The 140,618-nt window shown below is 45.4% G+C and overlaps 6 protein-coding genes and 1 pseudogene across 13 annotated transcripts; 2 read left to right on the plus strand and 5 right to left on the minus strand.

Moving 5' to 3' along the window:
- Window positions 1-7,876: 7,876 nt before the first annotated feature.
- On the plus strand, window positions 7,877-9,217 carry LOC128567892 (heterogeneous nuclear ribonucleoprotein A1-like; annotated as a pseudogene). The gene has a single exon (XR_008374950.1). The product of XR_008374950.1 is annotated as a heterogeneous nuclear ribonucleoprotein A1-like (transcript).
- A 30,440-nt stretch (window positions 9,218-39,657) lies between these two features.
- Window positions 39,658-48,210, minus strand: ABCF3 (ATP binding cassette subfamily F member 3). The gene is made up of 21 exons (XM_053564217.1): window positions 47,968-48,210; window positions 47,593-47,740; window positions 47,373-47,452; window positions 46,577-46,623; window positions 46,265-46,362; window positions 46,048-46,170; window positions 45,221-45,487; window positions 44,765-44,845; window positions 44,625-44,684; window positions 44,470-44,526; window positions 44,336-44,358; window positions 44,167-44,222; window positions 43,853-44,053; window positions 43,681-43,757; window positions 42,215-42,259; window positions 42,002-42,134; window positions 40,946-41,034; window positions 40,744-40,835; window positions 40,438-40,570; window positions 40,207-40,294; window positions 39,658-40,117 (listed from the first exon to the last, which is right to left on the minus strand). The coding sequence occupies exons 1-21, from the start codon at window positions 48,131-48,133 to the stop codon at window positions 39,959-39,961; spliced, it is 2,223 nt and encodes a 740-aa protein (XP_053420192.1). The 5' UTR covers window positions 48,134-48,210; the 3' UTR covers window positions 39,658-39,958.
- A 3,038-nt stretch (window positions 48,211-51,248) lies between these two features.
- Window positions 51,249-60,865, minus strand: AP2M1 (adaptor related protein complex 2 subunit mu 1). Of its 4 annotated transcripts, none has more exons than XM_053564221.1 (12): window positions 60,734-60,831; window positions 59,834-59,954; window positions 58,723-58,839; window positions 56,406-56,671; window positions 55,171-55,253; window positions 54,313-54,448; window positions 54,070-54,211; window positions 53,518-53,637; window positions 53,284-53,419; window positions 53,083-53,180; window positions 52,514-52,625; window positions 51,249-51,850 (listed from the first exon to the last, which is right to left on the minus strand). In XM_053564221.1, the coding sequence occupies exons 3-12, from the start codon at window positions 58,794-58,796 to the stop codon at window positions 51,716-51,718; spliced, it is 1,302 nt and encodes a 433-aa protein (XP_053420196.1). In that variant the 5' UTR covers window positions 58,797-58,839; window positions 59,834-59,954; window positions 60,734-60,831; the 3' UTR covers window positions 51,249-51,715. The 4 variants fall into 4 exon arrangements, with proteins under 4 accessions (XP_053420196.1, XP_053420195.1, XP_053420193.1 ...); XM_053564220.1 differs by having other exon boundaries at window positions 60,725-60,831; XM_053564218.1 differs by lacking the exon at window positions 59,834-59,954 and having other exon boundaries at window positions 60,734-60,865.
- Window positions 60,866-62,001: 1,136 nt separating this feature from the next.
- DVL3 (dishevelled segment polarity protein 3) lies at window positions 62,002-80,147 on the minus strand. 3 transcript variants are annotated; one of them, XM_053564222.1, is made up of 16 exons: window positions 79,660-80,147; window positions 72,333-72,402; window positions 71,716-71,837; window positions 71,488-71,597; window positions 71,163-71,298; window positions 70,899-70,992; window positions 70,624-70,693; window positions 69,481-69,620; window positions 69,226-69,302; window positions 69,044-69,111; window positions 68,722-68,871; window positions 68,009-68,140; window positions 67,655-67,834; window positions 64,983-65,198; window positions 64,472-64,882; window positions 62,002-63,655 (listed from the first exon to the last, which is right to left on the minus strand). In XM_053564222.1, exons 1-16 carry the CDS (start codon window positions 79,818-79,820, stop codon window positions 63,624-63,626), a joined length of 2,169 nt encoding a protein of 722 aa, XP_053420197.1. In that variant the 5' UTR covers window positions 79,821-80,147; the 3' UTR covers window positions 62,002-63,623. The 3 variants fall into 3 exon arrangements, with proteins under 3 accessions (XP_053420197.1, XP_053420200.1, XP_053420199.1); XM_053564225.1 differs by having other exon boundaries at window positions 67,655-67,822; window positions 79,660-80,145; XM_053564224.1 differs by having other exon boundaries at window positions 62,002-64,882; window positions 79,660-80,146.
- Window positions 80,148-90,756: 10,609 nt separating this feature from the next.
- On the minus strand, window positions 90,757-99,616 carry EIF2B5 (eukaryotic translation initiation factor 2B subunit epsilon). Its single transcript, XM_053564237.1, has 16 exons — window positions 99,309-99,616; window positions 98,072-98,196; window positions 96,552-96,737; window positions 96,278-96,455; window positions 96,109-96,189; window positions 95,768-95,845; window positions 95,176-95,488; window positions 94,157-94,302; window positions 93,806-93,947; window positions 93,580-93,681; window positions 93,300-93,407; window positions 93,026-93,116; window positions 92,601-92,724; window positions 91,915-92,040; window positions 91,362-91,472; window positions 90,757-91,188 (listed from the first exon to the last, which is right to left on the minus strand). The coding sequence occupies exons 1-16, from the start codon at window positions 99,498-99,500 to the stop codon at window positions 91,129-91,131; spliced, it is 2,163 nt and encodes a 720-aa protein (XP_053420212.1). The 5' UTR covers window positions 99,501-99,616; the 3' UTR covers window positions 90,757-91,128.
- A 52-nt stretch (window positions 99,617-99,668) lies between these two features.
- Window positions 99,669-105,079, plus strand: LOC128567216 (NTF2-related export protein 2-like). 2 transcript variants are annotated; one of them, XM_053564240.1, is made up of 2 exons: window positions 99,669-99,767; window positions 102,402-105,079. In XM_053564240.1, the coding sequence occupies exon 2, from the start codon at window positions 102,508-102,510 to the stop codon at window positions 103,111-103,113; it is 606 nt and encodes a 201-aa protein (XP_053420215.1). In that variant the 5' UTR covers window positions 99,669-99,767; window positions 102,402-102,507; the 3' UTR covers window positions 103,114-105,079. The 2 variants fall into 2 exon arrangements, with proteins under 2 accessions (XP_053420215.1, XP_053420216.1); XM_053564241.1 differs by having other exon boundaries at window positions 99,692-99,717.
- A 13,332-nt stretch (window positions 105,080-118,411) lies between these two features.
- LOC128567485 (5-hydroxytryptamine receptor 3E-like) lies at window positions 118,412-126,721 on the minus strand. The gene is made up of 9 exons (XM_053564644.1): window positions 126,655-126,721; window positions 124,180-124,346; window positions 123,615-123,659; window positions 120,846-120,955; window positions 120,507-120,676; window positions 119,700-119,860; window positions 119,120-119,324; window positions 118,747-118,962; window positions 118,412-118,647 (listed from the first exon to the last, which is right to left on the minus strand). Exons 1-9 carry the CDS (start codon window positions 126,719-126,721, stop codon window positions 118,412-118,414), a joined length of 1,377 nt encoding a protein of 458 aa, XP_053420619.1.
- Window positions 126,722-140,618: the final 13,897 nt, after the last annotated feature.

A 140,618-nucleotide genomic window follows, 5' to 3' on the forward strand; every position in this document is an offset into this window, starting at 1 on the left:
TTGGTAGAGTGCTGTGGCGTCACAGCTCACAGCAACCTCAAACTCTTGGGCTCAAGCGATTCTCCTGCTTCAGCCTCCCAAGTAGCTGGGACTACAGATGCCTGCCACAATGCCCAGCTATTTTTTGGTTGCAGCCATCATTGTTGTTTGGCGGGCCAGGCTGGCTGGATTTGAACCGCCAGCTCAGGTGCATGTGGCTGGTGCCTTAGCCGCTTGAGCCACAGGCTCCGAGCCCCAGCTATTTTTTTTTTTTTTTGGAGTTGTTATTATTGTTGTTTGGCAGGCCGAGGCTGGGTTTGAACCCATCAGCCCTGGTATTTGTGGCTGGCGCCATAGCCGCTGAGCCTCAGGCGCCGAGCCTAGCTTCTAAAAGTTTTATACTTTTACATTTAAATCTTTTATCAAATGGATATGGTGGTGTGTGCCTGTAGTCCCAGCTATTTCAGAGGCTAAAGTAGGAGGATTGCTTGAGCCCAGGAGTTTGAGGCTGCAGCAAGCTATGATCATGCCATTGAAATAATTTTTTTTTTTTTTCTGAGACAAGATCTCGTTTTTTGCCTGGGCTAGAATGCAGTGGCCCAATCACAGCTTGCTGTAACCTCAAATTCCTTGGCTCAAGTGATTTTCCTGCCTAAGACTCCCAGTTAGCTGGGAACACAAGCACACATTCAGCTAATTTTTCTATTTCTTATATAGACAAGATCTCTCTATGTTGCTCAAACTCCTGGTTCAAGAAATCCTCCCTCCTCAACCTCCCAAAGTGTTAGGATTACAGATGTGAGCCACAACACCTGGCCTGAAATAAATTTTGTATAATGTAAGAAGGCTTAGATCAAGGTTCTTTTACCTTTTTCTTCTTACCTATGGATATCCAATAGGTCCAGCACCATTTGTTGAAAAGACCACTCTTCCCTGCAGCACCTGTGGCTCAGTGAGCAGGGCGCCAGCCCCATATACCGAGGGTGGCGGGTTGAAACCCAGCCCTGGCCAAACTTCAACAATAACAACAACAAAAAATAGCCAGGTGTTGTGCGGGCACAGCTACTGGGGAGGCTGAGGCAAGAGAATCACCTAAGCCCAGGAGTTGGAGGTTGCTGTGAACTGTGTGACGCCACAGCACTCTACCAAGGTTGATAAACTGAGACTCTGTCTCTACAAAAAAAAAAAAAAGAAAGAAAGAAAGAAAAGAGCACTCTTTCTCCATTCAATTACCTTTGCACATTTATCAAAAATCTATACTTGGAAAAAAAAAATCTATACTTGGGGCAAAGGGAGGGTGATAGGTGGGATTACACCTGTGGTGCATCTTATAAGGGTACATGTGAAACTTAGTAAATGTAGAATATAAATGTCTTAACACAATAACTAAGAAAATGCCAGGAAGGCTGTATTAACCAGTGTGATGAAAATGTGTCAAACTGTTTATAAAACCAGTGTATGGTGCCCCATGATCGCATTAATGTACACAGCTATGATTTAAAATTAATAAAAAGAAAAAAAAATCTATACTTGTATGTCACTATTTTGGAATTCTCTATTTTACTTCATCAGCTTATGTATCTATCCCTTTGCCAATACCACACCGTCTCTATTACTATAGATGCATAAGTCATGAAATAGTATATTGATTCTTCCCATTTTATTTTTCAAAATAGTATTTTCTTTTTTTCGTAGAGACAGAGTCTCACTGTACTGCCCTCGGGTAGAGTGCCATGATGTCACACGGTTCACAGCAACCTCTAACTCTTGGGCTTACACGATTCTCTTGCCTCAGCCTCCCAAGCAGCTGGGACTACAGGCGCCCGCCACAACACCCAGACATTTTTTTGTTGCAGTTTGGCGGGGGCTGGGTTCCACCCTCGCCATATGGGGCCCTACTCACTGAGCCACAGGCGCCGCCCCAAAATAGTTTTAATTATTTTATGTTTTTTGCCTTTCATATAGATTTTAGAATAAGTGATATGTTTACTGGAGTACTGATGGGGATTGCATTGAACCTGTATATCAATTTGGGGAGAACTGATATTTTTACTATGTTGAATCTTTGGGGTTTTTTGAGACAGAGTCTCATTTTGTCACCCTTGGTAGAGGGCCATGGTGTCACAGCTCATAGCAACCTCTAACTCTTGGGCTTAAGTGATCCTTTTGCCTCAGCCTCCAGAGTAGCTGTGACTATAGGCACGGCCACAAAGCCTGGCTGGTTTTTTGTTGTTGCAGTTGTCGTTGTTTAGCTGTCCTGGCAGGGTTTGAACCTGTCAGCCTGGGTGTATGTGGCTGGCGCCCTACCCACTGAGCCACGGGTGCTGCCACTATGTTGAATCTTTTTTTTTTCTTTTTTTTTTTTTGCAGTTTCTGGCCGGGGTTGGCGTTGAACCTGCCACCTCCAGCATATAGGGCCGGTGACCTACTCCTTTGAGCCACAGGCCCTGCCCTATGTTGAATCTTTTAATCCATGAACGTAGTATGTGTCTCTTATTTTTTTAATCTCCTTTATTTATTTTTTAATTTAGATTTTTAAATTGTAATTATAATAATGGTGCAAGAAAAGACATGTTTCTCTGAAATTAACATGACAAGGGAACTTGGGATACTTGTTTTAGAGGAAGGATCAAAGATATCTCTGAACATATCACTTTAAAATTGAGATTTGGTGGCGCCTGTAGCACAGTGGTTAAGGCACCAGCCACATGCACTGAGGCTGGAGGGTTCGAACCCCGCCTATACCAGTTAAACAACAATGACAACTGTAACAAAAAAATAGCCAGGCATTGTGGCAGGCACCTGTAGTCCCAGCTACTTGGGAGGCAAGAGAATTGCTTAATCCCAAGAGTTTGAGGTTGCTGTGAGCTGTGATGCGACAGTACTCTACTGAGGGCAACATAATGAGACTCTGTCAAAAAAAAAAAAAAAACACAAAAATTGAGAATTGGTCTCAGTGAACATATAGGAGATTAAAAACATTTAAAAATAAAATTGAGGGCTTGGCGCCCATAGTTCAGTGAGTAGGGCGCCAGCCACATACCCTGAGGCTGGAGGGTTCAAGCCTGGCTTGGGCCTGCTAAACAATGATAACTGCAATCAAAAATAGCCAGGCATTGTGGTGGGCACCTGTGGTCTCAGCTACTCTGGAGGCTGAGACAAGAGAATCGCTTAATTCCAAGAGTTTAAAGTTGCTGTGAGCTGTGACTCCAGAGCACTCTACTAAGGGTGACATGTTTCAAAAGAAAAAAAAAGTTAAAAGGCTAGGTAGACATAAATAAAAAAATTATTTTTAAATGAAAATAAAATTTAAATTTGAAGGATGAGTAAGAATTAGCCAGGCAAATTAGAAGGAGGAGAAGTTTTCAGGTTAAAGGATCTGTGTGTGTAGAGGCCATGAGTTGGGAGAAAGCTTGGAGGCTTATAGGGAATGAGAGAAAGCTCATGGGGTTAGCGACCTGAAAGCCAGGTGGGAAGGAGGTCAGACAATCTGGAGAGGTCCAAAGTTGCAGGATTATTTGATGCTTTGGAGCCTTGATAAGATTTTAAATTCACTTGAAAATCAGTGGAAAACCAGTATTGTTTATTTAAGCTAAGGAATGATATGACTATAAGAGTATATTACAGGCTCGGGCCTGTAATCTTAGCAATGTGCAGGGCCAAGGCCGGAGGGTTGCTTGAGCTCAGGAGTTTGAGACCAGCCTGAGCAAGAGAGAGACCTTGTCTCTACTAAGAATAGAAAATGTAACTGCGCATTATGGTGGACACCCATAGTCCTAGCTACTCCGGAGGCTTGAAGCTAGAGGATCACTCGAGCCCAGGAGTTTGAAGTTGCTGTGAGCTGTTGTTGCAGGAAGACAAGGCCCAACGGAGAGAAAGAGCACCCAAACACCACGTTTATAAGAGGAAGGGCTTTATTCACCAGCCAGGAGCTTACGGCATAGAAGAATTCCAAATGGCTGCGCTCTCCGACTGCCTTGGTCTTTCCCTTTTTATTGACAGTCAAAAAGCTCCACCCCACAGGTACCCTTCTCGTTGGCCAGTTTGAATCAAGCGGGAGATGCTATTCTAGCCCCTACAGAACTACAGGATTTCACAGAACTTGGAAATTTCAAGTTTCAGGAAGTTAAGTTTACAAATTCCCAAGAGCTGAGTCACCGTGGAGAGGACACTGCAGGTGTATCCTTGTGGTCTCCTTGAGAAGACCTGTTCTTGTAGACCTCACCCTTCTTGGCTATCCTCTCTTACTACGATGATGCCATTGCACTCTACCCAGGCAACAAAGCAAGATTCTGTCTCAAAAGAGTTTGTTTCAATTTAATTGTCTTTCATGTATATACATTTTAAGTTGTGGTAAAATATATATAACATAAAATTTTCCAACCTAACCATTTTTAAGTATACACTTCTATGGCACTAAATATACTTGCATTGTTGTATTTTAATTCTTTAATATAGTAAAATTAGCACACATTCAGGATATAAAGTCTTAGTGGGTACTCAGTGGAAAGTTAAAAGTCCCTTCCCTTTCCTTCCTCTTTCCCATGCCTGGAAGTAATCAGTGCTAACCATATCTTTATGTATCTTCCCTTCATACAGTGGGGGAGCCATCCTATGGAAATATATGCACTGGTATGTAATGGCATATAGTCAAAGATATAAACCTGTTTTAATGGGCAAAAAGGAGGGAAACAACTTGAAAGTCCATCAAAAGAACCACTGAATAAAGATGGTGCACCCATCTCATGAAATATTGGGCAGTTTAATGCTGCCGTTAAAAAGAACGGGTTTGGCCAGGCACCATAGCTCTGGGGGGCGAGGCAGGTAGAGTGCTTGAGGCTCAGTAGTTCAAGACCAGACTGAGCAAGAGGGACACTCCATCTCTACTAAACACTGAAAAACTTTTCCGGCCTTGTGGTGGGCACCAGTAGGACCAACTACTGGGAAGGCCTGGTGAGAGGATCACTTGAGCCCAGGAGTTCGAGGTTATTATGAGCTATAATGCCACAGCACTCTACCCAGAGGGATATGCTATCTAAAAAAAAAAAAAGGGGCGGCGCCTGTGGCTCAGTGAGTAGGGCTCCGGCCCCATATACCGAGAGTGGTGGGTTCAAACCCACCCTGGCCAAACTGCAACAAAAAAATAGCCGGGCGTTGTGGGAGGCGCCTGTAGTCCCAGCTACTCGGGAGGCTGAGGCAAGAGAATCGCGTAAGCCCAGGAGTTGGAGGTTGCTGTGAGCTGTGTGACGCCACAGCACTCTACCAAGGGCAGTAAAGTGAGACTCTGTCTCTACAAAAAAAAAAAAGAATGGGTTCTACTTACATATAGAGATAAAAGAAAAAAGCCAAGTGCAAATGAGTCCTTTTTATAAAAACAAATAGTTACCACTACCTCTAGTATCGGGGTAGTGCAAAAGCTATGCTAGGAGAGGATTTGAGGAGAACAGAAGGGACTGAATCAAGTTGGCAGTTGCTCCATTTCTCCTTTCCAAAACTCCCAGGGCTGGTAAAGTACTTCCTCCCCACCTGCTTCTTTATAAGGGCTTAAAGGATTTAAATGTCTTGGTGGCTGGCAGCAAATTGGAGTGATTAATCATAGTGGTGTATTGCTCTCTGCCCTAGGGCTCTTAACTTCCACTTAACTAGAACTCAGTAGGTGCTAGATATTGGGGTGACAGCCCCAACACCTCTTACTGGACAGAAGAGCTGATGCCACCCCTCCTCTGGGGGAATATGAGCCAAAATAACCTGACACCTAAGGGAGTCTAGGTGAAAGACGACAAAGTGGGCAACATAGACTTCTAAGGTAGAAGTATTACAACAGATGGAGAATTCGGAATAGGTTTTAATAAACAAGTGAGAGAGAAGGGACTGCAAATGAAGGCATCTTTCAAGTAGACAAAAAAAACCCCAAGGGAACATATCAGCAATATAAATAAAATAAAATAAAAATACAATTTGAAATATTCTGAATTCTAAAAAAACATGTGGCCCTGAAAGGACATGTAGTGAGAATAAGATGGAGTCATTCAGAATAGAACTGACTTGGTAAACGGTCTGTGAAGCTAGTGAATGATGGCCCATGATTATATCAATGTACACAGCTATGATTTAATAAAAAAAAAAAAAAGAATAGAATTGAGACGATGCAGCTGGTCTGGTCGGTTTAGGTTCTGCATGACTATCACCTCATGTCTCCCATTGTTGCTGTTTTGTAAATTCAGCTTTGGGCGTTGCCTATGGCTCAGTCGGTAAGGCGCCGCAAAATATACCGAGGGCGGGTTCAAACCCGGCCCCGGCTGAACTGCAACCAAAAAATAGCCGGGTGTTGTGGCTGGCGCCTGTAGTCCCAGCTACTCGGGAGGCTGAGGCAAGAGAATCGCTTAAGCCCACGAGTTGGAGGTTGCTGTGAGCTGTGTGATGCCACAGCACTCTACCCGAGGGCCATAAAGTGAGACTCTGTCACTACAAAAAAAAAAAAAAGAGTGTAAATTCAACTTTAACCTAAAAGTGTATAGCTTGAGTAGTTTAGGGCAATTGATTTGGGAGATTAACTTTTTTTTTTTTTGTTTGAGACAGAGTCTCAAGCTGTCACCCTGGGTAGAGTGCCCCAGCTTCACAGCTCACAGCAACCTCCAACTCTTGGGCTTAAGCAACTCTCTTGCCGCAGCCTCCCAAGTAGCTGGAACAATAGGCTCCCGCCACAACACCTGGCTATTTTTTGGTTGTAGTTGTCGTTGTTGTTTGGCAGGCCCGGGCTGGATTTCAACCCACCAGCTGAACCAGCCAGCTCCGGTGTATGTGGCTGGTGCCCTAGTCCCTGAGCTATAGGCGCCAAGCCAAGGAGATTAACTTTTGAATTGGAATGTTGTTTTGGGTAATGGGTAATGCTGAGTATTGTTTATTATGGGTCAGTCATGGGTTATGCTAATTATTGTTTGTTTTTTTTTTTTTGTAGAGACAGAGTTTCACTTTATTGCCCTTAGTAGAGTGCCGTGGCCTCACACAGCTCACAGCAACCTCCAACTCCTGGGCTTAGGTGATTCTTCTGCCTCAGCCTCCCGAGTAGCTGGGACTACGGGCGCCTGCCACAACGCCCGGCTATTTTTTTGTTGCAGTTTGGCCGGGGCTGGGTTTGAACCCTCCACCCTCGGCATATGGGACCGGCGCCCTGCTCACTGAGCCACAGGCGCCGCCCCCGATTATTGTTGTTTAAGATAAAGATTAATGTGATTTTTACTTTCAACTTTTATGTATAAAACTGTGATTTTGGAAATGGAAGAACCGAACAGTCTTGGAAAGGCTACTTTCATCATTCTCCAGAGTCTTGGCCTTCTGACAAATAAAATTTGGAGCACCTATCCCCATCTCTGCATATTGTGACAGGTGGCTAGACCCTCTTTTTCTGGTAGCAGCCCCATGGGTTTTCAATAAGTGATTGTGGATCTCTTAGGTATGAAAAGTACAATTAAAATTAAGTACATGATAAAAAGGATTAATAATAAGATGGAAACAGCTAAGGAACAAAGTAATGAGTTGGAAAATCAGATTGAAGAATTCTCTTAGAAAAATGCAAGGAAGGATGAAGACAGAAAACAAAAGTTCAAAGATATGAAAGATAGACATAGATGTGTCAACGTTCAGATAATAGGAATATCCAAAATAGAGAAAAATAAGAGAAGGAAATATGTGAAGAAATAATACAGGGAAATTTCTTAGAGCTAAAGAAAAATGAATAATTTCAGGTTAAAAGGACTCATAGAGTCTCGAACAGAAGGGAGTAAAGGAAGAACAAAGAAAAACAGAGACACATTTTAAGGAAATCTAAGAAAACACAGGTAAGAAAATTCAGAAAAGCTTTGGAGAAATGTTCTAAGAAATTGTAGATCAGCTTTCTGCCTGTGGACGCTGCCGAGGAAGCATCGTTAAAGTCTCTCTTCCCACTGCCGTCATGTCTAAGTCAGAGTCTCCTAAAGAGCCCGAACAGCTGCGGAAGCTCTTCATTGGAGGGTTGAGCTTTGAAACGACTGATGAGAGTCTGAGGAGCCATTTTGAGCAATGGGGAACGCTCACAGACTGCGTGGTAATGAGAGATCCGAACACCAAGCGCTCCAGGGGCTTCGGGTTTGTCACATACGCCACCGTGGAGGAGGTGGATGCACAATGAATGCAAGGCCACACAAAGTGGATGGAAGAGTCGTGGAACCAAAGGGAGCTGTTTCCAGAGAGGATTCTCAAAGACCTGGTGCCCACTTAACTGTGAAAAAGATCTTTGTTGGTGGCATTAAAGAAGATACTGAAGAACATCACTTAAGAGACTATTTTGAACAGTATGGGAAAATTGAAGTGATTAAAATCATGACTGACCGAGGCAGTGGCAAGAAGAGGGGCTTTGCTTTTGTTACGTTTGATGACCATGATTCTGTGGATAAGATTGTCATTCAGAAATACCATACTGTGAATGGCCACAACTGTGAAGTAAGGAAAGCCCTGTCAAAGCAAGAGATGGCTAGTGCTTCGTCCAGCCAAAGAGGTCGAAGTGGTTCTGGAAACTTTGGTGGGGGTCGTGGAGGTGGTTTTGGTGGAAACGACAACTTTGGCCGTGGAGGAAACTTCAGTGGTCGTGGTGGCTTTGGTGGCAGTGGGGATGGCTACAATGGATTTGGTAATGATGGAAGCAATTTTGGAGGTGGTGGAAGTTACAATGATTTTGGCAATTACAACAATCAGTCATCAAATTTTGGACCTATGAAGGGAGGAAATTTTGGAGGCAGAAGCTCTGGCCCTTATGGTGGTGGCGGCCAATACTTTGCCAAACCACGAAACCAAGGTGGCTATGGTGGTTCCAGTAGCAGCAGTAGCTATGGCAGTGGCAGAAGGTTTTAATTATTCCCAGGAAACAAAGCTTAGCAGGAGAGGAGAGCCAGAGAAGTGACAGGAAAGCTACAGGTTACAACAGATTTGTGAACTCAGCCAAGCACAGTGGTGGCAGGGCCTAGCTGCTACACAGAAGACATGTTTTAGACAATACTCCTGTGTATGGGCAAAAAACTCGAGGACTGTTTTTGTGACTAATTGTATAACAGGTTATTTTAGTTTCTGTTCTGTGGAAAGTGTAAAGCATTCCAACAAAGGGTTTTAATGTAGATTTTTTTTTTTTTTTGCACCCATGCTGTTGATTGCTAAATGTAATAGTCTGATCATGACGCTGAATAAATGTGTCTTTTTTTTAAAAAAAAAAAAAAAAGAAATTGTAGATCAGCTATAATGGAACAAGAATCAACTGACATAAGATTTCTCATCAGTAATACCAGATGCCAAAAAAAAACAACAAAACCCAGTAATATTTTCAAGATTTAGTTGAAGAAAATAACATTTAACCTAGAATTTTATATCCAGCCAATATAAAGTTTAATAAATCAGTAGGGACATTTGAATAATATTCTGAGGAACAATATTCTGAGGAATACTAAGCCTGTTCCCTTTTTGTCATATAAAGATCCACATGAAAACACTTTTGGAAGAAGCATTCAATTACTAACAGAAATAAATCCAGGAGCTGTGGCAAGAAATAATGGAAAGTATTTTACTTTACACATTGATAAAATTTATTGTTGTCTTAAAAAAAAAGATGTTAGGGACTGCACATGTGGCTCACTACTGTAATCCTAGCACTCTGAGGTCAACAGATTGCTTGAGCTCTCAGAAGTTCAAGACCAGCCTGAGCAAGAGTGGAGACCTTATCTCTATTAAAAATAGAAAAACTGAGGCAAGAGGATCACTTGAACCCAAGAGTTTGAGGTTGCTGTGAGCTATGATGCTATAGTATTTTACGTTAGACAAAAGAGCGAGTCTCTATCTCAAAAAAAAACAAAAACAAAAAAAGAGGCTAGGACCAGAATTATAATAACTCAGAATTAAATTTTAAACAATATCAACATGATGGGATAGAGGAGAGACCAAAGGATACTAAAAAGTGGTAAGGAACTTTTTTTTTTTTGTAGAGACAGAGTCTCACTATACTGCCCTCGGGTAGAGTGCCGTGGCGTCACACGGCTCACAGCAACCTCTAACTCTTGGGCTTACGGGATTCTCTTGCCTCAGCCTCCCAAGCAGCTGGGACTACAGGCGCCCACCACAACGCCCGGCTATTTTTTTGTTGTTGTTGCAGTTTGGCCGGGGCTGGGTTTGAACCCGCCACCCTCGGCATATGGGGCCGGTGCCTTACTCACTGAGCCACAGGCGCCGCCCAGTGGTAAGGAACTTGTCAATTAGGGAAAAGACATGAAACTGATAAGTTTAATAAATCAGTAGGGACAAATAAATGTTCATGTGAGTCTCAGCACAATCACTATAATATAAATATATTAATATAAATATATAAAATATACTACTTTTAAACTAGTAGTAGAGAACTTTTCTATTCAATGGAAGTCAGGAATGGAGGAAAAGAAACAAAAATAAAATGCAATAAATGAAAGAATAGAGAATGAAATCATAAAATAATAGGAAATACCTAATTACAAATGGATTAAACATTATATAACAAGAAGGGAGAATTAAATCATAAAATAATAGGAAGCACATCATCACAAATGGGTTCAACATTAAAAGAGAGACTCACAAAAACAGATTAGAATCTCAAATTGAATAGTGAACAAAAGCCAGCTGGTGCTGTGACTCACGCCTTAATCCTAGCACTCTGGGAGGCCAATGCATGTGGCTCGCCTAAGCTCAGGAGTTGGAGACCAGACTGAGAGTGACTCTGGCGCTACTAAAATTAGAAAAATGAGCTGGGTGTGGTGGAGTGTGCCTGTAGTCCCAGCTACTCAGGAGGCCGAGGCAGGGTGATCACTTAAACCCAGGAGTTTGAGGTGAGCTAGGCTGATGCCATAGCACTCTAACCTAGACAACAGAGTAAGATTGTGTCTCACAAAAATAAATAAATAAAAAAAAATGGCGGTGCCTGCTGCTCAGTGGGTAGGATGTTGGCCCTACATACCAAGGGTGGCGGGTTCAAACTTGGCCCTGGCCAAACTGCAACAAAAAAATAGCCAGGCGTGGTGGTAGGTGCCAGTAGTCTCAGCTACTCAGGAGGCTGAGGCAAGAGAATCATCTAAGCCCAAAAGCTGGAGGTTGTTGTGAGCTGTGACGCTACAGCACTCTACCAAGGGCGATAAAGTGAGACTCTGTCTCTTAAAAAAAGAAAGAAATATCAGAAAAATATAACCTTGGCTCAGCGCCTGTAGCTTAAGCGACATATACCAGAGCTGGCAGGTTCGAATCCAGCCTGGGCCTGCCAAACAACAATGACAACTACAACCAAAAAATAGCCAGCACTCTACCCAGGGTGACAGCTTGAGACTCTGTCTCAAAAAAAGAAAGAAAGAAACATATAACCTAAGGAAAGCTGGAATAACAATCTTAATATCTGATCAAGTAGGATATAAAGCAAAAACCCCTCAAAATTTATAAGATGCAAGGAAGAACATTTTATATTTACAAAAAGTACAGTAGAGGGTGGCATGTATGGCTCAAGGAGTGGGGCGCCAGCCCCATATACCAGAGGTGGTGGGTTCAAACTCGGTCCCAGCCAAAAACTGCAAAAAAAAAATGTACAGTAGAAAAATAAAATATTATCTGTCACAAACATATACAGTATTAATCTAACAATAGAGTTACAAAATATTTTAAGCAACAGCTAGTTGTAAAAAATAAAAATCATTCCTTGAGCATCCAGCCTTTCCGCATTTTTAGTCTCTTGTGCTGTGCCTAGTGGCACCTGGGCTGGGGAGGACACTGCCCTGTCTAGGTTTTTATAAATGTCTTACTCAAGTTCAAACCTCCAGCTTGTGAATCAACTGTGTCTCTTTTTTGACTTGGTAAGCAAGTATTAATTAGGCTTTGGGGTGGAGGGGGAAGGTCTGTAATGTGAAACAATTTCTTGTTGTCTTTTTTCCTCCCATTGTTGTAAATAACTTTTAATGGCCAAAACCCCAGATTTGTACTTTTTTTTTCCTAACTGCTAAAACCATTCTCTTCCACCTGGTTTTACTGTAACATTTGCAAAAGGAATAAATGTTGTCCCTTTAAAAAATAAATAAATAAATAAAAATCATTAAAGATTTAAAATAGCAAGATTAGATACATTTATTTATAAGAACAGTTATGGCATGCTTACTATGTGCCAAGAACAGTTATAAGTAACTTACAAATGTTATCTGTTTTTGTTTTTTTCTATTTTGCAGGGGTAGAGTGTGGTGGTGCTATCATGGCTTACAGCAACCTCAAACTCTTGGGCTCAAGCGATCCTCTTGTCTCAGCCTTCCTAATGGGGGGACTTTAGGCATGCACCACCACAGCCAGCTAATTTTTCTATTTTTAGTAGTGAGGGCTCTTGCTCTTGCTCAGGCTGTCTCCAAACTTATGAGCTCAAGCCATCTACCAGCCTCGGCCTTCCAGAATGCTGGAATTACAGGTGTGAGCCACCGCTCCTACCCTGCCCTTTTTTGAGACAGGGTTTCACTCTGTTGCCCAGGCTAGAGTACCATGGCATCATCATAGCTCACTTCCAAACTTCTGGACTTAAATGATCCTCCACCTCAGCCTCCCAAAGTGCTAGGGTGACAGGCATGAGCCACCATGCCCGGCCACTCTTTTCATTTACACTGAAATGATCACAAAAATAAGCCATGTGTTAGGCCACAAAGAAAGACTGAAGTTCATTCTAATGGATCAATATTATGTAGACTATGTTGCCTAACCATTAAGCCTTTTTACACTAAAAATTAATAACACAGCTCGGCGCCCGTAGCACAGTGGTTACGCCAGCCTCGTACACCAAGGCAGGCAGGTTCAAACCCTGCCCAGGCCTGCTAAACAATAATGACAACTGCAACAAAAAATAGCTGGGCGTTGTGGCGGGGGTCTGTAGTCCCAGCTACTTGGGAGGCTGAGGCAACAGAATCGCTTAAGCCCAAGAGTTAAAGGTTGCTGTGAACTGTGATGCCATGGCACTCTACCAAGGTCGACATAATGAGACTCTGTCTGGAAAAAAAAATTAATAACTTAAAGAAAAATATAATACTATAGGCAAGGTGCAGTGGCTTGTGCTTGTAATACCAGCACACTGGGAGGCCAAGCTGGGAGGATTGCGTCAGGCCAGGAGTTAGTGACCAGACTGGGAAACACAGCAAGACATCATTTTTGTAAAAATAAAAAATTAATATATTGGTCTGGGCACCTATAGCTCAGAGGTTAGGGTGTTGGCCACATGCTCTGGGGCTGATGGGTCCAGGCCTGCTAAACAAAAAATAGCTGGGTGTTGTGGCAGGCGCCAGTAGTCCCAGCTACTCTGGAGGCAGAGGCAAGAGAATCACTTGAGCCCAAGAGTTTGAGGTTGCTGTGAACTATGACGCAACACACTCTACCAAGGGTGTCAAAGTGACACTCTGTCTCAAAAAAAAAAAAAAGAAAGTATTAGCCAGGCATGGTGGTATATACCCATAGTCTCGGCTACCTGGGAGGCTGAGGTGGGAGGATCACTTGAACCCAGGAGTTGTAGGCTGCAGTGAGCTATGATGGTGCCACTGCTCTCCAGCCGGGTAACAGTAAGATTCTGAAACAACAACAACAAAACCCCATAAATAACCACTACACGTCTTTCAAAATGGCTAAAATCCAGAAAACTGACGATACCAATTGCTGAGATAATTGTGAAGCAAGAAAAATACCCATTCGTTTCTGGTAGGAATGTAAAATGGTACAGCACTTTAGAGGGTAGTTCTGCAGTTTTTTTGTTTGTTTGTTTTTTTGAGATGGAGACTCACTTTGTCACCCTTGGTAGGGTGCTGTGGCGTCACAGCTCACAGCAACCTCCAGCTCTTGGGCTTAGGTGATTCTCTTGCCTCAGCCTCCCGAGTAGCTGGGACTACAGGCGCCCGCCACAACGCCCAGCTATTTTTTTTGTTTTGTTTTGTTTTGTTTTGTTGCAGTTTGGCCAGAGCTGGGTTTGAACCCGTCACCCTCTGTATATGGGGCTGGTATCCTACTCGCTGAGCCACAGGCTTTGCCCTTAAGTGATTCTCTTGCCTCAGCCTCCCAAGAGCTGGGACTACAGGTGCCGCCACATTGCCTGGCTATTTTTAGAGCCGAGGTCCCGCTCTGGGTCAGGATGATCTAGAACAGTCGTTCTCAACCTTCCTAATGCCACAACCCTTTAATACAGTTCCTGTAGGTTGCGACCCACAGGTTAAGAACCACTGGTCTAGAACCTGTGTGTTCAGGCAATCTACCTGCCTCAGCCTCCCATGTGATGGGATTACAGGGTTGAACCACTGCGCCCAACACTTTTGCAGTTTCTTATAAAGTTAACCATAGTTTTATCACACAATCCAGCAATCACACTCCTAGGTATTTACCCAGCTGATCAGAAAACTTAAGAAAATTGGAAGCAACCAAGATGTCCTTCAAATCAGGTGAATGTATAAACAAACTGTGATATATTTATACAATGGAATACTTCATACGTATGTAGTAATACAAAAGAATGAACTATCAAACCACATGAATATATTGGTGCGGATGTGGAGAAAAGGGAACACTTTTGCACTGCTGGTGGGAATGCAAGCTAGTACGTTCTTTTGGAAGGAAGTTTGGAGAACACTCAGGGATCTAAATGTAGACTTGCTGTTTGATCCTGCAATTCCTCTTCTAGGTGTATATCCAAAGGACCAAAAATCATTTGACAATAAAGATAGTTGCATCAGATTGTTCATTGCAGCTCAATTCATAATTGCCAAGTCATGGAAGAAGTCCAAGTGCCTATTGACCCATGAATGGATTAATAAATTGTGGTATATGTATGCCATAGAATACTGTGTAGCATTAAAAAAAATGGAGACTTTACCTCTTTTATGTCTACATGGATGGAGCTGGAAAATATTCTTCTTAGTAAAGTATCTCAGGAATGGAAAAAAAAGTCCAATGTACTCAGTACTACTGTGAAACCAATTTTTTTTTTTTTTTTTTTTTTGTAGAGACAGAGTTTCACTTTATGGCCCTCGGTAGAGTGCCGTGGCCTCACACAGCTCACAGCAACCTCCAACTCCTGGGCTTAAGCGATTCTCTTGCCTCAGCCTCCCTAGTAGCTGGGACTACAGGCGCCCGCCACAACACCTGGCTATTTTTGTTTTTGTTGCAGTTCGGCTGGGGTGGGGTTTGAACCCGCCACCCTCGGTATATGGGGCCGGCCTTACCGACTGAGCCACAGGTGCCGCCCTCTGTGAAACCAATTTATAATCACTCACACTTGCATATGAAAAATGAAACACAACTATAGTTTAGGATGAAGGAGAGAAAGGGAGGGAGAGGGGAAGGGAGGGGTGGGTTGATGGAGGGTTAGTAGGGCGACCGCACCTATGGAGCATATGGCAAGTACAAGTTGGATCTCTCAGGTGTAGAACACAGAAGTCTTAATGCTGTAATTGGGTAAATGAGGTGAAGGCTATGTTGATTAGTAGGATGTAAACACTCCAATTTGTACAAATAATCAACACATCGAATCCCATAATGGCATAAATGTATTTATGATCTATGTACAAGTGACTTAATAAAAAAAAAAAGAAGTAAATACCAAACCACCTGAATACACAGATGAATTTTAAATGCACATTGCAAAGTGAAAGAAGTCAGTCTGAAAAGGCTCTAAAGTATATGAATTCATGTATGATATTCTGGAATAGGCACAACTATTGAGACAGTAAAAAAATTAGTGGTAAGCAGGGGTAGGGAAGATTGGGGGGAGTGTGTAATGAGGATTGAATTGGGAAGGGCAGTGAGCTTTGGGGGACATTGAAACTATTCTGTATGATATTGTAATAGCTACATGACCCTATGCCTTTGTCAGAAATTATAGATCTTTATAGCACAAAGAGTGACCCATATGCAAATGTTATTTATTTATTTATTTTATTTATTTTTGTAGAGACAGAGTTTCACTTTATGGCCCTTGATAGAGTGCCATGGCATCATACAGCTCACAGCAACCTCCAACTCCTGGGCTTAAGCAATTCTCTTGCCTCAGCCTCCCGAGTAGCTGGGACTACACGCGCCCGTCACAACGCCCGGCTATTTTTTGGTTGCAGTTCAGCTGGGGCCGGGTTTGAACCCGCCACCCTCGGTATATGGGGCCGGCGCCTTACCAACTGAGCCACAGGCGCCGCCCGCAAATTTTATTTTATTACTATTTTTTGAGACAGAGTCTAACTTTGTCACCCTCTGTAGAGTGCAGTGGCATCACAGCTCACTGCAACCTCAAACTCTTGGGCTCAAGTGATTCTCTTGCCTCAGACTCCCAAGTAGCTGGCACTATAGGTGGCTGCTATGAAGCCCACCTAGGTTTTAGAGACAGGGTATTGCTCTTGCTCAGGCTGGTCTCAAACTCGTGAGCTCAGGCAATCCACCTGCCTCGGCCTCCCAGAGTGCTGGGATTACAAGCCACCACACCTGACCTCCATAGGCAAATTTTTTTAAAAAGTCACTTAGGAGAGTGAGAGATCTTAGGATAGAATAATGAATTCCACCATTCCTTCCAACAGTATCTAATTGTATTACGAATTGTAAGAAATAAGGTCTCTGGCCTTTTGGCATGAGACACCATCTTTTAGTAATTCACCAAAATGGCGAACACAAAGGGAGAATGGACAGGCACCTGGTACATGTTCTCTGGGCCTTTTAGAAAACATGGAGTTAGTTGTTCCTTAGTCCACATACATGAGAAGCTCCAAGAAAGGTGATAATATAGATATCGAGGGAATAGGGTACTGTTCAAAAAGGGCATGCCACACAAATGGTTCCATGGCACAATGGGAAGAGTCTACAGCGTGCTGTTGGCATTGTTGTCAACAAACAAGTTAAGGCAAGATTCTTGCCAAGAGGATTAATGTTTGAATCAAGCATATTAAACATTCTAAGAGCCCAGATAGTTTCCTGAAACACATGAAGGAAAATGATCAGAAAAGGAAGGAAGCCAAAAGAACAGGTACCTGGGTTTAGCTGAAGCACCAGCCTGGTCCATCCAAAGAAGCTCACTGTGAGAATCAGTGGAAAGGAGCCTGGGCTGCTAGAACTTACTCCCTATAAATTCATGGCGTGATAGGTGTAATGCACTTTGTGACAGCCAATGAAAGTACCTAATACTTATTCCCTATGAATTCATGGCATAATGGGTAAAAAAAAAAAATTAAAATAAACATAAATTAAAAGGCTATTGGCTGAGCACGATGGCTCACGTCTATAATCCCAGCACTTGGGAGGCCAAGGCAGGTGGATTGCCTGAGCTCACAGGTTCGAGACCAGCCTGAGCCAAAGCAAGACCATTTCTATAAAAATAGCCAAGTGTTGTGGTAGTCACCTGTAGTCCCAGCTACTTGGGAGGCCAGGGCAAGAGAATCACTTAAGCCCAAGAATTTGAGGTTGCTGTGAGCTATGATGCCACGGCACTCTACTGAGGGTGACAAAGTGACACTCTGTCCAAAAAAAGTAAAATTAAATTAAAAAATAAATAAATAAAAAGCTACTATTCAAAGAAAAGATAAGAGAGGAGAGGACAGGGACAGGAAGGGAGGGGAAGGGAAAGGAGAGGAGAGAAAGGAAAAGAAGGCAGGTTCGAACCCATCCTGGGCCAGCTAAAACAACAATGACAACAACAACAACAAAATAGCCAAGTGTTGTGGTGGGCGCCTGCAGTCCCAGCTACTTGGGAGGCTAAGGCAAGAGAATTGCTTAAGCCTAAGAGTTTGAGGTTGCTGTGAGCTGTGACGGCATAGCCCTCTCCCCAGGGCGACACAATGACAAAGACTATAAAGTATATAGGAATTTACTTAACCAAGAATACATAAGACCTCTATGAAGAAAACATTAAAATTCAAAAAAAGGACACAGAAGATGATCCAGATAAAGTAGAAATATATTCCACTGGCTTGGACAGAATGGCTTAATTACTAACAGCGTTACCTCCGGGAGGCCGAGGTGAGTGGATTGCTTGAGCTCAAGAGTTCAAGACCAGCCTAAGCCAGAGCAAGACTATCTCTATAAAAAGAGCAGAGCATTGTGGGAGTCTCCAGTAGTGCCAGCTACTTGGGAGGCTGAGGCAAGAGGATTGCTTGAGCCCAAGAGTTTGAGGTTGCTGTGGGATACGATGACACCATGCCATGACACTCTACCCAGCAGGACAGAATAAGACTCTGTCTCAAAAAATAAATCTTTTTTTTTTGCAGTTTTTGGCCGGGCCGGGCCTGCACCCGCCACCCCCAGTATATGGGGCCAGCACCCTTCTCCCTGAGCCACAGGTGCAAATAGACAAGGGTAGCACCTGTGGCTCAGGGAGTAGGGTGCCAGTCCCATATACCAAGGGTGGTGGGTTTGAACCCAGACCCAGCCAAAACTACAACAAAAAAAAAACAAAAAAAATAAAAAAATAAAAAAACAAAACCACTGTAGCCTTTAAAGAAAAAATAAACAATTTTAAAATGAAAATTAAGTATTTTTTCTCTGTAGGAAACTTATTAATTACAAAGGGAAGAATAGTAATTAACATTATAGAAACCTGGCAAACACCACACCAAGTAATCAAAGTCAACACCACCAGTGATGGGACAAATTGGCCATCACATGCCTTCTGATAAGATGCACTGACAGAAAGGATACCCTGTCTGTGGTGTTCCTGCCAAAAACGCATAGCCTGAATCTAATCATGAGAAAACACCAGACTAATTGAAATTAGTAAATGTCCTGTACTCTTCGGAAATGTCAAGGTCAGGAAAGATAAAGACTGAAGAATTGTTCCAAATAAAAGGAGGCCAAACAGACAAAAGTAAACATAATGTGGGATCCTAAATTGGTTCTTGAACTAAAAAAAAAAAAAAAAAAATGTTTTTTTCTTTTTCTATAAAGGAAATTGGTGGTACAATTGGTAACATTTGAATAAACTCTCTAGATCAGATACTAGTACTATATCAATGTTCATTTCCTGAGTTTGATAATCATGTGGTTATGTATGGAAATTTCTTCTTAGAAAACATGACATTGGGGTGTTTAGATATAAAAGAACATTTTGCCTACAACTTACTTGCCAATGGCTTAAGAAAAAAAATACACACACAGAGAGAATGATAGAGCAAATATGGCAAAATGTTAAACATTTGGAGAATCTGGCTAAAGGGAAAAGCAGAATTCTTTGTAATACTTTGCAATGTTTCTCCAAGCCTGAAATTACTTCAAAATAAAATGTTATAAAGAATTAAGGTGGGTGGCGCCTGTGGCTCAAAGGAGTAGGGCGCCAGCCCCATATGCTGGAGGTGGCAGGTTCAAACCCAGCCCAGCCAAAAAAAAAAAAAAAAAAGAGAATTAAGGATTTCTAGTCAGTGAAGGACATGATGGACAAAGTTAATAGCTAGCCCAACAAGAGAAGATATTTCTTTCTTTCTTTTTTTTTTTTTTGTAGAGACAGTTTCACTTTATTGCCCTCGGTAGAGTGCCATGACGTCACACAGCTCACAGCAACCTCCAACTCCTGGGCTGAAGTGATTCTCTTGCCTCAGCCTCCCAAGTAGCTGGGACTACAGGCACCCGCCACAACGCCCAGCTATTTTTTGGTTTGCAGTTCAGCCGGGGCCGGGTTTGAACCCGCCACCCTCGGTATATGGGGCCGGCGCCTTACCGACTGAGCCACAGGCGCCACCCACCTTAATTTCTTTTTTTTTTTGAGACAGAGTCTCACTTGATCATCCTCAGTAGAGTGCTGTGCCGTCTTAGCTCACAGCAACCTCAAACTCTTGGGCTCAAGTGATTCTTTTGCCTCAGCCTTCCAAGTAGCTGGGACTATAGGCGCCCACCGCAATGCCCGGCTATTTTTAGAGATGGAGTCTCGCTCTGGCTCAGGCTGGTCTTGAACCTGTGAGCTCAAGCAATCCATCCGCCTCGGCCTCCCAAGTGCTGGGATCACAGGCATGAGCCACTGTGCCCAGCCTGAGAGAGGGTATTTTCATACATTTACAGATGTACATGTTTGAATGACTATAAAGTTTGGAAATACATATACATAAATGGTCATAATGGTTTCTTTACAGATTAAGGAACTAGAATTGGGAGGGAGAGGGGAATATTAATTTTCTTTGACTATACTAATTGTATTCTTCAACATGTTACAACACTCATAGACTATTTTTATATTTTTAAATCATTTAAAGAATATGAAAAAATCTCAAGGGTGGTGCCTGTGTCTCAGTGGGTAGGGCGCCGGCCCCATATACCGAGGGTGGTGGGTTCAAATTGCAACAAAAAAATAGCCGGGCGTTGTGGTGAGAGCCTGTAGTCCCAGCTACTCGGGAGGCTGAGGCAAGAGAATCGCCTAAGCCCAGGAGTTGGAGGTTGCTGTGAGCTGTGTGACGCCATGGCACTCTACCGAGGGCGATAAAGTGAGACTCTGTCTCTACAAAAAAAGAAAAGAAAAGAAAAAATCTTGAACATATAGAAAAATTAAAGTACAGAACCAGAACTGTTATCCCCTAGGAGCCATTTATACATAAGTGGCCAAATTAGATCTGTCATCATCCTTGACTATTTCAGTAAATATTTCCTGAAAACAGGAACATACTTTCCTATGAAACCACAGCACAACTATCAAAATCGTGAAATTAACATCGACACATCTCTACCATCCAGTCCTCAACGCTCATTCCAGTTTTGCCTAGGGTTTTGATCATGTCCTTTAAATTAAAATAACAAGGTCCAGTGCGGATTACATGTTGCATTTTGTTATACATCTTTGGTCTCTTCTTCACTCTGGAACAGTTCCTTGGCAAGTCTTTCCTTGTCTTTATGACCTTGACATTTGGAAGGAATACCGTATATTTAGTTTGCAGAATGTCCCTCAGATGGGCTTGTCTGATGCTTCCTTATGCTTAGATTCAGGTTACACATCTCTGACAGGAAAGTTGCAGGACTGAGGCTGTGTTCTTCTTATTGCATCCTATCAGGAGGCACAAGATGTTGATTTGTCCTATTACTGATGACGTTCACTCTGATTTCCTGCCTAAGGTGGCATCTGCCAGGTAACTCTGCTGCAAAGTAACTCTTTTCCCCTTTATAATTAATAAACGTGTAGCTTGGAGATATTTTGAAAAATGTCAGTATCTCATCCCTCACCAGATGTTTCATGTCTTCATGTATTTATGTGCATCACTATAAACCCATAGTTTTCTGTTTTATTTAGGGGTTATAATTCATTATTATTATTTATATTGATGTTCAAACTGTCCCTAATTTGAAGTGGGAGACCTTCAAGCTGACTTTTGTGTCCTTTCTCCATATCTCCATCATTCTTTAAGTGCTTCTTTGCTTTCTAGTATAAGATTTCCAGGCTTATCTAGCCATCTCTCTCTCAGTCCTACCATCAGCCATTTTGCCAGGGAGCCCTGGTACCCTATAGTGGAGAACAGAACTTAGAAACAAGATTTGGGCGGGAGGGAGGTGCTCATTGGCATTGGCACAGGGGTAGGTGTTACTTTTCCAAGATCCTCTCACTGGACAGAGCTGCACATACACTTAAATCTATATTTATTTCTATATTTATCTCTTCACATTGAAAACCATGAGTTTACATCAGGTGTATGTGTTGTTTTTTGTTTGTTTGTTTTGAGACAGAGTCTCACTATGCCACCCTAGGTAGAGTGCCATGGCGTCACTGCTCACAGCAACCTCAAACTCTTGGGCTTAAGCAATTCTCTTGCCTCAGCCTCCCAAGTAGCTGGGACTACAGGCACACACCACAATGTCTGGCTATTGTTGTTGTCGTTGTTGTTGCATTTGTCATTGTTGTTTAGCTGGCCCAGGCTGGGTTCAAACCCACCAGCCTGGGTGTATGGGCTGGCACCGTAACCACTATGGTATGGGCGCCAAGCCGCCTGGCTATTTTTAGAGACAGGGTCTCACTCATGCTCAGGATTGTTTCGAACTTATGAGTTCAGGTGATCCCCCCGCCTCAGCCTCCCAAGTGCTAGGATTACAGGCATGAGCCAGTGCGCCTGGCAACACCAGTATATGTTATCTTTGCTTTAACCTGGCGCCACAGAGTTCATTCTAGTTTTCTCCTTTTCTATATTTGTAATTTTCCTCCTCTACCTGTGAGGAGGCTCCTGTTTCCCTCAATATATTTACATTTATGTTCAATCTCCTCCCTGTCCTCCTCTTCCACCCTCAGACAGTCTTTTCTCTCTGTTCAGTCTTGTACTGCTGTTCCCTCCACCACAATGAATGCCCTGCTCATCCCAACCCTGCCCACCTCATTGCCCTGTTCGTTCTCCCTGAATTTCTCTTGAGAATTCCCTCCTTGCGCTGCCTGGGAGAGTCAGAGACTCCACTCTGAGGCACAGCCCGACTGCTGCAGGTTCCCCTGTCGAGTCTCTGACGGCCTGCACTGGGACGCGCACCTTGCCGGGCTCTGACACCTCACACTAGGCAGCCTTTCTACACGGGTGTCCTCCTCCCCCTCTTTAGGTTCTGACATCTGCTCTGTGTCACCAAGGCAGACCCTCACTCTAGTGCGGACACCTATCTTGTTCTACTTTACATAATGGCTTCAGGACTCGATTGTTCAGGAAGGGAAGGGAGAAGAAAGAGGAGGAGAAGACATTTTTATTTTATTTTATTTTGAGACAGAGTCTCACTCTGTCACCCTGGGTAGAGTGCTGTGGCGTCGTAGCTCACAGCAACCTCAAACCCTTGGGCTCAAGCGATTCTCTTGCCTCCGTCTCCTGAATAGCTGAGACTACAGGTGCCTGCTACAATGCCTGGCTACTTTTTCTACTTTTGGTAGAGAGGGGTCTCGCTCTTGCTCTGGCTGGTTTCGGAACTCCTAAGTTCAGGTGATCCACGCACCTTGGCCTCCCAGAATGCTAGGATTACAGGTGTGAACCTGGTCTCTATAAAAAATAGCACAGAGGGCGGCGCCTGTGGCTCAGTGAGCAGGGCGCCAGCCCCATATACCGAGGGTGGTGGGTTCAAACCCAGTCCCGGCCAAACTGCAACAAAAAAAATAGCCGGGCATTGTGGTGGGCGCCTATAGTCCCAGCTACTTGGGAGGCTGAGGTAAGAGAATCGCCTAAGCCCAGGAGTTGGAGGTTGCTGTGAGCTGTGTGACGCCACGGCACTCTACCCAAGGGCAGTACAGTGAGACTCTGTCTCTACAAAAAAAAAAAAAAAAAAAAAGAATTAGAGCTGAAAGTTTGATGTTGCTATAGTGACAGTCTATTGGTGGTAAACTGTTAGTTTTGTTTATCAGAAATATTTTTAATTCACCTATGTTCCTTAAGGTTGATTTTCTATGTACATAATTCTACATTAGTATTTTTCCTCAGTACTTTGTTTTTTACTGTCCTGACTTGTTAATTACTATGGAGATATCTTTTGTCATTTCAAATGTCATTCTTTTGGATGTAATGTAACTTTTCTTTCTGGCTGCTTTTTTGCCGTTGTTAATTAAAGTTTTTATTTTGAAAAAAATAGCACAGACAAGAAGACATTTTTAATTTTTAAAAATTAAAAAAAAAAGAGATGGCAGCTCAGTGCCCATAGCACAGTGGTTACAGCGTCGGCCACATACACTGAGGCTGGCGGGTTCGAACCCAGCCCAGGCCAGCTAAACAACAATGGCAACTGCAACAAAAAAATAGCCGGGCATTGTGGCAGGCTCCTATAGTCCCAGCTACTTGGGAGGCTGAGGCAAGAGAATCGCTTAAGCCCAACAGTTTGAGGTTGCTGTGAGCTGTAATGTTACAGCACTCTACCAAGGGCAGCATAGTGAGACTCTGTCTCAAAAAAAAAAAAGAGAGAACAGGCAGCCAGGCGTGGTGGCTCATGCCTGTAATCCTAGCACTTGGCTGAGGCAGATGGATTGCCTGAGCTCACAGGTTTGAGACTAGCCTGAGCCAGAAGGAGACCCGGTCTCTATAAAAAATAGCCGGGCATTCTGGTGGGTGCCTGTAGTCCCAGCTACTTAGGAGGCTGAGGTAAGAGAATTGCTTAAGCCCAAGAGTTTGAGGTTGCTGTGAGCTGTGATGCCAAGGCAAACAACAAAATTAGACTCTGTCTCAAAAAAAAAAAACAAAAACAAAAAAATGGCCTTACCTGAGATTGGACAGTAGCAGCAGAAATGCATAACTAATATCTTCACTGGCACCCTGTGTGACAGCAACCTGAGAGACACCGATTGAGAGACAGATAAGAAGAGATGGGAGGGAAGGTGCCAAACAAGCGCTTGGCATAGCTTCTCTCTCAAAGGAGCCACACCAGCTGTTCCAATAAAACAACTGCACACACCATCAAATTAATTATACAAATACTTCTATAGACCTGCTTGGATATAGACCCATAAGGCCAGAGAAGTGAAGCTATGTAGACTTAAGAATATTCCTTTCTTTACTAAACCAATTTTAACCAAAGTAAATTTTTCATTAAAGTATCAGAGACTCCAAAGTGGTAGAATCTGATCACTGAGGACATTAAATGGAAAGCTTCATAAAGCTGAGTTGTGTTCTCAAAGCTTCTCCCCTTTTATTGCTAGCTTAGGAGATCTGGGGTCACTTTGTCCATTACTGTTGTTCTCATTTCAAGCTAAAAAAAGACTGAATTTCAATTTCAAAAACAAGGCTCAATTCTCTACTCCAGGAACTGCTGCTAGGACATCAGAAATAAGTTCTTTATAATTTCTAAGCTCCATTGATTTTAATCTATAAAATGAGAATGATGACACCTACTTTATTTACCTTTCAGAATTATTGGAGATGCGAAATGAGTCAATGCAAAGTGGGCTAAAAGTGGAGACCTCACTTAAATATCACATTCCACCACTTTCTGTACTTTTCTTCTGGTCCAGGATACACTGGTATGATTTCTTTTTTTTTTGTAGAGACAGAGTCTCACTTTATGGCCCTCGGTAGAGTGCCGTGGCATCACACAGCTCACAGCAACCTGCAACTCCTGGGCTTCCGCCATTCTCTTGCCTCAGCCTCCCGAGCAGCTGGGACTACAGGCGCCCGCCACAACGCCCGGCTATTTTTTGGTTGCAGTTCGGCCGGGGCCGGGTTTGAACCCGCCACCCTCGGTATATGGGGCTGGCACCTTACCGACTGAGCCACAGGCGCCGCCCCACTGGTATGATTTCTGATACAACACTTACCACATTATATTGTGGTTATAAAGACATACTATTTATTTTTCACCCTTTAAATTTCTGAAGGTGGGAGGGAAAATGAATTATTTTTCTCTATAACCATAAAACAGCTGGGATAGTACCTGGCACATACTAGATGCTCAAAAAGTGCTTACTGAAGATGTTTTATAACAGGTGGTATGTAAGTGGGGTAATGAAATTCAAGTAAAGGAAAACCAAGATAATAAATACTCTTAATAGTCAGGAGGAGTTAATAAATGCTGCAGAAACAAGCAATCCCAACATTTAATCCCATCAATTAAAACAATTTTAGAATGCTTTTACCTTCCTTATAAAGTCTGATACAGGTCCAGGTGACTCTCCAGGGTGAATGTTCTGTGTATATTGGCTCAGCTTACATTTCTGTTTTGGGCTCCTGCCTTCGCCTTATATACGTATGTTTGTATGATGTGTAGCAGGAGAGAAAAAGTGTGTTGTAGAGTCCAACTGCAATTATGATCTTCTTGGTAAAAGTGTCAGTAATTGCTTTTACTCAAATTTTATTTCATATATTTTTTAGCTAAAGCAAGTCACATAGCAAATCCTAAATCAAAGGGAGGTTGAGTATATACAATGTCCCGTTTATCTGTAATGAGCACAGAATGAAACTGGTGAATAAAGCAATGGCTGTCACAGGATAAGTATATATTTCTTCATTTCTCTTTTTCCTCACCTAAAACTCCGTATGGCCATTGACAAATCTTTTGGCTTTATTTCCAAATTATATCTCTTCGTATGTTAGTCAGACTATATTACCTGTGTGCTAAGTGCTCTCAGAGGTTTTTCAAAGGCACAAAAATGGCATCCCAACTCATGATAGCCAACAAAGCTCTGGTTGCTCTGCCTCCAGCCCACATTTTGACTTCGTTTCTTGCCTGGTAAACTTTGGTTGCTTTCTTCAAGTTCCCTTGAACATTTAAGTATTATTCCCACTGTGCGGTTTGCACTTTTTGTTCTGTGTCAAATGCTCTAATCTCAGCCTACATGCAGACAAATCTTCATGTATCTCAGCTTCTCAGTCATGCAGCACCTCTTTCCGTTAAGTCATTCAGGAAAACTCAAAGTATCACACCAGCCTCAGTCCACCCCATCACTTGACCTCATTGCGTTCACAGCATTTATTAAGATTTAGTATTACCTTATGCACTGATGCGTTTGCTTGTCCTGCTCATTATTGCTCCTCCCTCTCCTCTACAGTCTAAGATGTGATCTCTACGGAGAAGCAGCTTAAGGCATTTTATTCATTATTTTTGCCTCAGACACTTAGATCATTGCTTAGCATCTAATAAATAATTAAGAAAACTTTTTTTTTTTGTAGAGACAGAGTCTCACTTTATGGCCCTCGGTAGAGTGTCGTGGCCTCACACAGCTCACAGCGACCTCCAACTCCTGGGCTTACGCGATTCTCTTGCCTCAGCCTCCCGAGCAGCTGGGACTACAGGCGCCCGCCACAACGCCCGGCTATTTTTTGGTTGCAGTTCAGGCCGGGGCCGGGTTTGAACCCGTCACCCTCAGTATATGGGGCCAGCGCCTTACCGACTGAGCCACAGGTGCCGCCCAAAAATATTTTTATTTATATACAGTAGAATGGCTACCCCAACCCCTCCTTCTGGCCTCCCCGCTTCCTCTTCACTCCTTCTTTCTGGACTATAGTTATGTTAATGTGCATAATGCAATGATACATTTCTATACTATTAAGCCTAGAGTATGAATATTTTTGCCACAACAAATAAGTAAGTAAGGAGACAGTTATGTTAATCAGTTAGATGTAAGCATTTCACATTGTATATCAAATCAGCACACTGTACCCCATAAATGCATTAATGTACACAGTTATGATTTAATAAAGAATTAAAATAGATTACAAAGAAAGAATATTCCTTTCCACAAACCTTTACTGAATATCAATATTATATACTGGGCTCAATGCTGGCCCCAGGAGGGATTCAAAGATGAATGAGGTGGCTCACACCTGTAATCCCAGCACTCTGGGAGGCAGAGGTAGGTGGAGCACTAGAGCTCCTGAGATGGAGACCAACCTGAGCCAGAGCGAGACCCTGCCTCTAAAAAATAGCCGGGGGTTGTGGCCAGTGCCTGTAGTCATAGCTACTCAGCAGGCTGGAGCAAGAGGTTGCCTGAGCCCAAGAGTTTGAGGTTGCTGTGAGCTCTGATGTTATAGCACTCTACTGGGGGTGACAAAGTGAGACTCTATGTTGGGGGGACAAAGATAAATGAAGCCATGGCCCTTGTCCTGAGACCTGTATGCAGAGGATGTTCCTTTCAAGGCAGAAGGCAAACAGCTTTCCAAAGGGGGTGGAAACAGTGACCAAAGAGAAAGGGAGAGATTACTTCCCAAGGAAGGGCTTTCTTTAAAAAATGGGACAAGTCTATCTCTACTTGGAGATAGACTATACAGCTTTCCTGCTTCCTTTATCAGGAATTGACCTGCCTACTTGTGACTCTGTTGACTTGTGTACTTTGATTTGTAGAGTGTTTTGTAAACTCACCTGTCCTTTGGGTTGTAATTTTGGCTTTTTGCTGGGGCTCTGTGCATTTTGCTGTATACAATTTGTCTATATTTTCACTGTCTCAGAAACATAAGATCTCCAGTGCTCAACAAGCTTTAGGAAATAAAACTCCCTGAGAGAGATACAGAGAGAGAAAGAAGTGGGGAAAGAAAAAGTTGGGGGAGAGAGAATGTCAAAATTCTTAGTGTGATAATTGCTCTAAACAAAATTTCTAAGATACTGTAGAAAAATAAACCTGCTGTATATAATGACGGGAAAAGATAATTTGGGAAAATTTTTTTTTTAAGTTTGAATGATGCTGGGCATGATGGCTCACACCTATAATCCTAGCACTCTGGGAGGCTGAGGCAGGTGGATTGCTTGAGCTCAGAAGTTTGAGACTAGCCTGAGCAAGAGACCCCCATCTCTACTAAAAATGAAAAACTGAGGCAAGAGGATCACTTGAACCCAAGAGTTTGAGGTTTCTGTGAGCTATGATGGCACAGCACTCTACCCAGGGTGACAAAGTGAGACTGTCTCAATAAAAAAAAAAAGTTTGAATGAGAATGTTACTGTAGAGCAGGCGTCCTCAAACCTTTTAAACAGGGGGCCAATTCACTGTTACTCAGACCATTGGAGGGCCGGACTATAGTTTAAACAAAAAAACTATGAACAAATTTCTATGCACACTGCACATATCTTATTTTGAAGTAAAAAACAAAACGGGAACAAATACAATTCACACCGCTTCATGTGGCCCGTGGGCCGCCATTTGAGGACGCCTGCAGTAGAGGTTTCTTAATAAGTAGCTGCATTAAAGATATATCACTTTGGGTGGCGCCTGTGGCTCAGTGAGTAGGGCGCTGGCCCCATATACCAAGGGTGGCGGGTTCAAACCCAGCCCCTGCTGAACTGCAACCAAAAAATAGCCGGGCATTGTGGCGGGCGCCTGTGGTCCCAGCTGCTCGGGAGGCTGAGGCAGGAGAATCGTGGAAGCCCAAGAGCTAGAGGTTGCTGTGAGTCCTGTGGCATCATGGCACTCTACTGAAGGCGGTAAAGTGAGACTCTGTCTCTACAAAAAAACAACAACAAAAAAAACAAAGATATATCACTTTGGATCCTGTAAGATTTCCTCTTTCCTCTCCTGAAAGTCATTGACATGTACACAAAAGAAAGTCCAGTCAAAGCCATTCTTCTAAGTGAAGTATCACAGGAAAAGAAAAAGAAACAATACATGTACTCAATACGAAATTGGAACTAGTCAATCAACACTTATGTGCATATCTGGAAATAAAACTCAGTGGAAATCAAGTAGGTGGGAGATGAGGAGGGGTTGGGTCAATTCACACCTAACTGGTGCAATGCACACATGCTGGGTGAAGGGCACACTTAAAACTTTGACTCTGGACTCGGCACCCGTAGCTCAGTGAGTAGGGTACCCACCACGTACACTGAAGCTGGCAGGTTCCAGCCCAGCTCGGGCCTCCTAAAAAAACAATGGCAACTGCAACCAAAAAATAGCCTGGCGTTGTGATGGGCGCCTGTAGTCCCAGCTACTTGGGAGGCTGAGGCAAGAAAATCGCTTAAGCCCAAGAGTTAGAGGATGCTGTGAGCTGAGACGCCACAGAACTCTACTGAGGGCGACAAAATGAGACTCTGTCTCAAAAAAACCCCCCAAAATCTTTGACTTTGGCAGGCATGGTGGTGCATGCCTGTAATCCTAACACTCCTCAGAAGGCTGAAGGAAGCAGGAGTATCTCCTGAGCTCAGGAGTTTGAGACCAGCCTACCCAAGAATGAGACTCTGGGCTAGTCCAAGTGCAGTGGTGTGTTTACAACGAATTGATCACAACCAGTTACAGATTCCTTTGTTCCTTGCCACTCTGATTGCTTCACTTTACTAGCCTTAAGAAAAAAATGTAATCTTGGCACTCTGGAGACCGAGGCAGTAGATTTTGTGAGCTCAGGAATTTGAGACCAGCCTGAGCAAGAGCAAGACCCTGTCTTTACTAAAAATGGAAAAACTACATGGGCGTTGTGGTGGCACCTGTAGTCCCAGCTACTTGGGAGGTGAGGCAGGAGAATCGCTTGAGCCCAGGAGTTAAAGGTTGCTGTGATCCAGACGGATGTTACAGCACTAGCTGGGGCAATAGAGTGAGATTCTGTCTCAGAAAACAAAACAAGAAACAAATTTTGACTTAAAATGTACAAAAGCAGGATGAGGGGTAGGTACTGTGGCTTATGCCTGTAATCCTAGCACTCTGGGAGGTTGAAGCGAGTGGATTGCCTGAGCTTAGGAGTTCAAGACCAATGTAAGCAAGAGTGAGATCCCATCTCTACTAAAAGAATGTAAAAATTATCTGGGCTTTGCGGCTGGTGCCCGTAGGCCCAACTACTCAGGAGGCTAAGACAGGAGGATCACTTGAGTCCAGGAGTTTTGAGGGTGCTGTGAACTATGATGCCACAGTGCTCTACCCAGGGCAACAGAGTGAGACTCTGTCTCAAAAAGAAAAAAAACAAAGAAGTAGAAAAGCAAATTATGTAACCACAACGTGTATACCCTTATAATATTCTAAAATTTAAAAAACATCCAGTCAAAATCAATACAAATTAGGTTCCAATAATAATAATAATAATAATTTAGTGACCACCATTTATTTCACTCTTTTCTTTTGGTTAGAGTCTCACTTTGTCACCCTTGGTAGAATGCCATAGCATCACAGCTCACAGCAACCTCCAACTCCTGGACTTAGGCGATTCTCTTGCCTCAGCCTCCCTAGTGGCTGGGACTACAGGCGCCCACTTCAATGCCCGGCTATTTTTTTGTTGCAGTTTGGTTGGGGCTGGGTTCGAACCCACCACCTCAGTATATGGGGCTGGCACCCTACCTACTGAGCCACAGGCACTGCCCATTTTTCCATTTTTAGTAGAGACATCTTCTCACTTTTGCTCAGGTTGGTCTCAAACTCCTGACCTGAAGCAATCCACATGCATTGGCCTCCCAGAGTGCTGGGACTACAAGCATGAGCCACTGTGCCCAGCCTGGTATAAGTATTTTAATTTCCATGTTACTAACTGAAAACTTAGATTAAATAACTAGTTTTAAAGCTAGATTTCCAAATTCATGCTCTTTTCTCATTATTATCTACCTCTTTTGGTTGGTCCTTCACCAGCTCCTTTGATTTATTAGTGTTATTATTTAATTTCCATAAGAGTGGCTCATACACAATGAAAAGAATGCTATTGTGATAGTGTGGTTTTTAATTACCATGGTGCTTGGTTGAAGGAATAATTTTTATTCTTTTTTTCCATTCACCTAGCAAATATTTATTTATTTATTTATTTATTGTAAGAAATTACTTTGGCCTAAAGCCTCAAATCTTTTTTTTTTTTTTTTTTTTGAGACAGAGCCTCAAGCTGTCACCCTGGGTAGAGTGCCGTGGCATCACAGGTCACAGAAACCTCCAACTCCTGGGCTTAAGCGATTCTCTTGCCTCAGCCTCCCAAGTAGCTGGGACTACAGGCACCCCGCATAACGCCCAGCTATTTTTATTTTTTTTTGCAGTTTTTGGCCGGGGCTGGGTTTGAACCCGCCACTCTGGTATATGGGGCTGGCACCCTACTCCTTTGAGCCACTGGCGCTGCCGTCACCCGGCTATTTTTTGGTTGTAGTTGTCATTGTTGTTTGGCAGGCCAGGATAGATTCAAACCCACCATCTCTGGTGTATGTGGCTGGCGCCTTAGCCACTTGAGCTATGGGCACCAAGCCTCACATCTTTGATTTATTTTTTTAATTTAATTTTATTCATTATTTATTTATTTATTATTTTGTTTAGCAGGCCCAGGCCAGGTACGACCTGCCACCCCTGCTACAGGGGGCTAGTGCTCTAACCAGTGAGCTACAGGTGCCCCCCTTTTATTCAAATATTTATTGTATAGCTACTATATGCCAGGCATTGTGCTTAGATGGTGAAAACACAATAACATCCTTCAGGCTCTTACAGACTCACAGTCAAGAGGGGGACACAGATAAGGAAAAAAAGTGATTTCAGAGCAATGTGCTAGAAGGTCCCATCCCACAGGGAAGGTGCCAACTGTCCTGGGGTATAGGGGAGGAGGATTCAGGGAAGATTTCTTAAGTAGGCATTCCAGAGTGTGTAGGAATTGTCAGAGCAGATGGGTGCTGAGGCATTGCAGGCTGAGGGCACCCGAGCTACAGTCAGCAAGTCCTGTAGAGCAGGACTAGGTGGAATAGGGGTCACTCTGGCACCCCATCATGCTCCTGCAGATGTGGCCCTGCACTTGTTTTCCCCCGTCTTCCACCTGGTAGTGGCAGAGACTTCTGAAGACAAGAACAGAGTCTGAGTCAGTTCCTTTCCTCCTGGCCCAGGCACGGTGATCTGTGTATGTCGTTGATGAGTAAAACATCCAATGTACCAGGAAAGGGGTTATTGGGGGCCATGGTAAGGCCACGCGGAAGCTGTCCTGTGGAACACCCTTCACATTGTCAAGTGAGGGGGCATGTCTCCAAGCTTCATCTCTGGATGGCATTTATATCTCAATATTGGATAAATCAGGCAGAGGACAGGGGGATGGGCATGCACATTTTATCATTTACCTTCAGAGTAGACATTTAGGAAATGTCAAATCAGAGGCAATCCTCTTTCCCCAGACACCCAAATGTCCTAGACCCAATCTTCCTAGCTGGCCCTGTTCATGCACATACCGGTGAGGTGTGAGTCCTAGCATACCTGTACTCATACAGCTCCAGATGAAGTAGCCAGTGTCCAGAGAGGCATAAAGAAGAAGGTGGTGGTCTCCAATTCACCAGAACACAGACTTCCCAGCCTATGGTCTGAGAAGGCTGTAAGACTGGCCAAGAGATATGAAAGTGCCCAAGCTAAGTGAAACATTTCTTTTCTTGGGACTGGATTCAGATAATTTGGGTTCATAACTGTGATTACTTAAAGCCAATCAGAAACTGTGATTGGTGCTGTACTATACTATGTCTTTGATGAAATTTTTATGGACAAATAATTATCATTTAACGAATTGGGCTTTGTTTCATGGATACATTTTTATTTTTATTTTTTTGAGATGGAGTCTCACTATGTCGCTCTGGGGTAGAGTGCTGTAGCATCACAGCTCACAGCAACCTCAGACTCTTGGGCTTAAGCGATTCTTTTGCCTCAGCCTCCCAAGCAGCTGGGATTCCAGGTGCCCACCACAACGCCCTGCCTTTTTTTGTTGTTGTTGTTGTTAACCAGTCCCAGAGCATGTGGCTGGTGCCCTAACCACTGAGATATGGGCGTTCCCAAAGCCCTGGAGAAAACCTCTCCCAAAGTCACACATTATTCTGGTGGCAGTCAGCATCCAAAACCTGATCAGCTCAGCAGAATGGAGGCCTCACTGGTTGCCCCAATTCTGCAGGGCTAACCCAGCTCCAGAATGTGGGGGTGACGAAGGCTCTCACTGGACTTAACTGCTGCTCAACTTCTCCCCCTGCCGCCCTATTTCCTGGCTCTTCCTTCCACAGATATTGATCCCAGGAGCCCACCAATAAACACCCTGCCTGCTGATCTCCGCTTCAAGCTGCTTCCCAGGAAACCCAACCTGGGTCAGGCACAGAAGATGCAAAGATGAGTACACTGGTCTTCGTGCAGTAAGTGCAAAGTGGGAACATCCATCTTAGTGATGGCACGCAGCTCACTGGGGGAGGCACAGTGTACAAAGTGGAAACATCCATCTTAGTGACGGCACACAGCTCACTGGGGGAGGCACAGGGTACAAAGTGGAAACATCCATCTTAATGACGGCACGCAGATCACTGGGGGAGGCACAGTGTACAAAGTGGGAACATCCATCTTAGTAGTGATGGTACGCAGCTCATTGGGGGAGGCACAGTGTACAAAGTGGTAACATCCATCTTAGTAGTGATGGTACGCAGCTCATTGGGGGAGGCACAGTGTACAAAGTGGCAACATCCATCTTAGTGATGGCACGCAGCTCAATGGGGGAGGCACAGTGTACAAAGTGGGAACATCCATCTTAGTGATGGCACGCAGCTCATTGGCGGAGGCACAGTGTACAAAGTGGGAACATCCATCTTAGTGATGGCACGCAGCTCAATGGGGGAGGCACAGTGTATAAAGTGGGAACATCCATCTCAGTAGTGATGGCACGCAGCTCACTGGGGGAGGCACAGTGTACAAAGTGGGAACATCCATCTTAGTGATGGCACGCAGCTCACTGGGGGAGGCACAGTGTACAAAGTGGGAACATCCATCGTAGTGATGGCACGCAGCTCACTGGGGGAGGCACAGTGTACAAAGTGGGAACATCCATCGTAGTGATGGCACGCAGCTCACTGGGGGATACACAGTGTACAAAGTGGGAACATCCATCTTAGTAGTGATGGCACGCAGCTCACTGGGGAGGCACAGTGTACAAAGTGGGAACATCCATCTTAGTGATGGCACGCAGCTCACTGGGGGAGGCACAGTGTACAAAGTGGGAACATCCATCTTAGTGATGGCACGCAGCTCACTGGGGGAGTGCACAGTGTACAAAGTGGGAACATCCATCTTAGTGATTGCACGCAGCTCACTGGGGGAGGCACAGTGTACAAAGTGGGAACATCCATCGTAGTGATGGCACGCAGCTCACTGGGGGATACACAGTGTACAAAGTGGGAACATCCATCTTAGTAGTGATGGCACGCAGCTCACTGGGGAGGCACAGTGTACAAAGTGGGAACATCCATCTTAGTGATGGCACGCAGCTCACTGGGGGAGGCACAGTGTACAAAGTGGGAACATCCATCTTAGTGATGGCACGCAGCTCACTGGGGGAGTGCACAGTGTACAAAGTGGGAACATCCATCTTAGTGATTGCACGCAGCTCACTGGGGGAGGCACAGTGTACAAAGTGGGAACATCCATCGTAGTGATGGCACGCAGCTCACTGGGGGATACACAGTGTACAAAGTGGGAACATCTATCTTAGTAGTGATGGCACGCAGCTCACTGGGGAGGCACAGTGTACAAAGTGGGAATATCCATCTTAGTGATGGCACGCAGCTCACTGGGGGAGGCACAGTGTACAAAGTGGGAACATCCATCTTAGTGATGGCACGCAGCTCACTGGGGGAGTGCACAGTGTACAAAGTGGGAACATCCATCTTAGTGATTGCACGCAGCTCACTGGGGGAGGCACAGTGTACAAAGTGGGAACATCCATCTTAGTAGTGATGGCATGCAGCTCACTGGGGGAGGCACAGTGTACAAAGTGGGAACATCCATCTTAGTAGTGATGGCATGCAGCTCACTGGGGGAGGCACAGTGTACAAAGTGGGAACATCCATCTTAGTGATGGCACGCAGCTCACTGGGGGAGGCACAGTGTACAAAGTGGGAACATCCATCGTAGTGATGGCACGCAGCTCACTGGGGGAGACACAGTGTACAAAGTGGGAACATCCATCTTAGTAGTGATGGCACGCAGCTCACTGGGGAGGCACAGTGTACAAAGTGGGAACATCCATCTTAGTGATGGCACGCAGCTCACTGGGGGAGGCACAGTGTACAAAGTGGGAACATCCATCTTAGTAGTGATGGCATGCAGCTCACTGGGGAGGCACAGTGTACAAAGTGGGAACATCCATCTTAGTGATGGCACGCAGCTCACTGGGGAGGCACAGTGTACAAAGTGGGAACATCCATCTTAGTGATGGCACGCAGCTCACTGGGGGAGGCACAGTGTACAAAGTGGGAACATCCATCTTAGTGATGGCACGCAGCTCACTGGGGGAGTGCACAGTGTACAAAGTGGGAACATCCATCTTAGTGATGGCACGCAGCTCACTGGGGGAGTGCACAGTGTACAAAGTGGGAACATCCATCTTAGTGATGGCACGCAGCTCACTGGGGGAGGCACAGTGTACAAAGTGGGAACATCCATCGTAGTGATGGCACGCAGCTCACTGGGGGAGGCACAGTGTACAAAGTGGGAACATCCATCGTAGTGATGGCACGCAGCTCACTTGGGGAGGCACAGTGTACAAAGTGGGAACATCCATCTTAGTGATTGCACGCAGCTCACTGGGGGAGGCACAGTGTACAATGGGGGCCTTGGTGGAGTGCGCAAAATTGAGGAGTCTGTCACTCCAGAGGTTCAGGGACTCCTGGTGGCCTTTGGCCACACTGAGACAGCCTGCAAGGATTTTACTTCACGCAGGTTCTTACTTCCACCCTGCATACTCACGCCTGATATAGAGCTGATGTGGGTTAAAATTTCCCTGGCCATCGATGACAAGTTAGCAAAAGGTTGTCCAACAAATTTCAAGACAGTAATAATCACAGTGAAGTAATTTTTTTTTTTGAGGCAGAGTCTCACTTTTGTGCCCTCAGTACTGTGGCATCATAGCTCACAGCAACCTCAAACTCCTGGGCTGAAGCAATCCTCTTGCCTCAGTTTTTCTACTTTTAGTAGAGGCTGTTACTCAGGTGGTCTCAAACTCCTGAGCTCAAGCAATCTACCCGCCTCAGCCTCTCAGAATGCTAGGATTATAGGCATGAGCCACTAAACAATTTTCTGATTGGGATCCTTCCCTTTTTTTTTTTTTTTTTTTTAAGACAGTCTCACTCTATCACCCTCGGTAGAGTGCTATGGCATCACAGCTCACAGCAACCTATAACTCCTGGGCTTAAGCGATTCTCTTGCCTCAGCCTCCCAAATAGCTGGGACTACAGGTGCCTGCCATGCCTGGCTATTTTTATTTTCTTGTTGCTTTTAGCTGGCTCTGGCTGGGTTCAAACCTACTAGCCTCGGTGTATGTGGCCAGTGCCCTATCACTGAGCTATCGGCACTGCCTCTGATTGGGATCCTTGAGAGCTTCATAGACTGGTGCAGAGGGACCCATGGCCCCTCTTCACTCCGCCTCCTACGGGGGGCCAGCTAGGTTGCCTGAGGTGTTGGTGGTAAAGTTAGCAGAGGCAGGAAGGTCTGGATTTTAGTGAAGGCTCTGTGGATCGAGGCCTTTTACCCTGGCTAGAGGATTTCCCAACTGGTTGGGGTTAGCTGTAAGGAGGGGTGGCTGCTGTGATGTACAGTCTGGAGTGACCAAGAGTAATCTCTGTTCATGCCTACTCAGGAATGTCAAAATAAAAAAGTTACCTCCTACCCCTTCATGTCAGAATTCTCTCCCTTCTTTGGCCTATGCTTTCTGACAGCTGGCATTGACACTATCATTTTTTTTTTGTTTGTTTTTTGAGACAGCGTCTCAAGCTGTTTTCCTGGGTAGAGTACCATGGCGTCATAGCTCACAGCAACCTCCAACTCGGGCTCAAGCCGTCCTCTTGCCTCAGTTTTTCTATTTTTAGTAGAGACAGGGTCTTGCTTTTGCTCAGTCTGCTCTCAAACCTGTGAGCTTAAGCAATCCACCTGCCTCACCCTCCCAGAGTGATAGGATTACAGGCGTGAGTGAGCTACCATGCCCGGTTGACACTAGCATTTTCCAACCTTCAAAACTGCCTCTGCCAACTCCCCTCTCTAATCTCTAGTAAACTTACTCGACAGGGAGAAGTGTATTTCCAAAATTAACAAAATCAGGCCAGGCACAGTGGCTCACGCCTGCAATCCTAGCATTCTGGGAGGCCAGAGAGGGAGGATTCCTTGAGTTTAGGAGTTCAAGATTGAGCAAGGATAAGACTCATCTCCATTAAAAATAGAAAATTTAGCTGTGTGTTGTGGTGGGTGTTCAGCTCCTCCGGAGGCTGACACAGGAACATCGCTTGAAGCCAGAGTTTGAGGTTGTTGTAAGCTAGGCTGATAGCTAATGTCATAGCATTCTACGTAGGGTAGCATAGTAAGACTCTTGTCTCCTAAAAAAAGAAAGAACGAAACCCTTCAGCTGCATTTCAGATGACTCTAAGGAGTTGGGAAAACTCCAATAGCAGTTCATAACTGTGAGGGGCTCAAGAGTGACAGCCTGGCAAATAGGCAGGCACAGACCCCTAACAGACGGGTCCCCAACTTGCCCCTCTGTAGGTCTGACGTTGGAAGAGAAGGGGCTGTGAGAAAGTTCTCAGAAGTGCCAATGGTGTTCAAGGCTGTAAGAACACCTCTTCTGGGCTACAGGGAGGGTGGGCACTGAGGTGGCAGGCAGATCAGCAGTCCTTCTAGCAGCTTCATCAGTCCACCAATGCCTGCTCTATGGTTAATCAACAGAGCCATCTGCCTTTCTCCTCCTTCACCCCTTGAATAAGTTTCTTCCCCAGATATCTCTACTACATTACCCTCAGCAGCTCAGAGTTAAGACTCCTTGGTCAAGCTTTGTGACTACAATCTCCACAAAGCCAGCAAGCTCTTCGGGTTTCTCTATTGTCATTAAGAGCAAAGCAATGTCTCTTTTTTTTTTTTTTTTTGAGACAGAGTCTCACTCTGTTGCCCTGGGTAGAGTGCCGTGGTGCCATAGCTCACAGAAACCTCAAACTCCCTGGATCAAACAATCCTCTTGCTTCAGCTTCCCAAGTAGCTGGGATTACAGGCGTGAGCCATCACACCCACCCGTTTTTTTTTTTTGTTTGAGACAGTCTCACTATGCTGCCCTCAGTGGAGTGCAGTGGCATCGTAGCTCACAGCAACCTCAAACTCTTGGGCTTAAGCAATTCTCTTGCCTCTGCCTCCCAAGTAGCTGGGACTACAGGTGTCCACCACAACCCCCAGCTATTTTTTGTTGCAGGTGTCATTGTGGTTTAGCTGTTTAACAAAATCAGGCCAGGCACAGTGGCTCATGCCTGTAATCCTAGTATTCTGGTTCAAACCCACCAGCCTCGGTGTATGTGGCTGATGCCATAACCAACCACTGTGCTACTGGCGATGAGCTCCACCCATTTTTTTTTTTTTTTAATTTTAAAAAGAGATGGGCTTTTGCTATGTTGCCCAGAATGGTCTCAAGCTACTGGACTCAAAACAATCCTCCCGAATAGCTGGTGTCACAGGTGTGCACCACCCTCCCTGGCTCCAGTGTCTCTATCTTAACATCTCTTTTTCTGAGACAGTCTCATTATGTCACCTTCGGTAGAGTGCTGTGGTGTCACAGCAACCTCCAACTCTTGGGCTTAAGTGATTCTCTTGCCTTAGCCTCCCAAGTAGCTGGGACTACAGGGCGCCCACCACAACACCTGGCTATTTTTTGGTTGTAGTTGTCGTTGTTTGGCAGGCCCAGACTGGGTTCAAACCCGCCAGCCCTAGCGACTGAGCTATGGACGCCGAGCCTTCACATCTTCTGAATGACAACTACATATAACATTTAAGTCCTTGAGAAATAATATCTATAAATAACACTACCTCTGATAAACATCTCTTCCCTCTTAAAAATGGCTTAATTTAAAAACAAAGTGTTCTTTCTTCCCATTAGACCCCACTTCCCAGATCCCTCCTACATGGTTAAAGGAACAATAAAGAACATGAAATTGCCCCAAACAAAATAAGGACAAAGATAGTTTGTCTTTAGCCCTGAGGGTCCAGATCAGAGAAACAGGGCAAACCTGAGCCAGAAACCACTGGAGAATGCAATTGGCAAACCTTGTTTGAGGCCAGGTTACAGAATCAGTTCAACCTCGCAGTAGCGGGGGCTGAGAGAGCAGAGCCCAAGACTCCTGGAGTAACAGCACCACATGACATGATGCCAACACACTGCCCTTTGTCCCCCTGGTACGCCCCCCCCCCCTCCAGTTCAGGACATGAACTCCATGCCCCAGTGGCCTTGATGTCTCTTCCCAGGGGCCAGGCTGGTGCTGCCATTGCTTCCCCCATGTGAGTGATAGAAATGTCAGAGGAAACCACCAACCTGAGAGCCCACACCCCTCAACAGCAGTGAGCAGCAGAGATGAGGCCAGGGAGATGCAGAGAGAGATTTAATTTACATAGCAGCCACATGGGGCCCAGTCAGAGCTGGGGCAGCGGGGGAACCTACAAACCCAGCGGGCACATCCGACCTCTTGCCCTGGGAGATCAGTCCTCACAGACTCTTGGATGGGGCTTCCCAGGTTGTACAGAGGATGCTTCAGTCAAAAGGAGACATTTGGGAATAAGGCTGTCCCCAAGTTGGGGAAAGTCCTCAGCCTAGAGTTGGCTGCCTATGTAGTGGCCCAGGGTCTGAGAGACCAGTCAATGTCCTAGGCAGTTCTCAGCCTGGCAGCCCTAGAGGAAGCCCTCACGGCGGAACTGTTCCTGAAGGAGGGCACGATACTGGTCAAATCCTCCTTCAACCCTGGTGACGCCACCTCCTTCACACACCCACAACTCCTGGCATACCAGCCTGATAAAGCGTTCATCATGGGACACCAGAATCACACCACCCTGAAAGACAAAGAGAGTAGGAAGTGCTCAGGGGAACATGAAGGGACCCTGGGCTTGGGGAGAAGTGGTCAAGGTGAAGGCACACTCACCCTGAAACTGTTGAGAGCACGCCCCAGAGCCTCGATTGTCTCCATGTCCAGGTGGTTTGTGGGTTCATCGAGAATGTAGAAGTTGGGGCTGGAAGGCAGGACCCAGGAATATGGGCAGTTAAGGACCAAAGGTGGGAGAAAATGAATCTTTCTTATAAGGCAAGAAGATCATATTCTACATGGCAAGAAGGGGAAATGAGAAGGCAAGAACTCTAGAAAGTTAGGCCTCACCAGGGCATTGTCATCTGAGCAAAGGCCACTCGGCTCTTCTGGCCCCCAGATAAGCTGGCAACAGGGCGCATGGCCAGTTCTCCAGAAATGCCATACCGGCCCAGCTGATGACGATACTCCTCCTCAGGCAGCCCTGGAAAAGGACTCCCCCCATCAGGTGGTTTCTTGGCCCAGCCCCCTCCCTTCACCTTCTAATAATACCTCTAAGTGCACAAGTACTGGCGCCTAGACTTGGGTAGGCTGCTCTGCATCCACCTCAAGGTAAACCTTGCTGCAAGGGGTTAGCCCTGGCCTTCCTCAACTCACCAGGAAACTTGCGTGCCAGTAGTTCCACAGCACTGACATTCAGGTCCAATTGTTCCACATGGTGCTGGCTGAAATAGCCAATCTTCAGATTCCTGCAGGCAGAAACAAAGGTGGAAAAGGGGTCAGAAGGCAGTAGCCATGAAGGAGCAGAGACAGTGTGAGTACCTATCAGTGTGTGCACAGGGGTGTGGGTGGGCCTTACCTGTGAGCATGTCTGATTCCTCGAACAGGTGTCAGGTCCCCCATAAGCAGCTTCAGCATGGTTGACTTCCCAGCCCCATTTTCCCCAACCTATAAGAAACATGAGAATGTTAGAGTGCGTGTCAAAAAACTACTACCGCACTATAGGATGACTAAAGTTAACAATAACTTGTATATATTTTTTGAGACAGAGCCTCAAGTTGTCGCCCTCAGTAGAGTGCCTTAGCTTCACAGCTCAGGGCAACCTCCAACTCCTGGGCTTAAGTGATTCTCTTGCCTCAGCCTCCCAAGTAGCTGGGACTACAGGTGCCCACCACAATGCCTGGCTATTTTTTGGTTGTAGCTGTCATTGTTTGGCGGGTGTTATATATTTTCAAATAGCTAGATGATTTTGAATATTCTCAACACAAAAAAATGATAATTTTTAAGGTGATGATATGCTGATTACCTGATTTAATTATTACACATTGTATACATGTACTAAAATGTCACTCTGTATCCCATAAATATGCACAACTATTATGTGTCAATAAAAAATGTGTGCATGTGTGGTAATAGAAAGGAAGAGATGGGAAGGGGTCCCAGAAGTCCCAATGACTACTTCAACAGCCAAAAAAATATTTTTAAGGAACTATACAGAAAAATAAAGATACTAACAGAAGCAATACTTGAATATCTGTTAAGTGCTAGGTATTTACTTTTCCCAATAACCAAATGAGATAGATATTATATCCATTTGAAGGATGGAAGAAACTGCTAGGTAATCAAACTAGGAAGTGGCATGATTTAAGTCTGTCCCTGAAGTCCACAATCTCCCCTCAAGTGTTCCAAGGTTTGAGAAAACTCCAAACTAAAAGCATTAAGTGTTCATAACATACCACGTGCCAGGCTCTTCCTGTCTGTAGGCAGCCTAGTGCAACCAGAGAACAGGGGCAGTATAGAACAGCAAAGCCCCCACCCAAGCTCTCACTCCTATTCCTGTGGATCTGGGCCAGTCCACACCACACACTAGGGTAGGAGAGTCCCAGTGCATAGAACAGAGAAAGAGCAAACATACCACACAGATGCGGGACTCAAGATCAGCAGAGACAGAGAGATGACTGAAGATGACGTGCTTAGGGTCATAGTAGAAATCCACCTCATCTAGCTGCAGAATTGGTGGTGAGAACTTCTCAAATCCATCGGGGAACCTGCAGGTGGCGAGGGTGAAGAGTGTGGTCATGGCCAGAAGCAAGCACTTCCCCAGCAGCCCCTCTGGCCCAGCACTTACTTCATCACCACCTCTGATTCTTTGTCCACAGGTTTCAGCTCTGGTCTGAGGGGAGATAGGATGGACTAGATTTGTGACTTTAAAAAACTTCTTACAAAAATAATATATGTGCAGAAATCTTAGAAAAGGCTTGTACTCCCACCACCCAGATACTATTACCCCCCCAAATGTACCATCATTAGTCATTAAGAAAATACAAATCGGGGGCGGCGCCTGTGGCTCAGTCGGTAAGGCGCCGGCCCCATATACCGAGGGTGGCGGGTTCAAACCCGGCCCCGGCCAAACTGCAACAAAAAAATAGCCGGGCGTTGTGGCGGGTGCCTGTAGTCCCAGCTGCTCGGGAGGCTGAGGCAAGAGAATTGCTTAAGCCCAGGAGTTGGAGGTTGCTGTGAGCTGTGTGAGGCCACGGCACTCTACCGAGGGCCATAAAGTGAGACTCTGTCTCTACAAAAAAAAAAAAAAAAAAAAAAAAAAAAAAAAAAAGAAAATACAAATCAAAACCATAATGATCTATCACTTCACACCCACTAGGATGGCTAAAACTAAAATGACGGTTAATACAAGAGTCAGCAAGGACATGAAAAAAATGGAACACTCATACATTGCTGGTAGGAATATAAAACGGTGCAGACACTTTAGAAAATGCTCAATATAGAATTACCATGTAATTCTAGTAATTGCACCCCAAGGTATGTATCCAAGCAAACTGAAAATACATGCCTGCACAAAAATTTGTGCAACAGAGTTTATAGTAACACTATTCATAACCAAAATGGGAACATTCCAAATGTCCATCACTGATGAATCAATAAACAAATGTATATCCACACAATGGAATACTACTCAGCCATAAAAAAGAAATGAAGTACTGACACATGCTACAACATGGACAAACCTTAAAAATATTACGCTAAGTGAAAGAAGACACAAAAAGTCACATATTGGCTTGGCGCCCACAGCTCAGTGGTTAGGGCGCTGGCCACATACACCAAGGCGGGCGGACTTGAACTTGGCCCAGGCCTGCTAAACAACTACAACAAAAAAATAGCTAGACGTTGTGGTGGGCGCCTGTAGTCCCAGCTACTTGGGAGGCTGAGGCCTGAGAATCACTTAAGCCCAAGAGTTTGAGGTTGCTGTGAGCTGTGACACCAGAGCACTCTACCAAAGGCTACACAGTGAGACTCTATCTCCAAAAAAAAAAAAAAAGTCACATATTATGATTCCATTTATATGAAACGTCCAGGATAAGAAAATACACAGACAGAGAGTAAATTAGCAGTTGCCATGGGCTAGGCAAGATTAATCTTCCAAGAGCATTGTAGAATACTGATTTCTTCATCTGCAGGAAAGCAACATTAGCTGCTAGCAAAGGGGAGACCTAGGATGGGAGAGACAAGGTGGCCTGCAAAATGAGGAAAGAAATGAAGAGAACAAGAACTGGGCCCTGGCAAGGACACTGTACTCACAGCTTCTCTAGCATCTTGAGTTTACTCTGCACTTGAGAGGCTCTGTTGGCATTGTAACGAAACCGGTCAATGAAAACCTGCAGGTGGAGGATTATCCTAGTTAGACTTATTTACCACTCCCAACTCTGGGACCCATGGGCTGTGACACCCCAGCCCCAACTGCCCCCGACACCTGGATGTGCTGGCGATACTGCTGCTGAGCCTCATATTCACGCTGCTGGTTAAGCAGCCGCTCCTGCTTGCTCTTGATGAAGGTCTCGAAGTCTCCCCGGTAACCATCTAGCCGCTGGCTGTGCAGGTGAATGATGTCTGTGGCAATGGCATTCAGGAAGTTGCGGTCGTGGGAGACGACTAGGATTGTGGAGGGCCATGTCTGAGGGGTCACAGGATGGCAGGCCCAGTTTGGAAAGGCAGTCAGTTCCCAGGCCCCCGGTGTCTTAGTGGTAGACATTCCCCAAGCCCATGCTAGCACCTGTAGGCACTCACCTGCAGGTAATTCTCCAGCCATAGGATGGCCCTTACATCCAGCATGTTTGTGGGCTCTGGAGAAGAAGTAGGGAAGAACACACTTGGGATTGAAGTGCTAGAGAATTAAGAGCTTGGATGCTACCACCCTTGCCCATCCCAAAGTCAGGGCACCTCATTTCAAACTCACCATCTAATAGGAGAAGATCTGGCCTATGAAAAAGAATACAGGGCATAAGGTTTCAGGTCATTGATTCAATGCCACCTCCCAAGGGCCAAGGCCTAATCTCTATAGGGCTCCAAACACAGGCCCAGAAGACTCACCTAGCAAACAGGGCCCGGGCCAGAGCCAGTCTCATCCTCCAGCCACCTGAGAACTCCCTAAAGAATGACAGAGCCACATTAGGGTAGGTGCTCACTGGAGCATGCAGAAGCTAAGCCAACAATGTTCAGAGCCAAGAATGGCAAGGGCCACTCACCGGGTGGGCTGTTGCTGCATTTTAGGGGTAAAGCCAAGCCCAGCAAGGATGACTGACGCCCTAGAAATAAAGAAATTAGAGAACCCAGTTGCAACAGTTCACAGAAGGGAAGGGTGAAATGGAGGGGGAATTTTAAATACCTGGCAGGTGCCTTGTCAGCCTCAATTTCCTCCAATTTGGCATAGATTTCCGCCAGCTGTGCAGCCTCTGAGCCCTCCACCCTGGGAAGGAGGAAAAATAGCAATCAGTCCGAGTGGGGACAGTCTAAGACAGTGGTTCTCAACCTTCCTAATGCTGTAGCCCTTTAGGTTGAGAACCACTAGTCTAAGAGGATGTTCTGCACCATATGCAATTGGAAAGAAGATCACTGGCTGTCTTGTTGCTGGAACAGGCATAGAATACAGGAAGGACTTGCCTAACATAACAAGGGCAATGGGCACTATAGAGAACAAGGGTTACAGAGTCCCACAGTACCCGGTTCCAAGCTCTGGTGATTACTAAGATGGGCATGCGAACTGAACTGTGGATTGTGACAGGCACAGCAGGCCCTCTGAAGAATAGCTAATGCTAGTATTTCCCTAGCCTGGGACTCTTACCTGCCAGCAGCAATCCGGCTGCTTAGCTCCCGCTCCTGCCGTAGCAGGTCCTCTCGCACACTATCGCTCTCCAGCACACTCTGCAGGGCAGGGGTGTCATCCCCAGCAACCTCCTGCTCTACATGCAGTAGGGAAATGTGGGCTGGAACCCGCAGGCTCCGGGTGGCCAGCATCTTCAGCAGTGTTGTCTTCCCCAGCCCATTCCGCCCCACCAGCCCGTAACGGCGGCCCCATGCTAGGTTCACATCTGCTCCAGCTAGCAGTACCCTGCAGGGGTGGTAGAAAGGAAACCAAGAATGCTCTAGAAATAGGTGCACAGTAAATTTAGCAACAGAAACCTAACATTGTTTTTAGCCTCATTTCGTCTCTTCAAATTCTCCTTTAATTAAAAAAAGAATGCTACGGCTTTGTGCCTGTAGCACAGTGGTTATGGCGCCAGCCACATATACCCAGGCTGGTGGGTTTGAACCCAGCCCAGGCCAGCTAAACAATGACAACTGCAACAAAAAAATACCCGGGCATTGGATGGGTGCCTGTAGCCCCACTTACTTGGGAGGCTGAGGCAAGAGAATCTTGTAAGCCCAAGAGTTTGAGGCTGCTATGAGCTATGACATCATGGCACTCTACTGAGGGTGACATAGTGAGACTCTGTCTCAAAAACAACAACAACAACAACAACAACAACAACAACAAAAAACAAGACACGATTGCAAGAGAGACTTTGCCTAACAAATGCAATCAGGGTAACCTGGTTTCTTATACCCTCAATGAATCCCCAACAATAAAAAAAAAAAAAGAATGTTATACCCTCACAGCCATTCCCTCACCTGTCGCCAAAAGACACATCAAAGTTCTCAATTCGCACGTCGTAGGATTTGTTCTTGCCAGATGATTCCAACCGGCTTTCCTTTCTACTGCCTGCCTGGCTGGCTGATGCCTCTTCCAAGACTCTTAAGGGAGAAATGGATAGGCTTTAGTACTCCCAACCACCCTTCCATCCCAGTAGAGATGGCTTTGCTCCCTCTGGCCCATTCTTCAACTCACAGAGGATTACTGGTCTTGAGCGTGTCCTTCTCTGAGCGCTTCTCCTGCTTTGCCTTCAGTCGAGCTTCAGCCTTCTCTAGCTTCTTTGCATTCACAGTCTAAGGATCCAAATACAACTGCTTCACTCTAGGGTACAGGCTCAGAAGGGAACCCCCAGCAAGTACATCTCAATTAAACTAAACTCACCTATGACGAACAGACTCAAAGGCTCAGGGAAAGACATAATAAATCCCCCCAAAAGATATTCCAGTATTTAGGCAAGCAACTCTGATCCCCATCATAGACACAGCCCCTCCCTTTCTTCCTCCTCACCGAGGACTGTTCCCTCTTTAGCAGTCCTGGAAGTTTGGTTCCACAGTCTGTAAGAGAGAAGAAAAGCAGTCACCCACTCCCTGAGGGAAGGGAAACTAACATTTTGAGTGCTAATATGAACCAGGCATAGCCATTTTCTTTCTTTTTTTTTTTTTTTTGTAGAGACAGTCTCACTGTACCGCCCTCCGGTAGAGTGTCATGGCGTCACACGGCTCACAGCAACCTCTAACTCTTGGGCTTACGCGATTCTCTTGCCTAAGCCTCCCGAGCAGCTGGGACTACAGGCGCCCGCCACAACGCCCAGCTATTTTTTGGTTGCAGTTTGGCCAGGGCTGGGTTTGAACCCGCCACCCTCGGCATATGGGGCCGGCGCCCTACTCACTGAGCCACAGGCGCCGCCCTAGGCATAGCCATTTTCAAGACAGCCTTATAATTCTGGAGATAAACAGCTATCATCCTTGCATTCAAAAACAAATCTCACATATAAGGATACAGAAACTGGGGCAGATAAGCAACATGCAGTTGGATAGTAAGTTGAGAAATTGGGGGCAAAAGCAAGTCTGCCCACTTCTAAGCCCCTCATATGCTTCCTCCCATATCCAAGAACTCTGAGAACCCTCCCACCCCCCTTCCTTCATCATAAGCTTTTTAACCCCCGGTAAAGATATCAACTAACTGCTATAAGTTCATTCTGCGTAAAAGAAATAGTAGGAATCCTGAGCTGCAAGGAGCTGCTGGCTGGAGGGGTGGGCTGAGGAAAAGGTCAGAGAACAGTTCAATTTCCTCTCAGTCTCACCGTAGTTCTCTGTTATCTTTGACAACTGGATGGGGGCGTCTAGTAGCACCTGGCTATTTCCCTGGCTCTGTGGTTCAGCCCTATGTGGGTAGAAATAGAAAGCACAGGGTTAAGAGTTGAAGGGAAAGCTCTACGGCCATTAGGCCTTCTTCCCCCATTTCTTGTCTCTGGACCATTCACCTTCCCTTCGCCCCATCAATCTCGATTCCTTGGCACTTACAGGCGCAGAGTGTTGTACATGCGCTGGCACACGGCCCTGATGCTCGCGTCATCCTTGCTGTCCCCGGACACCTCTTGTAATAGTTCCCCCACAGCTTCCACCAAGTCATCCACAGACTCGAAGTCCGCACTGCCGCTGTGCAAGACGCCTGGGTCGGGCGTGGCAGTACGAGGAAGAAACAGGGCAGGGTGGACATACAATCGGTGTCAGTCCCCGAACCGTGGCCCCAGTCCGGATTCCAGACCCAACCGGACCTCAGGACAAGAGATCATGCAGAGGAGAGGCCTGGCAGCGGTCCTCGGCACTGCCTTCCCTTAGGCTTTTCCCCTGACCTCCACTTCGGTCTTCTCAGGCAGTAGATTGTATTCCGCTTACCAGTCACGTAGTCGAAGACCTGTCCGTCAATTTCGGGGAACTCGCTCCGCAGGATCTCGGCGCAAGTCGCCATGTTCCAGACGTCCGCGCAGTTGCTGTGAAACCTCCGCCTAGGCCCGCCCCCTGCCCTTCCCCCCGAGATCACGCTCCTCCTTCCAAAGCGCATGCGTAGCGGTGGCGCAAGAACGGCGCGGAGTGCGCGGAACCCGGTGGGCGGGGTGAACGGGCCCAGAGGAACGGTGCGCGAGCATGGGTGCCAGTCTGCGCCGACCTGGCTTTCTATGCGCTTGCGCGACGCCTTTTTCGCGGAAACATTAGCCACATGTGTGGTTCTCGCTGCCTTCTGGGAGGTTGAGATTCCGAGGCGAGGGGAGGAGGCAGGGGAGCTCGAGGTTTATCTGGGCGCGAGGCACCGGTGGAGAGCCTCCCAAGTGATGGCGACAGATAAAGCACGCTGGCTTTGCTAGGTTTTATGCGCTCCTTTGAGGCGCGTCAGCTGCCGCTGCGCCCCCGACAAGTTCATTTTGGAAGCCGGCGAGAGCTTTGCTGACTCATCCCGGGCCCTGCCTCTCAGAAGCCCCCCCGCTTGGTTCTGTGCGTTCGCCAGGCCCCAGGCCCCACCCAGCTTCTCAGCCTGGTGGCACCTACCGGCTCCCATACCCCGCGACCTGTGCTGTCTTTTCATACACTTTGTGACAGTTCAGCCAACCACTGCGAATTATGCTCATTTGGTTCTTACACTATTCCAAGGTACAACGTCACCTGCCTCCAAAGGACAAGAAAACCAGGTTCACGTGTCCTGTATAAATTTATTCCCTACCTTGATCCAAAGCAGACTTCTTTGCATCCCCAATGTCAGAAAATGACAATCTATTTCCTTTCACCAATTCCTTGTATAGAAGTTAGGAATTTACTCAAAGTGACATTATGCTTTATATTTAACGTTATTATACAACCTGGTTCTAAAAGTGGTACTAACATTACATCATTATCCATAGATCCTTTTGGATTAAATACTGCTATTGTGAGGAATTGATCCGGGTATTTAAATACTTTATAGGAAATACAGATAAAGAGGAACATGTTAAGTGGTACCTTGGGGATTTAACAGGCAAATTCTGATGGGGAAACTACAGAACTCCACTTTCTTCAACAAAATGGCAAGAGCTGAGGTGAAATGTATGGATTCTAAGATCTAACAAGCATTAACCAACCACAGTGAACCTGTTTGGATCCAGACGTAAATTGTGAGAAATTTTATAGAATTAGGAGAACAGATTGGAAGCTATTAAGCAACTGGCTATGAGTTGATCATAGTTAAGTTGGGTGATGGGAGGGAGGGTATGTCATTAAATTATCCTACCTCTGTTTATGTTTAAAATTTTTTAGTTTTTTTAAGAGTTGAGGTATCACGCTGCTGCCTAGGCTGGAGTAAAGAGGCACAGTCATAGCTCTCCGCAGCCTCCAATCCTGCCTAAGCCTCCAGGTAGCTGGGACTACAGGCGCTAGCCACCACACTCAGCTTTTAGTAGTTTTGTTTTTTGTTTTCTTTTTTCATAGACAGTCTCACTTTGTCACCCTCAGTAGAGTGCCACAGTGTCACAACTCAGCAACCTCCATCTCTTGGGCTTAGGCGATTCTCTTGCCTCAGCCTCCCCAGTAGCTGAGACTACAGGTGCCTGCCACAACACCCGGCTATTTTCTTGTGGCAGTTTGGCCAGGTCCGGGTTTGAACCCGCCACCATCGGTATATGGGGCCAGTGCCCTACTCATTGAGCCACAGGTGCCACCCAGTTTTGTCTCGCTTTGTTGCCCCCTGGTAGGGTGCTATGGCGTCATAGCTTATAGCAACCTCAGACTCTTGGGCTCAAGCGATTCTCTTGCTTCAGCTTTCCAAATAGCCCGGACTATAGGCTCCTGCCACAACACCTGGCTATTTTTAGAGATGGGGTGGGGTTGGGATCTGGCTCTAGCTCAGTTGGTCTGGAACCTATGAACTCAGGTGATCCACCCGCTTCAGCCTCCCAGAGTGCTGGGATTACAGGCATGAGCCACAGGCTGGCCCTAGCAGATTTTTTGAAGTGTGGAACTGCTGAAACTAAGGGAAAACTAGTGAGTTTTATCTGCCCCAATAGACCAGGGATATGGGTCATTTCTTTCAGAGACTAACTCACCATGCAATTCTCTGGAGAGCTGCAGGTATCAAAAGTTTTGGAAGAGCCCTGGGGGGGAGAAATTCCCTACTGCTGCCCACCCACTCAGGTTTGAGAAGGCTTAAGGAAAGGGAAAAGGATGGAATTAAGAGGTCAATATCTCAGAATGGCTGACAGACCAATGTAAACCTTGCTTAATCTATGCTAATTAGAAAATAGTGCCTGAAGCCCACAATCTTAGCACTCTGGGAGGCCAAGGTGGGAATACTGAGCTCAGAAGTTTGAGACCAGCCTGAGCAAAAGTTAGACCCTGTCTCTACAAAAAAATAGAAAAAATAGCTAGGCATGGTAGTGCGAGCCTACAGTCCCTGCTACTCAGGAGGCTGAGCAGAATTGTTTGAACCCAGGTGTTTGAGGTTATTGTGAGCTATGATGATGCCACTGCACTCTACCCAGGGCGACCGGGTGAGACTCTTGTCTCAAAAAAGAAGAAAATATGTGCCTAAGAGGGAAAGAGCTGGGTGTAGTGGTGCATGTCAGTATTCCTAATACTTGGGAGGCTGAGACAGGAGTATCACTTGACAAGACCAGCCTGGGTAACAAGACCACTTCTCTTGGAGAAAAATCATTTAATAATTTGCCCTCAGGGGCTCCTTGCCCTGGAGGCTGTTTTCTTAGCTGACCCAAGAAGATAAGGGCTTCACAGCCCAGGACCTAACAATTGGTGGAAGACAAGCAAATAACTTGAGAGTATTCAGAATAGAAAATCCTATGCTCCACCCATAGCACAGTGATTACAGTGCCAGCCACAAACACCAGAGGCTGGTGGGTTTGAACTTGAACCCGGCCTGGGCTATCTAAACAACAATGACAACTGCAACAACAAAATAGCACGACCTTGTGAAGGGCGCCTGTTGTCTCAGCTACTTGGGAGGCTAAGGCAAGAGAATCGCGTAAGCCCAAGAAGCCCAAGAGTTGGAGGTTCCTGTGAGCTATGATGCCACAGCACTCTACCCAGGGCAACATACTGAGACTGTCTCAAACAAAAAAGAAAAAAGAAAAAAAATCCTGGAAAAAAGTCCCACCAGTTCCCCTCCCCATGTAGTTCCCACATCAACAGTCAACAACTCCACTCTACAGTTTATTGGGTTTGTAACTGGACAAAGTCACATGTGTACAAAATGAAGCTGACACTATCCCAAAGCAGAGACTGAGGGCTGGGGATCTGTTACTGGCCTTCGGGGGAACTCGAAGGTGAGGGGCAGCCAACCCTCACACTCTAGAGATGTGGCCACAGGGGTGAGAAGGAAAAGGGGCCCACCTGGCTTTGGTCACAGAACTCAGAACTCCTGGCAGTAGGCCAGGACAGATGGCCGGAAGAGCAGAAGCCCCAGAACTCCCCTGCCCAGGGAGCCCAGGGATTGCTCCACCACTCCTGCTTGTGCAGTGGTTGGTCCAGACCTAGACTCAGGGGCTAATGCAGAGGGAAGGCAGCAAGAGGGAGTAGGAGACACTGCTGTAGTGGGGGACAGGGAAAGGGGTGGTACCCGGACCTGTAGAAGGTGTGGGGAGGTGGGCTAGCTACCACTAGGCAGCTAGCAGCGAGTTTCATAAATGCCACTGCGACCAATGTAGCGCACCCATTTGATGACATCATGGTCGCTGTAGTTCAGCTTCGGTTCAAACACCTTCAAGTAGCGCACCTTGAGGCCAGAGGGTGCGAATGGCACCTGGGCAAGGGACAGCTCTAGTTAGGAATGTGGCCTTCCTCTCACAGCCTCTCTCCTCTGAGACATTCTATAGACCTACACTACCTCATCTTAACAGGTGTCTCAATGGCTGGGGTCCTAAAAGAAGCTGAGGAAAACTCGAGTGGTAAGGAACCCTCTGAAAGGTTACCGACGGAGGAAGTATATCCAAGAATAGCAATCATGTTGGGTTTGAAGTCAGGCCCCGCCTGTGATAACCTGAATCAATTCCTTTAATCAGCAGGAGACAGCAACCAAAAAACTGCCTTAGAACATATTTATCCTGCTCAATATTATGGACTTTAAAATGAGGTGGAGAAAATTATATTCCTAACGTCTACAAACCAAAGTCAGCCCATTGGCCTAAGTAAATTTGGTGTCTTACCTGGCATTCAAACAATCAAAATTTTTCCAAAACAACTGTTTTATGACAAGCCAAGAGATCAAAGACTTCTTCCCAATGTGAATAGTCTCAGTGTGACCAGCCTTTCTCTTAAGTGGCTTGAAAGGGGAAGAAATGATCTATGAATTAAAGTCACTCTCCCTTTCTAGGCCTCAAGTTCCTCATCTATATGGTGTAGAGGTTGATCTGAACGATCTCTGAGGTCTTCCTCAGCATGGCTCTAGGTCCCTCCTCTGCCATACCTCAAAGTTCATGGAAATGGGGGGCCGAGCCCATTTCTTCTTGTCATTGGTGGGAAGAAGCTCAATCTCTGCACTGATCTGCGATTCCTTCATGCCTGCCATGCGCTTGATCCTGGGAATAGAGGGGCAATGGGCAGCAAGTGCTGTGGATAGGCTGGAGGTGTTTCAAGGGCAGTTGCCCATGTCAAGCAGAAGAGAGTTCAGAAGCGTTCAGGAAGTGCCAGGACAATGAAAGAGTCAGGGCCCTGATAACCACTTCTAAGGACCGTTCAGTCTATTAGTTCTTTAGTACTGTGGGCTGTAGTTTGTGTTTAGATATTTGGGAATGCCATCCTCTGCTCTGTGTCTGTTTCACAGAGACTTTACAAGGGCAAGTAGAGAAATGCCAAAGCATCTTGAAAAATAAGTACATGCACAAACTCAAGTGCAAGCATGTACACACTCACACAGAGGCTCCAGGAGAAGCAAACAGGTACACTTACCCCTCCCACCCTACTCAAAAAAAGGTAAAAAGAGGGTACATTTTAGGATTTTGAGCCCTGCTATGGCCCCATGAAGGAAAGACTCACTTCCACACGATGGCGTTCTCGCTGGCCTTGTACTTAGCCTTCCCCTTCATGCAGATCACCTGTACCCCGCTTGTGTTCAGTGGGGTTGGGATTCTCACCTAGAAGTGACACACCTGTCAGGAAGCTCTGTCAAGTCCTGACATCAACTGCCTTTATTCCCAGAGACAATGTCTTCCTCCTCCCTGAGCCCCTTGTCCTCACCTCAATCTTCTGAGCCAGCAGGGAGGGCTTGAAGTTGGACTTGATGACCACTTTGACCTCTAATTTGGTGCGTCCCACTTCCCGCACTAGCGGGATTACCCGGAAAGGAAGGATGATGTCCTTGGTGGTGCGATACCTTTGGGGACAGGGAGCAAGGTTGGCACTACAGAGCCTGTCCCGCTCCCTCACCTCTCTGCCAGCAGCACCCCTTGCCACCTCAGACCCCAGTAGCACCTCATGAGTTCAAATTCTCCATCTGGTGGGATAAAGCTGATGCTGCGTTCAGAGTCAAACTTGCTGAGTCGCACACACTGGTGGAAGGTGCAATCATCAATGGCAATTGATTGCTTCCCGCTGCATGCAAGAGCAAAAGAGAAGAGTGGCAAGTGTTAGGCTGGGAGGCCACCTCACCCCAGGCTGGCATCATAGACTAAGGAAAGCTGGCAGAATGTAGCTATCTGTTTCAGAGGTCCCTGCCCCAGAGTTTGTGATGAGGGGAAGATCTGCAAGCTCATTATCTCTCAAGAGCCCTACTGTTTGGGATGTAGATGTTTCAGGAACACTGGCAGGGGGTGTCAGTGTATACACAAGGCCTTGTCCTGGGGACTCAATGAAGGAGCCTGCTCTCTGAGAATAATCCCCTCACGTCTCCCTAGCACTGGTGTCAAAAGCAACCAGCCAAGCGTACCTTTGGGAAGACAGAGTTTGAAATGAAGTCCAGAAGGAACTTGTGGTTCCCCACGCCTCACTAAGCCTTCCAAGGCCCACCCTCTCCACCTCAGGTACCTCTTGCTCGTTTCATCTGCTGTGCCTTTGCCCTGCTTTTCAATGACAATCTTGTCATTCATCCCAAACTTGCACTCAGGCATGCCACTCAGGTAGCTCTTCATCACCACCCGCCCTGACACATGGGCACTCAGCACCTGCCCTGGTGATAGAAGAGATAAACAGGGGGGCAGCTGAATCTGGCAGGTAGGCCCAGGATCCTGCCCTGGCCCCAGTCCAGCTTCACCATGAGAGGGCCCTCACCCTGTGGGGACATGAGCAGGTTCACACTTTCCAGCACATCCAGGAAGAGCTCGTTCCTACGATACTTGATGCCCTCTCGCCGCCAGCCAATCTGCCCAGTCACCTGGCTGGTGATCTGAGACTGCTCTTCTTTTGTCTACATGGGAGTACAGGCAAACAGCAATGACCTCACTCCTCACCACTTTCAATCATCCTCCTGTCTCTATCCCCATTTCTTTTCTTTTTTTTTTTTAAATCAGTTTGTGTTTGCAAACTTTATTTATTTTTTATTTTTGCAGTTTTGGCCAGGGCTGAGTTTGAACCTGCCACCCCCCCAGTATATGGGGCTGGTGCCCTACTCCTTGAGCCACAGGCGCCACCCCTCTATCCCCATTTCAAACTCATCTCCTTCCCTTCTAATCCCCACCTATAACCCATCTTCCCCCACAAGCCCCACAGGGCAGGGTCTAGAGAAAACAGAGCAAAGCTGCAAGAGTAGAAGCTGAGCAAATAGCCTACCTGATGCTGGAGGTTGCAGGCCAGTGAGGCGCCCATAGGAAACAATAAGGGAAGCAGAAAAGGAAAAGGCTATGAGGCCTGGATCCTCCCTGAGGAACACCAGGCCTCCAGAGCAACCCATAACACCTCCTTCCTCCCAGCACAGAAGAAAACTGCTTGAGCTGTATTCCTGATAAAAGAGATGCTGAATTGGCTCTCCTAGGGTGGGAGGGCCACACAGGGCAAAACAGGCCTGCAGTCATGGGCCAGCACTTCCTGTCATGGGTGGGATCATGAGTCAGCTCAAACAAGGCTTGGGGGCCAGCGGGGATGAAGGCAGGCTAGACTACACTTTGACGGTAGTCTGTACAATTTGAGTACCTGACTCTTGATGCCCTGCTGGGTGATGAAGGTCTTCAGCGCGCCTGTCTCAGAGTTCTGTGGGTAGCCAAAGTCCAGGATCTCTGTAAAAGGAAGGGAATCATCATCCTGTGGACAAAGCTGAGGATCCTTTGTTCCAATCCCTTTCCTGGCCTCAACATGTCTGACTAGCATAGCTCCCAAAGACTATGTGGTATCATCTGCAGTGAAGTCTCCAGTTCTGTAGCATTTACTCTGTGATTTATGCTTCATAAGAAAACAATTAAGGCCAAGCACAGTGCCTCACCCTTTAATCCTAGCACTCTGGGAGGCTGAGGCAGATGGACTGTTTGAGCTCATGAGTTTGAGACAGGCCTGAGCAAAGTGCAATTCTATCCATACTAAAAACAGAAAAACTAGCCAAGCATTGTGACAGGTGCCTACAGACCAAGCTACTTGGAGGCTGAGACAAGAGGACCACTAGACCCCAAGAGTTTGAGGTTGCTGTGAGCTATGATGCCGTAGAACTCTACAAGGGTGACAGAGTGAGACTGTCTTTAAAAAAAACAAACAAACAAAAAAAAAGGGGCGGTGCCTGTGGCTCAAAGGAGTAGGGTGCCAGCATGCTGGAGGTGGCGGGTTCAAACCCAGCCCTGGCCAAAAACTACAAAAAAAAAAAAAAAAAAAAAAAAAAATTAAAATTAAAATGTTTGATTTTTTTCCTAATAAAGGAAGCAACAGAAGAGCCAGGTGGCTAGTGTGTGACAAGTCAAACAGCCCTGAGCTCTATTTTTTCTAGAAAATAGAGATGTTGGGCAGGTGGAAGGACTCACATTTGTATCACACCCTACAAAGGAACAGAGACTGACAGTGTGCCTGTAATATCTCCTTCCAGGCTCCGAAGCAGCTATTGAAATGTAAAGCTAGGAAGACTGTCAGTAGACTAAATCCCAAACTATGAAAGTAAGGGAATGAATACAGGAGGATTAGCCACCAAACCACAGAGTTTCTACCCCCTGAAAGACCAAAACTTCCCCTACCCCACCTGCTGGCCTATTTCTGTGTTCCACTTCAGAGGAGCCTTTAGGTCTGGATGAGAACTGGCCTTCTCAGGTACATAGAGCTCCTAGCCCAAGAGACCAGACACTCAGGAAAGAAAAAGTTAAGAGTGTACTGGAGCATCAGACCTCCTCCCACCATAAGGCCAGGCCCAGTCAGGTTCATCCCCACCCTAAGCCCAGCCCTGCCAGCCTCACCATCCAGCAGCTCATATATGAGCACAAAATTGTTCTTGATGTTTTCCTCGCTGATCTTGCCAAAGTAGGCAGCCATTACATCACACATCTTATAGAGGAATTCGAAGACCATGGCAGCGTTGACATTTTGCTTGGTGACTGCCGCCAGCCAGATGTTGGACCGCTTAACATGAAAAAAGCTGGTGCGAGCAATGTTGGTGACAGGGCTGCGCACCTGCTGCCGGGCGTGGATAACGTTGACCCGAAAGGCATCCACTGCATTTCTCCTGAGGAAAGAGTACACAGCGGCTGTTCAGAGCCCAGGCAAACCTCCCCCCAACCCCCTACTGTGTCAACCACAGCTACTAACAGCCCCACCCTCTTCACTGCTGAAGTCTGACATGAATTGTAAAGCCAATGTCTAAACTACTAGGGTGGTTCCCTTCCTCTGACTCCCACTGGGTCATGGGCAGAAGGCCTTATCTCGGCTGGTGTCTGAAGACCATGAAAAATGGGGAAGTCAAGTGGCAATAATAGGAGAACAGATGTAGCCATAATCCTCAAACTCTTGGGCTCAAGATACACTCCTTGCCTCAGTCTCCCAAGTAGCTGGGACTACAGGTACCCATCACAACACCTGGCTAGTTTTTCCGTTTTTAGTAAAGACTGGTCTTGTTCTTGTTCAGGCTGGTCTCAAACTCCTGGGTTCAGGTAGTTCACCTGCCTCAGCCTCCCAGAGTGCTAGGATTACAGGAATCAGACACTGTGCCCGGCCTGGTTCATGAGGTTTAGAGACAGATGTTCCTGACTCCCAGGCTTAGCCCCAGTTTCCCAGCCCCAGCTGCCATCTCCCTAGAGTCCCAGTAAGCTCCAGACCCAGGACATAAAGAGATCCTGCTTTGTCTTCTGTCCTCCCACTAGCAATCCCACCAGTGAGGAAGGCTGACTCCTTCAGAAGTTAGACAAAGCCAGCATGATTTCAGAGATGGTTCTAATCTTCTTCGGGAGATGTACCAAGGGACCTTGTAGCTATGCTACCCATTCCTGTCCAAGATCCTACTCCAGGGCATGTTAAGAGAATGAAAAGAATGAAGGAAAACAATGATGGGGGGCAGGGTCCCCCACCCGCCTGTACCTGGGCAGCAGCTTGACAGGCCGCTTACCTATTGCTACAGCAGCCAATGAGATGGGATGAGAGAAATGACGCCAGCAAGAAGAGAAGAGTGACAGCAACAAGAGAGAGGGTTAGACACATGACACACTGGGATGGTGGCACACACCATGAAGTGGAAGCAGACAAGACAGGCAAAGTGGTGTTTGACCTGGCCTTGGCTTGTCCAGGTCCATCCAGGGCAGAAGGGGCATAGGGACTGGGAGGTGCAGTCAGCCAGGTTCAGGCAGGCCAGGCCTTGCCACAGCTCCAGCTCATGCCGCACCAGCCAATGGACAAACAGTCGCAAAGGCCAAGCCAGCCCATCAGCCAGGGAACCAGGAAGCAAGAGGCACTGTAACAGGCCCATTCTGTGACTGCTTATCTCAAGCTCTTTGAAGAAAAAAAAACAGGGCAGCAGGAACCAGAGGAGCCTAATTTCATTAGAGCTGCTGAGGCTACAATATATCCCCTCAGTCAGAAAAGATCAGTGTACAGGATGGGGCAGAACGAGAAGTAAGGCTGTGGCTCCTTGTTAAGGTCTGTGGGGCCCAGAACATGAAGCTGTTCTGGGTCCACTCTGAGAGGCCAGAAAAGGCAGAATGGCTTCCCTGCCCTGTCCTTCCCTCAATGACCTGGAGATTGCCTTAAGCTTACATACAACCTCTCTTCTAGGAATGACCTAGAGGAACTGAAAAGAGCTGAGTCAGCAGTCTGACTCCAGAGTAGTGGAGGGGGAGAGGATTAAGCAGCCTGGAGAGGTTTTCAAGAGAATCCGGTGAAGCTCTCAAGAACTTCCAAGAGCATAGCTGAGACAGATCAAGCCTGGCCCCTAACTCCACCCACCAGAGACAGAGCTCCCTCTTCCTCAGAGGAATCAACCTGCCTAGGCAAAAGCAATCAGCAGTAACTCTTGTAACTAAGGGAAACAGGGCAGGAAGAGCAGGAGTTCTTAAGGCTTTGGGGACCATGCCATTCTGTAGGTCCCACCTAGTGGCCAACAAGCTGGCTGCCAGGCCAATACCACCAGACCTAATGGGAACCAGGTCACCCTAAGCTGAGCTTCTAGGGTGCATGAAGGATTGGGTGACCCAAGTCAAGCCCTTGGTGGGACCAGATCTGATCCTGCATGCTGGGGCTGGGGGCACCACTGTAGTGGGACACAGCTAGCTTAACCAAGGAACTCACCCGATGTCATCTCGGTAGACCCGGGAGATGAGTACCTCCCCCTTGTGATTATAGATGAATAAGCCTCCAATCATGGCGGCAGTTCAGTCTCCGCAGCCCATCGCTCTGAGAACAGACCTAGGACAGGTAGGGGCAGGATAAGGGAAGACCTCAGAACCCTTGCCAATGTCCCCTGTGGGGCTCTGCAGATCACGGGTGCTTTTTCCTGACTCAACCCTCTAGCAAGTGACCCTGCAGCCTCCCAGACATGCCCCTCCCATCAGCCAGGCTCTAGTTCCTGTTTATCCCAAACTGGATGGAAGAAATAAATGTAAGAGAGACTCAGACCCAGGATTCTAATGTCATTTTGACCCTCCCTTTTCTAGCCCCTTCCTGTTCAAACTCTCACTCAGGCTCCAGCCAGTGAGTCACCGAGAAGGCCCACCCGCCCCAGGGCTACAGGCTGGTGGTAGGAATTATTCTAGCTAGTTCAGGTCTGGGGCCCCCTTTAGAGCATCCAGTTTTTCAGACTCCACTATCCTTCTGAGGAAGCAGTAGGGTCTGAACCTCTGGCAATCTAATTCACAGAAGTCTAACATTCCAGGAAAGGGTGTGCAGGGTGGGGGAAGGAGGAGGAGAGGAAGGCCTTAGGCCCTGACCTGGACCCAGGAATGGGGCTTCAACCTCTTCCAGGCAGTCAGATAAAGAGGCAAAGAGTAAAGGAAAAAGGTCAGCACAGGCACAACACACTTCAATGACCCTGCTTATTACAGTTATTTCTGACTATCCCTCTTTTCAAACCTTGGAATGAAATAAAAATAAGGGTGGGGGGGCAGTTTAAAAAAATTAAGAGATCCTTCCAGCTGAAATTGTGATTTCAGATCCACCACGTAACTCATTTCTGGCCTGAGCGCCTATAAGCAAGGGGCAGGGATGTCAGAATGCCTGAATTATCCACATTATTTGGGTCAAATAAATTTAGGCTGTTTGAGAAAAGTGGTTAATTTGGTTCTAGATTTCCTGGATTAGCCCTAGTATTAATTTCACAGGGAGTTCAGCAGACTTTTACTGTGGTTGGTAAGGTCTCCCAGACCAGTGAGAGGTTTCTCCAGGTGGTGGACACATCCCATACCTCAGACCCAAAGGGCTGGTAGAGAGGATGCAAAATGGAGGTAGAACCCGGGGCAAAGAACCAAGTCCACAGGTATCAAGTGGTAGGTAGCTCAAGGCACCAGAGGACCAAAGGTGGGGCCCTAGACAGGAATGGAACATTTAGTTAAAGGAACAGACTGGCTGCCACAGCCAGGCAGTATACACAGGTGAGCCCACAGCAGCAAACAGGGCTGGTGGGAGCACCTAAAGAAAGTGTTTCCAGTATGGCAAAGGTCAGGGCTTTGAGAAGGAAAAACCCACAAGGAGAGATTGACAGCGGTGAATAAGGGAAAACTGGGGAGATGGAGCCTGCTTTGGGGTTCAACTGCAGACGCATGAGTGTGTGGTGGGCTTTTCGTCCTGAGAAAGACAACATCGTGAAAAAAAGATAGTATCACGGGGTGCGGGGACTGTGACAGGTCTAAGGAAGAAGAGCCACGGGGTGCACCTGAGAGAAGGGGGCGCCGCACAGTGAGACCTGTCCCAGTCCAAGGAGGCGGCACAAGGGGGTGCCACTGTCCTAGGACATGGGGTAATTGTCCTTGTGCCGAGGAGGAGCCGAGGGCTTGAGGGGTTGTCACGATGCTAGGGAGGGGGCCCCCGCAAGGACGCCTTCCTCTGGAAGGATTCAAGTAGGTCTCCCTGTCACCGGAGGCGCCCGGCGGGTCAAATGGAGGGTGCTGCTCTCCGCCCGTCCTGCAGCCGCGCCCTAGGCGCCCCCGCCCCGCCGTCAGCTCCTTCCCGGGTCTGAAGGCTGAGGCCACTCCCGGGTGGGGGCAGCTTTCCACCCGGTGCAGTGCAGGGAGAGGCAAAGCTGAGCGGACAGGCAGGCGACCCGCGGGGTCCGCCCCCACCCCATAAAGCCACATACCCAGCTCACCCGGCGTCCGCGACCAGCCCGGCCACTCTCCAGATCTCAAGATGTCCGCCCGCCCCCGGCTTGCCTGCCCGCTGCCTCGGCTTTCACCGCAGTGCCGCGGCCCCGCCCCTGCCCCAGCTGCGCGTGCGCACCCTCAACCACCCCCATCCCCAGCCCCCGCGTAGACTACAAATCCCGTCAGGACCCTCAGCCTTAGCCTGCTCCCTTACAATTTAAACTAAGTTTGGCAATACTACAACTACCGAATGCCTTGAAGAAACCACTCCCGCCTTGGGCGGGGATAAGCGAGGCCTCCCCCAACCTGTCTGAAATACACATCCCAGCGTACGCCTCCGCGCTCTTAAGTGCTCCTCGCTGAGCATTCTGGGGATTGTAGTCTCTGCGATCTCTTCTGTTCTCTATCAGTTTCAGAGCGCCTCAGAGGATTAAGCCCATCTGTTAAACCTTGGGTCCGAGGACTAGATGTCCTCTCTACACACAAACACAACTTGGCAGCAGAAGTGTTTGTGTTGAGGTTACTGCCTTCTAATACCATCTCTGATTACTCCAAGCTTTTCTTATGTATTTGTTCCACACAGAGCCTTTTCCTAGGGATTAAGACTCAAGGAGAGGAGCAGGGAGGGAGAAGGAAAAGGGTTAGGAAGAAATCATGTTTTTCATGAACGCACCCATGACTATGAACTCTTCCCCACGGCCAGCTAAAGCTTTTCATGAACGTGCTGACGTTCTCCTCGGCTATATCTATTTGACTGTGTGCACCGTCTAGTCACAGATATCCATATTGCTTAGAAAATATTTGGAGAACTGAGTTCAGTTAGATAATTTGAGATTCCCTCTCTGATAAACAGAATTAATCTTTACATCCAAGCAGAATGGAGGAGACAGAGCCAACCCTCAAACATGAAAGGCCCGCCTTTCTTGGAGAATCAGAAGAAAATCTGTTGGCTCTTCTCTTCTAGATAAGAGATATCTTGCTCCCTTCCTTGAGCAGGATTGAGCCTGTCACAGGAGGAAGGGCAAGAGAGGGCAAATCTGGTTGCAAACCTTACTGTCCTTCGCAGCCCCCTGCTAGAAGTCAGCATGTAGCAGGAGAAAGATCTGGTTTCCCTCAAACTGTGATCATCACATGATGCCACCGACTGACTGAATGTAGACACTTCTTACCCTTCAGACCAGCACTCAAGGTTTCACTCCTATTTTTGTAAAAGCTTTATCTTTCAAACACACCCTAAACTGCTACCTATTTAGAGTAAATAATAATGATGATGATAATAATAATAGCTACCATTTATTGAGCACCTACTCTACTGTGTGCCTGGCACTGTGCTAGGCACTTTTCGTACAATGTCTAATTTGAATCCTCACAACAACCCTGTGAGGTAGGTTTTATTATCATCATTTTACATACAAGAGAACTGAGGCTCAGAGAGGTTAAACGGCTCTCTTATCACACAACCAAAAAATTGTGGAGCTGGAATTCAAATCAAGAACAAGCTGACTCCAAATCCCATGCTCTGTTGAATTAAAGTAGAGGCAGAGGGGAGAGGAAGGGCCAAATCCAAAAAAAGATTGTTGGAATGGAATGGATATGATATGCTGATGTGTAAAATATGGGAAGAAATTTAAACCCATCAATGTTTCCAGCTGATGAGCTTATGAAGATTGTGATGAAGGTAACCAGGATTGGAATTCAGGAGGAACACACTTGGTTGGAACACACAAATCTATGGAGATGTTCAGTAAGCAGTAAAAATATAAATCTAAAGATTGGGAGAAGTTAAAGTTGCAGCTATATATTTGGGAATCATCAGCATATCAGCAGCAATTGAGGACATCAGAATGTTTTGGAAGTCAATAGAGAGGAAAAGAGAAGTGGTCCAAAGATGGAACAATGAAAGCACCAACACTGATGGCATGAGTAATAAGTGGAGAAATTCTCAAGACAGGGTCAGAAAACAAAGTATAGGAAACAGCCCTATAGTGGTGGTTGGAAGCAATGGCCTGGGCTGGGACCAAACCCAGAGCTCCCAGAAGGCAGGCAAGACTTCACACTTCCAACACAGCCCTATCTCTGCTCACTAAAACCCCAGAAGTACTGTTAAACGAATGAATGCCAAAATGCCCCTATCTCAGTTTACCCCAAAGCTTGGAGCTAAGGTCTTCATCTGACTCTTGACACCCCAGCCCTGAAAACATGGAAGCCTAGATGAGCCAGAAGAATTTATAGCAGAGGCATAAAGAGAAAGTCATTGTTTAAAGTAGATAATAAGGTAAAAAGTAAGAAAACTTGGCACTCTTATCAGTCTGAAAGTCCTCTGTCCAACCTCAACTAGCCTGTGGGCTCCTGTGTCCTTGCTCTGGGGTTGTCATGGTAAATGTGAAAACAGGGAAATGTGTGTGGGGAGGAGGGTAGAAGTTGAGAATGGCTTGTCAGTTATCTGCAGAGACCTCTGCTGAGCTCAGCCTGTGACCCAGCTTATGAGCTTTATCCAGGAAGGAAGATGCTAGCAATTTGGGGAGGTTTGAGGGCTAAAAGAAAGGGGAGGAGGAAGTCAGGGGACCAGCCCCACAACCTGGTAGACAGAGGATCCAGCCCTCTGGGCAGGGACCAGCCCTGAGGCTTAAGCAAACTTGCATAGGTGTGTGTGTGTGTGTGTTTTACGTGAATGAGAGAAAAAGAGGCAGAGAGAGAGGGAAAGAGAAGAAACACGCACTCTCTGGAAAGAACAGAATCTCTCATGCATGGGTGAATCTGGGCCCTCACCATAAGTCTAGTGACTCAACGTGTTGAAGTGTGAGTGTGGGGGCTGGACATCTTGGGGAGCCCTGAGGGGCTGCTGAAGCAGGGTTCCTTGTCTCCTCGGAGGCTGGGCCTCCCCTTGCTGGGGGCTCACAGAAAGTCAAACAGCCCGAAATTCTTGGCTGCTCCAGGCCCAGGGAAAATTTGGGAAGGAAAAAAGAAAGAAAAGAAATGTTTCAGGCCCAGAGGTGAAATAAGCCTACTGGTTAGTAGAGTTAGGGGTCTGAAGAAGTCAGCACACAAGGCAGGCATGGGGTGGGCGTAGAGCAGAGATGACCCAGGGAAGCCACTGGCTGCTCAGGCAATGGAGGGGACCTTCTGGGCTTCTGATCCAAGCTGAGCACAGGCAGTATAGCTACTGGAGGTGACTACAGCTCTAAGGTGCAGAACTGAGGCAACAGGCAGGGGGAACGTTAGAAGGGACAGATGAAGCAAATATTTTTTGGTGTCAGTATTGGGGGTAGTCAATGTAGATCTGAATACATGCCTGAGGGGTGGGTTAATAGAGGGATGGTGTAACTGAATGAATGGTGAAAGGGAACTGAGGGTGAAAAGAAGGGGATACGGAGTGAACATGCCCCCAAAGACACTGCTGGGGTTATCTCCCAAAGAGAGCAGAAGGGAGTAAGGGGCAGCACCACTAAGTCTGGTCCCAGGCACAGGAAAGATCTAGGTAAATCCCACATAGCAGTTAGTGGGCGGAGGTAACAAACTGGGGCCAGAGGCAGGTTAGGGGCTGCAGAGCCAATCGGTACCCCAGCTACGCTCAGCGAGCAGTTAGCGCACCTGTGTTTAGTTCCATTTATTTCCCTTTCAGGTACCAAAGTAAAAAAGACTGATGGACGGATGGAGAGAGAAAGAGGAACGCGGCCGGGGGTGGGGTTGGGATGGCAGTGGGGGCAGGGACCTTGCTCACATGACATCCACAAAAAACTCACTGGGGTTTCCCATGGCCATGCGGAAGGACTGTCTGCTGGCGGTCAGTTCCGGGGGCACCGAGGCCAGGTCGCGGCCTGGAGGGGCTCCTGGGGGCCCCATGGCTGCGGGCGGTGGGGGCATCATCAGCATGGGGGGGCCGTAGAGAGGGGGCACTCCGGGAGGGCCGTAGCTAGGGTGTGTGTGGTGGCTGCGCAGGCTGCTGGCCAGCGAGTGGTGGCTGCGGTGGCTGTGCTCGCTGGCGGCTGGGCCTGAGCGCTCACTTGGCGCCCGCTCCCGCGGCCCCCGCAGGCTGCTGCGTGTTGTGTGGTCCGATTCACTGCCGCTGCCGCCAGACTTGGAGTCCCCAGCCTTCGCGTCCTTCTCCTTCCTCCGATCACTGCCACTACGATTGGAGCCACTGCTCCGACTGCCTGTAGGAGATAAGCAGGGCCCAGGTGGCCGAGGCTCAGAGGTTGAGGAGGAAGCTTGGGGCTCACCCGTGGCCTCCCTCCATTGCCCCCTCCGCCCTACCTTCACTGTGCTGACTGCTGGCACTGCCCCCACCGTAGCTGTAGCCCAGCTCGGGGAAGCCGGGGTGCGGGTTGTAGGGGTGTGGGGGGGCCGGGTATTGGTAAGGAAAAGCCATGGGCCAAGGGGCAGCTCCAGGGTGTGGCAAAGGAGCCAGCGTATCCTGGTCAGAGGCACCACTGGAGCCGTCATGGTCGTGGAGGGACAGGTTGGCCATATCTGTGGAAGGAACGCCTGGATGAGCTAGGCCTATCCTTTGCAGTACACCCCTTGATCAGTAGAGACCCCCAGCCTAAGATGGGCGGGCAGACCTTGGATAACAGTACTGTGGTAATTTCTGGCCAGAATGAGAGGAGACACAGGCCAGAGAGCTCACCCTTTCTGCAGAACACTCTACCACCACCAGAGACAGCCCTGGGAGGCCCCCCTCTTTAGGAAGGATCTTAGTCATTATTTTAGATTCTTAGCCAAATCTAGACACCCAATTTCTTTTCTTTTCTTTTTTTAATTAAAAATATACATTTAAAAAAAAATTTATTGTTGGGGATTCATTGAGGGTACAAGAAACCAGGTTAGACACCCAATTTCTTATGCCCTGGAGGCCCTCAAGCTTTTGGCATTTTCTCTTCCCTCCTCAGTGGGCTGGAAGAAGAGCCATTTTCTCTTCTGTTCACTGAGAGGGTGGGAAGCCAGCAAACATGGAAAGCTGAAACAGCAGATGCCACCCGGTACTGCCTACCTATTGTCCACTAAGCACATACAAGGCTCTGTCTCCTACAAACGTTACCCCAACTGTAAGAAGAAGATATCTGTCACATTTTTTCAGATAAGAAAAGTGAAGTCCAGGCTCAGCGCCTGTAGCTCAATGGGTAGGGCGCCAGCCACATACACCAAGGCTAAAGGTTTGAGCCCAGCCCAGGCCTGCCAAACAACAATGACAACTGCAACCAAAAAATAGCGGGGGGTTGTGGCGGGCACCTGGAGTCCCAGCTACTTGGGAGGCTGAGGCAAGAGAATCGCTTAAGCCCAAGAGTTAGAGATTGCTGTGAGCTGTGACGCCACGACATTCTACCAAGGGTGACATAGTGAGACTCTGTCTCACAAAAAAAAAAAGTGAAGTCTTGAGAGGTTAAAATGACCAGGCTGAGGTCAACCTAAACTGTAGCCAGAACAGAAACTAAGAATTGCTTACTTTTGCCTTACCTTCCCAGAGGAAGGCATTAGTTAGGAGCAGGGAACAGTTTGGGGAAATTTAGGTGAAATTTTGCCCTTTGCCCTCCACCCCCTCACCTTAGCACTAAAAAAAAAAAAAAAATACTCATTAAAAGACCTGAATGAGCACAGGGTCTTTCAGGACTTCCCCATTTAGTAGCTCCATGGCCCTGATTACATGTCCCTGGTGCTATGGGGAAAGGGGGGATCAGACCAGAAAGAAAGATGTAGGTCCCTTCTCTGTGTTCTCTGCCCCATTCCCAGCCAGGCCTGGCTCTTTAAAGCACTGTCTCACTCCATTACTATGACTTATTTCATAACCATAGCTCTCCTGGAGAAATTATATATTCCTTAAGGGCAAGGCTGGCCCCATCAATGTTGGAACTACCTTGAAGGGAATATAAGGGGCTACTAGGACTAAGTTCCTGCCTGGCACACCCCCTGGTCACATGCCATGTATACTATGTCCCAGAGCTGCAAGAGAGCAGTAATTATCCTAGGGGCCACCTGCCCAATATAGATGAGACTTTCCCTCATCCCAGCCTTTCAGGGGAACAGTCAGGAGGCAGAGCTCCAAGGCAACCTATGGAGCCTACCGAATAAGCTATCAACCTGTCAAGAGGCCAGCAGCTATATGGGAAGTGGGATGGGGGAGGTAAAAAGTGATCTCCATCAGTTCATGTTCAAAGAGCCTCCAGACTATTGTCCTGAGGCGAGTGACTGTGTCCCCTCTAAACCTGACATATTCCTAGCTGAGGAGACCTTCCTTGACCAGTGAGAAGGAAAAGGTCTGTCAGTATCCTCCTGAGATGGGCCTCTGGGGATGTTGTGAGGATTGAGTAAGAAAGCAAGATGTTTTAGAAACAATCAGCAGCTGTACATAATTATAAGAGGGACTTTACCTAACAAATGCAATCGGTGTAACCTGGTTCTTTGTACCCTCAATGAATCCCCAACAATTAAAAGGAAAAAAAAAAGAAACAACCAGCATGGTACCAGGCAAAAAGCAGGCCTTTAGAAAATTCCAGGCAGGCCGGGTGCAGTGGCTCATGCCTGTAATCCCAGCATTGTGGGAGCCCAAGGCAGGTGTATTGCTTGAGCTCACCAGTTCAAGACCAACCTGAGCAAAAGCGAGACTCCGTCTCTACTAAAAATAGAAAAACTGAGGCAAGAGGATGGCTTGAGCCCAAGTTGGAAGTTGCTGTGAGCTATGATGCCATCGCACTCTACCCAGAGTGACAGCTTGAGACTGTCTCAAAAAGAAAAATGTGAGGTCCAAGAAGATATGAGGCAGGTAAAGAGGCTAGAACACTCTGCTCCCACTACACAACTCCCAGACCTTGAGCTGGGCTTCCAGCTCTGTTGGCCTGAAGTTTGGGTTCCCTGGATCTTCTGCCACATCCCTGGGTACCTTCCCCCCTCCCAGCCAGGAGATAGGGCAAGAAGGTGGAGGAGGCACATACTGCCACAGAGGTCGCCGAAGATGTAGTAGCACTGCTCAGAGAAGGTGATCTTGTTGACAGTGTGGCGGATGAAGCCAGCTTTCAGCAGGTTGCTGGCATACTTGCGGGCCTCCCTCCGGTCAGTGAAGCCTTCCACATTGTGGTACAGCCAGTCCACCACATCTGAGCCTGGGGGCAAGGCTGCCAGTTGATTGGGAAGCCCATCTGACTTAGACTCATCTGGCCTCACAGATGCTATGAGGTGGGAGCTGGTTCCAGCTCAAAGGAGTGGTCTAAGGGAGCTCTTGAGTCCCCTGGCCTGCCCTGCCCCATTATTCCCCACCCGTCCTTCATCCCATCATGGGGCTCTCTCACCGATGAAAGCATTAGGGATGGTAATCTTGAGCCACATGCGGTCTCGGACCTCCAACCCTGATTCAGGGGAGGCCATGGCTTTTACGATGGCAGCCATGTCACTGTGGATGGACAGGTGGAAGTCATCTAGGCCTGAAGGTGGGAGGCAGAATGGTGAGGCAGAAAGGGGCTTTGAAGTTAAGGAGACAGGAGTTTACATTCCAGCTCTGCCACCCAATAACTATAGGACCAATACTGGGTGAATTGTAGGTACTGATTTCATAGACACTCAGTTTCCCCTTCAATAAAAATGGGGATTTTAATTCTACTTTACAAGGATATTTGAAGAAAGAACTAAATAATGTAAATGAATGTTTTTAGCACAGAATACAATGTGCATGTTATGAGAATAAAAATGGACATCGTTTACTGAATGCTTACTTTACGCCACACACTGTTATGATGCTTCACTTATATCCTTTCATTAAACCCATAGGAACATGGCAAGGCATTTATTGTTAGTCCCATTTTACAAGAGGAACCTGAGGCACCTTGCATGTTCAATACAGGATAAGAAGCAAACACTGTTTAGTGAGGGTCTGAGTGCCCACTGGGAGAAGTTGCAGTGTGGGGTGTAGCTGGAATGCGCTGAGTTCCCCTCTGATGCTCAAGAAGAATTGCCCTCCCACCTGGCTCTTTTTGCTAGAGTCCAGGAGACAGGGTTAGACACTCACGCTCTGTGTCAGGGATGGAACTGGTGATGGAAGAGCTGGTGGAGGTGATGGTGCTCAGGGAGGGGCTCATGCCATAGGCAGGGAAGGTGCCCGTCATGGCTGCAGTGTGGGAGACCCAGGCCGCAGGGTCAATGGGCCGGATAGGCTCGCCTGCAGGGAGGATGAGGAGTCATGGGCTGCTACCCTGCCCACTATTGGGCACACTACTGGGCACCAGAGGATAGGCTTGGGGGTTCAAGGCAACATAGAAGAAAGGAGAGACAGGGCTCATGTACTCTTATGTCAAGCACCAATTTTAGGACTGAGTTCCCCATCCACTTACTCCTGGGCAATGTGAAGCAACCACGTGGACTTGGGTCCCAGCACTTGGCTACAGTCAGGGTGATGGGTCTGAAAACAAGGATGTCCTAGTGAGGGCATGTTATGTGGAGGCCAGACCAAGTCCTTTGCCTGACAACCAGAAATGCCTGCCCTTTCCTCCCCAGTGTGCCATTCCATCCATACCCCGGTTTGTGCACAATCTCTCGCAGTACCCGGACCGCATCATCGTTACTCATGTTCTCAAAGTTGATCTCATTTACCTGGGAAAGAGAACCAGGAGTGGGATAAACAGTTATATTCAGTGGGGGTGGGAGACTCAGCTTGGTGAGTCAGAAGGTCTTCCCCCAAAAGAAAAGGCCTCTGAATAAACAGGGTACCGAGGGTAGGGATGTCTCCTTGCCTCCTATCCACATGGCCACCCAGGGTAGGCGATGGTACCTGTAACAGCATGTCTCCTGGCTCGATGCGTCCATCAGCAGCCACAGCCCCACCCTTCATGATAGAGCCAATGTATATGCCGCCATCACCACGCTCGTTGCTTTGGCCCACAATGGAGATGCCCAAGAAGTTATATTTTTCTACAGGGAGTAATTTATAACCTTGAGGGGGAGCAAGGTGCCTTCCTACCCAGATTCCCAGCCCATTATTAGAAAACAGAAAGTGACAGGAACTGACATTTATTGAACCTGAATCAGTGTGTTCAGTAGGCTCAAACATGCTATCATTGAATGCTTGCTGGCTGTGAGGTAGGGACTTTTAGTCTCATTTTATTTATTTTATTTTATAGAGACAGAGTCTCACTTGTTGCCTGCCTACCTACCTTTGAGCAGCTGGTGGGGTGGCAGGAATTCACTCTCAACTCCATACCTGGTAGAGTGCTGTGACATCACAGCTCACAGCAACCTCAAACTCCTGGGGTTAAATACTTAAGCGATTCTCTTGTCTCAGCCTCCCAAATAGCTGGGACTACAGGTGCCTGCCACAATGCCCAACTATTTTTAGAGACGGGGTCTTGCTCTGGCTCAGGCTGGTCTTGAACCTATGAGCTTAGACAATCCATCTGCCTTGGCCTCCCAAGTGCTAGGATTGCAGGCGTGAGCCACAGTGCAGGGCCCTTTAGTCCCATTTTAAAGAGTAGGCAACTGAGGTTCATTGAGTTTAAATAACTTTTCTAAGCCAGGAAGCAGTAGAGCCAGGATTCAAACTCAGATTTAAATCCCAACATTGGGCTCTTTTTACTATATACTAGCTATCCCCTAAAGAGGATATCTAGGGTAGAAACCGGATAACAAGGATTCAATGGCTGAAAGGTAGGAAAGATGAGGCACTCAGAAACAACCTCGTCCAAGAAGCCTTCTCTGATGCCATTTGCTGCTTCCACAGCTCTCCATACTTATCTGTCACAGCCCTGATCATAAGACACTGAAATGACCAGCTTATGTATCAGTTGACATTTATGGAAGATCGCTCCTTGAGGGTAGGGAACATAACACTCAGTGCCTATCTGAACTCCTCACATCTGCCTAGTGGCATATGTAGTAGGTGCTCAAAAGTGCTGTTATTCTGTTCTATCAGACTCACCCATGTTGAGAGTAACTGTGATGATGTTGAGTGACATGGTGGAGTCTGTGATGCTGCTGAAGGACGAAGACTGGAATAGACAGAGGCTTTGAGCAGCAGGTAGGTGTGGCAGGAATTCACTCTCAACTGGCTCTTCCTCAAGGTAAGCCCTTACCACTAGCCCCCTGTCCCCCTTGAACCAAAGGGAAGGAATCTAAGGAAGGATAACCCTTGGCCCTGTCTGAGAAGGGCTCATAATCTGCTCTCGCCCATCCCCAGCATCCCAGTCTCCATACCCGCTCAATCCGAGGAACCTTCTGTTTCCGCCGGCGCCGCTTATGTCTTCTCATCAAGCGTGAGGCACTGCTCTGTTCTGTGGAGCTGCTGAACCTGTGGGGCCCACAGTCGTTCCCCACCAGGCTGGCCCAGCCCTGCCCCATGATGCAGGGCCCAAGTCCCCAGCATAAAGACCACATGCCTCCCGGGAGCCCAGCATCCTCAGGGTTCAAGGCTCCTCAAGGGTAACCTGCCCTTCAGTACCCATGAAACTGAAGCCCTACCTGCTGGTGGAGTCATCTTCATCTGAGTCAAAGAAGCTGGTGGTCTCCAACTCGCTGCTCATAAGGGTGGAGGAGCTATCATAACCCCCTGGTTCTCGCCGCCGCTCCCCTTTCGCAGTTCCGTTTAGCCGAGTTGCTACAAGGGATGGGAGCAGCTGGGTTCACACCGTGCCACGCATAGCAATGAAGGAAGGAGTGAGAGGCAACCCGGGGCTGCACTGGGGCCAGGCACATCCAATACTCAGGAAGGAGGGCAAAGAGGTGGGAAGCTGGTGGAAGCTGTAGGGAGGAGTGGGGAATACATCTCTGTTCAGAGGAAACACACCATGCTCTGGGCCATCCCTCCGGCGTGGCCGCTCCCGTTGAGCAGACACCAAGGAATCTGTTTCTGTGTCATTGTCCAAGTTCTCCTGGCTACCCCCACTGGCATGAGGGCTGTAGGGAAGAGAGGACTTGGTGGGGGAGGGGCAGGCTTGGAGTTCCCTCTCCCAGCCCTTGGTGGAGCTGATGCAGCCCTCTGGCGCAGATCCTCCCCACTCTCAAGTGCACTCACTGGAAGGATGGGGGTCGGGAGTCCCCAATGCCTCCCGTGCGCTCCATAGGCGGCGGCAGCTCTGATGGATTGTCAGCACAGAAAGGGGCTGGCTCTGGGTGTGAGCCCTCGGCCGATACCAGCTGATGGAGAGAAAAGGAGAGGGTACTAGGTACAGGGGGCACCAGGGAGAAGGGGCATAGCTGGCTTCTGGCAGGGCATGAAGGCCTATGGAGAATGAAGCAAGTCACATTGAGGGAAGACACAGGACTGTGCAAAAGCAGCTGAGATGGTGGGGGGACCCACTGCCTGGGTTGATGAGGTGGCTGGGTGGCATGGGGTGATGGAGTTGGGGCCAAAGGTCAGTGGCCCATGTGGCAGAGATCAGCAGGTAACAGGGAAATTGAGACGAAGTGACTCAAAGATCATATTTGTATTTCTGTCTCTTCCTTCCCCCTTCCTATCACTCTCACTTTTCATTAAGGTTATAGAATCTGGGGTGAGAAACAGTTCAGTTAGTAAACTAAAAGAATATTCAAATATTAAAGTATAAAACCACCAGCTACAATCTCAGCGAGGCCTTTCCCCTTCCAGCCCAGCATGGGATGCAGGTGGATGAAAGGCCGTGAGCTCCTTACCCAGGACACCACCCGGCCATTGAAGCAGGGTAACTTGGCATTGTCGTCCGAGATCTCCTCCTTCACCACTCTGCGGGAAAAGGTATGTCAAAGAGAAATTCCTGAGATGGAAATGGAGGCTCCTCAAATCCTAACTAGGAGTTTCTCCACCCTAAGCTAGGAATCAAACTGCTGGCACATGACTGTTCAATGGGAGAAAAGGTAAGGGAGAGCCAGGGACAGCTCTTTGCATTACCAGGAAGACACCAGCCCTACCAAGGCCAGCTGCCTTCCTGGAGCATCCGCTTAGTCTGGGAGGTGACTGCAGATTGTAGCTGACAAATCCCTGTCCCACATGGTGCTCCCTCAGATCTCCAGACTGCACTACCTAAACCCAACACAGCTGTCCTGGGCCAGACTTTCTCTTTTCCTCTAATCTCAACCTGCAAAAAACCATACAATTATCACTGCCCTTCCCTTCTAAACTGGGAGTCCTGAAATTGTTGTGGGATGTACGGACCAGGAATATGAGCAAATTAGACAGGAGAAAGGGTAAGGGCATTTGCTGATCATCTTCCACTTGCCATTATAATGAATGGTAACGTTTTCTCTTGTGCTTATGGGCCAAACACTATGCTAAGCACTTTACTGTGTCATTTCATTTAATATAACACTGCCATAAGGAAGCACAGATGAGGAAGTGGGCTCAATAGGTTCAGTGTTTCACCTCAACTCCCACTACTAGCAAGTGAAGGGCTGGAATTTGAATCCAGGTTAGCCTAACTCTAAAGTCTATATTATTACCTATTTTGCCATTTTTATCCCTCTACAGTTAGAACATATAATATTCACATCAGCCTCATTAGGTAGATAGTATGGTCTTCCTTTCATCAGTAAGGAAACTGAGAAAAATTCAGAACTCATTCTCTTTCCACTGTATTTTATAATTCTTTTCTATTTTATTTTTTATATTTATTTATTTAGAGACAGAGTCTTACTTTGTCACCCTGGGTAGAGTGCCATGGCATCATAGCTCACAGAAACCTCAAACTCTTGGGCTCAAGAGATCCTCTTGTCTGAGCTTCCTGAGTAGCTGGAACTACAGGTGCCCACCACAGCACCCGGTTATTTGTTAGAGATGGAATCTCACACTTGCACAGGCTAGTCTCGAACCTTTGAACTCAGGCAATCCACCTGCCTTGGTTTCCTAAAGTGCTAGGATTACAGGCGTGAGCCACCGTGCCTGGCCCTTATTTTATTTTTGAGACACAGTTTTGCTCTGCTGCCCAACCTAGAGAAGTGCTGTGGCAACAGCCTAGTTCATAGCAACTTCAAATTCCTGGGTTCCAGAGATCCTCCTGCCTCAGCCTCCCAAGTAACTGGGACTATTGGCAGTTTTAAAAACACTTTTTCTATTTTTGGTAGAGATAGGGTCTCACTCTTTTTTTTTTTTTTTTTTGAGACAGAGCCTCAAGCTGTTGCCCTGGGTAGAGTACTGTGGCATCACAGCTCACAGCAACCTCCAACTCCTGGGCTCAAGTGATTCTCCTACCTCCACCTCCCGAGTAGCTGGGACTACAGGCGCCCACCACAAGGTCCGGCTATTTTTTGGTTGCAGCTGTCATTGTTGTTTGGTGGGCCCAGGCTGGATTCGAACCTGCCAGCTTCAGGTGTATGTGGCTGGCGCCTTAGCCACTTGAGCCACAGGCACCGAGCCAGGGTCTCACTCTTGTTCAGGATGGACTCCAACTCCTAAGCTCAAGTGATCCACCTACCCTGGCCTCCCAGAGTGCTAGGATTACAGGCCTGAGCCACGGTGCCTGGCCTTATACTCTTCTTTGTGCAATGATAGAGGGTGGGTCTATGTGGAAGGTGGGTGGTGGTGGGGTACAGTGGTGTGGGATGTGGTCAGGGGCATGTAGTTTGGTCTGAGGAATGTGGTGAAGCAGAAGTCAGAGAGTGCCTACAGCTTGAGGCCAGGGAAGGGAATGGAAAAGTCTGAGGAATGTCAGACTATCAAACACACCAGGAGTACAGAACCGGAAAGAAGCAATCACAGGTAAGAAAATAACACTGTCTGGAGCTCTGAGCAGAGAGGGAAGACAGCAAGGAAGGAGGCTGGGAAGTGCAGTCCTTCCTTGTTCCTAGAGCAGCTTCTGTCCAGAGCCTGGAACGTGCTTGGCTCCTTGTGATGCTCACATTCTTGGACTCAGAGCCAAGTTTGCAGGCTGAGCCTGTCCTCCCCCTTCCCAAACAGCTCTGGCTTCTCCACCATGTCCAACACCACAGGGACTCTAAGAAAGCAGCCCAAAGTATCTTGCTGAGGCCCACCATGGCAGAAAATGTAGATAAAATAGGGTGGTAAGAAGGGGCAGAGAGGTAGTTTAGACCTGCTAGTCTGGCAGCAGGACATCCCAAGCTTGCAACCTTACTTAGAAACCAGAACTCAAAAGAAAAGGGGGTATGTGCACCACACAACCTGGACTCTGTGGCCTGCTTTGGAGTGGTCTCTCTGTGAGTGGGAAACTGCTGCTGAGTCCTTTCTCCCCCTGCCCTAGCAGGCCCCTCTCTACACTACAGATGTTTCCTTTCTGTCTGGGGGTCACTGACAGGCCACCAAGGCTCTGTTAACTCACAACAATAAGCTGATCTTCAGCAGCTTTGGGGGACCTCAGACAGGACTTACTCTCACACCACAGAGCCAAATGGCTCAGGGTTACATAGCATTCACACACACACATGTGAACTGGAACAAATATGGGTTCAAACAATTAGCCTTTCCATCTTACAGAAGTTTCACTTTTGCAAGCTTTTGTTTTAGTAAAGCAGATTCTTTTTTTTTTTTTTTTTTTTGGCCAGGGCCAGGTTTGAACCCACCACCTCCGGTATATGGGGCTGGTGCCCTACTCCTTGAGCCACAGGCGCCAGCCAGAGGAGTCTTTTCATTTTATTTTTTTGAGACAGAGTCTCACTTTGGTAGAGTGTCCCCCTTGGTGGAGTGCCATAGCGTCACAGCTCACAGCAACCTCAAACTCTTGAGCTTAGGTGATTCTCTTGCCTCAGCCTCCCTAGTAACTGGGACTACGGGCACCTGCCACAGCACCCGGCTATTTTTTGTTGCAGTTTGTCCAGGACCGAGTTTGAACCTGCCACTCAGTATATGGGGCTGGCACCCTACCCACTGAGCCACAGGTGCCGCCCACAATTTAGGCATACAATAAAAGCTAGTTATTAACCTGACAATTTTTAGCAGGATCCACACACTCTAACTAGATATATGTTTCTAATGGCAGGGCCAATAAATCTTCCATTCATTATTCATCCAATTAAAGAGCGGCTGGGCATGGTAGTTTATGCCTATAATCCCAGTATTCTGGGAGGCTGAAGTGGAAGGATTGCTTGAGGATAGAAGTTTGAGACCAGCCTGATCAAGAGCGAGACCACAAAAAATAGAAAACTTAGCTGAGATGTGGTGGTGGGCACCTGTAGTCCTAACTATCCTGTTTCCCCAAAAATAACACAGTGTCTTATTTTAAGGTGTGCTCCCAAATATGTGCTAGGTCTTATTTTCAGGGGACATCTTATCTTTCCTGTAAGTAGGTCTTATTTTCAGAGGATGTCTTATTTTCGGGGAAACAGGGTACTTCAGAGGCAGAGGCAGGAAGATTGCTTGAACCCAGGAGTTTGAGGTTGCTTTGAGCTAGGCTGATGCCAATAGCACTCTAGCCTAGGCGACAGAGTAAGGCTCTGTCTCAAAAAATAACTATATATGCCTGAGCTAACAGATTCGAGACTAGCCTTAGCAAGAGTGAGACCCCCATCTCTAAAAATAGCCAGGAATTGTGGCAGGCACCTGTAGTCCCAGCTACTTGGAAGACTGAGGCAAGAGAATCGCTTGAGCCCAAGAGTTTGAGGTTGCTGTGAGCTGTGACGCCATAGCACTCTACCCAGGGCGACAAAGTGAGACTCCATTTCTAAATAAAATAAATAAATAAATAAATAAATAAATTTTTAAAAATAATAAAAAGCTTTTGCTGAGAGTCCGGTTGCTTCCCATTGTATGGTCCTCAATGAAGCATTAGCCAGGAGCCTGCCCTGTTCTCAGGGAGGTTCCAGTCTAGGGATAGCTCATACAAGTATACTCCAAGTGTGAAGTGCTCAGAGCTGTAAAAGCAGCAGATGTGTTCGCTGATACACACCTGCTAAGTGTTTCTTATGTGCCAGGATGTAAGGATAAAGAGGCTAAGTGCCATGATCATTCTCATGGAAAAACTCAACCCTGGAGGACAGGAGAATTTGGACTTGGAGGAAACAGGAGAAGAGTGCTCCAGGCAGACGGCCCAGAGGAAGGAGGACAGTGTGTGACATGGAGGGGTGAGCAACACAGTTAGTGGTCTAAGTTGCCATGTTGCCCCCTCCCACAGCTCATGCCAGGTTGTGAGAGGGGGGAGTGGGAAATGGGGTACCTTGTTCATTATGTAGCACCACCATCTCCTCTCCACCATCCTTTCTCCATTTCTCAAACAACTGAAGATGGCTGGGTCTACCCTGAGCCTGACAAATACTTCTGGAGACCAGATGAGACTTGGGTTTCTCAGGCCTCACAACCAGGACCTCAGAGGGTGAACCTAAAGAGACTGCAGAGACGTCCTCCTCTGACCCTTCTGTCAGGAAGGGTCAATGCCTCTGCTCAACCTTCCTCTCGTGGCACTCTGATAAGTGGTGGCCCCAGAAATACAGTTTGCCAAGGCTTATTATCTCCCTCCAAAAGGATTCATCTGTAAAAGGATGATCATCACAACACCTACAATTGTGCGATTAAGTCTTTAGACTTTGGAGCCAGATTCCTGATGTCAAATCACGCTCTGCCACTTAGTAGCTGTGTGACCTTGGGCAAATTACTTAAGCCTTCTGTGCTATAGTTTCCTCATTTGTAAACTGGGGCTATTACTGCCTATTCCATAGGGTTACTATAAGAATTAAAAGATGTAAAAAGCACTTAGATCAGTGCCTGGTATACTGCAAGTACCATAAAATAAGTTTGTTAAATAAATGAAATATTAGTCCTTTATGACAAGATAGCTAGGAGGTCTCCTGCTCATTTATCCCTCTGGGGAGAAAAACAAAATTAATCTTCTCCACTTCATTTTTATCACTGTTCTCAACCTGAAGCAGGCCAACTCTGATATTTTGCAAAGGGTGGTTTAAGTACCATTGATGAATGTATGTGAAATGGCTCAGAGAGTGCAAGAATAAACATTGCTTAGTTCAATATTTAATCCAGTTAAACATATTTTAAAAAGAAATATAAATAGGCTCGGCGCTCGTAGCACAGGGGTTACAACGCCAGCCACATACACCGAAGTTGGCAGGACCAAACCCAGCCAGGGCCAGCTAACCAACAATGACAACTGCAACAAAAAATAGATGGGCATTGTGGCAGGTGGCTGTAGTCCCAGCTACTTGGGAGACTGAGGCAAGAGAATCGCTTAAGCCCAAGAGTTCGAAGTTGCTGTGAGCTGTGATGCCACAGCACTCCACCAGGGTGACAAAGTGGAGACTCTGTCTCAAAAAAAAAATATATATATATATAAATAGAAAATCAGACCTGTGATTTCATATTATTGATTGGGTCACTGTTAACAGTGGATTTAAAGAAATATATTATGTAAATAGTGGACATAATGAAAGCCCTCTTACCACCCTGGTTAGGCCTGGCTCAACAGCAGCCTTTAGAGAGTAAGGGAGCTTAGGAGATGGGGGAGGCCCATTGGGCCCAGGGGTAAATTGTGGGTTCTAGTCCCTCAAGGCATCTGTATCCCTGGTGACACCAGCCACTGGTATTGGGCTGATTTTTCCCCATCCCATAAGCTGAGACAGTATCTTAGTCCCTTCTAACATCCTATTCTTCTCTTCCAGACCAATGCACCCACTCTCTCACTGACACCACTTCCAGATTGATCCCTCCTAAGAAGCTTACAATCAGTGGTGTCTACCTCTGGACTGAAGCTAGACAATCTTCACCACACCAGGGGTAACCACCCCCCCACCCCACCCCCAGTAAGAACAGTAACAAGGGAAACAAGAACAGTCAGAATCTACGCAGTACTCCTCACTGCACAAAACACTTTCACACACATGACTTCATGGGCTCATCAAACTCTGAGTTCCAAGGCAGAAAGTGACAGCAAAACATGCCTGGCAGAAGACAAGGTGCTGCCTCCCAGGGCTAGGCAGGACAGAAGCCAGACTAAGGAACATCAGGGAGAAGAATGTTTCCTCTCACTGGATTCTGGGACCTCAGAGAGGGCTGCAGGCCTCAGGCTAGGGCTGGAGACTGCGTAGTCCTAGAGGGCCCTTGCCAGGCTTTCCCCATGTCCTCCAGGCCCAGCGCCCAGTTAAGAGTGGGGGCCTCCCCCTCCCCCAGTCCCCTGGGAGTTGGGGGGGAGTGTCGAGGGGGGGGATCAGCAGCCAGCTGCTACAGAACCTTCCGGCTCCAACATTCCATCCCCTCTTAAAGGGGAAGTTGCTGCTTCCAAACTGCTGTCCAAAGCCCCACAGCTAGGTGGAGGGGAAGACCCTGCCAGGGAGGCGAAGATGGAGAACACCCAGAAACTCTTCCTGGCCCTTCCATCCAGGCCCTGAGGCCCTTTCCAACTTCTCCCCCTTGGCCACCGTCTGGAGGAAAATGGCCCCAATTCTAGGGGGAGATCAGCACCTGGGTTGGGGAGGACTCCTGGGAGGGGGGGGATGTCGGAAGTTCTGCTCCCCTGACATCTGAACAGCCCACAGGGGAGAGGGGAGACAGCTAAATAAACATCAGGGCTGCAGACCCTAGCTCTCAGCCTGGCCCTAGCACACCCCCAGCTCCCCTCCCCCTGCTTAAAGTCCCACAACATAGCCCACAGAGGCAGGATACTCCAAATATGGCTCTGAGTTGTGGAGCTGAAAAGATGAAGAGGTCCAAACCCAATTGCCAGACACCCCAGTCTATGCTAAAAAGGTGTCTCCCTGGACAGGAGGCACACTGTAGGCTCTGGGACTGGGTGGAGGGGTGTGTGTCTGTCTATGTGGGCACTGGTCTCCGAGGAGGGGGAGAGGGCTTAACGAGCAGGAACTCTGCTCTTGGGGAGGGACATCCCCCATCAAGAGGCGAACGGGAACCCCTAAAGGGGCTGGGTCCTCTGACCCCCGAAAAAGCGAAGGAGGCCCAAATGGGCCGAGTCGCCCATAGAAGTCAGAGTGGGGCTAGAAGCCAGTGTCGCGAGGGAAGTCCAGACTGGCCGTGTTGGCCCCTAGAAGCCTGCGGGCCGGGGTTCCCCGGAGGCGGGGCGAGGGCCATCCTCACCCGAAATCGTCGTCCATAGACTTGAAGAAGAACTTATAGCTGGGTCGTTGCAGGACGCCCTTAAAGTCCGCCAAGGTGACGCGCTCTGCGGGCAAAGGCAGCTTGACCAGGTACGGCGTCTCCTGCCCGTCCAGGTGGTAGATGATCTTGGTCTCGCCCATGGCTCTGGCCTCGGCCCCAGGGCCTGCGCGCGGCCTGCTCGGGCAGCCGGGCCGGGCCTCTTTGGCGGCGGCGGGGGCGCTCGGCGCGGCCCAGCGGCTCAGCCCAGCTCCGCGGCCGGGCCGCGGCGCCCGCTCCCTTGTTCTCTGGCCGCTCCCGGGTCCCAGCGCCGACCGCTGCTGCCGCCGCGGCCACCGCTTCCGCTCCCCACTCTCTCAGCTGGGCTGGCGTCCGTCACTCTTCCGGTGGCCGCGGCCCTCCCGGCCCCGGGCTAAGTCCGGGCCCGCTCTCCTCCCCCGCGCCCGGCGCGGCCCCGCCCCCGGCCGCGGCTGAGCGGTGCGGGCCTCACCGCAGACGGCGGGCCCCGCCCGGGCCCCGCGGACACCCGCCCACACGCCGGGCGGGGGCAAGGGCGCTTTCACCGTGACGGCTGCCTCCACGGACCTTGGGAGGCCCTCATTCTGCACCCGAATGGGGTCAGTGGCTCCTCTGTAGTCCGGAGGAGTGGAATGCCGGGATAGCTTTGGTCCCCAGGGATGGTCTGAGGGAGGAGGGTGGATCTAACGGTGGATCATTGGAGAGCGACCTCAGCATGGCCTTTTAGGGTTTGTTGAGAGGCACAGCTGCTGTCACCGAGTCTACTAAACTGAGCTCCTTGAGGGCAGGACAGGATGGAGTTCTGATTTTTCCTGACAACCTTAGCGCCTGAATGCAAGGTAGTGATTTAATAAATGGACCAAATGTAGAATGAGAGGATGCATGCATGCCTAGGACAGTAATTCTCAAACCAGAACTAGGTATAACCCGTTCCTAACAGAATTCCTCATCCCTTAGCTTTTATTTTTTTTCTGTTTTTTTTTTTTTTTTTTGGGACGGGGCTGGGTTTGAACCCGCCACCTCCGCATATGGGACCGGCGCTCTACTCCTTGAGCCACAGGCGCCGCCCATCCCTTAGCTTTTAATTCATTTAATAAATATTAAGGTCCTGGGCAGCGCCTGTGGCTCAAGGAGTAGGGCGCCGGTCCCATATGCCGGAGGTGGCGGGTTCAAACCCAGCCCCAGCCAAAAACCACAAAAAAAAATAAAATAAAAATAAATATTAAGGTCCTACTATGTGTAAGGGATATTACATGAGATACAGGAGCAACAAAACAAAGCAGCTGGGTGGGGCTGCTATGGCCTGTAATCCTAGCACTCTGGGAAGCCAAGGCCAGGAGGATCACTTGAGGTCAGGAGTTTGAGAACAGCCTAAGCAAGAGCCAGACCCCATCTCTACTAAAAATAGAAAACTTAACTGGGCATTGTGGCAGGTGCCTGTAGTCCCAGCTCCTTGGGAAGCTGAGGCGTGAGAATCGCTTGAGCCCAGGAGTTTCAGGTTGCTGTGATCCATGATGACACCAGAGCACTCTACCCCAGGTAACAGAGTAAGACTGTCTCAAAAACAAAACAAACAAAGCAGCTGTTTTTGTTTGAACAAAAAACAAAGTTGCTCTCAAGACTTTCCATCAACTGAAAAGTGGCATATAGGCTTCTAAATAAATAACATCAGAGTGACAAATGCTATAAAAAGACAAAAAGGAGTGATGTGATAGTGACAGGGGAAAGAAGATTCTAGGTGCTCAGAGAAGGCCTCTTCCATTGGAGCTATGGCCTAGAAATAATGAGGAGGAAGCAGCCATGAGAAAATCTGGGGAAAACGTATTCTAGGCAGTGGGCACAGCCAAGTAAAAAGGCTCAAGGCAGGAATTAGCTTGCCACTTTTTTTTTTTTTTTTTTGGAGACAGAGTAGAGTGGGTATGGTGCCAAGGCATCATAGCTCACAGCAACCTTAAACTCAGGCTCAAGCGATCCATGCCTCAGGGTCCTGAGCAGCTGGGACTACAGGTGCCCACCATGACACTCTGCTAATTTTTCTGTTTTTAGTAGAGGTGGAGGGTTTCACTTTGGTTCAGGCTGGTCTCAAATTCCTGAGTTCAGGCAATCCATCTGCCTTAGCCTCCCAGAGTGCTAGGATTACAGGTGTGAGTCACTATGCCCAGCCAAGCCTGCCACATTTCAAGAACAGTAAGAAGGCACCTATAACTGAAAGAACAGTGATAGAAGAGGTAGGAGGTGGACAGGAGCTTTTTATGTTTGAGTTACAAGTATGGGCTCCTCCCATTCAATTTGTGCACTGTTGCCAAATTGCATTGGAGTAAGAACCTCTTTCAGATACACCATCTGCTCAGTAATCTCTCCACATTCCCCAATGCCTTCTAAATATCCTTTGTAGGATAGTCAAGGCCCTTCATAATCTCACCTCTACCTACCTTTACAGCCTTTTGTCTCATTATATCCTGGCCAATTTTTTTGACTCCAGGCAAATGAACCCATTTACTAGCCCCTGCACACAACTTATATATTTACACTTGCATACCCTTCTCTTCACCTTCCTTAAATTTTTAATCAATGTAATACATATGCAGTTATGTGTAGTATTAAGCTTTTAATAAAAACAGCAGTCCTTTGTCACATTTCCCTCCCCACACTCAGAATATTTTTTTTTCTTTTTGATTATACAACTCACATTTCCCTGAAACAGAGTAGCTTGTACTAGTACGTAGTATTTGATTTATGCATTCTAGATATTGCTTATTGATTTCCAATTTTGATTGATAATGATCTCTTTTCCATTTGTTGTTGTATCTAATTTGATACAACACTTAGCATTGACATTCTTTTGAGTAATATTTATGGTAACCCATGTGTGTTCCAAGATTATGTTTCCTTTACAACTTTTTGTTTCTCCTGGCATTAATCATTGCCTTATTTTTTCATTTGCTTTGTTTTCAATGTATTGTATCTATCAATTCTTTTCATGTAATCTTATTATTTCTCAACACACATTTTGTTCACTCAGTCAAATCTATTATATAATCCTTCACTTCTGTTTTTCCCTAGAGCCTTCCATTCTTTTGCTCTGCACTGCTGGCTGTCTCAGCCTGTGCATCAGCTGTCTTTTGGGAACTTCTTTGCATCATCAGAATTCCCTTTACTTCTCCTCTGTGTTAAATCCCTATTTCCTGGATACTCTACTCCTTTGGTTTTAGTAAAGCATTATCATTTGTAGTTTCTTTTGAAAGAAAGCATGGAAAATAAAAAGAAAATTTGGAGAATTTGCTTATCTGACAATATATACTTCTGAGTTGAAAATAATTTTCCTTTTGAGTTTTGAAAGCATAAACCATTGTCTTCTAGCTTCCAGTTTTCATAATGAGTGATCAGTTTGATCTCCTTATTTTTCCCAAGCCTTTATACATTTGTTTTTATTCTGTCTGGAAGCCTTTTATCTCTGGGGTTCTGAAATTTCATGGTGATACATTTTGGTGAGGCTCTTTTCTCATTCACTGTGCTAGGCATTTGGTGGACTCTTTCAATCTAGAAATTCAACAATAATTTCTTGAATTAAGAACATTCTCAGCTCGGTGCCCATAGCACAGTGGTTACAGTGCCAGCCACATGCACCAAGGCTGGCAAATTGAAGCCCGGCCTGGGTCAGCTAAGCAATGGCAACAAGAAAATAGCCAGGTGTTGTGGTGGGCGCCTGTAGTCCTAGCTACTTGTGATGCTGAGCCAAGATGATCGCTTAAGTTCAAGAGTTTGAGGTTGCTGTGAGCTATAATGCCATGGCACTCTACCGAGGGCAACAGTGAAACTGTCTCAAAAAAAAAAAAAAAAAAAGAACAACATTCTCACTACACCATTTTTCCTATTCTTTCTGCAACCTCTGTTTAATGTTGGACCTTCTGATTGATCCTTAATTCTCTTATCCTTTTTTCCTTCATCTATTTTCTTTTATATTTTCAATGAGTTCACGTTTTTGCAAGATTTTCTTGTTTTTATTTATTTATTTGAGACACAGTCTCACTATGTCACCTTGGTGCAACATAGTGCCGTGGTGTCACAGCTCACAGCAACCTCAAACTCTTGGGCTTAAGAAATTCTCTTGCCTCAGCCCTGCAAGTAGCTGGGACTAGAGGCGCCCATTACAACGCCCAGCTATTTTTCTGTTGTAGTTGTCGTTGTTTAGTAGGCCTGGGCCGGGCTCAAACCCGCTAGCCTCATGTATGTGGCCAGTGCCGTAACCACTGAGCTACAGGTGCCAAGCCTTTTTTTTTTTTCCATTTTTTAAGAGATTGGGTTTCAGGCAGCGCCTGTGGCTCAAAGGGGTAGGGTGCCAGCCCCATATGCCAGAGGTGGTGGGTTCAAATCCAGCCCTGGCCAAAAACTGCAAAAAAAAAAAAAAAAAGAGAGAGATTGGGTTTCACTCTGTAGCCCAGGCTGGAGAGAAGTGGCACAATCATAGCTCACTATAACGGTGAAGTCCTGGCCTCAAGCTATTATCCCACCTCAGCCTCCCGAGTATCTGAGTAGCTGGGACTACCAGCACCTGGTTTGTGTCCAGCTAATTTAAAATTTTTTGTGTGTGTAGAGATGGGGTCTCAGTATATTGCCCAGGCTGGCCTCAAGTGATCTTCCAACTCAGCCTTCCAAAGAGCTGAGATTACATGTGTAAGCCACCAAGCTCAACCAGGTTTTCTTTTTTTTGAGACAGAGTTTCACTATGTTGCCCTCGGTAGAGTGCCGTTGTGTCACAGCTCACAGCAAACTCCAACTCTTGGGATTAAGTGATTCTCTTGCCTCAGCCTCCCAGGTAGCTGGGACTACAGGTGCCTGTCACAATGCCCGGCTTTTTGTTGCAGTTGTTTATTTGGCCCAGGCTGGGTTCGAACCTACCACCCTTGGTGTATGTGGCTGGCACTGTAACCACTGTGCTATGGGTGCCAAGCCCAGGTTTTCTTTTTATTAAAAATTTTTTTTTGAGAGAGTCTCACTTTGTTGCCCTGGGTAGAGTGCGTTGGTATCATAGCTCACAGCAACCTCAAACCCTTGGGCTCAAGTGATCCTCTTACTTCCACCTTCTGAGTAGCTGGGACTACAGGCACCCATCACGATGCCCAGCTATTTTTCCAGACTCAGGCTCAGGCTGGTCTCAAACTCCAGAGCTCAAGCGATCCACCCACTTTGGCCTCCCTGAGTGCTACAATTACAGGCATGAGCCATCGTGCCTGGCTTTCAGCCAGGTTTTCTTTCTTTCTTTTTTTTTTTTGTAGAGGCAGAGTCTCACTTTACTGCCCTCGGTAGAGTGCCGTGGCGTCACACAGCTCACAGCAACCTCCAACTCCTGGGCTTAGGCGATTCTCTTGCTCAGCCTCCTGAGTAGCTGGGACTACAGGCGTCTGCCACAACACCCAGCTATTTTTTTGTTGCAGTTTGGCCGGGGCTGGGCCTGAACCCACCACCCTCGGTATATGGGGCCGGCGCCCCACCCACTGAGCCACAGGTGCCACTCCCAGCCAGGTTTTCTTAACGTAATTTTTGTTTTGTTTTTGAGACACTCTCACTAGGTCACCCTGGGTACAGTGCTGTGGGGTCATAGCTCACAGCAACCTCAAACTCTTGGGCTCATGCTATCCTCTTGCCTCAGCCTCCCGAGCAGCTGTAGCTACAGGTGCCTGCCATAATGCCCAGCTAGCTTTTTTTAGTAGATAGGCAAGCTTGGTCTTGCTCACCCTTGTCTTGAACTCCTGACCTCAAGAGATTCACCTGCCTCACCCTCCTTGAGTACTAAGATTACAGGGTGTCAGCCACCCAGCCCAGCCTGTTAATGTTACTATCCAACCCTTCCAACCTCTTATCTATTCAATGTATTTACTGGATTTTACTTATTCAATATATTTTACTGGATTTATTAGAGAGGTAAAATATTATTCAAAACTCAAGTATATAGGGATAGAAATACAGTGAAACTTTCCCCTCCTATTTTTTTCTCTAATTCTCCAGTTCTCAATAGAAGGAATCAGTTAGTTAATTTGTAATTAGAAATTTAAAACTGTTCTCCAATTCTTCTCTTTCTTTTTTTTCTTCAATTCTTCCTTTTCATAGCATAGCACTTTCTTCATAGGCACAATATCTTCCTTGTGTCTTGAGTATGGTTAATTGTAGCTTTTTCCCCCTGAAGTTTTTTTAAAAAGTTCCCTACTTTGCCATTATTTCCTTGGTTCCAATTTTCTTTCTCTTTTTTTTTGGCTGGGGCCAGGTTTGAACCCGCCACCTCCAGTATATGGGGCTGGTGCCCTACTCACTGAGCTGCAGGTGCCGCCCAGTTCCAATTTTCTGTTTGCTTTAGTTTCTGCCTTTCATGTTGTAAGATTTTTCAAACGTTTAATGGTTCTTGGCTGTCTATCCACACTTAAAATCGGTGTGATTGCATTTGTTCCCGTTTTGTTTTTTTACTTCAAAATAAGATATGTGCAGTGTGCATAGGAATTTGTTCATAGTTTTTTTTTTTTAAACTATAGTCTGGCCCTCCAACAGTCTGAGGGACAATGAACTGGCCCCCCAAGTTTGAGGACCCCTGGAAGGCTTATTAAATAAGATTTCAGTGTAGGGGGAAAGCTAAATTTTTTTCTTTTTTGTCGTGGAAACAAAAAATGTCTATTCATAGTACTTTTTTCTGTAGCTGTTCCATTTGTTTTTGCCTGGGGGTTATAAGTCACTGTGTACTGATAGATCTTTTTTTTGTTGTTGCTGTTGCAGTGTTGGCCAGGGCTGGGTTTGAACCTGCCACCCTTGGCATATGGGGCCGGCGCCCTACTCACTGAGCCACAGGCTCTGCCCCATGTACTGATAGATCTTCTGAGTCCCACCACTCATCTACTTTCACTGAACTCATTTTCAATCTAACACTTGACCCCAATCTCACTTATGTCTGCTGCTGAGTCCAGAGGTCTGTTAGTTAAGTTCTCCTGGACATTCTGCAATTTCATGGGCTTTTTCATTTATTATGCTGGGCACCTAATGGGCCCTGTCAGTCTGGAAAACTCATGACCTTTAGGTTTAGGAAATCTTTTTTTTTTTTGAGATAGTCTCACTTTATTGTCCTAGGTGCCATGGTATCATGGCTCACAGCAACCTCAAACTCTTAGGCTCAAGCAATTCTCTTGTCTCAGCCTACCAAGTAGCTGGGACTACAGGTGCCCACTACAATGCCCAGCTATTTTTAGAGACAGGGTCTCACTCTTGCTCAGGCTAGACTTAAAACCGTGAGCTCAGGCAGTTTATCCACCTTGGCCTCCCAGAGGGCTGGGATTACAGGCGTGAACCACTATGCCTAGCCTAGGGTTTAGGAAATTTTAAGTACTTCTCCCCACCATATCCCATGAGACAGAATTCCCCATTTCTTGCAGGGGAGAGGCAGAAGTACTTACCCAGAAGGATCAGATGAGGTGGTTTTTTTTTTTCTTATACAGATCTTTGCATAATCTCCCTCTACCCACCTATAGTCCTCAGCCCCAATCTGTAACCTTCTCTAAGTTGTTGAGGCTTTTCTTGGTTCAGAAGAGCACACTAGGCTGGTAAGGTGGCTCACACCTGTAATCCTAGCACTCTGGGAGGCCAAGGCAGGTGGATCACTTTGAGCTCAGGAGTTCAAGACCAGCTTGAGCAAGAGTGAGACCCCCATCTCTACTAAAAATGAAAAACTGAGGCAAGAAGATCGCTTGAGCCCAAGAGTTTGAGGTTGCTGTGAGCTAGGATGCCACCACACTCTACCAGGGGCAACAAAGTGAGACTCTGTTCTGTCTTAAAAAAAAAAAAAAGGTGGCGTCTGTGGCTCAGTGAGTAGGATGCCAGCCCCATATACCGAGGGTGGTGGGTTCAAACCTGGCCCCGGCCAAACTGTAACAAAAAAAATAGCCAGGCATTGTGGTGGGTGCCTGTAGTCCTAGCTACTTGGGAGGCTGAGGCAAGAGAATCACCTAAGTCCAAGAGCAAGAGCTGGAGGATGCTGTGGGCTGTGACGCCATGATACTCTATAGAGAGCAACAAAGTGAGACTCTGTCTCTTAAAAAAAAAAAAAAGTAGTGGCTTGCTTATTAGTAACTCCCTTATCATGTAAAACCCAACTCATTTTGTCTGCTTTGCTAAGTGACCTTTCACTATTCTGTTTTTCATTTTCCAAAATGTTGATGTCTCTCATTCATGGTCACCTCCTGCTTTCCTTATCATTGGGTCATGTGACTTTTTATTTTTTAGAGTGCCATGGTGTCATACCTCACAGTAACTTCAAACTCTTGGGCTCATGTGATGCTCTTGCCTCAGCCTCCCAAGTAGCTGCAACTACAGGTGCCTGCCACAATGCCCAGCTAATTTTTCTGTTTTTTTTTTTTTTTTTTTTTCTTTTTTTTGTGGTTTTCGGCCAGGGCTGGGCTTGAACCCACCACCTCCGGCATATGGGACTGGCACCCTACCCCTTTGAGCCACAGGCGCCACCCAGTTTTTCTGTTTTTATTATTTACTTATAGTCAGAGTTTCACTCAGTTGCCCTGGGATTGAGTTCCTTGGTGTCATACTCACTCACAGCAACTTCAAACCCTCGGGCTCAAGCAATTCTCTTGCCTCAGCCTCCCAGGTAGCTTGGACTATAGGCGCCCACCAGAACACCTGGCTATTTTCAGAGATGGGGGTCTCACTCTTGTTCAGACTGGTCGCAAACTCCTGAGCTCAAGCAATCCACCTGCCTCAGCCTCCTGGAGTGCTGGGATTATAGATGTGAGCCACTGCACCCAGCCTAGTCTGTCTTTTTTAGTAGAGATGGAATCTCACTCTTGCTTAGGCTGGTCAAACAATCCATCCACCTTGGCTTCTCAGAATGCTGGGATTACAGGTGTGAGACATGTACCTGGACCCTGGGTCACGTGGCTTTAAAAAAATGTATTAGCATTTTATTTATTTATTTATTGAGAGTTTCAGTTTGCCACCTTCAGTAGAGTGCTGTGGCATCACAACTCACAGCAACCTCAAACTCTTGGGCTTAAGAGATTCTCTTGCCCCCCGGGCCCTACCCACTAAGCTATGGGTGCCACCAGCTTACTGTAATCTTGAACTCCTGGACTCAAGTGATCCTCCTGCAGGGGCCTCCGAAAGTGCTAGGATTATGGGAGTGAACCACCATGCCTAGCTCCTTTTAATCTTTTCTATTTTTTACGCCACTCTAGTGTCACAATTCTGTAAAGCCTGCCCTAATAATCCTTAGACGGAATCTCTCCTTCCTAAAAAAGTTCCATAAGCTACTTCTGTTCTGTCACAGAGACCTGCATACGTTTGGTACAGAGATGTCATACAGTTACTTGTGTTTAACTGCCCTATTAGGCCTGTGCCATAACCTTCATGTGCTCTCTGGCCACTAGGTCAAGACAGAACTCAGATTTACTGAACAAGGAAAATAAGTTAAGCCATACCCTAGACAGCCTGTTTTTTTCTCTTTAGAAATAACCAGCAGCGTGTTCATAGCCACAAATAAGAGTTCAGTAAACTGTCTGGGGGTGGGGTGTTGTCACTTGTTACTACAGCAGTATTTGCTATAGTTGAAGTGCCAATAGAAGAAATTCTTTATCTCTATATGAAGCCAACAAAGAGCTCAAAAAGATGAGGCAGAACAGCATGTCTCATAGTTGAAGTTAAAGGAGATAATTCAGCAAAGCGACAAATGCCAGTTCTAGAGTCCAATATCAAACCTGGCTCTATCAATTACTAGTTATGGGACCTCTCTGAGCTTCAGTTGCCTCATCTGAAAATGAGGATACAACACACTAGGGCTAATGTGAAGATTAAATGAAATAATACATGAAAAGTATTTAGCAAAATGCTTGTCACAATGTAAACACTCAATATTAAGGGAAAACTTTCCCAGGACCTTTCTGTGTTCTTAGGACATCCATTACTGGTTTTGGGTTTTATTTATCTCTGGGGCAATTTTCCATTTTGCTAAAGCAGAGTGTTCTGGATTTTGAAATTCAAGTCCCTAGCTTTAGTGTACCTCAAGAATCACATGACCTTGGGCAGATTTTCTTATCTTGTTTTTGTTGTTGAGACAGAGTCTCAGTCACCCTGGGTAGAGTGTCATCATAGCTCACAACAACCTTAAACTCTTGGGCTCAAGAGATCCTCTTGCCTCAGCCTGAGTAGCTGGGATTTCAGGTGCCTGCCACAACAGCCGGCTAGTTTTTTCTATTTTCAATAGAGCTGGGGTCTCACTCTTGGTCAGGCTGGTCTTTAACTCCTGAGCTCAAGCAGTCCAACCAGCCTCGGCCTCCCAGAGTGCTAGAATTATAGGTTTCAGCCACTGTGCCCGGCCCTTGTTTTTTTGAGACAGAGTTTCATTCTGTTACCCTGGGTAGAGTACAGTGGCGTAGTCACAGCTCACAGCAACCTCATACTCCTGGGCTCAAGTGATCCTCCTGCCTCAGGCTTTCAAGTAGCTGGGGCTATAGGAACCTACCACAACACCTGGCTAAATTTTCTATTTTTAGTAGAGACAGGGTCTTGCTCTTGCCTCAGGCTCAAACTCCCGAGCTCAACCAATCCTCCTGCTTTGGCCTCCCAAAGTGTTAGGATTACAGGCACTTGTGAGCCACTGTGCCTGGTCAGATTTTATCTTTAAAATGAAGATTGGCTTAGCTTCTCTGGTAGGACGAGTACTGGACCAAATGGAAAGGCATGTTAGAGGGACTGACACATGCTATGGGGCTTTACATACGTTTCACATCATCACCCTCCAGCAGCAAAATTTTTAGACTAGGATTCTCCATGGAAATAGGCTTAGGCACACAATCCCAGGACCACAGCTGGTCCACAGAGGTGGAAAGAAAGCAGGCCCTTCACTACCCATGAGCTGGAGAAATAGTTAATTAGCCAGGCACCACAGTACCACCTAGTGGCCACAACCCCTTTCTTCTCTCTCTCCCCCAGCTGTTAAGAGAAAGGCTGCCAGGTCAATAGCAGGACTCTGGTCACACACTTTACGGGCTGCATGGCCAGAGATAGAGAGAAATCAAATACACCACTATCTCTCTTTTTTTAATATTAACAAATACAAGTGGCAGAGAGAGCCAGATGCTCTCTGCTGTTCCCTGAGGGAAAGCCAGAGCACAAAGCTATTTCTCTGGCCTTCCTCCATCTGTGGGCCTGCCTAGCTCCTTCCTAGGCAGAAGCTTTGTTCTAGCCCAGCATTCCTCATCCCAACTCCCCGTCAGGTGAGAGGCACACGGTTGCTGGCAGTGGGAAGAATACTGTAGTTCCAGTATCTGCTCCTTACAGTCTCAGACTGGATGGGGATCACTCATCATGCTTCTGCAACTAGCTCCTCACTTGTCCTGACCCAGGAGCAGAGGGCAAGCAGTTACACCCACAGAAGCAGGCCAGGCAACTTTAGTCATCTTCAGATGACTCCTCTTCTGCCTCTTTCAGCCACTGGATAAACCTCTGTAGCTGCAAGGAAACAGAGGGAAATCTACTGGGGGAGGGGCACATAACCGTCCTGTTCCTCTTAACAGATAAACAGCTCTAACAACCATAGAGGCTTAGGGACCAATCACCCTAGGGTCCAGGGGCAAAGACCCGGGACCCAACCACTTTGGTGAAAGGAGGGCAGTTTGACTCACTTGTTGATTCTTGCGTAACTGCCGGCCCTTGTCAGTTGCATCCCTTTGGCTGAACCAGCTCAGGATTGTTTCCTCAGCCAGTATCTCCAACTGGTAGAAAGCCATTAGCACCTGCAGAAGGCCAGCAAAGGGGATGTCAGGGGCCTTACAAAGTCCCACAGGATATAATGGATGACAGAGGAAGAGGAAGCATGGCCTTAGCATCTCTCTACCAGGTACTTATCTTCCTTCCACGTGCCCAGGAGTCTCCTCCAAAACAAGCAAGACTGAGCTGTTCACTCAGCTACTGGGACAAGTGTAACTTCTGGAAATACTGCTGGGTAGAATTTTGCACATTCCCAAGCTACCCCCACCCCCAGATGGCTGCCTTATTAGCCTGGCTCCAAGCTGCAGTATTCCAGCAGTAAGTACAATATGTGTACTATGGGTGGGGGGTATTGTTGACCAAATTCCACACTGGATTCATGTTAACCTCTGTTTTGCATCTCCACAGGGGCCACCAAGGCCTGTTTTGAAACAAATGCAGGAGCATGGCACTTGAGCTAGTATTCACCTTGGCCATGGCACTACCAAGAGCTTCATGCTGTAGGAAAAAGTCCTCAATGGCTGCCAGTGCTTCCAAATGGTCAGCTGCACGTTTTATATAGTTCCTAAAAACAGGGCTCCAAGCCTTGAGCAGCTAAGGAAGAAAGGAGAAGGGAGCTACAATATATTCCTGAGCATGCACCCACACCTGGATGGCAAAGAAAACCAGTTGATAACACGGTCTTTCATGACATGAAAGGATAAGAGGGGGTTGTTATAGCACTTATGGAATCATGTCAGAGGAACTTAGGAGTTACTGGTAGTCCAGTTGGGGAAAAAGAAGAGATTGGTGAGGGAGAGCGAAAGGGAATCAGATATATAGGCTGCCTCAAAATATGCATTCCCAGTCTAAAGGTTGCTTTTGTGATATGTCAAGTCTGAATGTACAGGTCTATTCTGAATATACTTTGGGGGGTCTAATATGGTCTGAATCCTAGAATCTCAATCTCAATATTAAACCCAACCTGACTCCTCTGGACCAGCTAAGGGTGCTCCAGGACCCAATCAGCTTCCAGAGACAAGGGGAAAGGAACCAGGAAAAACATATATCCCATAATGTGAACTTCTACTCTTGATTTCCTTAAAGTCAAGTACAGCAAGGGTATGTATCTCCCTCCACCCACTCTCTTGTACCCATCCCCAAACTTTGCTCACAGGAAGCAGCAAGGAACAGTAGCGGTTTGGGTCAAGTGGGGAATCCATTTGTTGCAAGGGGAATTCCAGGACCACATGGCTCAGTACCTCCATCACCTCCTTTAGACTTATGTTATAGGCGTACCTGCAGAGAGACTAGGGTGACACCACGGCCTCCACTGGCCCTTTAGCATACTATAGAACTATGACTTTGACAGACATCGGAGGAGAAAAAGTCAAATGGGACAAGGCGGGGGAAGGCTTAGGAAGGGAAAAAAAATCTATGCTGAAGCTAGAACCTAATGCTCTCCTTGTTCCAAATATCACCAGCCTTCTCCATTTGGGATGTCAAGGGAATAGGTTCTTATCTGGAAAAGAAACACTTAGGAGAAAGCTTCTACCTGTCTGGGATTACCTCAAGGAAAACAGGGAGGGGCTGCTCTTACTTGAGAGAGTTGATCTCCAGGACTAGATTGTCACAAGAAATGTTCTCCTCTTTGCCCCGCTGTAGCGTTCCCAGGACTTCATTCTGGAACACTAAAATCAAAGCGAGAATAAGTTCATGGGCCAACACCATTCCAGAATGCTCTAAGTCATCTAGTCCTGACTTTATATCAAACCCTTTCTGGGAGGAACATAAGCCTTTGGCTAGTTGATCCAGGCAAAGGATAAACCGGCGGAGGCTTTCCTCCTTTTTCTAGTGCTCCCATGGCCACTCGCCTTTGACGTCATCCATTTGAGGGGAGCCTGTCCTGCTGTCCAGCTCCTCAGAGTCCATGCTTCGCTCACTTTCACTTTCACTCTCATCTTCCACGTTGATCCTGAGTCCTGAGAATCCATAAAAGATGGGGGAAAAAAATAAGAGTCATTGACAAAGAGTAATATATCTGCCCTATGTGAATACAGGAACGTACAAGTAATGGAATTCTGAAGTATTCATTATCCTTTAAAATATTCAGATTTAGCAGGAGGAGGAAGGCAGGCAGAAGGCCTAGCTCACCCCACAGATCCTGCCGTAGTTCCTCCTCTTCCTCCATGTTTATGTCTGCAGTTTTCCAGAGGTAGCCCTGGCCAGCGACTCCTACTTCCACTGGATTGTAACCTGGAAAAGGCATTCATCTATAGAGAAGGCACAGCAGAAGCACCAATCCCTTCAGGAGGAACATTCATTTTTCCATGGGGCAGAGAGAGATACATAGATGCCCCACACCTGTTAAGCCTCACACCTTTCATCTTCACTTTCTCTTTTTCTTGACCCGCCCCAGAATCATCACTGAACTGGCCATCATCTTCATCTTCCTCTGCATCTGGAGGGTGCAAAGAGATCACTGAACCCTCAGGCAGTGTGATGTCTGGGCCCACTATCACCTAGGAGAGAAAAAAAGAAGTGGATGGCACCATCAGTATGTCGAAAGAGACAATGAGAACAACTTTTTTTTTACTGAGTAGAAGGCAAATGAAACCACTGGATTTGGACTCGCAAGGCAGATTGAATTATGGGTGGAAATAAGCCCCTTCTGGTTCAGCAAGATTACCACTTGATTTGGGCCCTGTGCACAGTACGGAGCAGGTCTCACCTGGGAAGTGAGGACACAGTGTGGCTTCAATGTCACTTGTTCCTTGACTTCAGCATTGTCACAGAGCAGAGACTGATGGATATGTGCTCCAGCAGCCACTCGAACACCCTGCCACAGGTAGGCCTGGTCCAGCACCACATTATCACCTGGCTCAGAATGGGAAGAACCCCTGGTCACTCAGGGTCCAGAGCCCTTTATGGAGAACAGGGCTAACACCAGCACAGCTCCCACCTAACTCTAACATCCCATCCCACAATTCACCAGAAACACTCACTCACTCTCTAAGTCTCAGCCTATGCACAGAACACTGTTTATCCTAACCATCCTCTACGAGGTTCATAACAATTCTTGATTATATACCAAACTTAAGAACCTGAGATTCCCAGGGACCACTTGAACTCATAAACCTCATTAGAATCACATCCATGTATATAAGGAGAACCAAATTATTCTACCTCTTCTGGTACATTTTAGAACCTAAATATTATTGTTCTTCTATGGGGCAGCACTATTAAAAGCATCAGATTCCTACAAACAAAATGAGTTACCAAGAAGCTAATGAGGCAGTTAGAGTAGAGTAGGACTTACAACCAGAATTCCCAGATTCAAGTTCCACCACTGTCTCGTATTAGCTATGACCTTGGGTGAGACAATCTATTTAAACTTTTTTCATCTGTAAATTAGGGATAAACAATATCTATCTCACAAGGTTTTTGTAAGGATTAATGAAACAATGTACATAAAAGCCCTTAAAATTATAATGCATTGAGTAGACATTGTTACTGAATGTTAATTGTCTACTTGGTCTGGAATGTGAAATATGGGGTACCGAAAAGAGGCTCACAGGCTACAAATTAAGGCATCAATGTTTTCAAACCTGTTTCCTCCTTTCTTGAGGTAGTCATTCTAGTTCCTTATTCCCAGTGGCTGCCCCTTGTGTATCCATCCTTCTAGAGACACAGGGCACCCCAAGGTTTCTGCTCCTAGAAGAGCTTGCTTGATTCCCCATCTGTGCTCACCAATGTGGCAGCCGGGGCCAATGACACTGTTGGTAATGGAGCAACTGGTGCCAATGACAGTGCCGGAGCCCAGGAGCACATTTTCCTCCAGGATGCTGCCATGGCCCAGGCTGACCTCAGGCCCTCGGTAGATGTTGTGCCGGGAATGAGTGCAGCTCTGAGTAGTGATATCAGTGAAGTTTGCCTCTGGGGTGAGAGGGTAAACCCATCGGCGGATGACATCGGTGCAGACAGCTGAATACATGTGTAAATTGGAGACCCGGGCACCATATTCTCTAGTTATTACATGCATGTGGATCTGGTTCCCTAGGATCTGAATGAGAAGGGAAGGGAGGTCACCTAAGCAAGCAAGCAAGCCAGACAGAAAAAAATGTTCCCAAGTATAACACCTTTCTAATCCTCATAAGTTTTGTTCTGCCTCTCTCTGTTACGGCCCAAATGGCCTGAGACTTTTCTTTATGTACTATTCTTACCACCCCTAGCTCTTTTCCTCCCTCCCAAGGCTCAACAAAACACAAAAGGAACCAAAAGTTACCAGCATGAGATAAAATCACAGCCCTCTCCTAAAGAGGCATAGTAAGTCTTTTCTTACCTCTTCATTCACTAACAGGCCTCGTACAAAGTCATCTCGAGTTTGATAGTCAAAGTTGTCTGTAAAGAGTTGAGCCACCTTTTGGGGAAAGTGTGGTGGGCTAAGGTTAGGTGCTATTCTTCTCTGGAAGCATAGATATGCCCCAGAGACCCATCAAATCCTATGACATCGGGACAGGGACCAGAATATCAAAGAGATTCCCGATGGGATACTGGGAACTAAAGCACCTCTTTGCTTCAGAACAGATAAGAAAAAGAGGGAGAAAAATATATCCTGGCCTTCTAAGGGGGAAAAACAGATCCTCAAATTCTATTCATTGGACTGGACCCTGAAGAGCTCACCTGAGGAGAGCAGATGCTGATATGACAATCTAGTAAATCATATCGAATCTCTACTCCATCTCCACTGCCCTGGAACAGGCTCTGTGGGAAGAAGTTACAAGTACTTTAACTTTTTTCTCCTTTTGAAGCCTGTCACCTTCCTACCACAAGGTCCCAGATACCCACACACCAGAGGAAATGAAAAACGACGAAGGCCCTGGGTCTTTTGAAAATGAAGAATCCGGTTTGTGGCACTATCCACAGCCACCACCACATTGTCTTCTTGGCAACGAGTTGGGTGGCTAGGAGATGACTCCTTGAAGATCACTGTCATCACAGATACATTTTTTTCTAGCTTCCGCCTCAACCTTATAAAGGGTAAGAGGAAAAAAGTTGCAAAAAAGCAGTTGCAGGGCTCTGCTGGTCCCTACCTAACCCTGTCCCTTTCATTCTCCCATTCTGACCTGTGTTCCTCAAGGGCTCTGGTAATATTGATGTTTGAGATGACATCCCCATATACCAGAAGGAAGTCAGAGCGCACCAAGGTCTTGGCATCAACATCACGAAGGACATCTCCTAGTGATCGATATAACTCTGATGTAATTATTCGAACCACATTGAGGGATGTAGGACGGCACCACTTGGATTTCCTAAAGGAAGGTAGAGATAAGGGGAATAGGTAAATCAAGCATAAAGATCATGTGAACCTCCCCTAATTTTCTCTTCCATTTAGCACTCGCACTCCTTCTCTACAGCTTTTTTGGGTTCTTGCCAGCGTCCTTAACTTTAAAGAGATTTATGAACTATAATTAATGTTTTCGGCATCCTGTGTCACCACTTGTTTTATGGGATAAAGAAACATGGTTATTTCCTCTCTATACCTTGACAGGTCCTTAAACATAAATTTGAAATCAAAATCCTGCTGAAACCTATGGTATACAAAGTATAATGGGAACATATTTTTTTTCATGCCAGCTTTCTCCTGCTGAAGTCTATACAAAATTTAGGAACTGTCTGATGGAGACCATGCTAATATCCTAAAATTCTATAAATACTGAGATTTACTCTTTTTCCAGTAGATTTCAACAAACATTTGTTAAGTGCTCACTATATGCCTGGCACCTAGCTAGGTAGTGTGAATACAAAGATGAAGAAGAACTCATTTTTGTCCTTCAGAGTCAGAACAAACATTCTTTAAAAACTCAATGGGAAGGGCGGCACCCATAGCTCAGTGGGTAGGATGCCAGCCATATACACCCAGGCTGGAGGGTTCGAACCTGGCCTGGGCCAGCTAAACAGCAACAACAACTGGAACAACAACAAAAAATAGCCAGGTGTTATGGCAGGCACCTGTAGTCCCTGGTACTTGGGAGGCTGAGGCAAGAGAATCGCTTAAGCCTGAGAGTTTGAGGTTGCTCTGAGCTGTGATGCCATAGCACTCTACTGAGGGCGATAAAGTGAGACTCTGTCTCAAAAAAAAAAAAAAAAACCTCAATGGGAAAAGAAAGATGTTATTTTTGTAATTTCCATATTGGAGCCATTAAATAAAAAGCAGGGCGGCGCCTGTGGCTCAGTGAGTAGGGCGCTGGCCCCATATGCTGAGGGTGGCGGGTTCAAACCCAGCCCCGGCCAAACTGCAACAAAAAAAGAAAATGAGGAATGTCTTCCCATTGCAATGTTACTTCCAAATAAATATCATTTAAAACAAAAAAAAAAGCAAAGCCCATTGGGACCAAACTTTGTTAAATTCAGAAAAATCCAAGTGTTATTCTTTAATCTTTGTCACAGGAACCCCAAGATAGATAGCTACAAGGCTTCAGCTGCTCACTTCCAGATAAGTTATGAAAACACTCTTAGAATTTACAATGGGATTGAAATAGACACATTTTTCCCCCATCACATTTCCCCTTACATAGTTACATCCATCCTGAAAAAACTGAAAAAAAGGTGGTGAAACATGGAAAGAAAAGTTGCAGGGTCTTACAGTAAATGTTCTTTGATTTGAGCAGCTTTCCAGCAACAAAAGACAAAGGTTTCCTGTACACCTGTGGCAGTCAGGAATTCCAGAGTGTAGTCAATTAATGCCACGTTGGCCAGGGGCAAGAGGACCTGGAGGGTATGATATGAAAAAAATTTCAGTTCTTAAATCTGTAAGAGCTCTTTGGTAACTCCACCGCAACAATAACTCTTATTAATTTTTTCCAAACACTACAGTTCTGTTTTATACTTCAAAATAAACAGGTTCCTGTCTTTGATGTTCATGGTAAGCATAGAATCTATTAGTCTGCTATCAGACACAGAGCTATGAGAGACTATCAGACCATTGCTGGCAAAGAATCATAATGGACATCAACGAAATCTCCATAAATTTAAGCACTGCTAAGACATTCTTCCCCATAAAATTTCCTTCCCTGGTCCCTTTTGAAGAGTCAGGAGTTGCTACCCTCTGTCACTTGTCAAAAATGAACGGGCATTAGTTTTTTTCTTTTTTTAAGACTGAGTCTCACTATGTCGCCCTCAGTAGAGTGCCGCAGCGTCACAGCTCACAGCAACCTCAAGCTCTTGGGCTTAAGCGATTCTCTTGCCTCGGGCATTAGGGTGTTTTGGTTTTGGGTTTTTTTTTGAGAGAGAGAGAATTTCCCTAAGCCCAGTGCACTTCTCTCTTTCACAGAACTGGGTATTGCTAAGTGACCCAGCAATCCTCAGAACTAGCTCATTCCAATTTCCCATCCAGGGGCCGATGGCAACTAACCACTAAACCCATTCTGTCCTTTCGATGTAAGGTATTGGCTGCCATTAAAACCTGAAAGGGAAAAAAGTACACTGCCTAAGATAAAGGTGATGTTTCTTTTCATCTAAGAATCTCTCCTCTGCAAGATTAAAGGTGACGCAGCGTCCTCTAGGGACATTGATTCCTCGGGTGAAGGCTTCTCTCCAGCACTGTTTCTACATTTAGTACACTTCGCTCCTCCCAAACCTGAAGTGGACGTTATGAATGCCCAAATCTGCCAGCCACTTACTTGGTCAGGCAGTCATCGGGGCTTTAGTCAGCACCTCTTCTGCTTTCCTCCTAACCAATCTGATAAACTAGGTTTTAGGACAACAGGATGGACACAAGTCCTTCCAGAGCATAATGCGCTAGTCAGCGGAAGGAATCACTCCAGCCCCGCCACCCTCTAGGGTCTAGAGGCCCTCTGGCTGCTTGCACGCGCGGCACTCACCCGAGGCCGGTCCTTGGATATGGGGAAGAAGCGGCGGTCGAAGCTATCTGCCACCAGAACTGCTTGTAGGGGAGGGGGCGGTTCCTCCTCCGCCCCTCTGGTTCCCCCACCGCCGCTTCCAGGCCCGCCGCCGCCGCGCTTATTGGCCCGACTAGCCACCAAGCCAGGCGGCGCCACCACAGTGGCCGCCATCTTCTTCTCTCACGACCAGCACTTCCGCAAGGAAACTGACACGGTACGCGGTAGGGGACAAAAAACGCCCAGCACTTGAAACGCGAAGGACTAACTAATGTACCCAGGGAGGAGACACGAAGGGAGGAGTGCGCATGCGTCTTCCTGGTACCCTACTGGTCTGTTGCCCAGAGGTTCCAGGGATGGGATCACGCCAGTTGTTTTGCTCAGTGGAGGCGTAAGTTAGGGGTGCGGTCCCTCAGTCATCAGACACGGCCTGCAAGTATTGTAAGCCTTCATTTGTACGCAAACAAGCCTAGATTGTTGGGATCTGATGGGACTTGTGGTGGCCACTAGGGAGCCAGATCCATCCGGAATCTGGAATCGCGCTGCAATTTTTCCACCCCTAGCGTGTTACAAATTGTAGTCCTCCCTATTAATCCTACTCATCTCGTGGGACCTGGCGCCTTGGGGAGCTGGAACTGAGTCAGACTTCCCATCCCCGCAGGGAATCCACATAAATACAAAATGTGGTGTAGCAGGGAGAGTAATTCTACAGGGTGTTCCTAAAGTCGTTATACAATTGCTAAAGGTACCTTTATTTACAAAATGTTCATTACGAAATTTTACAAAATATTCTGTGTTGGACACCTCTTTGTAAAATTTCGTAATGAACGTTTTGTAAACAAAGTTATCATTAGCTACAGTTTCCCATGTATGGCGACTTTAGGGGCGACTTTTGGGATGCCCAGTATTGAGCGATGATTGGGGACTACGCACGCTACAAGCATTATCTCCTTTAATTCGTCACACATCTCTGCGAGACATTTTATCATTCATTCAACAAACACTTCCTGAACTCTCAGGGGAAGTTTTCCCAGTAGTAAGTGGCAGAACAGGTATTGTAACTCGATCTGACTTCATAGATCCACTTCTTTCTGCCAAATTATGTGGGGATAACAACGACTATTTTAGGATGTCTTCATCTATTCATTCATTCAGCCTATCACCCTACTCTATCTTAAGGAGACTGGAACCGGCGGTGGATCCAAGAACACTAAGCAGTTAAGTAGGACCGGAGATAAGCAGCATAGTTTCCAGGCAGAGGAAAGCCCGAAGCTGAAGGGCGTATCACGTTTTGGGGAAAGGGTGGATGCAGAGAGTAAACCAAGCCAGTCGTGGGAAGAGGTAGAAGAGAGGCAGGGCAGCCTGGGTGTCATTTGGAGGCAAGGAGTTTTCCAGCAAGGCATCGCGCCCTTTCTACGCGGGAACTGTTGGAATTCCATCACCACAGGATTCTGCAGTTTCCGCTAACATTGTTGCCACCCACTCCCGCGTTGCATGTCGGGATTTGGAGTTCTCAAGACTGAGAGTTGTTTCCACGTGGCGATTCTGACTTCTTACTCTAGCGTCCTCCTAGTGGGACCGAGAAGTTTGTCATTTCTTCCCTCTTGAGGGCGCTGAGCAAAGCCCTTTAGGTTCTGGTAAATTTAGCCTACAGAGGGAAAGACAGAGGCAACTAAGTAAACGTTTACTGTTAAATGAATGTGTGTTGTAGAGGAAGGAATCCAGCTGCCCTACAAATTCAGAGGCAGAAAGGGAGGGTGGAATTAAATAGGACCAGAAAGGAAGTAAATAGCAGACTCACACCCGGAGGTGGAAGATTGAGGGGTATGGAACGTAGGTCCTATTTTAGAATTCTTTTGGTAAACATTTAAGGGGTACATGTGCAATTTTGTTAAATGGATACATCACATAGTGAGGAAGTTTGGACTTTAGTGTATCCATCACTGGAGTATTGTATGTTATACCCATTAAGTAATTTTTATCCCTCACCCTCTTCCTGCCCTCCCACCATGCCAAATCTCCCATGGTTTATCATTTCAAGCTCTGTCTCCATGTGTACACATTATTTAGTTCCCACTTATAAGTGAGAACATGCATTGTTGGGCCTTCTGGGTTGTTTTACTTAAGATAATGGCCTCAGATTCAGTCCATGTTTCTATAGAAGACATAATGTCATTCTTTTTTATAGCTAAATAATAGTCCATTGTGTATATACATTTTTTTTATTCATTCATCCACTTAAGGATACCTAGGTTGATTCCCTATCTTTGCTAATGTGAATAGTGCTGTGATAAACATGCAAGTGTCTTTTTGATATAATTTTTTTTTTGAGATTATGTCCACTGTTTCCCTCAGTAGAGTGCAGTGGCGTCACAGCTCACAGCAACCTCAAACTCTTGGGCTTAAGCAGTTCTCTTACCTTAGCCTCCCAAGTAGCTGGGACTACAGGTGCCGGCCACAACACCCAGCTGTTTTTTGTTGTTGTTGTTTTTGTTGTTGTAGTTGTGGCAGGATTTGAACCTGCCAGCCTTGGTGCCTGTGGCCAGCACCATAATCACTATGCTATGGGCCCCAAGCCTGATATAATTTCTTTTCCTTTGGGTAGATAACCGGTAGCAGGATTGCTAGATCACATGGTGGTTTTGTGTTTAGTTCTCTAAGAAATCTCCATACTGTTTTTTTTGTTTGTTTGTTTGTTTTGTTTTCTGAGACAAAGTCTCCCTCCTTTGTCCAGGCTAGAGTGCCATGGCCTCAGCCTTGCTCACAGCAACCTCAAACTCCTGGGTTCAAACCATCCTCTCGCCTCAGCCTTCTGAGTAGCTGGGACTACAGGCCCCTACCACAAGCCTGGCTAATTTTCTGTTTTTATCAGAGACAGGGTCTTGTTCTTGCTCAGGCTGGTCTCCAGGTCCTGAGCTCAAGCAATCCTCCCAAGAGTGCTAGGATTACAGGCATGAGCCACTGCGCCTGCACTCCATACTGTTTTCTACAGAGGTGGTACTAATTTACATTCCTACCAACAGTGTTCCTTTTTATTTGTTTCCTGACCAATATTTTGTGACTTTTTAATAATAGCCCATCTAGAAGCGAGCAGAGGAAAGAAGAGGGTACTTTGAGAACCAGCTGCAGTTAGAAATGGAACAAAGGGAAGCTCGGCAGAGAAAATAAGAGTACTGAAAATATGAGAAGGCACAGAAGAGAATGGCCTGAGGAAGACAGAGGAAGATACCAAGGAAGACGTAGCCATCATTCTGAGGAGCCACATTCCAGCTACTCGTGGCCAGGGAGCCGAGGGGGCTGGTCACGTCCCAACCTAGTGACTCCCCCACTGGTGGGACACGCTGCTGCGGGTTCCCCAATGGCTGCATCTGTGGATTTTAAAACTTATGTAGATCTGGCATGTAGAGCCGCTGAGGAATTTGTCAATATTTACTATGAGACAATGGATAAAAGAAGACGGGCACTAACCAGGCTGTATCTGGACAAGGCCACTTTAATATGGAATGGAAATGTTGTCACAGGACTGGATGCCCTAACTAATTTTTTTGAGATGTTGCCTTCCAGTGAGTTCCAGGTCAATATGTTAGATTGCCAACCAGTTCACGAGCAAGCTACCCAGTCCCAGACTACAGTTCTTGTTGTGACCAGTGGAACAGTAAAGTTTGATGGAAACAAACAACACTACTTCAACCAGAACTTCCTGCTGACTGCTCAGTCCAGTCCTACCAACACTGTGTGGAAGATTGCAAGTGATTGCTTCCGTTTTCAAGATTGGGCTGGTAGTTAAGGGGGCGGGGGTCCATTCTCCTTTCATCCATTAGTTCCAGCAACACAAATTTATGTGAAATTCATTCATTTTATTATAGAAGCATTCTAAACTAGTATGTGATAAGATAAAATTAGTTCCTTTATTATTTTTTTTTTGTTCTTGGGAGCACCTTTTCTAGTAGCTGCCAGTTTGAATCATTGCCCTTAAGAACTTTAATGCTAGGTTTTTACATGCCTTATCTACATTCCAGTAATGGCATTCTTAAAGTAATATCAAATACATGATTTTGGTACTAACATTCTCACTGTGAAACCAGCCTATCACAAAAATAAAATCCTTTTATGATGCTGTCTATGAGATATTAGCACAATGTACTTGTGGGAGGAAGTGGAGTTTTTTTGGTCATCAGGTTAATTGTATAGTTTTTGAAAACACTTGCCTGTTTTCAGTTAACACTAGTAGTGCAGTTTTAATATATGGCTTTTTCAAATCAGTGCAAACAGTACAAATTTAGATTTATGTAACTAGTCTGACATATTGGACTTACATATAAGTATGTTTAGCAGTCTTTTGTCATATTACATTTTTCATGTTGGCATGTTTTCTTATGAAGTAAATTAAGTAAAGTATAAGTATAAAATATTCTCAGTTGATACCTGAATATTGGGTACATTTGGTGGCTTAAAAGCAAATCTTTGTGAAAAGATTTTTCTTGGCAGCTCTATGTCTATAACTGTAGGTAATGAATGGTAGTAGAACCAATAGCTTTAATGGGAGAATTGGAAATAAGACATACAGAAATCAAAGGTTGAGGCCAGATAGTAAATTCTGGGTACTTATTTTCTACCTCCTAAAAATGTAGCTTATTTTTAGGATTTAAACCACATAAGGTAATAGGTATCCTTGTCAAATGATCATGAGTATCACTTTTGTTCTAAGAATTATTTTTTAGATCTTTCCACTTGACCTCATGTTTATCACCAATGTTTGTCTCATTTATTCAAGAACTTAAAGGGGTAAAATGTCAGCAATAAACCTAACCTCATAACAGGGTCTAACACAGAAGTTCGAACAAAGCCATTGTTCTCTCTTTGTGACACCCTTAACTTCTAAGTCTTCCGTGTGAACTTTTAGGCCTAAAGTCTCCTTTGTCCAGGCTAGAGTGCCATGGACAAAGTGTTTTTCCCCACTGTGTTTTGTATTGTCAACTTCAATATGTTTTCCTTAATTTTTTAGATTAATTAATTTTCATAAAGCATTGAGCAAGTAGATCTGTTTTAAAACATCTTCCTGCTATGTGGCTAAGTCACTATCTTTTTAAAGAGAAAATGGAAAACAGCACATCTTCATGATAAACTTAACCAATTGGTTAATTTTATGTGTCAACTTCTAAAGAGAGAAAAAACAAGCTTTACTTTCTGTTTAAACTTTTAATGTCTTTTCCATTTTTTAGTGTTCTTAAGCTAGATGTGCCAGTTTTATTTTTACATTGCAACCAAAATTAATGTTTCTTACCACTTAATTTTAAAACCAATAATTCATTGTGTTGCCCCAAACTATATACTATATTTCTGATATAGTAACACAATAGAATTAGAATAAGATAAAGGGGTAGAACTGAAATTTAAACCACACTTTCTTGTGTGGTTTAACTGATCAAAACTTACACATTATATTCAACTAAAAGTAAGCTTACTCTTTATTTAGGATTGATTGGTTTTCTAAAATCACAGCTTTTGCAGCAATAATCAGAATGCCCAAATACTGCCCTTCCCATTGTGGAGAACAATCCCAAGTAAAAACTGCATATGATTAGCAATAATTGAATGGGCATTATATTGAATGGTTATGCATTGTTCACAATTGTATGTTTTAAGATTTGTATATGAATTTCTTTTTCCAAACTCTGTATAATTTCTAAATGGCTGGAACTACTCCTATATGGATTAGACTGTATTTTTGACATGCTCGTATTTTTGTAACCTGAAAGAATAAAAATTACCTTGTGAAAAAAAATAATAGCCCATCTGACTGGTTGGTGTAAGATGATATATCGTTGTTGTTTTACTTTGCTTTTTTCTGATGATTACTGATGTTGAGCATATTTTTCATATGCTTATTGCCATTTGTATGTTTTTTGAAAAATGTCAATTCTTGTCCTTTGCCCACCTTTTTTTTTTGGTAGAGACAGAGTCTTACTTTATTGCCCTCAGTAGAGTGCTGTGGCGTCACAGCTCACAGCAACCTACAACTTCTGGGGTTAGGTGATTCTCTTGCCTCAGCCTCCCAAGTAGCTGGGACTACAGGCGCCTGCCACGATGCCCAGCTATTTTTTTGTGGCAGTTTGTCCGGGGCTGGGTTTGAACCCACCACCCTCGGTATATGGGGCCGGCACCCTACCCACTGAGCCATAGGCACTGCCCCTTTGCCCACCTTTTAATGGGGTTAATTTTTTTAAATTATTCTTGTTCATTTGAGTTCCTTGTAAAATCTGGATATTAGTTCCCTTCTGGTTGCTATTTATTTACTTATTTATAAAAATAGTCTCACTCTGTTGCCCAGGCTAGAGTGCCAGGGCCTCAGCCTAGCTCACAGCAACCTCAAATTCTTGGGTTCAAGCAATTCTCCTGTCTCTGCTTCCCAGTGTGTTAGAATTACAGGCATGAGCCACCACACCCAGCTGGTTGCTTTAGTCTGTAAATATTTTCACCCATTCTGCAAGTTATCTGCTCGTGATGATGGAAATTTTTAAATGACTCCCACAACTCAAGAAATGGTGAATATGCTGCTAAAGGCATTTATGCATTTGGTAATCCAGGTCTTGTAATTCTGTAGAAAGGTAGCTAGATGGATACAATTTTAATAGATGAGTCTTAAGGAGATGCTCTTACTCTGTTAATTTTTTTCACTCAAAAGATACTGAAAACCACACTTACATAATCACACACACACACTACATCTCTTCTGTAACTGTCAGAGTTAACCATTGTTAACAATTTCTTTCCATTTTCCCCCTAAATTTATATATTTAGAACTAGAGATAGAATGTGTCTCTACATTCTATCTATGCCTACATGCACATGCACACACCATACACACATGTTCAAGTATACTATATTCACATATATTCAGACACAGAATTGGAATTTTGCTTAGAGACAGTATACTATATGATTATATACTGGTACAGCCAGACTGCCTGGGTTTTGTTCCACGCCCTGGTCTGGGTACATTTTCTGGTTAGGTGACAGGGCGCGCTACTTAACCTGTCTATATCTTCATCTTTGTTTTTGTTTGTTGAAACAGAGTCTCACTCTGTCACCCCAGATAAAGTGCAGCGGAGTCAGCTCACAGCAACCTCAAACTCTGGGACTCAAGCAATCCTCTCACCTCAGCCTCCCGAGTAGCTGGACAGGGGGCCACCACTACACCTGGCTAGTTTTTCTATTTTAGTAGAGATGAAGTGTTGCTCTTGCTCAGGCTGGTTGTGAACTCCTGAGCTTAAGCAATTCACCCATCTTAGCCTCCCAAAGTGCTAGGATTACAGGCGTAAACCACTGTACCCGATATCTTCTTCATCTTTGGAACGAGATAACAATAGTACTTGCCTCATAAAGTTGTTGTAAGATTTAATTGAAGTAATATGTGAACAGCCCTTAGAACAGTGTTTGACATATGGTTAATGTAATGTAAATATTACATTATCTATGATGATGATGATGCATTTTGTCTGTCATTTGATTTTTATTTAATATATATTTAATAAGACAAACTTAGCTATTTTCAATGAGTCTACAATATTCTGTAGTATGAATATAACATTATTTATCCAACCATTTCTCTATTGATATACATTAATATTATTGACAGATTCTGCAATTACGAATAATGCTTCAATACGCATGTTCCTATTTATAAGTTTGCTTTTATTTCTTAGAAATTATTCCTAAAGCGGAGTAACTATTTCAAATTGTATACAAGTTCTGTGGTAGGGGACACGCTGTTAAACCCACTAGGAGGCCTGCTGAAGCATTGATGGAGCTGAGAAATAATTGCTAAATTGCTGTCCGTGGACAATGTACCATTTAACCTTACACCAGCAATGTATGAGAGTGCCTTTCCCTCCACAGCCTCACTAACTGAATATTTTTCAGCAGTTTGGATTTTCTGCCAACCTTCAAGGGGGAAAAAGTATAGTTTAAATTTTCATTTGGGCTGGGTAAGGTGGCTCATGCCTGTAATCCTTGCACTCTGGGAGGCCCAGATGGATGGATTGCTTGAGCTCAGGAGTTCAAGACAAGCTGGAGCAAGAAGGGAGACCTAAAAATAGAAAGGAAAAAGAAAACCCAGCTTACCTGGGAGGCTGAAGCAAGAGGATTGCTCAAGCCCAGAGTTTGAGGTTGCTGATGTCATTCAACTCCAGGGCAACAGAGTGAGAATCTGTCTCAAAAAAAAAAAAAAAATTTTGTTTTCATTATGTTGAGTGAAGTTGAAGATCTTTTCATATGTTAAAGTACCATTGTATTTTTTTGGCTGTCAATTCTAGTTCTTTTTCTGCATTTGGATTTCAAAACAAATCTTGAATATCAAACCAGTCTAGAATGTAAGCTCTGTGAAAAACAGGGCTCCTGGTCTTTTATTCACTACTGTATCCCTCTTGTTGAGAGGAGTAGATGCTGAATAAATATTTGTTGAATAAATGACTGGTTGTTGCTAGTCAGTTAACTGAGTTAACTGGTCAACTACAGACAAACAAAAGTAATTCCTACTTCTCCCAAGGCTGAGGGCCTTTAAAAAATATAGTAAAAATCCGTATACGTGTCTATTGTCTTAACCATTTTATTTATTTATTTATTTATTTATTTACAGAGTCTCACTATGTCGCCCTCTGTAGAGTGCCGTAGCATCAAGCTCACAGCAACCTTAAACTCTTCGGCTTAAGCGATTCTTTTGCCTCAGCCTCCCAGGTAGTGGGGACTATAGGCACCTGCCACAATGCTCTATTTTTTTGTTGTTGTTGTTGTTGTTTTTGCAGTTGTCATTGTTGTTTAGCTAAACCTGAGGCCCACCAGCCTCGGTGTATGTGGCTGGCGCCGTAACCACTGTGCACCAAGCTTGTCTTAACTATTTTAGATGTACAGTTCTATAGTGTTAATTACATTCACATTGTTGTGCTACCATCACCACCATCCATCCACTCTTAACATTTTGTAAAACTGACACTTGGCACCATTACACACTAACTCCCCATTTGATATTCCCCTCACCCCTGGCAACCACCATTCACTTTGTATCTGTATGAATTTGACTCCTCTAGGAGCCTGCTATAAGAGGAGTCATACTGTATCGTCCTTCAGTGTCTGTCTTATTTCACTTAGCATAACGTCTTCAAGGTTCATTTATGCTGTAGCATGTTTCAGAGTTGCCTTCCTTTTAAAAGCTGAGTAACAGCTTTTAAAATACATTCTATTGTATGTATATACCACATCTGTCAATGGACACTTGGGTTGCTTCCACCTTTTCTTATTAAGGATAATGCTGCTATGAACATGGGTGTACAAACATCTATTCAAGTCCCTGCTTTCATTTAGTTTGGCCATATCCCAAATAAGTGGAATTTCTATACCATATGGTAATTCTGTGTTTCATTTTTTTGAGGAATTCCCATACTATTTTTAATAACAACTGCACCAGTTAATATTCCTACCACCAGTGCACAGTGTTCCAATTTCTTCACATTCTCACCAACATTTCTTTTCTTTTTTTTTTTTAATAGCAAAATAGCTATTCTAATGCGTAAGAAGTGGTCTCATTGTGGATTTGATTTGTATTTCCCTAATGACTAGTGATGTTCATGTGCTTGTTGTTCATTTCTGTGTCTTCTTTGGAGAAATTAAATGTTCAAGTCCTTTTCCCATTTTTAACTGTTTTTTGTTGTTGTTGTTGAGTTGTAAGAGTTCATATATTCCAAATATCTCTTATCAGATATATGATTGCAAATAGCTTTTCCCATTCTGTGGATTGCCTTTCAATTCTTTTCATACTGTCCTTTGATGTACAGAAGTTTTAGTTTTGATGAAGTTCTATTTGTGTATTTTTTCTTTTCTTGCCTGTGTCTTGGTTGCCATTGCCAAGAAATAATAATTGCCAAATCCAATGCTGGGAAGCTTTTCCTCTATGTTTTCTTCTAACTTGTACACAACACTTTATTCTCCCCAGATTCTACTTATAAATATGTAAAATTATGGTAGGATATCCCCATTTATAACACCCTTGATACATATACAAGACATTGTAAAAAGTCAGAGCTCTGGTAACAGGATGCATCCAGCTGGCACAGCACTTTTAAGATATTATCTTAGGGTCTGGATGCATCCAGCTGGCACAGCACTTTTAAGATATTATCTTAGGGTCTTTGTGTTTCTCAGTTGAGCTCACTTGTTTTTCAGTGGTCAGAACTGGTTGTTCACTGAGTATTGTTTATTTTTCTAGTTTCTTTTGGCTCTGGAGTCACTGTTCAGAAAGTTAAGGGTTCTAAATATGCTTTGGGATAACAAGATTTTTTTTTTTTTTGAGACATTCTCACTCCTTTGTGCAGGCTACAGTGCCATGGCATCAGCCTAGTCAGCATAGCTAGCAGCAGCCTCAAACTCCTGGGTTCAAGCAATCCTCCTGCCTCAGCCTCCCAGGTAGCTGGGACTACCAGAGAAGGTCTTGCTCTTGCTTAGTCTGGTCTTGAACTCCTTAGCTCAAGGGATCCTCCCACCTCAGCCTCCCGGAGTGCTAAGATTACAGGCATGAGACGCCAAGCAATAACTGATATTTTTACTGTCCATGTCCAAGCTTACTAGAAAATGACAAAAGAAATAAAATTCTGAGTTCTTGGCTGTTCTCACTATCACCTCTGGCACTATACCTAGTCTCCAGAGGTTTAACAATCCTGTCTTTTGGGCTGAGGTTAGAGAGAAAAAAAATCCTTAATTTTTTTCCACAGTTCAGATGAAACAGATAAGGATTTTGAAAAATAAACTTCACTCAAAAACTTACGAGAAGAGAGAAAAAATGAAAATAGCATCACTAAGAATAAATACCCTGAGTAGAGGCCGAAGGGCGGGTTGTGGAGTTAGGCAACACCACCCCCTAGAGCTCATTGCTGTGTTATGCACCAACCTCCTCACCAGTTGCTTTGCTAGCCTGTTCATGTGCCTCGTGATGCAGAGTTCTCCTGCAATGAAGTGGAAGCCAGCTACGTCTATGATGTTCATGAAGCCCAGAGCCCTGTGGAAAAGAATTTTAACTGGCTGCTCTGAGGTCCAGACAGATGCAGACAAGCCCTCTTGAAGACAGCTTGAGCTTTCTGAATGGGACTGGATTGGAGAGAGGTGATAGGGTTTCACAGACAGCATTGCCAGGAGGAAAAAAAAAGTATGGCCAAATGGATCAGTGTAAACATCAGTCTCTGAAATCTAGAGGGAGGAGGAATTGTAGGAATAGTGTGAAGCTGTGCCTGGTATGCTGTTTATCTAGCCTCCCTGGAGGAACATGTGTGCTCCAGGAGCAGGGAGGCTATGGTAGGAAGGAGGGAAGGTAGGCAGGGTGTTCCCCTTTGCTTGAGACTGTCCCAGGTTTAGCTCTGGAAGTTCTGCATCCTGCTCAGTCCGTGGCACACTGGAATGATTGCTCACCATATAAACAGGTCACTAGATAAGAGTTCTGTTGTGGGAACTCTCTCCTAAAGAGTTGACCATGATTAACCAGGTGATGACTGCACCTGTAGTCCCAGCTACTCTGGAGGCTGAGGCAGGAGGATTGCTTGAACTCAAGAGTTGGAGGTTGCAGTAGTTATGATGATGCCTCTACAGTCTAGCCCAGGTTACAGGCTACAGAGTGATAACCTAAGCTATCTCAAACAAACAAAAAACCTTGCCTCCACATTTTCTTCTTTCTCTTCAGAGTATTTTGAAGTAAATCCTAGAAATTTTATCATTTCTTCTGTAAACGTTACAACATTTATCTCTAGAGGAAAGTATTACTTAACACAAATAATGATGATATAATTGTTCTATTGAATATATATATATATGTATATATATTTGAGGCAGAATCTCAGTATGTAGCCCTCGGTACAGTGCCATGGCGTCACAGCTCACAGCAACCTCAAACCCTTGGGCTTAAGCAATTCTCTTGTCTTGGTCTCCCAAGTACCCGGGACTACTGGCACCCACCATAATACCCAGCAATTTTTTTGTTGCAGTTGTCATTGTTGTTTTAGCTGGCCTAGGCTGGGTTCGAACCTGCCAGCCTGGGTGTATGTGGCTGGCATCCTACCCACTGAGCTACAGGTACTGCCTTTGTGATGGTTTCTTTAAAGCATAAAAGTTTTTATTTATTTACTTATTTTTTGAGACAGTGTCTCACTATATCACTTTCGGTAGAGTGCCCTGGTATCACACTCACAGCAACCTCAAACTCTTGTGCTCAAGCAATTCTCTTGCCTTAGCCTCCCTAGTAGCTGGGACTACAGGTGCCCACCACAACACCCGGCTATTTTTTGTTGTTGTTGTTGGTGGTGTTTGTTTAGCAGGCCTGGGCTGGGTTTGAATCCACCAGCCCCGGTGCATGTGGCCGGTGCCCTAATCACTGAGCTATGGGCGCCAAGCCTATCTATATTTCTTTTTATCATCTGTGCTTTTGATATCATAGCTAAGAAATCATGTCCCAATCTAAGAACATGAAGTTTTTTTTTGTTTGCTTTTTAGAGACAGAGTCTCACTTTTTCGCCACCGGTAGAATACTGTGGCGTCCAGCTCACAGCAACCTCCAGCTCTTGGGCTTAGGCTATTCTCTTGCCTCAGCCTCCAGAGTAGCTGGGACTACAGGTGCCCGCCACAATGCCTGGCTTTTTTTGTTGTTGTTGTTGCAGTTTTTCCGGGGCCGGGTTTGAACTCTCTGCCCTCGGTATATGGGGCCGGCGCCCTACTCACTGAGCCACAGGTGCCACCCTAAGAACATGAAGTTTTACTCGTGTTTTCTTCTAAGAGTTTTAGTACTTATATTTAGAACCATGATCCATTCTGAGTTAATTTTTGTTTTCTTTTTTTCTTTTCTTTTCATTTTATTTATTTATTTATTTTTTGAGACAGAGCCTTATAAGCTGTCACCCTGGGTAGAGTGCCGCGGCATCACAGCTCACAGAAACCTCCAACTCCTGGGCTCAAGTGATTCTCCTGCCTCTGCCTTCCAAGTAGCTGGGACTACAGGCACCCCCCACAACGCCCAGCTATTTTTTGGTTGCAGCAGCCGTCATTGTTGTTTGGTGGGCCTGGGCTGGATTCAAACCCATGAGCTCAGGTGTATGTGGCTGGCGCCTTAGCCGCTTGAGCCACAGGCGCCAAGCCCTGAGTTAATTTTTGGTGTGAAATAGGGGTCCAAAGTCATTCTTTTGCATGTGGATATCCAGTTGTCCAACCACCATTTGCTGAAAAGACCATTCTTTTCTCTATTGAATTGTTTTAGTCCCTTTGTAGAAAACCAATTAAAGTTTATTAATGGACTCTCTATTCTAATTTCATTGATCTATATATCCTTCTGGCTTGGCGCCTGTAGCCCAGTGGTTAGGGTGCCGTCCACATACATCAGGACTGGCAGGTTTGAACCCAGCCCAGGCCTGCTAAACAACAATGACAACTACAACCAAAAAATAGCCAGGCATGGCGGGCACCTGTAGTTCCAGCTACTTGGGAGGCTAGGGCAAGAGACTCACTTAAGCCCAAGAGTTTGAGGTTGCTGTGAGCTGTGACGCCACAGCACTCTACCGAGGGCCACAAAGTGCGACTGTGTCTCAAAAAAAAAAAAAAAAAAAAGATCTTTCTGCCAGTACCACACTATCTTGATTATGATAACGTTGTATAAGTTTTTAAATCAGGAAGTGTGAGTCTACCAACTGTGTTCTCTTCCAAGATAGTTTTGGTTATTCTGGGCCTCTTGTATTTCCATATGAATTTTAGACTCAGCTTGTCAATTTCTCCAAAAAGGCAGCTAGGGGCTCAGTGCCTGTAGCTCAGGGGCTAGGGCACCAGCCACATAAACCGGAGCTGGTGGGTTTGAACCCAGCCCGGGCCTGCCAAACAACGATGACAACTCTAACCAAAAAATAGCCGGGCGTTGTGGTGGGCACCTGTAGTCCCAGCTGAGAACTGAGCCTTGGGAGGCTAAGGCAAGATAATCGCTTAATCCCAGGAGCTTGAGGTTGCTGTGAGCTGTGATGTCACAACACTCTACTGAGGGCAAAATAGTGAGACTCTGTCTCAGAAAAAAAAAAAAAGGCAGCTAGGATTAATATAAGGATTGCAGTGAATCTGTCGATTAATTTGGGGAAGTATTGAAATCTTCACAATATTAAGTTTTTTACATCTATTTTGTGAGTGTGTGTGAAACAGCATTACCTGGAGGAGTGATCACAACTCATTGCAACCTCCAATTCCTAGGCTCAGCCTCCCAATTAGCTAGGACTATAGGCTCACACCACCATGCCCAGCTAATTTTTTATTTTTTTAAGAGACAGGCTCTTGTTATGTTTCCCAGGCTGGTCTTGAACTTCTAGCTCCAAATGCTAAGTTTAAGATTCACCATCCCTATCCAAATTTTCCATATCGCTAACATTTATTTAGACTTTCATTAACTTTTTCAAAAATATTTTGTAATAGGACTGGGTATTACAGGCTCACGCCTGGAATTCTTAGCATTCTGGGAAGCTGAGGTGAGAGGATTGCTTGAGCTCAGGAGTTTGAGATCAGCATGAGCAAGAGTGACATCCTGCCTCCACTAAAAACAGAAAAATTAGCCAGGCATGGTGGCTTGTGTCTGTAGTCCCAGCTACTTGGGAGCCTGAGGCAAAAGGCTTCCTTGAGCCCAGGGGTTTGAGGCTGCTATGAGCTAAGTATGGTACTCTAGCCTAGGAAAAGGAATGAGACTCTCTCAAAAAAAAAATACATTTTTTTTGTAGTTTTCAGTATGTAAAAAAAGTTTTGTACTTCTTTAGTTAAAATTATTCCTAAATGTCTTAATTTTTTAAAACAATTCTTAATTTTGTTTTCAGATTATTTATTGCTAGTATATATAGTACAATGCTTTTTGTATGTTGATCTTATGACCTGTAACCTTGGTGACTAATTTATTAGTTCCAATAGATTTTTAGTGAATTCCTTGAGATTTTCTATTTATGAGATCATATCATCTGTGAATAGAGATCATTTAACTTCTTCCTTTCTTGTTGCTTCCCAACAACCAAAAAGTTTCTTCTATTTTTTGCTTGTTGAACGTTCATTTTTTTAAATCAAGAAAGGTGTTGTGGCGGGCACCTGTAGTCCCAGCTACTTGGGAGGCTGAGGCAAGAAAATCACTTAAGCCCAAGAATTTGAGGTTGCTGTGAGCTGTGACTCAACAGCACTCTACTGAGGGTGACATAGTGAGACTCTGTCTCAAAAATAAATAAATAAATAAAATAAAAAAAGGTGTTGGATTTTGTCAAGTGCTTTTTCTGCAGCTGTGGAAATTATCATATGGGTTTTGACCTTTGTTCTATTAATATGGCGTGTTATAGTAAATGATACTCTCATGGTGAACCAGCTTTATAATCTTAGGATAAATCCCATTTGTTCATTGTGTATAATCCTTTTAATATATGGCTAGATTCAGTATTTTCTTGAGGATTTTTACATCTATATTCATGAGGGTTATTTATACGTAGTTTTTATAACATCTTTGTCTAGTTCTAGTATTTGGGCAATAATATTGGCCTCACAGAATGCATTGTGAAATGTTTCCTCCTTTTCTACTTTCTGGATGAGATTGCGTAGAATTGGTATTAATTCTTCCTTAAATATTTGATAAAATTTAGTAGTGAGGCTGTCTGTGCCTAGGGCAAGTTTTCTCAAATTTTTAAAATTCATTTAAGCTTGTTTGATATTTTAGTGTGATTAGATTGGGCCCCAATTGTGTGATGTGGACCAGTATCGAGGAGAAAGCTTGTTTATCTTTGAAGTTGGTGTAAAGATCAGAAGTTCACAGTCCTCTGAAGGGACTAACAAGCAGAAGACTGTGAACTTGGGGAACAGTTGCCTCTAACTGCTGCTGTGGTTGTTCGATGGCCTGTCTGATTCATACTGGGGACGGTGAAAATTGCACCAGTGTGTTCAATTACTTCCAGTCCCTGAAGATGGGAGAGAATTGCTACTTGCTCCTGGATTGACTTGGGAATTGTGAAATGCCCTCCATCTGCTCCAGTAGAAGGAAAATGTTTCCTCATGGGTTCATAAAAGTTGTGTATCTTAGGCCTTCTACAGTTAAGACAGTTTGCTCTTCTTTAGAAGAATCTCACAGTGTGTCCTATGGAGATGCTGAGGGGACACAAAATAACAGGCAAAGGGGCGGCGCATGTGGCTCAAAGGAGTAGGGCACCAGCTCCTTATGCTGGAGGTGGTGGGTTCAAACCCAGCTCCGGCCAAAAACTGCAAAAAAAAAAAAAAAAAAAAAAAAACAGGCAGGGCAGCGCCTATGGCTCAGTCAGTAAGGCGCCGGCCCCATAGTCTCACTTTATCGCCCTGGGTAGAGTGCCGTGGCATCACACAGCTCACAGCAACTTACAATTTCTGGGCTTAGGCGATTCTCCTGCCTCAGCCTCCGGAGCAGCTGGGACTACAGGTGACCGCCACAACGCCCCGCTAAAAAGCCTTATTTTTAATTAAAACATTCAATAGATGAACTAAGAGTAGAAATGGTCGCTACTGAGAACCAAACTGGTCTGAGAGATTGGTCATAAATAACACAAAGCCAAACGACGAAGAAATGGGAGCATGAAGAGAAAAGTATAGTTTGGAGGATAGACCTGTGAGACCTACCTGGTGAATAGCAGAAATTCCAGCACAGGGAAAGAACAGATGGAAGACAGTAGAATGTTACTTAAATCTAAGAAATAAATCCCCCAAGCAGAAAAATGATTTGAATATTCATATTGAGAAGGATCACTGAAACATAGAATCGATGGAAACACACACGTCTAGATATAATATGGTAAAATTTCTAAATTCCAAGGATAAATAGAAATTCTTTTAAGCAGCTAGATATTCCTTTCAAAAAGGAAAGAATGAGAGTAGCCTTGGATTTCTAAGACACTGGAAACTAGAATAATAGGGTTAGATAATTGGGGGTGGGGTTGGGAACTGTGATTATATATGTACGCCATCTTTGCTTACCCAAGAAAGTATTATCTGCCAAAACAAAAGACACTTTCAGACACACGAGGAGTCAGAGCATATACCCAGTGTGCTGCTCGAAGAAAATACTCAAGAGAAGTGTGCTAACTAGGTGGCAATTAAAACAGAACACAATTTTTTTTGAGAGAAAGGCTCACTCTGTTGCCCCAGGTTCGAGAGCCATGGTGTCACCTAGCTCATAGCAACCTCAAACTCCTGGATTCAAGGGATCCTTCTGAGTAGCTGGGACTACAGGCACTTGTCAGTATGCTCGGCTAATTTTTCTTTTATTTTTGAGACAGAGTCTTAGTTTGTTGCCCTCGGTAGAGTGTCATGGCGTTACAGCTCACAGTAACTGCAAACTCTTGGGCTCAAGTGATTATCTTGCCTCAGCCTCCCAAGTAGCTGGGACTACAGGTGCCCACCACAATGCCTGGCTATTTTTTTGTTGCATTTGTTGTTGTGTAGCAGGCCCCAGCTGGGTTCGAACCCACCAGCCTTGGTGAATGTGGCTGGCACCCTACCCACTGAACTACAGGAGCTGCTCAAATCTAAAAAGTTTTAAAACTAAAGACCATGCTCTCTGATCACAAACCAAAAAAACTGGGAATTAACTATGAAAAGATAACAGTAATAAAACCCCCTTATCCATGGACATTAAGTCACACTTTCCCAAATAGCCTTTAACTCAAAGAGGAAGTATTAATAAACACAAATTATAAGACCAGCATGGTGGCTCATGCCTGTAATCCTAGTGCTTTGGGAGGCTGAGGTGGGTGGATTGCTTGAGCTCAGGAGTTTATCAGACTGAGCAAGAGCGAGACGCTGTCTCTACTAAAAGTAGAAAAACTAGCCAGGTGTTGTGGCGGGCACCTGCAGTCCCAGCTACTTGGTAGGCTAAGGAAAGAGAACTACTTGAGTCCAGGAGTTTGAGGTTGCTGCGAGCTATATGACGCCACAGCACTCTACCAATTGACTGAGTGTCAAACAAAAACCAAAATAATAATAATAATAAAATATAAATTATCTGACATAATGAAGAGGAGGATGCTTTATTCTAAAACCTAGCTATTCACCAGTGTATGGTGCCCCATGATCGCATTAATGTACATAGCTATGATTTAATAATAAAAAAATAAAATAAAATAAAACCTAGCTGTTCTCAGAGTAAAAAAAAATTTTTTTTTTTTTGAGACGGAGTCTCACTATGTTGCCCTCAGTAGAGTGCTGTGGCACAATACTTCACAGCAACTTCAAACTCCTGGGCTCAAGTGATTCCTTGGTCTCAGCCTCCCAAGTAGCTGGGACTACAGGCACCGGCACAACATTTTTAGAGATGGGGTCTCGCTCTTGCTCAGGTTGGTCTTTGAACTCCTGAGCTCAAGCAATTTGCCCATCTCGGCTGCCCAAAGTGCTAGGATTACAGACATGAGCCACCGCACCAGCTTTCAGTGTAAAATTTATAGAAAGACTGAGAATACTTTAAGGGAGAAATCAACTTGGAAAATAAGAAAAAGAATAAAATGAAACAAAATAAATGGAGAGAGTATTAAGATGAAATCTGTATAAAATAGTGCAAAAGATGAATCAAAAAATCTATTAGTAAGAAAATGTGTTTTTGAAAATATCTAAGAGAACTAAAACTTCTCAAATGTTATAGGACAGTTGTCACATTGGACTTAAGGTGAGATGATCATCCCTTATGACATCAAAGCTTTATTATAGCAAAGGAATGTACAGGTGCCATTTTGAAACTATCAGTCCCAGCTATTTTAAGTTTCTACCCAACAACATGACCAAGAGCCAGAAATCTCTGCAAAATGATTTATTAGGGCCAGTTAGCAGGCAGAGGCGGTAGAACCTGCTATGTAGAAGACATAAAAGGGGCCCAGAACCAGTAATAGGACTGAGGGAAGCTAACAGAATGCAGGACCAAGGGGGATACATGGGCTACAGCAGGCATTTGGCATTCTTTGGGGATATGACAGTACTTGGGAAAGGATGAAGAGCTGGCTGGTCCCTGGAGGCCAGAAGCAGCTGGGATCTGCTGGAGCAGATAGACATCATGCTTGGGTGTTCCAGAGGCCGATGACCGTGAGGATGGAGGAGGCCATGAAGAGCAGGTAGAGGCGGAAGAGCAGGGTGTCCATCATGTGGCTGAACTTCACCCACAGCTCCACCCGGCGCTGCTTCTGGGCCTCCTGCTCCTGCTGGGCCCCTGTCCCTCCTGAGACCCCAGTCAGCACTGCCTCTCTGGGGCCTGGCGCCTTCCCCACCAACTCTACTGGCTCCTTCAGGCCTGTGGAAAGGACAGAGACTCAGGCAGGGCTGGGAATGTCACCTTCCGGGGAGGGAGGCAGGGGCAGAGAAATAGGGTGTAGGGGTTGCCTTCCCTCACCAGGCAGCTGGGCAGGGGTGAGGCCCAGCCCCTGATCCCCCCTGTGGGGCGCAGTGGGGCAGCATTTCCGTGGGCAGGTGCAGAGCAGCAGCAGAGAGTGGAGCCACCGGGGCATGGGTGGGGGCTGGGTGGTGGCCAGGTGCAGCAGGTAGGTGATGAAGACGGTCTCCAGCAGGCTGAGCACCATCAGCGACAGGCACAGGGCAAAGTAGGCACCTGGAGGAAAGGTGCGCCTGTGTGAGGGCAGAGGCACCACCTAGGATTTCTCTCTCCTGATACCACCTTGGCAGGCACAGAGCCTCCTTTTTCAGTCTTCTTCCCGTCCCTGAGCTAACTCCCACCCTTCTCTTCCCAAAGGTTGGAGGAGCCATACTGATGAGGGGAGTGCCATTGGTGGGGAGTAAGTCGTTCATCATGAGCAGGAAGACATTGTAGCCCAGCAGAAGGGTGATCTTGAATGGGGCCCGGTTCCCACTTTCTGCTGGCAGGTAGAAGCTGAGGGCGTCAATCGCTATGAGAAAGCCGCTGGGCACCAGGAGGTTTATGATGTAGAGGCTGGGCCTGCGCCTGATGGCCACCTGGTGGGGCAGAGAGGGAGGGGAGTAGATATGGGGTTAGAGCAAATCCCACATCCAGCAATAGCAGCTCCCTGCTGGGAATAGCAGTGACTGTTTCTGTCTGCGCCTTTTTCATTGGTCTGATCACACCCTGGGATCTGAAGCTATGTGGAATGCAGCTTCCTAATCTGATATTGAACCAGCTAAGAAAGTTAGGCCAGAGGCATGAGCTTTAGGAAGGAGAGTTAGGATGGGCAGCTGGGAGAGGATTCTGGCCTCAGGCAGAGAGGGGTAAGATTGAGAGACCTTGAAACTTGGGACATACTCATTTGGTGGAGATTCTAGGCAAGGGCAGGAGCAAGCAAGGAAGGAAAAAATAAAGGCCTCTGAGCTCACATAGAACATGATCTGATCATACAGGTTGGCTCCCACAGACATCTTTGGGGAGGCCTTGTTGATGCCCAGGAGCTCCCACTCTCCATGGGTCTGAACAATGTGTCGGGATGTATTTGCTATCTCCCACACTTCTTTCTCCATGCCCAGCAACATGTTATCCACTGAAAGGGAGACACATCCAAATCATCCTCCAAGGAGACAGTTTCCTGACTCAGCTGTGCTCTCTTTCCCCATCTTTCTATTCAACAAGTATTTTTGAGTGACTACCGTATGCCAGGAAGTGTGCTAGGAACTTGGGATGATGATAAACAAGACAGATTTGGGTTCTGCCTTTCTTTTCTTTCTCCTTTCCTCTCCTTTTCTTTTCTTTGTTTCACTCTGTTTTCCAGGCTAGAGTGCTATAGCATCAGCCTAGCTCATAGCAACCTTAAACTCCTGGACTCAAGTGATCCTCCTGCCTCAGCCTCCCAAGTAGTGGGGACTACAGGTGCTCACCACAACATCCGGCTAACTTTTCTATTTTTAGTAGAGATGAGGTCTCGCTCTTGCTCCAGCTGGTCTTGAACTCTTGAGCTCAAGCCATCCTCTGCCTCAGCCTCCCAGAATGCTAGAATTACAGGCATGCGTCACCATGCCCCACTGGGTTCTGCCTTTATGGACAATATTTTTGTATCCATAGAGCCTTATTCTTTGTTCCACCCATACTCCTTGGTCACAATTTACTCAAAATTATTTTATATTTTATTTTTTATTGCCTCATTGGTTGCTTTCATTCACCTCCATCCCTGAGACCCCACTGCAGCTTACCTGTGTAGAGGAATGACCTGAAGGTGAGTGTGCAGTTCTGCTGGTCAAAAGGGAAGTAGAAAATGTCCAGGCTACAGATGCTGGTCACCTTCATGGGTTTCTTATACCTGATGCGACCATTATTACTTACATATGCTGTGAGGCCATGTGGGGTCTTATCCACATCCATGCTGGAAAAGAAGTGAGGTGGGAGGCAGGTGCTGTGGCTTTTTTCTTATCTCTCTGGTTGTTTCTTAGCCATCTAAAGACCATTTCTGGTAGCCCCAATGGTAAATCATAATCTCTACTGATTTTAGGAGATGGGACTTCCCTCTGACTTTCCCAGCCCTTGATACGCACAACTCAACGATGAAAATATCTGGGAGCCACAGGTTCTCGCTTGCCATACTGATCTTGGTGATGCCCTTACACTCCTCTGGGTTCCAGCTGATAAATGGGTTATCCCAGACCTACAGGCCAGGTGGAGGAGAGGCGAGAACCTGACATGAATTGAAGTTATTTTCTCCTGTCCTTCAATTTCCTCTTTAAAAAAACCAGAAGTTATAGAATATTTCAAGCATATAGAAAAGTATATAATACAATATAATAAACATTTGTATATCTACCACTCAACTTTGTGGAGTCAGCATTTTGAATCTTCCCCTTCAAGAAATCATAATTACAGACAAAATCGATCCTCCTTGTGTTCATTTCTTCATAAATTTTGACCCCTCTGTTTTTCCACTTTAGTGAGAAATTACTGAGGATCAGGGAAATCCTCTCCTTTGTACAGTAGGAATAAGATTTAGAGCCGAAACACTGGTAAGTCAGCCTCTCTGAGCTAGAATTTCCTTACTATGAAAATAAGGGCAGCAGTGGGTATCAAATGAAATCGAGTATATGGAAGGATTTTGTAAAGTGTAATGTTGTTCAGAGCTTAATATATGTTACTACCTAGCAAGATTATCTTCACTGGTCTGTATTGGGAGGTGAGAACCAGCCCTTGGGTTCTTTGAAGCCAGGAGCCTTAGTGGCCTTCCTCTCCTTGGGAGGCGCTATCTTCTCTTGCCTTTGTGGTGGCCAGCTCTCTTTTCCAAGGCTGGTAACTTTCTCTGGGAAATGTTTTCAAGCATCATCCAACTCTGGGTGGGGCCGTCTAGTCTCAAGGCACTTTTCATGTCAGCAGCTGCAGTTTGTGGCCACAGCCAGAGCAGGGGGCTCTATGCATGTTAGGTAAAGGTTTGTATAAGACCAGTGCCTCTCAAACTTCACTGTGCATATAAAACACCTGGTGATCATGCCAAAATGCAGATTCTAATCCAGTAGTTGAAATGACTAACTTTTCCTGCTTTCCTAGGAACTTTCTTGGTTTTAGCATTGAAAGTCCTACCTAAGAGGACTCCTCAGTTTGGGGAGCTAGATGGTTGGTCACCCTAGGTGGGGCCTGAAATCAAGTCCATTTCTTTTTATTTTATTATTTTTATTTATTTATTTATTTATTTATTTTTGTAGAGACAGAGTCTCACTTTATAGCCCTCAGTAGAATGCCGTGGCCTCACACAGCTCACAGCAACCTCCAACTCCTGGGCTTAAGCGATTCTCTTGCCTCAGCCTCCCGAGTAGCTGGGACTACAGGCGCCCGCCACAACGCCCGGCTATTTTTTTGGTTGCAGTTTGGCCGCCACCCTCAGTATATGGGGCCGGCGCCCTACCGACTGAGCCACAGGCGCCGCCCTCTTTTTAATTTTTTATTTTTTGAGACAGAATCTCACTCTGTCACCATGGGTAGACTGCAAAGGTGTCACGGCTTATAGCAACCTCAAACTCCTGGGGCAAACCATCCTTCTGCCTCAGCCTCCCAAGAAGCTGGGACTATGGGTGCTCACCACAATACCTGGCTAGTTTTTCTATTTTTAGTAAAGATGGGGGTCTCGCTCTTGCTCAGGTTGGTCCAACCAGGCTTTTCAAGTCAGGAACTTAATTCATTCACTTTCTCCTTCACCCTGTTTTCTAATCAATATACTTAAAATATAAAATTTTCACTGAGCTATGCTTTGGCTACATTCCATAGATTTTCCAATATATGTGTTCCATTTCAAGTTCATAATTTTATTTTCTTCTTTTTTTTAATCCTTTTTTTTTGAGACAGAGTCTCACTGTGTCACCCTTGGTAGAGTGCCATGGTGTCACAGCTCACAGGAAGCTCAAACTCTTGGGCTTAAGAGATTCTCTTGCCTCAGTCTCCCAAGTAGCTGGGACTACAGGCACCTGCCACAATGCCTGGCTATTTTTCTGTTGCAGTTGTTATTGTTGTTTAGCTGGCCCAGGCCGGGTTTGAACTCACCAGCCTCAGTGCCTGTGGCCGGCGCCGTAACCACTGTGCTATGGGCGCGGAGCCATATTTACCCTTTTTTACTTAACTTTTTTTTTTCTTTTTTTGAGACAGAGTCTCACTTTGTCGACCCCTGGTAGAGTGCTGTGGCATCATAGCTCACAGAAACCTCAGACTTTGGGCACAAGAGATTCTCTTGCCTCAGCCTCTGGTTTAGCTGGGACTATAAATGCCCACCATGATGCCCGGCTATTTTTAGAGATGAGGTCTCTCTCTGGCTCAGGCGATCCACCCACCTCGGCCTCCCAGAGTGCTAGGATAACAGGTGTGAGTCACAGTGCCTGGCCTTTACTTAACTTTTTTTTTTTTTTGAGACAGAGCCTCAAGTTGTCGCCCTCGGTAGAGTGCTGTGGCATCACAGCTCACAGCAACCTCCAACTCCTGGGCTGAAGTGATTCTCCTGCCTCCACCTCCCAAGTAGCTGGAACTACAGGTGCCCGCCACAATGCCCGGCTATTTTTTGGGTTGCAGCCATCATTGTTGTTTGGCAGGCCTGGGCTGGATTCAAACCCGCCAACTCAGGTGTATGTGGCTGGCACCTTAGCTGCTTGAGCCACAGGTCCCGAGCCTACTTTTAAAAGCAGTAGATTGACAACTCTCACTATTATGATGGATTTTTCAATTTCTCCTTCATGTGTTCCAAAGTGATGTTAGGTATATAAAAACTCCTAATAATTATATCTTTGCTTAAATCTTTTCTGACTCTAATTGAAGAGAGAATAAAGTGTGGGCCATACCATGTTCAGCCACAGGAATGATGACAAGAGCTGTAGTTGTTCATCCTGCCAAAAGAATTTCCTGTTTCCAGCATGTTGCCAGTAAGAAGTCTTTTCACCCACTTTCCCATTTTTGTTTACCAAAACCCCAAGATATATAAAGGGGATGCGGTGATGAAGGTCAACATTACAAGTCAAGGATAAAAGTTTGATCAAAACAGATGTGTCAGGCCATGGGCAGGAGGGTTCACAGTGGGGCTGGAGTAGAGCAATGCTTCTCAACCTGGCTTTTTCTTGGACTAGCCCCAGGAGTTCCCAAATACGCATGCCCGAGTTTCATCCCATCAACCTCTGCTGGTGGAACCTGGATAGTGCTCCGCAGCCAGGGTGAGAAGAAGATTCTCTCCCATGTACTATTATATCTCACCCTGCTGAACTGGACAACGCTTTTTGGAGAGCCCCATGCAGGCAAATGCCCTATAGTCATGGTGGAGGAAGCTGTAGGTTAAGGGTTTTGGGGGTCACCTTGCCAGATGCTGGGAAAAAGTTAAGGACCCCAAGGATGGGTGGAGAGGCCAGTACTTACCACATCTAGGATGGCAGACATCGTAAAGGAGATGTTGACTTGGGTGGGGACCCTGGGGTTGGTGGCTGGACGGAAGGCCTTTCTGTCAAACGCTGAACCCAGGACAGTGGTACCCACCCCATGCTGGCCAAACCCTGAGCAATTGATGGTGAAAGTACTACTCCTTCCTGTGGTAGACATCAAATGTAAGAGATAAGGGATACAATGTGAAAGCATCTGTGTTCCCTATACAAGAGAGGCCCCAAGGCAGGGCCTGGGCTATAATAATGATAACATTTCTATTTTTTTTTTTTTTAGACAGAGTCTCACTTTGCTGTCCTCGGTAGAGTAAACCTCAAACTCTTCGGCTTAAGCAATTCTCTTGTCTCAGCCTCCCGAGTAGCTGGGGCTACAGCTGCCTGCCACAATGCCCAGCTATTTTTTAGAAATGGTGGGGGGTCTTGTACTTGCCCAGGCTGGTCTTGAACCTGTGAGCTCAGGCCATCCACCTGCCTTGGCCTCCCAGAGTGCTAGGATTACAGGCGTGAGCCACCTCACCTGGCCAGGAGAGTCTCAGTCTTTCACCCTGGGTAGAGTGCCAGGGTATAATCGTAGCTCACAGCAACTTTAAATTCTGGGGCTTGAGCAATCCTCCTGCCTGAGCCTCCCGAGTAGCTGGGACTACAGGCATGCACCACTATGCCTGGCTAGTTTTTCTATTTTTAGTAGAGACAGAGTCTCTCTCAGGCTGGTCTTGACTCCTGAGCTCAAGCAATCCACCCACTTCAGCATTCCAGAGTGCTAGGATTACAGGCACAAGTCACCTTGCTAGGCATATGCATCTGGTGTATTCTAAGCCTGAATAGATTATCCCATTTAATCTTTCCAATCCCCCATCAGTAGATACTGTTTTTATACTAGTGTAATAAACAACTTGACTAAGAAGCAACAAAAGGAAATGAATTCCCAAGGTTGGACAGATAATAAGAGGCAGAAGCTGGACTTGGTGTGATCCCAGGTTTGGTAGCCATTGCCCTGCTATTTGGCTGAGTGATGAGATGAAGAATGGGGGAGGGAGGCGCTGGGTGCTTCCTGCCCAGGCCAGAGGGGTTGGGCTGGGCTGGAATGCAAATGATGGAAGCTAATGTGGTAAGCTGAGTTAGGGCTCCTGCCTCCTGTCTAATATTCCTGTCTGCAAGCAAAGCATGCCCAAATCTGTATGCAAACTGAGCCCTGGAACAGTGATAGTCATTAGATAGGATTACTGTTGGGGGCCCAAAGAGAACACACTTATTTCTTAACTTTTTCAACCTTCCTTCTCCCAACTTTGACACATAACTTCATTATCAGCTTTCTAGTTTGAGGCTTTAAAAAGAATGTTAATTTTATTTTTAATGTACATACAGTAATTGTCCACGTTTATTAGTTTTCTACTGGTACAGATTTGTTGGGAGAAGCAACAATCTGGAATGAGAGATGGCTGATGTGCCAAGTACATCAAGCCTTATCCATTCTCAAAATCATAGTGTTTTCCAGGCACATCTGTCCTTGAATCATTAGAATATTTGTTTTATACTACTGGAATAAACAAGTTAACTAAGAAACAACAAAAGGAAATGAATTTCCAAGGTTGGACAGATAATAAGTCTGCTAGTGTCCAGAGGAGCTTTTAAAATGTTCCTACTGCCTGGATCAAATGTACAATTTGGGTCTCTCCCCTGTACTAGCCTCCGAAGCCACCTCTGGTCCAGGCTTCTCCTATGCTCCCTTATCAGAAGTTCTGTGACAACGAAAGGGGAAGAGATGATATTTATTGGCACTTAACAAATGCCAGGTACTGTACTACCTACCTTCTCTAACTGAATCATCACAACTCTACAAGGTTGGTCTGATGTTATAGATGAGGAAACTGGAGCTCAGAGAAATTAAATTCACCCAAGGTTAAACAACTAGCAAAGTGAGGGACTGAGATTCAAACCCAGGTCTGACTGTCCCCAAATCCCTTTTTCTTGCTACTCTGCCATGTTAACTCCTTGGAAGAGAAGTGCACACTCTCTTTTCACCCTTGACTTGTGGCCCTCTGGCATCTTACCTAACTAACCTATAGCCCTTGGATTCAGTAGGTGGATGGGGAAGTCATGGCTAGAGTGGACACTTGACTAGCCGGTGAGTTTCATACTTGTAGAGAGAAAGAATTACACCTGTGGGTAGAAAGATGGGTGGGGATAGAAGCTGAATGGAAGAGAAGACAATAGTGGATGACTCACAGGAAGGGAAATAGAAGTGTTCTTGTGTGGCACATAACTAGAAGGGGCTTTTCCATAATTCAGAGAAGGAAAGGCTATTTGGGCATCTTGATAACACAGTCATGAAAGAACTATGCCCATCTTAGATAATCTCTAGGAGTTGGAAATTTGAAAGGAGAACTTCAATGTTCTACTAGAGATGGTTCTTCCTTCCCTTCCCCACCCCTCTCCGTCACTGTCGCTTTCTTACCTTGAAGCAGAAGACTGAGAACAAGGTAGAAAGGAAATCCCTCCCTGTGGAAACAGCTTCCTTCCATCTCCTTTGTGTAAATTCTTCTCTGAACATGGGTTGGGACCCAGGAATGTCCAGATTAAAGGCACATGGGCCACACCTAGAGGCTGACTTTGAATACTGATAGAATTGGTTGACCACTGACATTTGTAACCTTCCTGGCAAGAGAGTTCTGGTTGTCTTATTCTTGCCTATGCTTGAGGTTCAGTTTGCTTTCATGACTTTATCTCAGCCTTGGACGTTTCACTACAGTGTTTATGGTCATAGATAGTTTATATTGATCATGTTCAGACCCTGCTGTGATCCCTCAATCTCAAGATTCATCTCTTCAATTCCAGAAAATTCTCAGCTATTTAAAAAATATGGGGCTGCTTCTATTTGATCTTATTAGATATATGGTGGATGGTTTCCTTCTATCTTACATGCCTTTTGTTGCTCTTTACAAGTCACAAACCTCATGTCTTGAAAGAAGCACAATTTATTGTTTTACACTTTTGTAGAGCAGGAGTCTGAAACAATTCTCATGGGCTAAAATCACTGTGTTGGCAGGGCTATATTCCTTCTGGAGGCTCTAGGGGAGAATCCATTTCCTACCCTTTTCTAGCTTTTAAGCTGCCTGCATTTTTTGGTTCATTGTTCCGTTTCACCATCTTAAAATGCAACTTGGTGGCTCACACCTGTAATCCTAGCACTCTGGGAGGCTGAGGCAGGAGGGTTGCTTAAGCCCAGGAGTTTGAGATTGCAGCAAACTGTGAAGACGCTGCCACACTCCAGTTTGAACAACAGAGTAAGACCTTGTCTCAACACACACCCTCAAACCTCCCCAAGGTCCAGCAACATTGGGCCAAGTCTTTCTCACAGTGCCACCTCATCTCTCTGGTTCTCATTCTATTCTCTTTCTCTCTTTCAGGACTCTTGTGATTACAGTGGGTCCACTTGGATAGTCCAGGATAATCTCTCCAATTTCAGGTTAGTGAATTAGCAACGTTAATCCCATCTGTAGCCTTAATTCTCCATTTTCCAAATAACCTAACATAGTTGCAGATTCCAGAGATTAGATATCTAATGGTTGTCTGTAGTTTTCTTTATCCGGCTTTGGTATGAGGGTAATGTTGGAGATGGACATCATTGGGGGTGGGCATTATTCTGCCTGCTTTGTGTCTGATGAGTTCCTCAGATCTAGCTGCCAGGAAACAAATTCTGTCCTCAACTGTGCCTAAATTACCATCTAATCTGTCCACCAATTCTTCTTGGGCTAGAATGCAGAATTAAAACAAACAAAAACCCATACATATAATTTGTCCACTGAATTTTTCATTTCAATGATTATATTTTCCATTTCTAGAAGTTTTATTTGGTTATTTAAAAAATTCATTTGTCCATCCAGTTAACACCAGATCCCGGGGAAGAAAGCATCTCTGTTGGGTCTAGCCACTCTGCACGGCTCTGAGGAAAAGATCTTATCAGGTAGACATCATTCTGTCATTACGGATAAAGGAGTCTCCAGCAAGCCAAGGGGCAAAATGTCCTTGCGCCTTCCTTGTGCAGACTCACTGGCAGGAACACAAGAAGAAATACTTAGACTCTTCTATCTATTTTATAAAATTCTCTAAAAAATATTTAGAGAGATGGAAGACCATGTCTGCAAATGAAAAGTTGAAGTTTAGGCTGGATGCAGTGGCTCATGCCTGTAATCCTAGTACTCTGGGAAGCTGAGGTGAGTGGATTGCTTGAGCTCAGGAGTTTAAGACCAGCCTGAGCAACAGCAAGACCCTGTCTCTACTAAAAATAGAAAAACTAGCCAGGCATAATGGTAGGCGCCTGTAGTCCCAGCTACTCAGGAGGCTGAGGCAAGAGGATTACTTGAGCCCAGGAGTTTAAGGTTGGTGTGAGCCATTATGCTATGGCATTCCAGCCAGGGGCAACTGAGTAAGAATTTGTCTCAGAAGAAAAAAAAAAAAGGAAAGAAAAATTGAAGTTTAAAGATACAGCAAAAAGTGACAAAGCTCACTGTGACAAGAAGATGAAAATTACATTCCTCCCAAAGGTGATAAGTAAGAAAAGGGGAAAAAGAAAATCTCAGTGCTCCTAAAAGGCCACTATCTGACTTCTTCCTGTTTTGTTGAACGTTGTCCAAAGACCTAAAGTAAACACTCAGGCCTACTCATTGGGGATACTACAAAAAATTGGGGTGAAATGTGGTCTGAACAGTCAGCCAAAGATAAACAGTCATATGACCAGAAAGCAGCTAAGCGAAAGGAGAAATTTGTAAGGATATTGCTGCATACTGTGTCAACAGCAAAAACGAAGCAGGAAAGAAGGGCCCTGGCAGGCTGACAGGCTCAGAGAAGAAGAATGAATCAGAAGATGAGGAGGGGGAAGGGGAAGGTGATGAAGATGACCAGAAACAGGATGAAGATGAAGAGTAAGGCCAGGCACAGCAGCTCACATCTGTAATCCCAACACTCTGGGAGGCCGAGGTGGTGGATTGCCTGAGCTCAGAAGTTCGAGACCAGACTAAGCAAGAGCAAAACCCTGTCTCTAAAAATAGCTGGGCAACAGCTACTTGGGAGGCTGAGGCAAGAGGATCACTTGAGCCCAAGAATATGAGGTTGCTATGGACTATGATGCCACGGCACTCTACCAAGGGTGACAAAGTGAGACTGTCTCAAAAAAAAAAAAGAAAAGATGAAGAATAAATGGCTATCCTTTAATGGTGCGTGTGGAGCATCTGTGTGTTCAGGCGATTGCTTTGCTGAGCAAAACAAGGAATGTAAATTCAAGGGCAACTTAATATTAGCTTCAGTATAAAAACTGAATCTTTTTGTGCAGCTGATAAGATTCTTTTTTTTTTTTTTTTGAGACAGAGTGTCATTTTGTTGCCCTGGGTAGAGTGCCGTGGCGTCACAGCTCATAGCAACCTCAAACTCTTGGGCTTAAGTGATTCTCTTGCCTCAGCCTCTCAAGTAGCTGGGACTACAGCTGCCCACCAGAGTGCCTGGCTATTTTTAGACACGAGGTCTCACTCTGGCTTTGGCTGGTCTCGAACCTACGAGCTCAGACACTCCACCTGCTTTGGCCTCCCAGAGTGCTAGGATTACAGGCGTCAGCCCCTGTGCCCAGTGCTGATTTGGGATTTTTTTCTTCAGTGAGTTTAGGGATGTTGTCTGTAGTTTTCTTTATCTGGCTTTGGTATGAGGGTAATGTTTTCTTAGAATGAGTTAAGAAGTTGAAATATAATTATTTTTAAATCTCTTCCAGATTGTTTTATATATCCAGTTCTTGGTATTCTCACTGTTTTGCTAACATTGTGGTTTGTTCCCTCATGTGATTTATAATTATTTTATTTTATTTTATTTTATTTTATTTTATTTTTTTGAGACAGAGTCTCACTATGTAACCCTCAGTAGAGTGCTGTGGTGTCACAGCTCACAGCAACCTCAAACTCTTGGGCATAAGCGATTCTCTTGCCTCAGTCTCCCAAGTAGCTGGGACTACAAGTGCCCACCACAGCACCTGGGTATTTTTAGTTGCAGTTGTCATTGTTGTTTAACTAGCCCAGGCCGGGTTCAAACCCGCCAGCCTGGGTGAATGTGGCCAGTGCCCTACCCACTGAGCTACGGCACTGCCCACCGTCTTCTCTTTTCTTAAGTTTCCTAGACTGATTCTGAAAAGAGGTTCTTAAACTGGACTCCTCAGCCTCTGAACCTGTTGAAATTGGATTTTTCTTTATGAAGTCATCTGTTTAGGATTCCATTTAAGAGTTTTGATCAAGATTGAGATCAAACTTTACCAGTTTAATATTTTGAAATCTACCTCCCCCCCAAATTTTGGAAATCAGGAGAATTATTTGCATATTTATCAGATACCTCTTTTTTTCTCCATGATTTTGTGAATATTACTAACTATAGTTCTGAAATTGCGTTGGGAAGGTCTTATACTAACCTTTGATAAAACTAATTTAGGCTTGGAGATGTAGATCTTAAATTAGTCGGATGCCCTCTTCCTCTCTCCTTATATGTACATGTTGGTATTATAATTCTTTTGGTCATTTTGGTTTACGACTTGCAATCTACTTGTTTAACTTCATACAAAATACAAAAAAAAAACCCTCCTCTTCCCCAGGGATGGATCTTTTTTGCTCATATTCTGTTTTGAAAATAGTGAAAGAATTATGCTTGGAATCAGAAGACCTGGATTCAAATCCTGCTTCCATTACATACTGGCTGTTTAATTTTATCTCATCTTCAAAATGAGGATATTAATGTCCACTTCACAGGGTTTTGATAGAGAAGCATTTAAATAAAAAGTTGGCACGGTTCTGGGCACGTCATAGCTACTGAGCAGGTATTCTCCTTCCTCTTTCAGTACTGATCTCAAGCATCATCTTATTCTTTTCATTTATGTCAGCATTCAATCTTGAACAAATCTCTGCTTCCTCAGCCTCTCTCTCAATCACCCCACAAAACCCCACTTCTTATAATTGGTTTTTCTGTTATTCTTTCACTGAGACTCCCTGTGGTTCCCTATGTTTTGTTTTGTTTTGTTTTTTGCAGTTTTTGGCCAGGGCCGGGCTTGAACCTGCCAGCTCTGGCATATGGGACCAGCGCCCTACCCCTTTGAGCCACAGGCGCCACCCATGGTTCCCTATGTTGTGTGTCTTCCTTCCTTGTAAATAGTAATAAAATCAACTTGTTTAACTACAGGCGTGTTCTCACTGGTCTTTGGCACAAGGGCATTGACAAATGATTCTTTTTTTTTTTTTTTTTACAGCAAAGAAAGAGTTTATTCCACATAGTGCTAAGCAGGGAGATGGGAGAAATTTCTCAAATCCGCCTCCCTGAGAATTGAAGAGACAGGGTTTTGCTTTGTTTTTTGAGACAGAGCCTCAAGCTGTTGCCCTGGGTAGAGTGCCGTGGCATCAAAGCTCACAGCAACCTTCAACTCCTGGGCTCAAGTGGTTCTCTTGCCTCAGCCTCCCAAGTTGCTGGGACTACAGGCACCCGCCACAATGCCCAGCCATTTTTTGGTTGTAGTTGTCATTGTTGTTTGGCAGGCCCAGGCTGGATTTGAACCTGCCAGCTTTGTTGTATGTGGCTGAGCCACAGGTGCCAAGCCAAGAGACAGGGCTTTTAATGATAGTTTGGTGGGCAGAGGATTAGGCAATCAGGGTCTGCTAATAAATGATCAGCCCTTTAGTATGGGCTGCTGTCTAGGTAGGTCAGTTATCAGAATGCAGGACCTCAGGTAGAAGGCCCAAGACCAGTTGAGTTAATTCCTTGATCCGGGTGGGTCCATTACTGGAATGCAGGATCTGAAAGATATCTCAAAAACTTCTCCAGGGTAAAGAAGCAAACAGAGGGAACAATGATTATTACCAAGCAAATGAGGGGAACAATGCTGATTATTATTATTTTATTATTTTATTTTTTATTTTTGAGACGAGTCTCACTCTGTCACCCTCGCTAGAGTGCTGAGGCATCACAGCTCACAGCAACCTCCAACTCTTGGGCTTAAGCGATTCTCTTGCCTCAGCCTCCCGAGTAGCTGGGACCACAGGCGCCCACCACAATGCCCAGCTATTTTTTTGTTGCAGTTTGGCTGGGGCCGGGGTCAAACCCACCACCCTTGATATATGGGGCTGACGCCCTACCCACTGAGCCACAGGCACTGCCTGATTATTATTATTTTAGCTAATTCTACTCCTTCACAGAGTTCTGGGAGTCCACACTCTATTTCTCATCTTGTACCCCTTCGTCAGTTTATAAGGGCAGTTTCAATTTCTCCTTGGGTTTTTACCCAAATTTCAATTCTAAAGTGTGGGCAAATGAGCAGAGAAAGGGCTGATGACCACTCTGGCTTCTTTGGCTAACACAGGGAATAGTCATGGTTGTGCCAGGGTAAAAAGAATGAAACCATTTGGCAGTCACCTGCAAGCATATGCGAGTGCTGGGGTCAAGTTTTAGGTTTGCATGATGAGAACATTAGATTCTTTTTCTTTTTTTTTTTTTGAGACAGAGTCTTACTATGTTGCCCTGTGTACAGTGCAGTGGCATCACAGCTCACAGCAACCTCTAACTTTTGGGCTTAAGCAATTCTCTTGCCTTAGCCTTCTAAGTAGCTGGGACTACTGGCACCCACCACAGCACCTGGCTATTTTTTGTTGCAGTTGTCATTGTTGTTTAGCTGGCCCAGACAGGTTCGAACCCACCAGCCTCAGTGTATATGGCTGGCGCTGTAACCACGGTACTACAGGCACTGAGCCAACATTAGTGTTCTTATTTATAGCCTTAGCACAGTTCTTAAATAAACTTAGGATAGATAATACCAAGCTTTAAGAGCTCCTGTAGAACAGATCTAAAGTTCTGGGCAATCCAAGTGAATATTCCTGAAAACCAATCAGGTATGGGGGTCACTGGTAGAGCCCTACTGTAGTGATACACCTTGTTACTATATTTTTCTATTTGGGTTTTCAATTTCTTTCTTTTTTTTTTTATTAAATCATAGCTGTGTACATTAATGTGATCATGGGACACCATACACTGGTTTTATGGACCGTTTGACACATTTTCATCACACTGGTTAACATAGCCTTCCTGGCATTTTCTTAGTTATTGTGATAAGACATTTACATTCTACATTTACTAAGTTTCACATGTACTCTTGTAAGATGCACCGCAGGCATAATCCCACCAATCACCCTCCCTCCATTCACCTCCCCCCTCCCTCCCCTCCCTTTCCCCCTTCCCCTATTCTTGGGTTATAACTGGGTTATAGCTTTCATGTGAAAGCCATAAATTAGTTTCATAGTAGGGCTGAGTACATTGGATACTTTTTCTTCCATTCTTGAGATACTTTACTAAGAAGAATATGTTCCAGCTCCATCCATGTAAACATGAAAGAGGTAAAGTCTCCATCTTTTTTGAGGCTGCATAATATTCCATGGTGTACATATACCACAATTTATTAATCCATTCATGGATCGATGGGCATTTGGCTTTTTCCATGACTTAGCAAGTATGAATTGGGCTGCAATAAACATTCTCGTACAAATATCTTTGTTATGATGTGATTTTTGGTCTTCTGGGTATATGCCTAGTAGAGGAATTATAGGATTGAATGGCAGATCTATATTTAGATCTCTAAGTGTTCTCCAAACATCTTTCCAAAAGGAATGTATTAATTTGCATTCCCACCAGCAACGTAGAAGTGTTCCCTTTTCTCCACATTCATGCCAACATCTCTGGACTTGGGATTTTGTGATATGGGCTAATCTTACTGGAGTTAGATGATATCTCAGAGTAGTTTTGATTTGCATTTCTCTGATGATTAAAGATGATGAGTATTTTTTCATATGTCTGTAGGCCGTGCGCCTGTCTTCTTCAGAGAAGTTTCTCTTCAAGTCCCTTGCCCAGCCTGTAATGGGATCACTTGTTCTTTTCTTGCTTATACGTTTGAGTTCTCTGGGAATTCTGGTTATTAAACCTTTGTCGGAAACATAACCTGCAAATATCTTCTCCCATTCTGATGGCTGTTTGCTTGCTTTACTTACTGTGTTCTTGGCTGTGCAGAAGCTTTTTAGTTTGATCAGGTCCCAGTAGTGTATTTTTGAAGCTGCTTCAATTGCCCGGGGGGTCCTCCTCATAAAATACTCGCATACCGATTTCTTCAAGAGTTTTCCCTGCACTCTCTTCTAGTATTTTTATAGTTTCATGTCTTAAGTTTAAATCTTTAATCCAGCGAGAGTCTATCTTAGTTAATGGTGAAAGGTGTGGGTCCAGTTTCAGTCTTCTACAGATTGCCAGCCAGTTCACTCAGCACCATTTGTTAAATAGGGAATCTTTTCCCCGCTGAATGTTTTTAATTGGCAAGGTTTTCAATTTCACCTGAGGTACGTATATAAACACAGCAGGGAGTGTTTAATACTGCACAGACTCCCTCCAGTGTACCCAACATTACTGCCTGATTATCTAGAAATACCTGAGCTAGTGAGTTGAGTGATATTTGTTGAGCCTCAAGGCTGTTGCTGTTTCTTCTGTGATCAGTCCAAGGGTTATGGATAAATTTCTAATCATGTGTCTATTGGCATATACCTTGTAGATAGGGACTAGTATTTTCAGTACATTTTGCAGTGTTATTTCTGTGGCAGCCATCCAAAAATATGTCACAAAATGTATTTGGGGGTAAATATTTCTAATTTTTTTCAGCCCCCACTTTGAAATTTAAATATTTTACATATTAAAATCCAATATGTTATCTTAGGATAAGAAGCAGGAAAGGAAGGGAAGAAGAGAGAGAGAGGAAGGGAGGGGGGATATGGGAGGAGGGAGGGTATTTGGGGGGACCTCCCCTAATGTGCATGATGCAATGGCATATTTCAAAACTATTAAGAAATGAGTATAATTGTGATGGATTTGTTACTTAGTTCAATGTAAGCAGTAACCTGAACTCCATAAATGCATCAATGTACAAAGTTATGATTTAATAAAAACAATGATAAAAAAATAAAATTCAAATAAAAAAAAGAAGTAGGAGAGAAAAAATCAAATTGGAACAAATCTGACTGCTATATATCGTTTTGTATCTTTTGGCCAGCCTCTCAGTCCTATAAACACATCAGTTTAAACAGATGTGTCTGATTTCATGAGCTGGCATTGCAGAAAAGGCTAGAATCTGATAAAGGTGTGTTTGGGTGACTGGCTGTGGAGGATGAACTTGCTTTGGGTAAACTGGCATTGCCCCTACTTAGTTTGACAGGGCTGGGGGTGGTCCCATGATCCATTTCCCTAAAGGGAATTTCCATTGGCATCTTATTTAGATTTACATTCATTAGCCCAATGTTTTCCTTGGTGACAAAGAGGACATAAGCTCGAAGGGGCCTGAACAGAGGCAGGGGTAGAGTTAATCAGAGATTGGATTGTTAGCAGTAGCAGGAGCCATTACTGGACAATTTTTAACAAATGAGTAGGTTGTCCAGAACAGAAGCAGCTTCCACTCTGATTTCGACCATTGGTCGGTTTAAGATGGCAATGTTTAGAGGGATAGGCTTAAAGTTTGCATCTCTTAAAGCTGTGACCATAGTCAGACCTTGAATATAAGAAGGTCCTATGTCTGCACAAAGTCTAATATAATCTGAAATGGAGCCTTTTTTTCTATGTGGCAGATAGCAGTCTGGCAAGTTGAAATGGCATTTTCATAAGCTAATTGTTTAACAAGTATCATGCCAGCCCCACCATCAACAACAATATGGCTAATTGCCTGTAAAAGGCATGAGATGAAATCCTGGTAAGGCTCATCTGCGCCCTGACAGATTTTACTGAGTTTCTCTGTCTTCACACCTAAAGTGGGCAATTTTCTCCAGCTTGTATTGCCAATTGATTGACTTGTTGGTATGCCTCAGTAGGGTAATTTAATTGAGCATCCATTAATGCCTGGGCACCTTCACCCAAGAGGACATCCATAGTAAAAGCAGTATTATGTTGTCTGTTATTCTGTGCTTGCTCTGTGGCTCTATCTGCCCATTCTGATTTCCATAACAAATAATCACCTCCTATAACACAGGCCCTGGCTACAGATTTCCAATCATTAGGTGGTAAGGCATTATCAGAGAAAGTACCTACTAAAGCAAGGGTAAAAGGGGCCATTGGGCCATATTGGGCACAAGCTTGTTTTAATTCCTTAAGGATTTTAAAAGAAAGTGGCTGATGCTCTCTTACTCTATTGCCTCGAGCATCAGTAGTTTCTATGACTGGGAAACAAGAAAATCCATTAAGAAATTTACCCTGGGCTCAGTGCTCATAGCACAGTGTTTATGGCACCAGCCACATACACCAAGGCTGGTGGGTTCAAACCCGGCCTGGGCCAGCTAAACAAGGACAACTGCAATAAAAAATAGCCAGGTGTTGTGGTGGGTGCCTGTAGTCCCAGCTACTTGGGTTCAAGAGTTTGAGGTTGCTGTGAGCCATGATGCCACAGCATTCTACTGAGGGCAACACAGTAAGACTCTGTCTCAAAAAAAAAAAAAAGAAAGAAAAGAAAAGAAAGAAAGAAAGAAAGAAAAAAAAAATTCACCCTGGTTCCGAGCTTGTTCTAAAGTTCTTTGTAAAGGAGATTTAGAAACAGGATATGATGGGGGTTTAAAGGGGGATTTGGATATATAATCCTTCTTTACAAAGAGTGTTGTTGGTAAAGGCTCAGGACATTCAGAACCAGGGGGAAAAGAAACAGTCTTAGAAGGATCTGATATATGGAATCCTGTCATAGCAATAGTACCTAATAAATCAGAATTTTCATCTTAGGGGCAAGAGGAGTGTTCCGTATCATATTTAGTCTCCTCATTCTGCAATTCCTTCCAAAATTCAGGAGGCAGAGGTCACTTACAGAGGCTGAAGTAGAAACACCTGAGTGTATTGATAAAGGGGGTCATCCCTGTTTATGACTGGGATCTGTGTGATCTTGGACTAAGCTCCACAGAGAAAAAGCATCAATGGGAACTTGAGAAGGACCATGAGTTGTATAATGAGAACATAACTTTTCTCCTACTTTATCCCAACTTGCTGCATTAACTATGCCTTCTTCAGGAAACCAAGGACAAACATCCTGAATAAATTGTAAAAACTGTTCTAATTGAATAGCATTAACTTTACAACCTCTAGTTTTAAGCATAGATTTAAGCATTTGAATAAGGAGTTCTCACTTCTTTGAGCCTGACTGTCCCATAATTTATTACTCCCACCGATGATTATCCCAGGTTAAGTATTCACCAACTTCACAGTTTCACTTCTTTGATCTGTGGGGAATTCCCTCATCTGCTTAGTTTCACTTTCCTGACTCTGGCCCCTGTTCAGGCGCCACCTTTCTTGAAGCATGAAGAAAGGGAATGAGCCAGAGTGGGAATGGTGGGGAGTAGGGAAAAAAACCACACAAGAGACAAAGATGGGATTAGAAGGACTGGAGCAGCTAAGACTGCAGCCAGCACAGAACTGTGAACATACCTTTATTATAGTGTATCTAATCTGGGTCACTTATTTTTAATAAAGTTGCTTACTAGAGGGAGTTTAGGTGAAGAAATACTTGGATTTTTTTTTTTTTTTTGCAGTTTTTGGCCAGGACTGGGCTTGAACCCGCCACCTCCAGCATATGGGGCCAGTGCCCTACTCCTTTGAGCCACAGGCGCCACCCAGAAATTCTTTGATCTTTACAAGGTTTTACCATTATGTGAATCTAGCACATGGGGTAAAGATTAACTTTAGGGAGGAAAATGCTGCATGCCTTCCAGCAAAAGATAAAAGGGAAAGTATGCAGAGGCTACTTGACTTCTGGCAGAGGAGAAAAGTATGTTGTTGTTGAGAAAAGAATGTTGTTCAAGGAGGAGAAGCAGTTGGAGATTGTCCCTTGAACATCTTCTCAGGCTGTGGGGGCCTTGCCGCCTCACAGCCCATCCTCTACACAGCACCATAGTTTCTCTTTTTTTGCACCATATTTCTCTCTCTCTAGTGTCCCATTTAATTAAAGACAAATCATAGTAGGTCCATTTATTTGCAAAAATAAAATTTACTCTTATTATACTCAGCCTGATTATTTGTATAATGTGCAGTAAGAATAATTATTAGCCAATAGGCTTTTCTTTTCCTTTTTTAAATTGGATTTTCTCAAACTTTTCATAAGGAATCTCAGGGTAGACTTGAATAAAGAGTTTAATAATAAACTTGAAAGCCTCTTGAGTCAAGTCAAGGATTCATCTCTACCATTACCTATGAGCCTTGGGTAAATTCCACTTTTCTTGAGGCCCCAAAGTAACCTGGACCTGTCAGAAAGTGACATTCTTTGACATTCAATATACTGTCAAATCTATAGGGTGTCCTAAAAGTTGCCCTGAAAGTCATCATACATAGGAAAAAATGGGAAATTGTAGCTAAATGTACCTTTATTTACAAAATATTAATTGCAGAATATTTACAAAATATTCTCTACATCTTGGCCACCTCTTTGTAAAATTTTGTAATAAATATTTTGTAAATAAAGGCACATTTAGCTACAATTTCCCATTTTTCCTATGTATAATGATTTTAGGGGCAACTTTAGGAACACCCTGTGTAAGCCATATGCACATTTCGCCAAGTGTCCCAATAATGTCTTTTATAGGTCCAGGATCAAATCCAGGCATTTAACTGTTTTATATCTTCAGTCTCTTTCAATCTGGAACAGTTTCTTGGTCTTCCCTTATCTTTCATTACCTAGGCATTTTGAAGAGAACAAGTTATTTTGTAGTTATTTTGTCCCTCAATTTGAGATTGTCTATTACTTATCCATTATTAGGGCATTTTTTGTAGGAATACCCCAGAAGTGATCTGCGACATGATTTGTTGTAGTCCAACCAGGTTCATCTGCTTGCTGCTCAAGACAATACCACAGATCAAGAAATGTTATATTATTTGTGGCACTCGTAGCTCAGTTGGTAGGGCGCTGGCCACATGCACCAGGGCTGGTGGGTTCGAACTCACCCGGGCCTGCTGAAAACAAAAAAAGCCGGGTGTTGCGGCAGGTGGCTGTAGTCCCAGCTACTCGGGAGGCTGAGGCAAGAGAATTGCTTAAGCCCAAGAGTTTGAGGTTGATGTTAGCTGTGATGCCACAGCACTCTACCAAGGGTGACAAAGTGAGATTCTGTCTAAAAAAAGAAAAAAGAAAGAAATATTATATTGGCGCAGTGCTCATAGCTCAGTGGTTAGAGCGCTGGCCACATACACTGAGATTGGCAGGTTCAAACCTCACCCAGGCCTGCTAAACAACAATGACAACTGCAACAAAAAAATAGCTGGGCATTGTGGTGGGTGCCTGTAGTCCCAGCTATTTGAGAGACTGAGGCAAGAAAATCACTTAAGCCAAGAGTTTGAGGTTGCTGTGAGTTGTGATGCCATGGCACTCTACGGAGGGCAACATAGTGAGACTGTGTCTCAAAAAAAAAAAAAAGAAAGAAAGAAAAGAAAAATAAGTGTTTCAAATTTTGAAATATATACTTTACTGTAAGGTACAAGTAGCTCAAAAGATGGAAAGGAGTTTTCTTGATTTTAATCAACCAGGAAGAGGAATACTGGGGTGCCAAAGATGTCTTCCACGTCCAGAAACTATTTCTCTACTGTAAACAGTTACAAGCATCATGGGTTAATAGTGTTCTCCCAGTAGGGATGGTGCTAGAGATGACCCCCCGTTGAAAAGAACTGAGTGGCCACTAGGGCACATCTGTATATCCTCCCTGCCAGTAATAGGCTGTTGAGCCATGGGCAGGCAACCATGAGGGCAATCTCAGACAAGCCCCCAATTTGTTGTTGTCCAGCCAGGTTCATCTGCTCACTGCTCAAGACAAAGGCAATATCCAGAGACAGTAGCATTTACAGCACAGAGTTTATTCCTCATATGCCAAGCAGGGAGACAGGACAAATTTTTCATATCTCCCTCCCTGAGAATTTGGGAGACAGGGTTTTATGAAGACAGTTTGATGGACAGAGCAAAATAATCATTTCCCCCAAGTTCCTATCATGGCCACATCATCAACTACTATCTTATTGGTCTATAGTAAGTTAAAAAAAATTTTGAACACATGAGACTCTGTCTCTACAAAAAAAAAAAAATTTTTTTTTGAACACCGAAATAAATACCCATATTGATAATAATGAACTGTAACCCTTTGAATAAAAGAGGAATCCATGAATCCACACTGATATAAATGAGTGAAGGGGTAAAAAAGAAGGGAAAACTCTATATTAGAAGGTCAATGAATAAATATAGAAGAAATGATGGAATTAGAAAAATCACAATTTTGAAAAGATCACATAATAATTGATTCATGCCAGAATCATCATGATAAGGAATGGGATAAGAATATATATAGTCTCAAAGTATCTCTCCACAAAAACTACTTGTTA

Source organism: Nycticebus coucang, chromosome 16 (assembly GCF_027406575.1).
Source record: "Nycticebus coucang isolate mNycCou1 chromosome 16, mNycCou1.pri, whole genome shotgun sequence".
In the NCBI taxonomy this organism is placed as follows: domain Eukaryota; kingdom Metazoa; phylum Chordata; class Mammalia; order Primates; family Lorisidae; genus Nycticebus; species Nycticebus coucang.

Bases quoted from the DNA above. Each gene is read 5' to 3' on its own strand.
- DVL3 (XM_053564222.1), bottom strand. From the start codon at position 79,820: ATGGGCGAGACCAAGATCATCTACCACCTGGACGGGCAGGAGACGCCG. The intron at 71,838-72,332 runs GTAAGGAGCTCA...TCTCTCCATCAG, and splicing joins ATGGCCGGGTGGTGTCCTGG to CTGGTATCGGCCGAGGGCTC. The intron at 69,303-69,480 runs GTACCATCGCCT...TCTCTTTCCCAG, and splicing joins CAGGAGACATGCTGTTACAG to GTAAATGAGATCAACTTTGA.
- LOC128567485 (XM_053564644.1), bottom strand. From the start codon at position 126,721: ATGGAAGGAAGCTGTTTCCACAGGGAGGGATTTCCTTTCTACCTTGTT. The intron at 120,956-123,614 runs GTATGGCCCACA...CCTGGCCTGTAG, and splicing joins CATTCCTGTGGCTGAACATG to GTCTGGGATAACCCATTTAT. The intron at 120,677-120,845 runs GTGCGTATCAAG...CTTCTTTTCCAG, and splicing joins GATATTTTCATCGTTGAGTT to CATGGATGTGGATAAGACCC.
- ABCF3 (XM_053564217.1), bottom strand. From the start codon at position 48,133: ATGCGCTTTGGAAGGAGGAGCGTGATCTCGGGGGGAAGGGCAGGGGGC. The intron at 44,223-44,335 runs GTGAGTTTGAAA...CTTCTTCTCCAG, and splicing joins AGATCTTCTCCTATTAGATG to AGCCCACAAACATGCTGGAT. The intron at 40,571-40,743 runs GTGAGTTGAGGA...GTCCTTTTCCAG, and splicing joins ACTGGCACGCAAGTTTCCTG to GGCTGCCTGAGGAGGAGTAT.
- EIF2B5 (XM_053564237.1), bottom strand. From the start codon at position 99,500: ATGGCGGCCACTGTGGTGGCGCCGCCTGGCTTGGTGGCTAGTCGGGCC. The intron at 98,197-99,308 runs GTGAGTGCCGCG...CATACCCTCCAG, and splicing joins TATCCAAGGACCGGCCTCGG to GTCCTCTTGCCCCTGGCCAA. The intron at 94,303-95,175 runs GTGAGCACAGAT...ATTCTGAGCCAG, and splicing joins TGGCCCCGGCTGCCACATTG to GTGATAATGTGGTGCTGGAC.
- LOC128567216 (XM_053564240.1), top strand. From the start codon at position 102,508: ATGAGAAGGCACAGAAGAGAATGGCCTGAGGAAGACAGAGGAAGATAC.
- AP2M1 (XM_053564218.1), bottom strand. From the start codon at position 58,796: ATGATTGGAGGCTTATTCATCTATAATCACAAGGGGGAGGTACTCATC. The intron at 54,449-55,170 runs GTACTCAAATTG...ACTCCCATGTAG, and splicing joins AGCAGGGCATCAAGAGTCAG to ACAAAAGAAGAGCAGTCTCA. The intron at 53,638-54,069 runs GTACCTGAGGTG...TCTTGCATGCAG, and splicing joins GCAGATGAAACGAGCAAGAG to CGGGAAGCAATCAATTGCCA.